This window comes from Miniopterus natalensis, chromosome 3, assembly GCF_054644295.1.
Source record: "Miniopterus natalensis isolate mMinNat1 chromosome 3, mMinNat1.hap1, whole genome shotgun sequence".
In the NCBI taxonomy this organism is placed as follows: domain Eukaryota; kingdom Metazoa; phylum Chordata; class Mammalia; order Chiroptera; family Miniopteridae; genus Miniopterus; species Miniopterus natalensis.
This window is the reverse complement of record NC_142083.1, coordinates 22,927,380-23,071,558: the sequence shown is the minus strand read 5'-3', so window position 1 is coordinate 23,071,558 and position 144,179 is coordinate 22,927,380. Positions and strand designations below refer to the sequence as shown.

Here is a 144,179-nt window from a genome sequence, read left to right as displayed (position 1 = left end):
AGGAGCTGTGTGACCAGCTTAAAAGAATTTGGATCATTGAGGTAATTGGGCCAGCAGATGGCAAATGCAGTTCATTCTGGAGGACTGTGAAATAATTAGTCTGGGAGAAAGAAGCTAGTCTAGTAATGATGGTCTTCTGTTTATGAAGCATTATTTTCTTACCAAGTACCTTTCACCAAGAGGTCCCCATAATGTCTCTGTGATGGTCCTGCGTGGTTATGCTAAGACGCTGGCAGCCCAGACGGAGCCCTTGGGGGGGAGTGTACGCCGCAGGACTGGGCCCAGAGGAGAAGAGGGCAGCAGGATCTCAGAGGAGAAGCAGGGAAACCCCCTGGTGATTCCCCAGGTAGAAATATTGTTTGTACACTCATTTGGGGAAACTAAGGCAGCAGAACACGTGCTCGATTTTGAATGACGGCTCATGACGTGCTAGTGTTACTGCTTTGTGGTAAGATCACATAGATATACCAGATTTTGAGGTTTCCTCGAAATAAAGGTTTAGAGAACTTAGATTTCTCTTCCTAAAATGGTGAAAACACACACACATGCACGCACACACGCACAAACCTACCTTTCAGTTGCCCTAATGGAGCTTCTCAAAGTTTTGTAAATAGTTCCTAAGATTGAACAGGTGTCCGGCGAGTGGTGGTCCCAGGGAGACGGCGAGGACACTGTACGCTAACTGGCTGCATCCCTTTCCCTGCTTCAGAAGCTAACTTCTCTCCTCTCGTCGTCTCCCATCCTAACTCTTAGTCAAGCAGAGAGTGTTGGATGCATTTGTGATGGGACGTGGCTAGACTTTTGTGAGATAAAGAATTGGCTATCTGTTCTTCCCCTAACCCCTCCAGCCAGCCACCTGAAGTAAACAAACATGAGCCTCTGGAACATTCTGAGAGCTCTGAGTTTCCTATTCTCCTAAAACACACTGGTATCACCTACAGATCAATTATGGGTAACTCAGCGTGAGTTGGGAGTGGATAGATGCTTGCACGGGATGGTGTAGCCATGAGAAGCCCAGAGAACAGAGAAGATGGAACTTGCCTTGTGCGGCTCTGGAGGCACTTGATTTCTAAATTCCAAAAGCTCAGCAGTTAGATATTCAGCATGTCTTGTTTATATAACTAGGGCATTTTTTTTACACTCATCATCTCTCCCAAGGGGAGGAGGTGGAAGAGAGTCCAGTTGAGTCAGATGCTACAATAATGGGGAAAGACGGAGTTGCCCAGGTAAATGGAAGAAGATGTGAGTACCAGAGGCTTGGAGGACCGTGGTTCTTGCTTTCACTTACCTGGGGGCTTCTTAGTGCCTGAGGGCCACGTCCAACTCAGACCTGAGCCCACCTCACACTGAGGCTACTGTGGAAAGATTGTGAACCACTGGTTTAAGACAACCTCAGCCTGTGTCATATAGATCCAGGGCCTTGTACTATCGACTCCCCCTCAGTCCTTCCTAAATCCATCAAGCACTGCAGCATTTAATTCCAGACATCACAGTTCAAGGGAGACATTGATAAGTGGATGTGTGATCAGTGGGGTGACTGCTTGGTGAGCCCTCTGGAACCAGATCACTTAAAGAGTAATTCATGGAACTGGAGATACTTGCTTTTAAAATTGGGGAACTTAAAATGTTTTGATGTATGATCATAAGAAATTCAACTTAATCTATTTGCAAAACTCTGGAGCAGCACTCTAATATAAAGCACATATATAACTTAAGTTTTCTAGTACCTGTATTATAAAATCTAAAAAGAACCTGGTAAAATTAATCTTAATAACCAAATACTTTATTAACCCAATATATCCAAAATGTTATCATTATAACGTGTAATTAACAATTTAAGAAATTACTGAAATAGTTAAATTGCTTTGTTTAATTAACTCTGAAATTCAGTGTGTGTTTGCCACAGTTCACACCAGCCACATTTCAAGTGCTCCCCGGCCACATGTGGCCAGTGGCTGCCATGTCGATCAGAGCAGCCCTAGATTTGGTCATGATGTCCTAGAAAGAAATAGTGAAGGTCTATCTTCAAAGTCCTGTGTAACCTGAAGCCCTTCCTTCTCTAAATCATGTTTCCTGCTGATGGTAATTTCTCAGTTGGAAGAATATTTCTCCACAGCTCTTGTCTCTCACCCACTAATGCTCACCAAGAACCACCTTTGCCCGGGTCTCTTTCTCCCCGTCATGAACCACACATGCCTCCCTTCCTACTTACGACAAACAGCCTGCACCTCCTCCTGAGCCCTGCCATCGTCCACATACCCCTCACATTCTGAACAGGCCTGCCGCCTCCGGGTTCAGCTCACACCTAGTTCTCACTACTGAACGCCCACGAACGGCATCGTGGTGGCACATTACTGCGAACCGCAGGCAGCTTTACAACACCACGCAACAGCTGCACGTCAGCTGATCCAGGCAAGCAGCTCTCGTAGGCACAGGGCTCCCGTAACACATTAGTGGCCTTTGAGTTTCTCATGGGTCTTGCATTTGTTGTTGTTTTAGCAAACACAGCTGTACAAACTACTGTGGAAAGTATACCCCCCAACACTTGCCTATCTTTAGCTAATTTCAGGGGCCTGAAAAGTTTTCTTTGCATAAATTTTGCTCCTGAAAAGCCTCAGCGTGTGTTACCAAGGAGTGCTCCACCAGGGGGAACCCCAAACTGGAGGCATCTGGTAAAACTCAGCACCACAGCTGTTGCAGGTATCTTGCAGTAGTTTGGGAAGTTCAGACTCTTGGCTTGCTGCCCCTCCATAGATCCTCTTACAGATGGCAGTGTTACAACGTTTTATGCTGTAACAAGAAGCTAATAAACCAGGGCACTTACCTCTCTCCTCATCTGACACTGGAGGATAGTAGCCTCTAGTTCTGTCCAGTAGCCTCCTCGCACTGTTCTTGGTACCAGGTGATGCCATCAACTGGAAGTCTCTAAGTGTTGCTTTTAGAGAGAAAATAAAATGCACATGTTAGGCCTCAGCGTGATTTAAGCAAAGTGCCAAGTTCAGTATTTTTTTATATACTCACCATAGGGAAGGGAGGGAAAAAGTGTCAGAATTATCTGTGAGTCTAAACGCTTTCTAATTATGATGTCGACTGTCGTTTTCATCCGCTGGTTTTGTTAAACCTCCACACACTAGAAAAGAATGCGTGGGAGCAGGTCTGACCCCTCCTTGCCGCCTCCACGGCACTGGGAGTGGGGCACTGAGGAGCGCAGGTTCTTTTAAGACATTATTTAAGGTTCTCCTCAACTGTCCACTCCACACATTGATTTCCTGTCACAGCTCTATGTCTGGGGGCTGGAACTCTTCATTGATCCACAGAGAGCATTTTTAGTGCATCAAAGAGGTGCAGGAGGTGAGACTCAGAGGGAAAGATGGAAACCACGCTTTTAGGGCTGGACACGGCTCAGCAGTGTAAAAGCCACATCAAATATTAAACTCAGCTTGAGACTTTTTTTTTAATGTTCTGAAGTCCATTGGTGTGTGCGACTCAATGGGACACAAAAAGGGGAAGGATTATTACCTCTTCTAATGGAAAAATTCCCCCTGACGGAATGGAAGCAAGCTGTAGGACCTGATAAACTGAATCCTGCATTTATCTTCTCGTGGAGGACCAGAGTTGTAAATCACAAGTAGGTCTAGGCTTCCAAGTTCAATCAGTCAAGATGTAATATTAATAGGGCAAGGTCACGAGTCAATCCAAGGACAAGCTGGTTAGCTTTGCTCCATTGTCAAAAGTGATTCCAGGAACACTAATGTCGGAATCCACGCTGTTATCAGAAACAGGAGTGGCTGACTTCAGAGAGCCTCTTATAGCTCTGTCCCGAGACAGAGCCGCCACCTGACCGGTCAGAATGCCACCAGCCTGTGGAAAGCCTACGTGCTCGAACAGCTCAGACTTGGGCTCCCTGCATTAGCTTGCTTGGGCCACCGTAACAAACTACCGCAGACTGGGTTATCTTAAACAGAAATTCATTGCTCACAGTTCTGGAGGCTGGACGTTGGAGATTAGGGTGCCAGTGTGGCCAGGTTCAGGTAAGAGCTCTCTCCCTGGCTTAGAGGTGGCCAGCTTCTCACTGAGTAATCACTTGGCTTTTCCTTGGTGTGTGCACATGGGGGGGGGGGGGGGAGATCTGGTGTTTCTTCCTTTTCTTATAAACCACTAATCCTATGAGACTGGGACCCCACCCTTTCACCTCATTTAACTTTACTTCTCTCCTAAAAGCCCTATCTCTAAATACAGTCACACTGGGGATTGGGGTTTCAACCTATGAACTAGAGTGTGGCAGTTTATAGCACATCCTTACACAACCAGCCTTCTTTCGCCTCCCTAAGGAGACATAGCCTTCACTTAAAAATAAAATAGAAAGCGTAAAAGGGATATATTTTCTTCCCTGAGTGAGACAGTTTAGACGCCCTTTACCCAAACATTTTTCTGGCTACTAATAGACTTGAACCTGCCGATGAGTAATGAAAAGATGATTTACTCATACCCAACTGGATAGCTATCAGCTCACAAAGGCTATGAAGACAAAAAGCAAGGGCAAAGGAAGACAATTATGAATCTGCAAAATTGAGTTTCCAATGTGGTGACTCGCACAGTTCCTGGTACTAAATAGACCCACATTTTGAAGGAATGAATATTTTCCAATAATGGAAGGAGACTAATATGAATTAAAATCAAAGCCTCATTCATAAATGGTTATTCAAGGCTAAAGGTCACCTAAAATGATTTCCCTTTTGAAATCAGGATTTCAGAATATATAACTGTAGCATTTCAAGCACAATTACATTTCTTATCAAATGCATTCATTGGTTCTTATAAAATAATTCCGTTTAATATATATCCCTTTTAATTAAAATTTATAAGTGGTTATAGACTAAACCAAGTGTATCTTAATTAAATCTGAACACAGTTCACAGATGTTAAGGTCGACCCCAATTTCAATAAAGGCAAAGGAAATACAACCATTAGAGACTCGGCTGAGTAACTTCAGTCAGGTAGGAAGCAAGATGAAGGAGAGGCCAAGACAGTCCCTTCTACACAAGGCTGGGAGGTAAATGGCCCACTAGCCAGGACATGCAGAAAGATGGGGCGACCTGTCCAACAAACCACTGAAACGCAGATAGAAAATGAATGGATGAACACTCCTGTCAGTCATCAAGAAACAAACTTACACCAGGTAAGGAAGGAGGAGGCATCTACTCTGACAGCTCACACATCTTGGAAGGCCCCGGACAGTTTGGCTACTGTTCAAACTAGTAATAAATGGAGATGGAGCATGGCCAGTCTTAGCATGGCCAGTGCTGGAGACCACGGGTCCACATAAGTAAGGTTACCAGGTAAAATATAGAGCACCCAGTTAAAGTAAAATTCAAGACGAACAAATAACTCTGTGCTTTATGTTCCTCCCATGCAATACACATCCTGTATATTTATTTTTCTAAATTTGGCAACCCTCCACGTGAACAGTCTCAGGCCTTAACAAAAGGCTTGTCAAGGAGCTTCCTGCCATTCCTATGCAAACCACAATATTTGTTGAACAATCATCATTAAGGGCTGAGGGAAGTCTGAAACGGTAACTGCACGCCTGAATTATGCCTTTGCCAGCCCTTGGAGGCAGAAGGGAGAGGAGCCTGTGTTTTAACATCGAGATCTTTCCTATCCACCTGGCTGGGAGTCCTTTTTAATGTATCCCCCTCAGAGTAGACCAGAACCAGAACGTGTCAGTCAGAGGGAACTACGCTGATCAGAAAATCAATCTAGAAACATTTATTTTGGGGTCTCTTCTGTAACCAGAGCAGTGCTGTTGATGGCGTAGGAAAGGAAGCCCCACAGCACCTCTGCACTCCAGGCGACACCCTGGGCAGATAGAGAAGCGGGCCCTGAAATGAGAAATGGCTCCCCAAGGTTTAGCTGGGTCTCACTGGCAGAGCTAAGACTAGCGCTCTGCTATCATAAATTATCCTTCCACAAGTTTTTAGTATACATAATAACGTTTATAAGAGCTACTGATGCTCTGAAAAAAAGTTAATCTCTTCCCATTGGAATGCTCAGGAAAGATTTAAACAGGTTAATGCATATTCATTCATTCATTCAACAATATTTATTCATTATCAACCCCGTGCCCAGCACTATTGTAGATGCTGGACCCACAGATGCAATGCCTGTCCGCAAGGAGACTGACCAGATGCTCACCACACCCTCCCCCCCTCTGCTGGGCACAACGGACTACATCTGCCAGCCTGCCCTGTAGCCGCGTGGCCCGTGACGCACTAGCCAGTGGAATGTGGGGAGGAGTGATGCTAGGTGTTCCCAGCCCAGGTCCACGGAAAACCTTCCCTGTGGAAGCTCCCACTCTCTCTCTCTGCCCTGCCAGCTGGGGGCAGAAGATCCAGCAGGGAGGTCTCAGCAGAGGAAGGAGGGTATCTGGAAAGCTTGTGCACCAAACACAGGGAACTGCCATCTGAAGACAATAATCCCCTACTGTGTGAAATCACTGGGGTGTAGAAGTCATTTGTTACAGCAGTCAGAGTGCCCTGATACACGGCCTTGGGAATTTATAAGGGAAGTCAGGTAACGCGCAAATAAACAAACAAAGATGGCTATGATTACAAATTAATTACAACTTGTGAGTGTTCTGCAGAAACCACCAGAGTGCGACAATCCAGAATAACCGAGATGCGGGGGCGCCTTGGATATGTTTGGACTCGGTTAATGATGAGCCAGTTATAACAAGGATGCTGAGGAAAAGAGCGAGTGCTGACGGAATCCCTCCTGTGGCAGGCCCCGAGATAAGCACTTTATACACCTAAGCTCATTCACTCTCACAACCACCCCAGGAGGTGGGAATTATCCTTATCTTCATTTTTCAGGTGAAGATTAGGATGCTGGGAGCCAGCGCCTATTCTGATTGGTCAGAGCCTGCGCTGGACCAGTTGTTAAATATCTTTAATGTTGCCATTGGGTTGGGGGATGAGTGGTAGGGAGTATTTCAGGTAGAGCAGTCAGAGGTGATTCTGCCACCCAAGAGACATTTGATAATGTCTGGAGACATTTTTAGTTACCACAACTTGGTGTGGGTGGACGCCACTGGCATCTACTTGGCAGAAGCCAGGAACACTGCCAAACATTCTATAATTCCCAGAGCAGCCCCCCACAATAGGAATCACCCAGCCCCAAGCGCCAATAGTGCTGAAGCTGAGAAACCCTGGGGGAGAGAGAAAAAGCGTGTACAGGGCCCCCTGAGCAGGAGAGCCCCAGTGTGGTTGGCATAGAGCGTACATTAGAGCAGAGCAAGTTATCGACAGGAGGCAGGGACACACGAGAGCACCCTTGGTAGCTACAGCAAGAGTTGGGGTTTAAAAAAAATAAAAATAAAAATAAAAATAAAAAGAGTTGAGGTTTTACTTTAAGCGTAGAAGGGAGTAAAATGGGCCACTGATGATTGCTACAGAAAATAGAATGAAAGCGGTCAAAGCTGTAAAGCTGCTACTGTGAACCAGTAGGTGGGATGTCAAGAAGGTTGGGACAAGGAGTGATGGTGGAGGCCAAGAAAAGCAAATGGATTGGACCTATACCTCAGAGCTGGAAATGGCAGGAGTTATTGGGGGCGGGAGGGGGCAGGAGGAGTGAGGATGATATCCAGGGCTCTGACCTTGGTTGGTGGTTTGCTGGGTGGGGGTGTCGCTTCACTGACTGTGGACAGTGGAGAGAAAAGTGGGAGGATCACATGGCCATTCTGAGATGCCCGCGAGGCAGCAAATCAGATATGTCGAGTGGATGGTTGCATGTGGGAGCCGCGGGATCTCATAAAATATTTTATGAGCGAAAGCCGTGAGAACAAATCAGGTTTCTCAGCAGGGTGACAAAAAGTGAGCCCGAGGGCCCTCAACTAGTTGGTAGTTAGGGACAAGAGGCGGGTCAAGCAGTGGAAAGAGGAAGAAGGGGCTGGATCCGAGGAACCCGGAGATTGATGTTCGGGACAAGGGGATGCCTTCCAGACGGTCATCACCTGCCGTAACTACAGTGAGAAGTGGAGTGAAATGGAACGTGGAGGCCACTGGTGGCCTTGAAGTGAGCAGTTCAAAACACAGATAGGAGTAAAAGTCAGATTAGAAGGAGCTGAGAACTTAAATGGAGACAGTATATACACAGTTCTTACGAGAATTTTTGCTGTGAAATGGAGCAGAATGATAGGGTACTAACTGGAGGGGGAGGGGGGAAGGAAGATTTAAGAGGATCAGATAGACCACTGCCTGTTTGTGCGCTAAGAAAAATGACCTAGCAGAGAGAAACCGATGGTGGGAAAGGAAGGGGAAGGAACACAGTCAAATTCTTGAGGAGACAGTAGGGATGGTGGCCTCCAGACTGGCCTGGGGATGGAGAAAGAAGTGCTTTCAGTGCATGAAGGTTTCTAGATTTAATAGTGCTAAACTGAGATGTTTTCATCTAATTCCTTATATTTTCTCAGCTAACTAACACCTACCTGATGGCCTGGTTGTGGAAGGGGTAAGAAGGAAGAGCGTGGAAATTTAAGGAGAAATAACGGAGGTATGAATCAGTTATCCAAAGAATGGAGAGCAAATAACCCAGGGGGAAAAAACAGACTTGGTGGGCAATGTTGAGAACTTTCCAGAAGTTTAAGACCATGAGTTTGAAGTGAATTGAATCACCCAAGTTGCCTGAAATTCTACAGCATCACCTGACAGCTCAGATGCAGACATAGACAAAGCAAGGGCTCTAAGTTTCCAAGACTGGAGTGTGACTGGAATGGTGGATTCTCAAGTGCACACCCAGATCCCCCTTCAGGACCAGGCACTCACTCCCCCAGCTGGCCAGAGCACTGCACTAACCGCTCACAACTGAGTACCCCATGGGACCTGCCAGTGACTAAAGGAGGCCACTGCACTCATGGTCATGACTGATCAATGCAGGGGACAAAGGCCTTCTTACCTCAATGAAAAGACACATTGGGGGATGACATAGGTCAGGCTATATCCATCAGTACAAAGAGAGTCACATTTTCTCAGAGGAGAAGGGAAAGGGGGCAAGTCAGACATTTTCCTTACTAGGCTTTAATTTTTAGAGCAGTTTTAGGCTGACAGCAAAATTGAACAAAAAGTACAGAGTTCCCATTTACCCCCTATATCCCCAAACACATGTCCCCCCTACTATCAACATCCTTCACCAAAATGGTACATTTGTTATTATCGATGAACCTACATCAACACATCATCATCACCCAAAATCCATAGCTTATATTAAGGTTCACTCTTGGTGTTGTGCATTCTAGGGTTTTTGACAACTGTACAGTGACATTTATCCACCATTAAACTATATCATATGGACTAGTTTCACTGCCCTAAAAATTCTCTGTGAAGTCACCATTTGGAATGGGTTACTATATTTATTTTCTAGGATGCCATAACAAATGACCAAAAATTTGGTGGCTTTAAACAATAGAATTTATTCCCTCACAATTCTGGATACCAGAAGTCCAAAATCAAGGTATTGGTAGGGCCATTATCCCTAGGAAGAATCTATTTCTGCTTCTTTAAGTGTCTAGTGGCTACTTGGCATTCCTTGCCATCCTTTGGCTTATAGACACAACCTCTGCCCAAATCTTTACATCACCCTTTCCTTTGTGCATCCCTTCTAAGGACACTTGTCATTGATCCACACATGAGGACCCACACAGATACCCAGATAAACCATCTGAAGATTCTTAACTTAGTTTCATCTGCATGGACCCTTTTTCCAAATAAGGTCATGTTCACCAGTCTCCAAGGATTAAAACATGGACACAACTCTTTGGAGGCCACCATTCAACCACTACAATAACAACTACAGTTACAGGTTACTTCCTCTGAGTGGGGACAGAGCTGGATAGAAATATCTCTGGCCTTCTCCACCAAGCAGAAAAGAGCTGAGGATACTGGACGCTGGGCATGGGTGTCAGTGGAGGCTATACTGAGTTCCATTAGCAGGATGGAGCTGGTGGGGAGGGCAGAGGTGGCTCACCGGTGTCTAATTCTGAGTTAACTCTCAAGAACTAAGATCAGTTCCCCATAGTCTCATCTTTAAATGTTGTTATCAATAACATGTGCTAACTCTCATTGTCCTAAAATAAATGAATGACAACCAAACCCCAGGAAGATGCAGCTGTTTCAGTAACTATGTGTCTAGCAATGTATCTGCCCCAGAGCTAAGACAATGAGAGGAAAAGAAGGGATTTTCATTGTGGTGTGTAAACTGTCAGCAGGCAGGACTCCTGCTATGCAGCAAAATGTCAGAATATTTTAAAACAGTATATGCAATATCTACTCCCACTCTGGGGCTGGCAGGCTCAGGTATTATTTTTCTTAATAAAACAAAGGATTAATTTTTTGAAAATTCTTCTTAAAAGGTTATTGCTTATAAAAGCATGGAATTATAATCAGCTCCCACCACCCACCCCTTTTCAATCCCATTCTTCTCCAAAGCACCACTGGGAATGGATTTGTGGACTTGGGGTGCATTATCCCAGAGGCCAACATCATAAGCAGGGCTGGTTCCCCAGGTCAGCCCTCAAAGCCACTATTTAAGAGTCTAATTGGAAATGTTTGGAGATATGGCAATTTTGCAGTGAAAAGTAAAGAATGCATTCCCAGTGGTATTACTAAAACATAAGTAATGCAGAAAAAGAATGTTGTTGGGTCTCTTGAATTATGATTGAAGACTGCCTGTCTTGAGGAGGGTGAGAGGGAAGGAATTCGTGGAGATTCTGCAGGGAATGTCCAGGCACTCCCAAGACCCCAGCAGTAGGCCATGCCTGTTCATTTTCTTTCCAGCTGCACCTCACGAAAGGCTTGGGCGCCCCTAACAGCGTCACCAACCTGCTCGCCACCCCTTCTCAGCAAAGGGTTCCAATGGGTTTGCTTGTCTTGTCCTTGGTTTTTTGTTTTTGCCTTTTGCTTTGGCTCACCAAGAGAATAAAGTGAGAAAGAGAAAAGGAAATATTCTTGATGGCACTGAGCAAAATTATAGATTAAAAAATGGGAGGAGGGTAAGGTAGGTAAATATGGATCTGAGAGATGTCAAAGGTGGAAACTGATGAGCTGCAGGGCAACAGGAAGTGATGAGACGTGTGCATAAGGAGCTCTGCAGATTACCAAGCCCTCCATCTGCATTTCAGGCCCCCGCACTCCAACCTCCCACCCCTCTAGCCTTGGACAGGTATCCACACCTGACAGCCACTGGGGAGAAGGAGGGACTGGACAGAGTGGCTCTGGTAAACACAGATAGTGGGTACCTCTGGAATTGCTGGGAAGGGCCATGTGACCAGGGAGGTGCTGGTAGGAGGCTGGTGCCACTTGTTGCTGCCTGAGGGTGATGTAAGGGGCTCAGCCTTTCCTAGAGCCACCATCCTCTGGGCTCCACCTTCCGTTTGGGGGCTGGAGGTGTTTGTGAGCATCCTGGGCCATTGAGAAGGGAGGCTGAGCACACTGGACAATGCAGACAGGACTAAGCAAGTCCAGGGGCTCAGAGTGACCTCATCCTACGGCACCTCGGGTGGCTTCTGGGATGATGATTAATAGAAGGGCAAGAATCCAAGCTCCCCGCAGGCCCACTTGTGGTACCCACTCAACTGCTGACAGGAGAGTCTGTGTAGGCTGGTTCATCAAACTCGCTAAACTGGACTAACTTATGTCTGTCCTACCCATGCCCCTCGGACCCAGTCCTTGCTCCCTGGACCACAGACCTCTCTTTCTGCCCCTACCCTCTCCAGTCCCCAGCCTGCTCCTCCACAAAGCAGTAAATCTTTATCCAGCAGGTGACAAAGTAGTCTGGCTCTTTCTCCATTTCCTGCAAACTCATTTTTTATAGAGTAAACATTATAAATATATGCACAGAGACTCGTTTAGCTCTTGACAGTCAGAGACAAGTCACTGAATCTCAAACACCCTTTTCTCTTTCAAAAGGCCCAATTCTTGCAAACTGCCTAGCATCTCAAGACTATTGTGTCTTCATAAATTCTAAAAATCATCTAAAAAACTCAAGTAGCAAGATGTAATTTCTCCATTATCTGTACTGCTCACTGTTTGATTTTCACAAGAGAAGAAAGTCATGGAAGCCTGAGAGCAAAGAAAAGCAGGAGTGAAAAGCACCAACATGTGTGTGAGGAGGTATATTACACTGGTTAATAAATCAAAATGCTTTCCCATACAGCGGCTGGATAATTAGAGAAAAAATATCTTGCATGTTTATAAAATGATTGGTCCCAGTTGTGTATGGACGTGCATGTGTGTATTTGCCTAGAAAACAAGGGGCTCTGCCTTTGAATAGCAGATGACTGACTGGGCAGCCGGATTCTGGTTAATTTATGGATTTCTGAATTATTCAAATGTTCTTTCCTGAGAATGTAATGTGATTATTCTTAGAAATAAATAACAAAAGAATGAACAATAAAAGTAAAATAAAATCATTAAAATAAAGCCTTCACATCTGTTGCGTGTTTTTGAGTTACATTTCTGTCGCAGCCAAGAAAACTGATGCTGAGGGACTTGTCTGCTCATGTAGAGGGTCCTGATTGAGCCAGGTCTTCACCCCTCTTGTCCTGTTGTCTCCAGGGGTCAGAGCATATGGCAGAGAGTGACTAGCACTTTTGGATCACTCTGGATCTTTCCAGGCAAAGAATTGATTCCTGTGGATATTCTCCAGCCCAGAGCTTTGCCCCCTCTTCTCCTCCATGCACCAGCTCTAGAAGAGGGGAGCTTTTCAGAACCAAGACAATCTGAGAATTCTACTACATCCTACATCCAGCTGTGAAAAGAAGATTCCAGAAAACCTGTTTGCCTCACTCACCCTCCAGAGGAGACAGGGCCACTTCCATCCTTGGTCAGGTCTCAGGACTGGATTCATCCTGAGGCCCAGCCTAGTCAAAGAACTGCCTGGTGTTGTAGCTGAATCATGCCCCACCCCACCCACCCCCGCCCCAAACCATGTGAACAGGTTACCTAGTATGTCAAAAGAACACTGCAGATGTGATTAAGGATCCTGAGATGGGGATGGTTTGGACCATCCAGGTGGGCCCAAGTCTGGAAGCAGATTGGACTGAGGCAGCCAGAGTTCCAGGCTTAGATGCTGAAAGAGCAAAGGAACAGATTCTCCACTACAGCCTCTGGGAGGAACCAGCCCCAATCACACCTAGATTTTAGCCTGGTGAGACCCAGTTCAGATCTGTAACCCCCAGAACTGTAACAGAAAAAAAATGTGTTTCATTTTAAACCACTACATTTGTGGTAATTCACTACAGCAACCAAAGGGAAAAGATCCACCTGGTTTAAAGCCAGAGAGAGGCCCCTCCTTTCCATGTCCCCTTGTCTTAATGGGATAATGGGTCGCCTTCAAGGAGCTCCTGCCTGTCACAGTGCTGCAGGACTGCCCAGGGTTCACGGCCCTGGTTGTTCTAGCTGCACAGTCAGCACACGGGGCCACAGGGATGGGATTCACAGAGGGGATTGAGAAAGGAGCACAGACCCTGCCTGCCTTTGATTCCACTTGCTTCCTGGACAGGAATTTCACTGCTGAAGTCCTATCATCATTATAAAGAAGTGAAGTGTAAGTTCTGTTGTGATAAGAATTAGCAATTCCTGGCTACTATGTTCTCGATCAAAGGCAGCCGACCAAAATTCAAAAGGCAGCTGGGCAAAAAGGCATCATGTGAGCTTGGTGACTCCGGGTGTGGATGTCACAGGCTCTGGTTCCAGCCTGGGCTGTCCTAATGACCCGTCCGGTGTCATGCAGGGTGTCCTTTAGTTTGTGTTTTAGTTTAGCTTTTCATCTGTAAGATCAAGATTAATTATGCCTCTCTCCAGGGATGCTGTGAAATCTATTAAATTAAGTCTGTGCTAATTTTCACACTGTTATTAGCCAAGGACTGAAGCACAGCCTGATAGATGAGGGTTTCCAGCACCTTTGAGCCCGTCGATAGAGTGGCGCCATCATTATATACTTATTAAAACACACAGATTTGACCCACGGCCAGGCGAAGGGTGGGAAGACAGGAGAGCAAGACTGCTCTGGAGAAGAGAGACCCTATAGTCTCTGGCTATGTAACTGACCTCCCAGGATCCTCTGCAGCAATGTGTTCAAAATGTTTAGCTAAAAGAAAATTTCTTCCAAGTGAGATGTAGTAGAAATCCAACACATAAAACTGATGGATGTGATGTTATTGGATTGACATGGGGACAGGTCTCAGCGCCTGGCCAGGCCCCCTGAAGCTGTCCCAGACTCTCCGGAAAACCTTTGTATGGCTCAGGGGGCCCATTTCCAAAACCCCTGCTCCAATCTGTCCTCATGGATGGTAGAGCCGGTGGTCTCATCAGCTCTAGAATGTTTTTAATGAAAACTGAGACCTTTCACATGAAAAAACAGAGGCCCAGAATTATTGTCTCATCAGGCAAATGTCAGACACGTACCAGAGCGTGAAATATGGAGCAGAAGGGAACTCCAAGGATCCTATAAATCGGCGCCTTGTTTCACACGGCCCAGTCACCTGCCGTTCAGCCCTGTGCTATCTACACTACGCCACATGGCCCCTCACACCTCCAGCACTGCGTGCTTTCCTCTCCCTGCATTCCAGTTAACCCCTTCTGGCCTCCCCTCTATTCTTCTTTCACGAGCTTCACACAGGCATATATGCCTAAAAAATCTCTCTTACTCCTTCCTACATGTGCCTTCCTGTGAGTTTTCCATAATTACAGGGTAGTAGAAAATAAATGCTGGTATATGCAAATGTAACCCCACTTGTTAACTAAGGAAAGGCTAGGGAAAGAGAAAAAGAAGCCTGAACTATAACGATTTATAAAATGCCTGGGGTGCATACACAAATGTCTTTAGATTCATGCAGATTTTGAGAGTGGGGTTTGAATGGTTTTTGTGTTTCACCCTGACAGCTCATCATAGGTCCTATTGTTTCTACTCCCTGGTGGCCCTGGTGCCACTCAGCCCTTTGCTCCTATGCCTCCCAGTCCCACCCTCCACAGCCACCCGGTTCTGTCCCTGTGACGTGGCTCCTCCTCGGCAGCAGCTAGACAGCAAAGTGTGGAAAGGATGCTCAAGGCAGAATAGCTGAAAACGTTCGCCTGATACAGTCAGAAGGACGGCAAAGACACGTGGGAATAAATGAAGACCAGCCAAATGAGAAAAATAAAGGCTAGTTGCTCAGAACTTGCTATAGCAGGGCAGTCAGCCGGCCACCACTGCTGGCACTTAGGCAGTGACTCAAAGGCAGATGGAGGAGTGGGGAAGCTTCACGGTAAAGAAAAGGGAAGGCTCGGGGCTGCCCTGATAGCAGGCTGCTGACCTGGGGAGCTGGGGGACGACTAACTAGCAGCAGGGCATCCCGTGTGGTTTGTTAGGGTGGTGCATCTTGCTTTCTCTGGTTGGCCCCAAGTTGGAAGCAGGGGGGGAGGAAATTAGATAAGCTGTCAGCTTTTAATCAAGTCCTGGCCATTTTGTACCAATTGTTACAGAAGTTATTGTATAGCTTCCTGGGTTGTCACTAGGGATACTGCTCTGACTTCCTACAAGTCTGACTTAGAGTTTCCAAGGCTGGTTATGCAGATAAAAGTTTGGTTTCCTGGGCTGGTTGCTGCAGGTTGTGGGTCAGAGGTCTATTTTCATACATTGCCTGGCCATTGTCCACTTGTATATTCAGTCTTTAAAGCAAATAAACCAAGTAGCCACTGTCCACAATAGCCTCCCAGTGGACAGGGGAGGGCAGTGGGTTGAATGGTGGCCCCCAAACAGGTTTGTCCACACCCTAATCCCCATCACCTGTGGTGTGACCTCATCTGGAAAAAGGATCTTTGCGGGTGTGATTAAGTTAAGGCTCTAAAGATGAGATCAGATTACCCAGGTAGGCTCTTAATTTAACAACAGTGTCTATAAAGGAGACAGAGAGGATACCAGGTGAGGAGGAAAAGGCAATGTGATGACGGAGCAGAGACTGGAGTGATGCAGCCACAAGCCAAGGGATGTGTGCAGCCACCAGAAGCCGGAAGAGGCAGGAAGGACCCTACCCCAGGGCCTTCAGAGGGCACAGCCCTACTGACGCCTTGATTTTGGACTTCTTGCCTCCAGAACTGTGAGAGAATAAATTTGTGTTGTTTTAAGCTACCAAGTTAGTGGTAATTTGTTACGGCGGCCCTAACGCGGGGCTCCTGTTCGCACAGGCATTATATCCCTCTTTCTCCAGCACTGCTTTGCCTAAGGGAGAGACAGAGGAAAAAGAACGTTTCTTATACTTGGTTCAAATAACCAAAATATGCAGAAGAAAACTGTAAAATTCAAACTGTGGATATTCCAAAGTAACTTTCTATTTTACAACATGGAGATAAATATCCAGATTTCCTTTTATTTATTCATTTCCTTCCAGGTGTTTTTTGGCCTCTTATAGACATAGACTTTTTTGGTATGTGGTCAACAGTCCCTTGAGGGTGTATCTGTGACTGTTGACATAAATATGCACAACTGCTAATATCACTTTGTGTAGGTGATTAATAATATAGATGAAATATACATAATATTTCAGGGAAATATGCATAATAACCACACATAGGCCCGTTAGCTGAGAAATTGTAACTGATTTTAGCATATTTAGGCCTCAGCAAATCACCATGTTCACACATTCTCTCACCCCTTGGAGTTTCTCCTTCCCCTCTTCCTTATGTCTTACTCTCTTTTACCAAAGTAGGTTCTGATTACTCCTGAGTTAACCTTAGTATTTTAGAAGCAAAGAAAGGTGTCTATAATGCATTTCTTACCAAATTAAAACCCCTGGTTATTTAAATTCTGGATTTATTACTACTTTTCCCAATGTAATTTTCTTGTCATATTAATCCTTTGTCCCTGATTAACTCTGGTAGTGTCATTATTTTCAAATAATAGAGTCTAGAGACGTGATTACTATATATAACAAATGTCCTTGGGAATTCACACGGAGCTTTCCCAGCCTCCACACCCAGCTGTCATCACGGACTGCCCACTGAATATCGCACAAAGTCCCAAAACATATCTCTCGTCACAGGTGGGCAAACTCACGTCCACAGAGGCAAAAATTTTGGAGGGAAAATTGGTATATTTAAGTGTGGGTGACTCCCGTGTTCAACTTTGTTCACCGCAGCTTCATTGCAAGATAATGGCTTCTGCTGCGTAGGAAACATTCTGCAGACAAGAACCTGTTTATTGGAAGTCAGTCAGTCAGAGCCCCTCCCTGCTCCACAGTAGCATCTCTCTTTTCTGCTTTTTGTAGATAGAGAACAGAGGGAAGAAGAAAGGATTGGGCCCAAACACGATGGGTGTCCTCTTTTAGCAGACTCAGCTTTGTTAGTAAAAGTGAAGGACTGATTAAGTTACCTGGCCACCAACACATTAACATGGAAAGTCTTCATATCTCAAAATCAAATGTCAAATGTGTGTCGCAAACCTTTAAAATGTGTATTTCCTAGAACTGCCCTTCTAGAAATTGATCCTAAGGAAATATCAGAAAAGTGCAGAAGGAACTATGTCAAGGATATTAACCACAGTGGTGTTTAATACAGAAAAAAGAAAATCTGAAAGCAACCTAAATGCCCAGCCATGGGAGATCAGTAAATAAATTATGATATAGCTTTATAATGCAAAACCATTGGGGTCATTAAAAATGAGACTAAAGGAATATATTTATGCACAGGGAGAATGTTTATTACATATTTTAAGTGAAAGTTTTAGTTTTCGATTCCCGTTGTAACAAATTACTACAAACTTAGTGGCTTAAAACAGCACAAATGTATTAGCCAGTAGTTCTCTGGAGGTCAGAAGTTAAAATGGGTCTCACTGGGCTCAAATCAAGATATCAGCAGGGCTGTGTCCCTAGGGTAGTTTGCTTGTTCGTTTTTGCTGCCTTGTCCAGCTTAGAAGTCGCCTACACTCCTTGGCTCATGGTCCCTTCCTCCATCTTCAAAGCCAGGAGTACAGCATCTTCCAATATCACTGTGACTTTGACCCCTGCTTCTGTCATCACCTGTTCTTTGACCCTGACCTTCCTGCCTCCCCCTTATAAGGCCCCTTGTAATAACCTTGGGTCCACCTGGATAATCCAGGATCATCTTCCACGTCAAGATCCTTAACCTAATCACACCTGCAAAGTTCCTTTTCCCATATAAGGTAACATATTCACATGTTCCAGGGATTAGGACGTGGGCTTCTTTGGAGGGCCATTACTCTGCCTGCCACAAAAGATCAAACTGCAAAGTAATAACATACATAGGTAAGTGTGATTCTGTTTTTCTGCGTGTATTTTTTTAACAAAAATTACATAAATATTAGCCATTGGGGAATTTTAACAAAAGAATGATGAGATTTAGGGTTTACATATGTACACATGTGCACACACCCAAACACATGAGCACATCACTTGGTTAAACTGCAAGTTTCCTGGAGTTCATCTGTCTCTCCCAATTGCCTGGAGCCCTTCTAATCCGACCTGCCACATCCCTTGCACACTGGCTCTTCCTGCCTTGTCCGTGCCCTTTCAGCAGCTCCATTTTCCCAAGCTGCCTCTACCTACACTGAAACCTGGGAAATTCCCTCAGGGTCCCAGGGACAGCAGCTCTTTCTGGGGTCTTGCTATCTGGGGCTCAGGCTGCTCTCCTCTCATATCCCACTAAACCGTCTGAGGGTTCTTTCAATAGCACCTCTCTTGGGAGAACAGGGCCCTGGCCTCCCTTTTCAGGGGTCCACCAACTTCTGTGCCCCACAGCTTCCCGGGGTGGTTGTTCTGGTCTTAAAGGAGAGGAACTCTACTGGGATTGATTGGTGCCCTGAATCTTCTCCCCCATTGTCCTGCCCCAATTCTCTGACACCACCTGGGTTGTCCTGTGATTCAGTTCAACTGTGACACCTACTTCCCAGAGTAGGGGCAAACTCCACAGGTTAAAGGCCAAGCTCTCCACAAGACCACTCCCACTTCAGAAACCAGCAGCAAGTCTTCAGGGGAGGGGAGGTCACCTGCTCTTCTGATCAATTGGCTATAATTTCAGGGGTTCCTAGGACTCCCTCAATAATTGACTAGAGCAAGTCAAGGAATTCATTGAGAACACAGCACTTACTATTATAGTTTTATTATATAGGACATAACCTAGGAACAGCCAAATGTCAGGGATGCAGAGGGAGAGATCTGGAAGGGTCCCAGACATAGAGCTCCCATGCCTTCTCCCTGTGGAATCAGGGCACGTCATATCAATGTGTTCACCAAACAAGAAGCTCTTCCGACTTTGGGTATCCAGGGATTTATTGGAGTCTCATTACATCACTGGCCACATGACTGTGCTATCTGTAGACCCTCTCCCCTCCCAGACCTCTGGTCTTTCTGGCCTGATATCAAGATATCAAAGGGCACACCTTGAGGCTCCTCATTAGCATAAAGTCAGGTGTGGTTGAAAAGGGCTCATTATGAATAACAAAAGACAGTCAGATCACTGAGGAAATTCCAAGGGTTTTGAAGGCCTGTTCTAGGCACCGGGGACATGGACCAGATATATTCTTTATTATACCACATTCCGTTCTTACAGCTCACAAGTCAGTCAGAGACCCACCCGCCTGATTTTCTCTACGCTGCTCTCAGCACCCTTTTCCCTGAGGTAATGACTACAGAACGGCATCGATGTCCCAAAGAATGGATGACGGAAGGAAAGAAACACAACTGGTTCATATTTACTAACATTATCCTGCCACCCAAGCACAAACCACCTATATGATCTTGGCCCCTGGCCTTTCCAGCCCACAGGAGACCTCCCCCTGGCACGATGACCACACATCTAAGCCTCTGATTTATTTTTCTATTCAATGAATATGTAGTGAGCTCCTGCAATATGGTGGGTACCAGGCGAGGCTCTAGTATAGAGGGGACATAGCAGACACAGTGCCAGGACCTGGGGAGCTTATAGTTTAGCAGGTCAGAGAGACACCAGGCAACTAAACAGTTGATGATGTCATCACAGCGATGCAAGGAAAGAAAAGCACTGGATGCTATGTGAGTAGGTGGATGGGAGACCCAAGGAATCCTACAGGGTCGAGAAAGGTTGGCCTGAGCAGCTCGCTACAGTCCTCTTCAGCGTCCCTCTAACTTTCTGACCAGGAACACCACCTCCTCATGCACCTCACACCTAATTCTCACTGAACGCTCGTGAATTGAATCGTGGTGTCCATCACTGCAAACCACAGGCAGCTTTTCAACGTCGCTCAACAGTTGCATGTCAGTCAAGCCAGGCAGGGGAATTGTCACAGTGAGAGCTAAAGCATGAGTAGGTGTCAGCCAGGTAAGAGTTTAGGAGGTAAAAATGGAAGGAGGAGGGTCCAAGCAAAGGAAATATCCGCGCAAGCTCTGAACTGGGGAGCCTTGGTTCGAGGAACTAAAAGAGGGGCTCAGATGACGAGAGAGGATGAAGCTACAGGAGTAAACTGGGGCCCATAATGGGTACACTGTGGGTCGAAATTTTAGATTCTAACATAAGAAAAATGGGGGCCATTAAGGGGTTTAATTGGGGCACAACATGATCAAATTTATGCTTTCAAAACAACTCCGTTGCAGTGTTGAGAATGGATTGAATGGAGCTAAGAGGAATTTGGAGAGGCAACTTTGATTTCTGTTTCTATATAGCCCATATATGATATGATTGTGGCTTCACCCAAGATGCTGGTGTGGAAGTGGAGAGAAATGGATGGCTATTAGGAAGCGTGACCAATAGGTCTAAGTAGTTGATTGGAGAGAAGAACTCTGCTTAATTTTCTGGCTTGAATTACCTGGTGGTGCATTGAACTAGTAAATAATAGTGAAGGATCCAATTAGGGGACAAGGGGTTGGAGAAAGATCAGGGTAGAACATGAATTTACTCTCCCTAATATAGTCACAATTTCAAATACTCGATTCTCTTGTCTTCATAAATTCTCAACATCTCTCAGAAAATCTGCTATTTTGGTAAACAAACCATATTTACTGATTTCCTTTGGTACAAAAGTATCCCAAATTTCCTTTGGTAAAAAATTATTCCCAAGTTTTCTTTTAACAGACCAAAAACCTTTGGGATCCAAATATATGCTTACCAAACATGTAAGATATTCTCTTACATTTGAGAAGTGATATTAATTAACCACTTTCCTAAAGCTTACATCCATTGTAAAATTTAGTACAATGAACATAATAAACACAAGTAAGCTGTTTTCTTTTAGGCAAAAAAAAAAGGAAATCTCAACCTGGAGACAATTCTATCCTGGCAAAGACTAGATCCCTTGGAGAAAATTATTACCACCCCTCCCCCCCACATGCCCCCCACTCCATTTTCTGTGTTCAACCTTGATTCAATAATGGGAAACACTTGGATATAATGAGTCTCCTGCAATTGTCAACAGCCAAAGAACTTTACCCCTAGGTCCCTCCTGCAACATGGCAGGTTGCCCTGTTACACAGTGATTAATTCGGGGATGTGGAGCTAATCTACAATCAAGTTCCAACAGACACATTTTCGTGCTGCTTGTCACAACCAAAAAGGATGGAGCACACTGGAATGGTTACTAACCAGGCTTCATAATCAGAAAGCGTTGCACTGTATTGGCCAAAACATTAGTCATGGGATTAGAATCCATCTTCCTTTGAATAGTCTAATCCTCTTAAAAATAGTTCAAAGTAATCAGGTTAGATTCATTGTACATTTTCATAAACCCATCACTCTTATAAAGGAGTTTCAGAAAAGGAAAGATCAAACAGCTTCTAAAGTCCTTGATGCTGATGAAACTCGGAGCAAAATAAATGTCTTATGAAGCACTTACATAAGTGATTTAAGCTAAAATATCCTAATAGAGATAATGCATTTGCCGTCACAAGTGGATTTGTATTCTAAAGCCTTCCACTGTGAAAACAAATTCTGAGTGCTGGTTTTCTACATAATGTGACAGTAACAAGAAAGGACATGGAGAAATATCTCCAAGAACCAATTTAAAATGGAAGCTCTTTTAGCAGTGCTCTTTAAGTATGTGATGACTAATCAGAGTGGCTGGTTGTTTGTGACTTTCTGGTGAGCATAGTACCCATTCTCACTAGGCAATGCCATCTTCATGAGCAAACTCAGCTCAAGCTTTTAATGCACCCACTTTGCTTTAGCAAATTCGTCAAGTCCAGTCTCACCTCAAGTCTCCTAAGTCTCTTTTTATGCATACAGTATTACCAAGCCCCAACACCACCTTCCTGCAGTTTGCAGAAGTTCTTGAGAATCCAAGAGTTGGGTTAGAAAGGCACTCCTATACGTTTCCACTTAAACTTAAATTCAGTTCTTCTTTAAAACTCTCTATGTCATCCTGGAGCCTTAATTTATGGTCTTACTATCCACAATCCAATCCAGTTTCATAACATCAAAAAATTGTAATAACCACCCGACTATCTTTACTCAAGTCACTAATAAAAATGATGAAGGTTATAGTTTCTGGAACAATGACCTTTTTCAAGTTCGAATTGACATTTAATGACATCATTGTCCAACTGGTTATTCTTCAGTAGGTGTCCTTGCATCCAACCCAAAGTTTCCTAAAGTCTTCTCTGAAGCTGAACATACACAGAAACAGAGCAACGTATGTCCCATAAACTTAGCACTGGATGCAGGTGCTCACACAGGTCCTAAGATTCAAAATTCTCCACTGACTAACAACTCTCCCTACCACCCCATCTAAGCATGGGCTCCTGTGACTGCCCCTTCTTTGCCACGTATGCAGGAGAAGTCAATCATCCTCTCAAAAGTAAAAGAGCTCCTTCCAACATAATTGCAATCAAAATTCTTTCACACTTTTTTCACAGAGTATTGGCTTGATGGTCAATTTTATATCAACTTGGCTGGGCTATGGTACCCAGATATGTGATCAAATATTATTTTGGATGTTTCTGTGAAGGTGTTTTTGGATGAAATTTACATTTAAATTGGTAAACTTTGAATAAATCAGATGGCCTCATACAATCAGCTGAAGGCCTTAACAGAATTAAAAATTGACCTCACAGAACAAGAGGAATTCTGCCAGTAGACGGCCTTCAGATTGAACTGCAGTATCAGTTCTTCCCCGGCAGCATGACAGTCTTTGGACCTGAACTGCAACATTGGCTCTTTCCTGGGTCTCCAGCCTGATGGCCTTGACTTGAACTACAGATTTTGGACTTGCCAATACACTCATGCGCGCGCGCGCGCGCACACACACACACACACACACACACTCTGGAGAACCCTGACTAATACAATCAGAAAGTATTTTAATATAAGTGCAAAATTTTCCTATTACATTGCACAAAAACAAACTTATACCCATAGTTCTTCACATTAATCATTAATGATGCCCTAATAGGCTTTTTATTCTCTTTAAGTGGCTCACATCCACTGTTCCTTGGACTTCTCCTTTCAGGATATAGTCACCCTCTTGTTTGTCCTTGAAATCTTGGGTGAAGGAAAGTCTATAAATATCTCGCCTCAGCGATTCCAGTTTTCCATTCTTCAGAAGGTATGTACTGAATCATAGTCCAAACATACAGCCGCTCTCTGGTACAGAAGTCTTAGGAACATTAATAACTCCTAGTGGATTTATGAGGCAGGCTTATTGAACAAAACAATTACATCAGGCATGAGAGAAAGGGAAGCTCGATTGAGAGTGATAGGAACGGGGCTCACTCAGGGCAAGAGAACCCAGTGCTCAACACCCACTGCACAGGACACACACAGCCCAGCCGGATGTAGGCTCTCCCAGTGACAGCCGCTCTTCACTCACACCCTGGGGCTAAAACACTGATTATTTTTAATGACAAATGATTTCTTAGGAAAGGTCTTGCTCTAATGAGATGCCACCATAGAGTGACAAAACCACAAAAGATCAGAGAAATACAGAATGGGAGATAACACTATGTAACACTGCCAAGTTGTCTTCACATTTCAAATACTTGGGGCAATAGGAGACACAGAATATGGGTAATAAAAAGCCAAGAGCAATCCAGAAATCTAATTTTAGCAAATGGTTCAAAGTCTTCCCGAAATATCCTTTATGAGAAGGATTGACAAGAGTTGCATTCGCAGTGAAGAGAGCTACAGAAGCTGCCTGAGAAGACCAACTAGAACCCACTCTCCCAGGAGAAAAGGGCCAGGGAAGTGACTTTGCCCTCAGCTGTGCCAGCTATCCAGAGGTTTTCCAGGGACTGGCTCAATCTGTCCTGGAGAGGCTAATATGTAAATGAGGAGGATGGTTTCTTAATTCACAACAAAAGAATTCTTTGTTCACCATGATACTTACCTCTCTGGTCAGCACATTCTCTCCTCTTTGAAAACTCCAACATGGTTAGTCAACTGTAAACAACAGGGTGTTTGATGAGCATGTAGTAAGGACAAGTAAAGATTATGGGATAATTTAATGGATAATGACATCAAGTGGTAGAGATATAGAGAAACCTTTCAAAGAGACCAAAACTTGCATTTGCTACTCAGGGCATCTTGTCCCACAAACAGAGAAGTTCACGCACCAGAATCCTCCTGCTCTCCAACTCTCATTCTCTGGCCCCATGTTGATAATCTACACACCCTGAAAGAAAAAGCATATACTTTGTTGACCACCCCCCTTTGCCACACAAGCTTACAAGTACCTGAGTATTTGCACTGCCTGTAGAATAAGCCCCAAACTCCCTAACACGGCGTGCAAGACCCCTCATAAATTGACCCTAGTTTATCGTTCCAGCATCAACTCCATTCTCTCTCTACTTTTTAATTTAGTCATAGCAGATAATCTATTTCTTCTCAAATAGTTCCCCCTCACTTTGAGAATGAAACAAAATGTAATTTCAATTTGCACCTGCAAGCTGATAAGGGCTGGACCCCCAGTAACCATTTCAAAGCAGTTCTTTTTTGTGAAGATGCTTTGTTGCACTTTTCCTCTCATGAGGGTGAGCTCCCACCTCTAGGTTGTAGAAGAGCATTCTCATCATTTCTTAGTCCCAAATTCTCCTGGTTGTGAAAGACATTCTCATTCTCAGGAGGGGGATCTGGGGCGTGGGGTGCACACTGAACTTGTGCCAGTTGTAGAAACTGTAACTTTTCTCTTGGTTTTCCCTAATTTTGCCCATTTAGGAACTTAAAGTCAGATCTGTGTGTGTTCACAGTTTATACTGAAAGGTATGGTAGGATGAAAAATGTACTATGTTAGAGAGCCGTAACCTTTTGTTGGCAGTTTCATATAACCAATGAAAAGTTACTTCTTTAAAATTTGTAAAGCCTTACATTTAATTGACAAAACTTAATGAACGTGTAAGAACAGCACAAACACTTGGAATTATTACCCAGAACAACTCGTACTTATCAATTTGTGCAGAAAGACCAGCTTCCTTGGAACTACTCATTAAAGCTGAGAACTGGACTTTTGGCCATAATTATTTCTGGAAGGCCAGTCCTAGATGTCACTGACTAATTAGGCTAATTGGAAGGAAAAAATTGCACAAGATGTTCCTTCAACATGTACATTAATTTGCTTTTATTTTCAGCTAAGGCTTTTACACCTAGTTGTGTTGATTTGTTGTTCCAAACAAATGAAAAATCATAAGGGAAAAACGTTTATAAAGGGAAATTCTAAAAGAACCAAGATAAGGTAGAAAGAGAAGGTTAAAAGCGATATAAAACCTAAAATGTTGTTTTGACAACCCTGTTTGAAGATACTACAATCACTTGAAACTCACTACAAATATCATCTTGAACACTCTCAGGAACTGAGAACTGCGTGTCCCAAACAATTGTCAACATGACATAGAGCTTTTGCTTTGCTGTAAGGCAGTTCCCAACTGACAAATGGGTTGCGTTCAAAAAGTTCTTTTGAAGTCACTTGTTCAGAACTCAGGCCAGCTCACAGAAGAAAATTAACCCTAAGTGTTCCCTGTTTTCATTTTCTTGGGCTGCCATACGGTGAGACAGAAAACACAAACACTTCGTCTCAGTCCTGGTGACTGAGAGCCCACGATCGAGGTGTTGGCAGGGTTAGTTCTGTGGAGGGCTGTGAGGAAGCACTTGTTCCAGAGCTTTTCTCCTAGTCTCTGGCAGTTTGCTGGCCACCTTTGGCATTCGAACTCTGCCTTCATCTTCAGCTGGGGTTCTCCCTGGGTGTCCAAATTTCCCTTTTTATAGGAAAACAGTTCATACTTGGTGAGGGGCCCACCTTGCTCCAGTGTGACCTCCTCTTAGCTAATTACATTTACAACTTTATCTCCAGATAAGGTCACAATCTGAGGGACTGGTTCACCATATGAATTTTGAGGGGCCACAATTCGGCCCACAACACTCCCAGAGTGCCCTTTGAGTAGCATTGCCAATAGCACTGCTTCTCTCTGAGTTCCAGGGCCCATGTCTCCTTCAGGGGTGTCCACAGAACCCACTGGGCACTTTACCATGTTTTAAAGACATGGGTAGGTGGCTTGAAGTAAAGAAACTCAGTCTTGCCCATTCTGCCCACTTTCCAGATGGGTTTCTCCAGGACTTCGTTGCACCTGCCCCTTCTCTCTTGCTCCCGTTCAGACAAGCCCTGGGGAGTAAGATGAGGTGCTGATGCCCCCTCACTGTCCTGGTAGGACTTGTTCTTCCCAATCCATCTCCTCCAGGCAGTGTGGCCCACACGATGAATGGATGCCACAGCGCAGCGAGTCGGAGCACCCTGGGGACATCTGGCTGCCTTCTGCTGGCCCTCCCTCCAGTCCACACAAACAGACTTGGTAAGTGCCCACTGCAGCTCTTGGGTCTAAACCAATCTCCGGTGAAAAGGGGGAAGGGGAAAGATCAAAGGCCACTGTGCCGATACAAACCACCTCGCGTGCGGGTCAGCATTCTAAATGAAGAATGAAAACTAGAGAAGCCTCAGGAGAATGGGGTTTTTCCTCTCCTTCTCTACAACTGAGTTCTAATAGTTGTTTTGCTTTCACATAATTTTTCCAAGTAATTAAAAATGATGGCACAGTATATAAATGGCCTAGAATCTCAGTAGCAGACAGGGTAGTTGTGTCTCTTGCTTAGTAAATGCTTTCCAAGTTCCCTGGCACTGAAGAAACTCAATTTACTAAAACCAGCAGAAAGCGCTTATGTGATAAACCTACTGTACCATTTTCCCTTGGAAACATTTGTAAACTACCCTATCAGGGACAGAGAATTTCTATTAAAAATATATCAACACACTCATAAAGGCCATTTTCCCCTTGCAATTTATTCTGAGTAATAACATCTAAGCCACAAATTTGTTGACAATCAATTTTTGCTTCTCCCTGCAATTCGGTTGAAGAGTATCTGTTTCTTAATAACAAAAGGGCTTGAACACAAAATAACATTCCATTACCAGGTGCGATGACACTGCAAACCCTGCCGTGCTTCCTCTCTGTGGTGACATATAGCTCCACATCAGCCATTAGCCCTGATCTAAGCCCCACCCAAGGCTCGCGGTCCTAGTTGCATTACAATTCCCACATGGACTCCAGACATGAGTAATATAAATATTGAACCTCATCTGCATCATGAGAAATGTCTCCTGGGTGAAAGAGTCACTTAGATGCTGACGAGGGACACTCTCTTGACCATGTTTGAAAGGCATGGGTGGGTGGCTTGAAGTAAAGAAAGTCAGTGATGTGGACACCTGAGACTGTCTCCCACTTCATTCCAGAAAGTTGCCGGGGTGGACCGTTGTAATTATAGTTTTTACCCTCCCACTTTCCCTTCTCCCCAACTCCTTCCAGTAGCATAACCCCTTATGGGGAACTCTTCCCAATAGATGTATTTTGAGGCTGACTTCTTCCCCTGCAGTAGGGGAGGGGACACGAATCAGGCTTGGTCCATCTGAGAAACCCAGGCCCCTGGCCACAGTGGTCATTTCAGTAGCTGAAGGGCTTTACTACAAATAACAGAAGACACTCCTCTCACCCCTGTTGGGAAATCCCAAGGGTTTTAGGAGCTCTGTGCTAGGAACTGGGGGCAAAGACCAAATGTCTATTTCTTATCATGCCAAATATCACAGGCAAATCTAGTTTTATTTTTAAAGATGATGCCTTTTAGAGCTTGGGTTTTCAGCTAAATTTTAATGCATGTGGTAAGTAAAACAACCATTTTCTTTTTTCACTTTTTATTTTTGTTGTCTTGTTTTATTGGTGCTCTAAGAATGTTAAGATACACTAGTACAAGGAACAACTGAACACAAATTGTCTTAAAAGGCATTTTACAACCAAGTGTTAAGGAGGCGAGAGTTCTCAGCAGTAGCGTCGGTTACAGGACCATGAGCTCATGTATGGACAGTTCTGTCTTTGGCCACACAATGGCCTTTGCTGCTACTGCCTGAGGGCCTGAAATCAATGGAATATCAAGGTGTTGGCTCATCACCAGAACCTGCCCTGCCCAGAGTAGGAACAAGGCCCCCCGGCAGAAGAGCAGTTACCAACACATGAACCGTGGTTCGTGGGTTATCTGGAGGCTGGTTTCTCACGACACTGCTATTAATAAGATAATTGCTATATTTCCCTCTCTGGCATGAATAATTTATTTGTGGCAACTCTCTCTGAAATCTCATAAGAAAATATAACAACTCTTTCCTTCTTAAGAAAGTTTTAGGATTTTTGTTGAATGTCTTAGGGGCAGCAAAAAATAAAGAGGAATCAAGAGTAGTGGAATGTGTTAATTCAACAAGTGCGATTCATTGTCTCTCTCATAGGACCCTGCTCGGAACGCCCTTGGTGTCAGCGCTCAGGGAGCTCCCCTTGCAGCCCTGTCTTTAACGAAGGCCTCTTCCCCACCTTATCACCTGGAGATGGGCTCCCTCGGAATAACCAAGGGCAGATGCTGGTCCTCATGAGGTCGCTAACCAGCAAACACATTTTGAAGTCTGGGGTGGGGTAGGGGTCGTAAGATTCCCTGCCTCTCGCCTGTAGATTATAAGCAGAAGGGGAAATTCACACAAGGGGCTGACGGCCAGAAAAAGAACCAAGGCATCAGCTCCTCACTTGCGCCAGGGCTGCCCCAGAAAACAAGATGGGAGGGCACAGCGTGGGCTGAGTGCGCAGTGGAGCCTTTCCCTCTCCATTCTAGACCTTGAGACTCACCCACCCAGAGGGCTGCGGGGCACGCAGCACAGGGACAGTGCAAGAACAAGAAAAAGCGCCTCCTCCGAGGAGGCCCTGAGCAGCAGCTTTACTGACTAGACACAAGAAGTAGGAGAAGTGGTAGCAATCCCTGCACCAGAGCCAGGGAACTTTGCAGATACAAGCAGAACCCTGGAACCTTGGTCCCAGCCAATGGCACAGCCATGGACAGTGTCCACCCAGCTCTCCCTTGGCTCAGAGCCTATCAGCAGCGAGAAGCAATCCGCATTATTCTCTCAAACTCTGAGTTTCCCTCCAGAAACTCAAACAAGGGGGAAAGGTCCCCCTTACATACACCATCAGCACAAGCACATGTAACCTGTACCCTGCAGAATGTTATATTAAAAAGGACCATTAGTAAGGGCTACGAGCAGGCTCTGCCATTGAAGGGTGATCTTAATCTTGATTTGCAGAAGTTGCAGGCCCCGTTCTTTGTGAGGTTTCCAGTGATATGACAGGTGGCACCTCTGATGGGTGTGAATATTCCCAAAACCCTTCTAGTCTGCATCTCAGGGCCACCCCCAAGCTGAGAGGGAGCCACAAGGAGGCATCATTTGATATAGCTATACGTAACTGTCAAGAAATATTCTTTTTATATCCTTCACTTGGAGATGAAAACATCATCTCCAGATGGATGTTTGAGGTTACTTCTCAAGAATTATGTTTCTTGCCCTGGCCAGGTGAGTCAGTTGGTTGGAGCATTGTCCTTACACCAAAAAGGTTGTGGGTTCAGTCCCCGGTAAGGGAACGCATGGGAGGAAATTGATTGATGTTTCTCTCTCACATCTCTCTCTCTTTCTCCCCCCTCTTTCCTCTCTCTCTTCCCCTCTCAAAGCAATAATAAAAAAAAATCCATATCCTTGAGTGAGATTTAGAAAAAGAAGAATTATGTTTCTTTAGGTCAAGCACTTAACTTCAGCTAAGATAAGTAAAAAGAAGACAGATTTTTACTGTAGGCACCTATAGGGCAGGGTCACTACTCAGCTTTGTAGAACACACAACGTATTTGCGTGTTACGTTTAATAAAATGTTATCGCGAGGTCAAGAAATTTGGATAGAGTCTCCATGATTAGACAACCTGATTCATGACTTACCCGATACATTTCATGATTTTTCAATCAGCAGGTGTGCTTGTTTTTCTGGGGGGCTTCAGATCACATATCTAAGACCCAATCTTCTTCCTTTAAATAACTAAGCTCATTTCTGGGTCTCGTGGAATTCACACATAGTACCTAAAATACAGAGCAGACAGGAGTTCCCTTTCTCTTGGAAACTTTAAAGGAAGTCTCAATGAATGGCAATCAACTGGAACTAATACTTGATCAATCAATTATGGTGAGAAACAGGAGTAAAGCAAGAGTACAGCACAGAAGCCCATGACAAGAGGAAACCTAAAACTATTGACAAAACAGATAGGAAATTTAAAACATTTTCCATCAATACTGATTTGAGCATAGGAATAAATGTTTGGCTAATGCATTTTACCAGCTGTAATTTCATTTTGAACTGCCATAAGATGTCATAAGACCACTGAGAGGAAATTGGGGGGAAAAGCCTAAATTTTTAAAAAATCATTTTTATGGCATTTATACTGGAATTAGTTCTAGAATAATGCAGTTTTACAGCTATAATTCAAACTAGGTTTTAGTCTATTGGTTTAATTGCAGCATATCTAAAATTTAGAAGTTTTTATAGCCCTCAATCCCATATAATGGCGGTTAAAAACCTTAGAGAAAATTCAATTATCATAGAGAAGAGTTTAGTTCCCCCTTTTTTTTTTTTTTTTCTTAAAGATGGACTGCATATGGAGACCTGGTAAATAAATAGCAGCTTCCAAATGCCCAACCCAATGTTTATAAAAATGGAGCAAATCTAATCCAGAAGCACTACAGAGGGACATGCAGATTATTAATATGGCACAGGAATATAAAAAAGATTTTTTTTCTCTAAGATAGTAATTTTTGCTCAGGTAAAATATATCCTGGTGCTGGCATAACTTTAAATATATCGATGACAAAACAATTGCACAAATGTCTATAAATACACCTGGAATCAGAAAGAATTCAGAAAGGCCCCCATAATGCTGAGGGCTAGAGGTCTCACGTTTTATCTTAAACTAGAAAAGGGAAGGTGCACTAGGTCTTCAGGATGCTGGCACATCAGCTACCAAGGGCAGCTGCGCACCCGGCAGCTGTTTTAAGGGGCACCTCCTGCCCTATGGATGAGCAACTGCCTGCAGCACTGGGTTAGCACCTTTTTTTTTTTTTTTATAATTTTTTATTTTTGTTTAAAGTATTACAGATGTCCCTTTTTCTCCCCAATGACCCTTTCCCCCCCCCCCATCCCTTCCCCCTCCCCAGTCCCTCTCCGCACCATTGTCCGTGTCCTCGGGTTGTGCATATGTTCATATAAATTCTTTGGTTACTCTCTTCCCCTCCACCCCCTCTCCCCCTTCCCTCTGACATTCGTCAGTCTCAACTATGCTTCCATGTCATTGAATCTATTCTGCTCGTCAGTTTATTAAGTTCTTTAGATTCCACGTATAAGCGAGATCATGTGATTTCTTCACACACTGACTTAATTAGAGCCTTTCCTCCAAGTTATAACTTTTTCTCAAAAAGGGGCAGAATAGGAAGTGGAGTGGGTTGTGGGGCAAGGGTGGAATTCAAATTTAGACTTCAAATTTAGAGAGCATTTAATCCAAATCTCTCTGTTTCGTCCAAGAAAATGAGATCCAAAGAAATTAAGTGGCTTGCCCATGATCAGAGAGCTAGTTCTTGGTGACCTACCTAGAACCCAGCCTCCTGATCCCTGCTCTGTGGCAGCTTCTCCTACACCAGGGACCTTCTCTCCTGGGGTGGGTGTCCCCTTGTCTCGCCCTTCTCTCCTCCAGCTTGTAAGATGTCTTTAACTGGCTGACAGGAGTCACAGGAGGACCTGGCCATCGTGTCTGAATGGGAAGCATGGGCTCCTGGGCTGCACTTGCACTCAGCTGTGGAAGAGATTTTTATTTGCAGGATTCCACTGAGAAGCAAGTTCAAGTGTGTTACATTTATTAATGTCTGTCTCAGGGCCTCTGCACACAGTGCTTTATCAATATACATGCATTATGCATCATGCCTGGCTTGTGACCTGGTGTGTCAAGAAGAACCAAGGGCTGCAGCAGCTCAGCAGATAGTTTCAGTCACTGTGAGCCCCCCGCAATGACCTGTAGCCTTCATCTGTAGTCTTGTCATTCCTACAGTGAGGCAGTACTAAATGGATTATTTCAAAACCAAATATTTAAGAAAGGATATATAAAATATAAAATATACAACAGATTTGTTTAACGTATAACAAAGTCAACTTTCCTTATTGGAGTTGGGATTTGGAACAGGGGGGATGTACATTTATGCATATTAGTGTTGTGCCAAGAGCCTTGATTTATTTCAAAACCGTGAAGTTTCCATTACTCCTGGCAAATTTTAGAAATTTTCTTTAAGGGAATCATTTGTTTGCTATTCTACTGAATGATGCTTTATGTTGTGTGTTTGTGTGTGTGTATGGTGTGTCTGTGTTTTAATCTACTTATACCTTCTCATATCCACTAATTATTTTTATTGGTTTAATTTCATATGTATTTAAAGAGATTTGTAAAGTAAGTCAAATCCATTTTCATTTTAAAGGATGCTTTTTCATTAAATAATGTCTTTTTAAACAAATTTTTTTAACTTACACTAGAAATTGCATCAATAGTATAAAGGAGAGACTAATTATAACAGAAATTTGTTCGTATTCCATTAAAATCATTATGTAAAATGAACCATATCCCACCAACTATCCCTAGTAGAGTATTATGGGATGGAGCAGTAGGACACAGCTACCTGTGGTCCTGTCTGATTTCCAGTGGCTTTCTCATCCTCCCGCCATAGTGCTAGTGTCCTTTCAGATTCTAAGATTTGCCCCACAGGATGGCTATGGTGCCTTCTAGAAGCAGATCCAGTGGCTATTCCAGCTGCTCTCACTCTAGCTACGGAATCAGAGCCTTGCTTCTCTACTTCCAGACAGCATTCTTTCTCCTTGGCCAGGAAATTTTGTCTGTCATGGGTATTTCAGACGCAGGGATCTGAGAAGGGTAAAGAAGCTTATGAGTTCCTTGGCTCTGCATGTCAGACCCTCCCCTCATTATAGCCTTGGTTAGCATTGATTCCTAGGTACTAGGGTCAAGGAGCTAAAGAATGAACTTTATCAATTGCTGGTGCTACAAAATGTGCGGGAACCTGGCAGTGGTAGGAACCCAATGACTATCCCATGGGCTAGTCACCCCAGGAGGGTAGAATTTCATAGGCAATCTTAGGCATCAGGCTTTGTCTTCTCTAACTCCTAGTCAGAAAGGGCTGGAACTGTGCCCAGTGGGCACAGTGCATGGTGATTCAAGCTGTGCATTTTATTAATCATCCGCTGAGCGCCGTACCTCCTCCAGAAGCCTGACCTAAAATTATTAAGAATATGCACCATCATGAAACAGCCCTAATACCTGCTAAGTACTTGTTTAGAGCCTTTCCAAGATGTCGGGGTAGGTCTGCACCTGTACGCTGGCCCACGCGTGCCTTTCTCGGGAAAGCCGTCTCCCGATCCCGAGTGGCTGCCAGCGCCCGCTGGCCTCTCCCCGCCAGGGCTTTAGGAGGCGAAGCAGCACGGAAGCGGGCCTGGGAGTGAGCTGCCCGAGACAGGTTGTAACTTCGTACCATTGCTAAGGAGTCGCTAAGCAAACATTACAAACAGAAAGGGGGAAATGCTCCTTTAATTCCAGCAAAGGAAAGCAAAAAGTTAGCTCCTTGGACAAGAGAAATAAAGGAAAGGGGGGAGTTATCTTCTCCACGCTTGTCTCTAAACAGCGTTTGCGCGCAGCTGAAGGCGGCCTCCCAGAGGCAGGGAGGGAGCCACGGGGGCCCGATCCCCAGCCAGAGCCCGAGCCAAACCCTCTCTGCCCGACAGTGAGGAGAAAATCAGGTTTCTCTCTGAACAGCAACGCAAAGTGAAGCGCCCTCGCATGTCGCTGAGCTCCAACACGTGAAGACTCAAGGAGATAAGAGACCTGGCCCTGCCCGCGGGAGCTGCCAGCTGCTCTGGCACACGAGTGAGTCACTCCCCACAGGATAGCTGGGCAGTGACACAGGCGAGCAGGCCAATTTGCCACGAGTGGCTCTTAAAGCAAGCAGCCCAGAATGATTCTCTCCCCCCGGCCCTTGGCCACGGTTTCGGTTTCCTAAACTTTTATCCTCATGCTCGACCTCTCCACTGAACCCTTGATGTGTGTCTTACCTGACTATTTGACTGTGAATATAAAACTTTTTCCCCAGGCCTGTTCCTCCTCTAGCCCTCCCCATCTCAGCAATGATTCTGCCCCGGACTTAGTATCTCAAATCAAGAGCCTGGGAATCACTTTGATGCCTGTGTTTCCCTCACACTCATGTACAATCCATCAAACCCTACCGGTTCTACCTCCAGCACTTAACCTGAGCCCACCCACCTCTTGCCACGGCCACACCACCACCATCTGTGGCCTTCACTACTGCACTGGCCTCTGCCCACTCCTGTTCCTCTGTGGACTGTTCTTCATAATGTAGCCAGAGGTCACTTTCCTTCCTCCCCCCCCCCCCCAAGGGCATTTGCAGGAATATTTCCTGGCCAGGAATGCACTTCTCCCTGACCTGCACTTGCTGGTGCCATTCTTGTCCATCCTGACTTCCTGATCGGAAGAAGCACTTGATCATCCTTTGTCCCTATACCCAATTTTGTCACAAAACTTTATTACAACCTGCTATGCTATTGCTTATTTGTTTACATGTTGACTGCCTGGCTTCCCCTAGAGGATTATGCTCCAAAGGTAGGAGACTGGGTCCTTCTGGTTTGTTACTATGTATCCAGTTCCCAGAATAATGCCCGGCACACAGTAGGTACTTAATAAATGCTGATTGAATAAGTAACCAAATATATGAATGAATGTTCCAGTCCTCTCTGTTGAAGTGAGCCAACACAACAACATGAAAGAAATGAAAACCCCAAAAGGTGATTGTAGTGAAGACACTTCTTGCCTTCTCACACGCTCATGCCTGTTTTCTGATCACAGGCTCCATCTCTCATTGGTGATCCTGCTCCGGCCCTTTGGGTTGGTATGATCATGAGACTCCCACTAACTCCTGCTCTCTACTTATTCTAGAGCAGCTGGGGAGCACTCCCATGGGATGACCATGGCCTGGCCTGTAGCCGGTGAACGCACAGCCCATCCCATGGCCCCACACTCTGCCTTCTTTGATCTCCCTCACGGGGCTTCAGAGGAATCCAGAAGACATCACAACAGGCTAAAGAAGAAAGGAAAGCTTTCTAGGAAAGTCTAGAATGTGAGTGTAGCCTCAAAGCTTGGTGAATAAAATGACCTCACTTTAAGGATATCAGTGTTCTCAACCTTTTTTCACCCACAAAAGGAGTCTTTTTAGACTTTTCCTAATCACTCCTTTCCATGGAACAGCTATGCTGTATATCTGTTTACGTACTATGGCCCTTTACAGGTCCGCAAACCATCATCATATCTTTTTTCACTCCCTACCCCAAACCAATTTTTGCCTCCTTGGGGGAAATATCACTCTGTAGAAGGCATGTCATGTATGTTTCTCTTGTATGAAAATATATTCTTCTGAGATCTTATCCTACTATTATTGGACAAATTTTCCTTAAGAAACATTTTTTCCAGTGTGGGTTACATAAGAGAATGTTAGAATCCTCTTAGGGGAAAAAATTGAGCCCCTCAAAAAATTATCTGGGGATGGCAGAAGAAGAACACTTCATCTCTCCCAGGGTTTTGTTCTCTGGCTCTAGGCTTCAAGGAGTTCATATGTCTTAGTAGGGTGAGAGGTGGCCCCTGAATCATGGGGAGAAGGTGGGCATTGAGAAGGCTGCCTCTCTTGGAGCAGACATGACCTAGAAATTAGAAAAATATTTTGTGAGCTAGCTTATTACTTCACATTACTCTATATCTATATACACTTGATATCTCTGTGAATTCATGAATCAGCAAGAGTTGGAAAGAAAGGTAAGGAAGTAAAGAGAGGAAAGTGGGCATTCAGTGGCATGTTCAGTGGGATCAGTGAGGACCACTAGCCCTTTTACTGAAGATGTAAGGACAGCTACATAGAAGATATGGAAATCAAACGTTGCCTAGGTCTCAATTTTCCATAGCATTGACCTTAACTGAACCAAACTGGCCTGCCTCATTCCTGCCTTCACAGATTCTTTCAACAAACATTTGAGGGTCAAGTATTTGTGAATACATAAAAATGCAAAGGTCAAGATAGATTGACTTCATTCCCCAAAGAGCCTACAGCCCACAGGGAAAATACACAGATGATCAGATTAGTAGAATTGTTGAGTAGAGTAAGTATAGGATTCCCCAGTGTCTGCTCCAGCCCTCCAGATTGTGGTTCACTGAGATACACTCACTGCTATTGTTCTTCAAGGATGCACTTGCCATTGGGGAAAGTTAATCGCATTTGTACTTCCAAATTCATTGTTTTTAAGGAGCATAATCAAGCAGCATAATGTCAAGCTGCTACGTAAATTAAGGCCTCTTGTTTCATTTTACTCTCCCCACAAAATCAGTAATTGCAATGAAAGAAACAATTACCTTTGCTTAGCAAGATCTGTTTTTAAATAACCAATGTTTGTTCTTCATTGACAATGTCTCTACTAAGAGCACCCCTAGTGAGTCCTTCTGCTCTGGTACCTAAAGAAGAGACAGGCCACAAGTGAATGGTCTAATGGCCCCATAGTTCCTTCATTCTCAAGACTTTAAATAACAAGAAAATCAAGTCTGTACATGGGATCCTGGGAACTGGGGCTTGCTCCAGACAGCTTTTGAGGATATGGACTGTCCAGAGAAAAAGAGAGAGGTGGGGCCCCAAAAGATAGAAGAGGCTCTATGAGAAGGACCAAGACTTTTTTCTTGGTTAGTTCTTAAAGGTAATATGTCCATTTCATAAGGTGTTATAATGGCATCTCTTGTTCTGTTGGCCTTTACACATCATTAGAACCCACCCAGGTCAACAGATATCCTTGAACACCAGCCAGCTCCCACAGCCAACCTCAGCCACCTAGCCACAGTGCAGGAGCCTGCTAAATCTTCCCATCCTGTTTAGAAATTGCAGAGGCCAATACAGTGGTTGGCCTGCTGAATGATTCCTCAAGAAACCCAATTCTGAAAGTCCATTTCTTATCCTACATGAGCTTACCTGCTGAGCACTCCTACACAGTCAACCCCTCCCTCCAGCAGGAGACCTGAGCTCTAACAAGTTGTCCTAATGCTCACACTTCATAGCCTCCTCTACATGGCCACTGCCAGTTCACAGTCCTCTCATGTAGAATTCTTACAGAACTCCTTGTCTTATCAGTAGAATAGCCGAAGAGTATAGAGCAGGGTTTCAAGCATGTTTCAATAACATGGTTCTCACCTTTGAGATCCCTGTGCTTCCATATTGTAGACCACTAGCTGGGGAAATTTACCTTAAAGATTAACTATAACTTTCTTTATCCTTACATGATCTAACACTGTTTATCCAGCTGGCCTCTAACATTAGAGATCAAATTGATCTCCAAGAGTGAAGAGAAAATTCCTTTCGAGCACTCTGGATTCTTTTCTTGAGCTTCCCAGGTCAGATGCTAAGTTTCAGAAGAACTTGGGGACTTTGAGATGTTTCCATGTTTTCAAAGCCCTTCTGGCAACTGACTGTCCCCCTACTGGCCACTTAATGCTTTTCTCCACTGCAGTGAAAAGTAGACCACTCCCATGGTAGAAAAAACAACTCATTGAAAGGATATCTTTCATTTGCCCCTCAGGAAAGTTCCAGAATTCCATTAGATCCCCAAATTCCACCAGTTCAAATAAAAATATATATATTTATACATCCCCACATAGGTGAATCATGTCACAAAAACAAGACACAGATTGACTATATTTCTCTGATAAACTCTCCCATCATCTTACCTTTTCCAAAGATGAGCAAAAAGCCCTAATTAAATTTCTTCCCTTGTTTTATTTCATTTGACCTCAAACTTAAATGCTGTGGTTTCCTTAGAAACCATTACAGCCTGAAACTTTCATGGCCAGTTTCCAGCTACAAACTCAAGCTTATCTATGAACGTAGTTTTTAAAGAGTATTGAAATAGAACTTAGAAACTGAGATCTTAGTGTTTTTATAATAAGGACTTATTAGCAAAGAAATGAAAAAGATAAGGAAATAAAGTTTTGAATGTGAAATTGAGTATACTGTCCCTTATAAGCCATACCTCCAAAATGTGCTATATAAGTAGCTGAGCATGCTGGTGTCTCTTGAAATTTGCTGAGAATAAATTTGAAATCACATTTCCATGGAAATAATTGCCTATCCTCCAGAGCAATGGTTCCTAGCTTTTTCAAAGATCCCTTTTGAATACCAAGAAATTTAGTCAGAACTCCTACATAATTGGAAAAATGCAGAATATACGCAGAGAGAGAGAGACTCACAGGTCCTTGCATTAATTCCACAGTCCCTCAGGAGCCTGGGTCCCACCAGCTGGCTTCCACAGATGCTGTGCTGCGAAGCCACAAAATTATCCAGAAATGACTCCCCTGTGCAAACATCCTGGATGTGCTCACTGCTCATATAAACACTTCATAGATCACCATGTCTACGGTAGATTTGCCTGTTTCAGAAAACAAAAGTCCTCCATTTTTTCTTTTAGTTTTAATAAGAGTACTATTGGTGTTTTATACCTCCTAAATTTACCTTTCTAGTATTCTCTAATTAAATCTAAAAACTGTTCACCTCTTCTCAAGCATAGGGTGGAATTGTGAGAACCCAGAAAATTCATGAAGGACCTTTCTATATGCAAATAATAACTGTGATAACTTATCATTCTCACCATCGAATGATTATCCACATAAATCTTGACTGTGCCGTTAAGAGCTGCGTTAAATCATCCCGCGGTCCATTGCATTGTGGGTGATAAGCCAGGACTTCACATAGTTAACCTGCTGCACTTTCACAGGAAATTCACACCCCCATCTGTCTGCAAGAATCTCTGAAAGAAATCCAGGCTGAAAATGAACCCTACCAACCATCACTTTGCTCGTGGGCATAAGAACGCGTCACACCGCTTCCCAATATCACAAAAGTTGCCCCTACAAAAAATGTTGGCCCTTTTGAGAGGAATTTTTTAATTTCCACACTCTCTAGGAGACCTTCCCTGGACAGACAAGGAATATTGTGAGCTCTTGTTTAGAAAGTCACCTTTCCCAGCCTCTGGCCTGTCTCACAACCTACATATTCTGCACGTGCCTTAAGGTCACAGAATCTCCAACATTATTTGCGCAGCATAAATTCAAGGGATTCATAAACTTGGATGGGAAGGAAAATTACATCTTTATTTTCACTAACCTCTAACGGAAATTTAGCATTTCCTTCAAATGTGAGTGCAGGCAACAAACCATAGTCTCAGAGACTTTATGGCCAAGAGAAATCACAGATATTTTCATATCACGTTACAGTTGTGCAGATATCTCAAAATATTTACTCTCATCACTATTTCAAAAGTCAGGTGGCTGTTAGGCCTGCCATGAGCGCTTGAGCTTGCTTTTAATATGGTAATAAAGAAGCCTGCATATCACTAAATCACCAGTTTAATAAGTATATATATTTGGTAATTGCATTTTAACAAAATTGGTTTTCTTTATAATCCTATATATTTAATTTTGTGCATTAAAATGTTATTTGAAGAAACGGTCCATGATTCTATTTAATGTGCCACACATGACAAATAACAACTAACATGTATGAGGTACTCATTACAGAAGTACCAGGCACTGTGTTACATGCTTTCCATCCGTTAATTATTACGATAATCCTCTTAGGTAAGTTCTGATTACCCTCATTTTACAGATGGGGCAACTGAAGCTGAGATTGGTTAAGGGACTTATTAGATAACACAACCAGCAAATGATGGAGCAAAGATTCAAATCAGGCAGTCAGACTCCTCTCAGTCCCTTCACCACCCTACCTCTCCAGCCAGCTACCGCCAGGCAGCGTGGAAGCTGAAGAGAAAACTCCACATCAAACTGAGCAGAGGTAATGCACAAAGCTTCCGTTTCCTTGTCTTGCAAAACAAGGGTAGAAAAGACCTACCTTGCAGGGCTGAAAATTAAATAAAATTTATATATCAAGTGCTAAGTGTGTCCACTGCATAAATTCCTCAAAATGGTAGTTATTCTCATTTCTGCTATGATTTTTATGAAGGTAGACACAAAAGGCTGTGAACAAAGATGAAGCAGATGGAGCAAACCAAACTTGTGGGAGTCAGGGAATGAACTGGAAACTGTGTTCGGAATAGAGGTCAAGCAACTGACATTTGCAGTAACTTACCACACACCTCTAACCCCATAAGACTTAAAACTCTATCTATTGCCTCTCTTTCCCCCCAAAATTTGTCCCCGCTCATGTATTTCCTTACTTGGCAAAAGTTGCTACATTCAACTTTTTGCACCTTCTTTCTTGCCCTACTCATCTCATCTCACCCATAAAGCCTGCCAACCTGCCCCAGAAATATCTCCTACAATTCCAAATTTGACTCAAGCACTGAATTTAATTCCTTCTCAAAACTAGCACCAGAGGACCAAAGAAAATCTGTACCAATGCTGGAAAGTTGGAAAGACTGAAAATAACATTCAAATGATATTCAACATTTTTTCAAGCACTATAGTAAAGTGAAACAGGCCAAAGTATAGGATACTCTGGCCCACAATGGCCAGATGCAAGGGGACCCCACCTGGGAACAAGTGGGAACAGGGGCAACTCCTGGCTTGGAGAGGGTGAGGGGTATATGTATGTTTTGCCTACCTCACTTCCTTCTTTGGGGGAACTGTACTTCCCCCACTGGAGCCTCCAAATGTAGAACCTGTCACACCCTAACCACAGAGTTAACCAAACTTGGTCAAACAAACTTCCTCTCCTGGGAATTCAACCTTGATGGAGACATGCAGGAAAAGAGAGTTGGTGTTGAATTGTAGGTTTGACAGCCACACCCTAGAGAGGTAGTCCAGCTCTTATTTCTAAGATCTCCAGAGCTGAAACATGTCCTGTCCTGCCTAGGCTCAGCGGCTCTGTCTTCCTTTGATTCTATAAAATATTCCAGTGTTTCTTGTATTACTATGCTTTATAACATACACACACACTACATATGTCTTTCTACATGGACCAATAAATCATAATCAAGGTTTAAGAATAAAACTGCAAAAATAAAAGAGAATTCCTAGAAAAGGTTTGCTGCAAGGCAGTGGGGTGGGACTCGTGGCAGACTCAAAGGAGAGGGAAGAATTATGTGCTAATTCTGCTAAGCAAAGGGGAAACCATTAAAATGACTTGAGAGTTAAAGAAATGTAAAATCTAACAAAGTAGGGAAGAATGCGAGAGCAATCTTAGCGAGGCTGAGGGCTTTGCTCAGCTCACAGTTAATCTAATACTTGGTGAGAGTTAATTTGAACCCTTATGACATGGACTGTAAGACCATCCCATTTGAAGGGTGTGGGCTATAGGAGTCTCAGAAGTTCCCAGTAGATGACTATATAAAAGCTCCATATGTCCATCTGACGCACAAGAAGAGCTGGGCATCCAAGGCATGGATCCCAGGCAAAATTTCCTCAGAGAAGCAACATCTTTCTGGTTAGGATGGGGACCTCAATATACCTAGAGTAGTATATTACTCAGCTCAGGTTGTCATAACAAAATACCATAGACTGGGTGGCTTAAACAACAGAAATTCATTTCTCACAGTTCTGGGGGTAGAAGTCTGAGATCAAGCTGTCAGCATTGTCTGATTCGGGTGAAGACCCTCTTCCTGGCCTGCAGACAGTGCCTACTTACTGTGTACTCACGTGGAGAGAGAGGAAGCGGCTCTCTGCCGTCTCTTCTTACAAGGGCACTAATCCCATTATAGGGACCCCACCCTGGTGACCCCATCTAAACCTAGTCACATCCCAAAGGCCTCACCTCCTAATACAATCACTCTTAGATTAGAACTTCAACATATGAATTGGGAGGTCAGGGACACAATTCAGTCCATTAGCAAATGCTGAAACTACCTTTTTGATATCATTTAACTCTTGGAAGGTGTTAACAGGTTATCATCTATCTTAAATTACTTTCACATAAACACGCAATGCTATGATATGTTGGTTTAAGTTACACTTTAGGCACAGTCAGTGGCCTCATGGAGAACCCCAGCCTGTGCTCAGTATTCTCACTAGCAAATCCACACACCAAGGTGGCTACAGCAAGAGCTACAGGCACCCAAATCTCCATCAACACCCAAAGATTTCCTAATTAATATAGAGAGAATCAGAAAATGTTTTTTGTTGGTGAAATGTGTGGTGTTCAAGCTATATGATTGAATAAAATATGTTACTAACAGTCCTTACACCTCATAATAGGAGAGAAGAGGAACCTATAAATAGTGCCACCAACATTTGATGTCTTAAGACTCCTGCATCCAGCCTCTGAGTTGGGAGAAATCTTGCCTGTGGATAATGTCATATCTTCCCCTATATGAACCTTCTGTGCAATGTGGTCAGATCACCCACAAGACAGAGAACTAGTGTGTCACTGATAACAGTAGTTTGTTTAATAATATCTCTGTGGAGGGCAGAGTCTGGTTTGAGATCTGCTTTCTTTCTAACCTGCTTGAGCCATCACCAGCCACCAAAAAGAACCTAAGAGTTTCTGACAATTGAATAGGCCAGTTCCCAGCAGAAGATTAGAATATCGATGCTTATATGTTACACTGAAGAGCAACCTGTGTGCGTTTGGTATTTTAATTGCTTTTGGATAATTTTGTCTATCACAATGAGCGGATTAGCTTGGTGATTTCATTAAAATGCGTGATTTATTTTAGCCTTGAGATTTTAAGCTGAAAGTTTTAAGAGAATTTGGCTAGGTTTGTAAACAGCGCTGGGATGCTTAAAAATACTTTAGATTTACTATATCCATAAGTTTAATTTATTACATAAACTACAGAGGAGAAATCAAATATATCATATTTATAAATGCAGTAAAAATGTTTAAAGGAATTTAATTAACCAACTTCTAAATGGGGCTGATTATTTAAGGTAGTTTTGTCTGTTCAACTGGAAACTAATAAAAGTACCCTTGAACAGGATTGTTAAAGTTCACTGGCTTTATTTTAAAAATAAATAAATAAGATTTATAAGTGGGATTATAGGCTTAAAAGAAACAAGACTTTTACATTTTTTTATTTGAATAAATTGAATATTAATCTAAAAACAGAAATAGATGTAAGTCATTCCTTTTAGAGAGGAAAAATGCCACCTTAAAGACCAAAAATACTTAGATCAACAAATCAGAACTTATGAGTAGCTGTTAACTGAGATACTGTTCCCACAGAAGGAATCAAATTTCTAGGAAAGGCGTCTAACTTTCTGATTACGTACCCCAAGTAGTAAAACACTCTTGAGAATGTGTCTTTAATGTATGCATATTTAATGCCACACTGTGGAGGGCACTACAAGGCGCTGCCTGGAGCCCCTGCAATGGACTGGTTGCCCAGTAGCTGGGAGTGCTGCAGGCAGACAGTCCTCATGGTCAGTCTCTTCAGGGGAGCCTCAGCTACACAAAGCTGCCTGGCTGACTGCACACCCCTTCTCGGAACAGCCCCATCCAGAGACTTTCCCATGAAGGCGTCTAACGCCCTGCCCAGCTCTGGTCAACTCTGAGAGGTCATCTCACGGGGCCAGTCAAGGCCGTCGCTTAGTCTGCATCATAGCCTGACCCGTCCCTCTGCCCCACCCTACTTCCTCTCACAGGGTCTATGCCCAGGACTCCCCCAAATAAACATACTGCAGTCTCAACTCCTTCACAGAGTCGCCCTGAGGAAACCCAGCCTATAACACATACCATGTGTCCAAACCTCTCAGGCGCTTTGTTAAACATTAGCCAAGTTTAATAGCCTTGTGATTTTCATACAGGAAACAGAAGTGAGGAGAACAGAATACTGGTGAGTCACAAAGTATGGGTAATTGAGAGATTACCTACTGTATGGTCTATAACTTACAGGAAAATACTTCGTTAGAGGCTAAAAAATATGCGGTATTTCATATTTTTGACATGTGATCTCTGACTCTGCTCCTGACCAGGCAGCTGTGCTTTCATCATTGTCATTCCCTGCATGTGAGCAAACATTGAAACTACCAGCATCACAACTGCAGGATGGATGTCTGCTTCCAAGAAGGGAATAGATATGCTTTTCCCAATTCCTCCCACTAAGTACAATTAAAAACGCTACACATTTATTTAAAACAAATATAAAAAGACCCTGAATGGCCCAGCTGGGCGTGGCTCAGCAGTTGAGCATCGACCTAGGATCCAGGAGATCATGATTCGATTCCTGGTCAGGGCACATGCCCGGGTTGTGGGCTCAATCCCCAGTCAGGGTCCTGCAGAAGGCAGCCGATTAATGACTCTCCCTCATCATTGATGTTTCTGTCTCTCTCTCTCTCCCTCCCTCTCCCTTCCTCTCTCTGAAATCAATAAAGATATTAAAAAAAAAAAAAAAAAAAAAGACCCTGAATGGTGGAAAGAAGATGGCAGACAAATTATACAAATCTCCAGAGAATTATGCTGGGGGAGTGACACCTTAAAGGTTATATACTCTTTGACCCATTTATATAACATTCTCAAAATGACCATAGTTTAGAAATGAGGAACAGACTAGTAGTGGTTGCCAAGGATTAAGGAGGGCCAGCGGTAGGAGGGAAGTGGGTATAGCTGTAAAGGGCAAAAGGAGGGATCCTGGCAGTGGTGGAAATTGTGTCCTGCCTGTATCAATGTCTATTTGTGATACTGTAGCATAGTTTTGCCAGGTGCTACCATTAGGGGAAACTGAGTAAAACATGCATGGGGTCTTTCTATAGATTTCCTACAACTGCCTGTGAATCTATACTAATCCCAAAATAAAAGGTTTAATTGGAAAAAAAAAATTACTTCAGGTTGGATATTAGCAATTTAGAAGAAAATCCTGCAGATGAAGTAGAAAGAATACTTTTTAATCCCTGGAGGCCAAATGGTTGGAGAACGGTGAATCAGATGTGTTTTGGAATTTTCCCATAGCTGGCATCAAAAGTAATTTAGTTCTCAGAGATGGACATACCATGAAACTAATAAAATGTAAGCTTTGAAACCCCTCACTTGGATAGGACCCTCCCAACAGTATACTTGCATGAGTAAAAGCTGCAAACGTAAAATATTTTAACCAATATTGGTGAAGACAATTATTTCTTTGTCTTCTGAGATGACCCTACTTGCTTCTCCTCATGTCCAGTAGTGGTGGGGTAGCTGTGGGCATCTCAGGGCCCCTTTTAGAGGGAAGTTGAACAGGCCAAACAGGGCATTTTGTTGACAGTTGAGGCACATGGCTCAAGGTCACTTAGAAATATAATGAAGTTATCACTAGCCATCACATTATAGAAATGATGCTTCCCAGGTCTTCCCCACCACCCACTGCATCACCTCACCTACGATGGCACTAAGGTATAGGGCCAGATGTCACACTCCAACCTAAACATTGTCTATGGCCCCTGTAATGCACTGAATTGTGTCCCATGCAAATTCATAGGTTGAAGCCCTAGCCTCCAGTATGACTATACTTAGAGACAGAGCCTTTAAGGAGGTAATAAAGGTTAAATGAGGCCATAAGAGTGGGGCCATAATTCAGTAGGACTAGTGTCCTTTATAAAAGAGGAAGAGACACCAACAATACACATGCACAGAAAAAAGGCCATGTGAGGACACAGCAAGAAGACAGTGATCTGCAAGCCAGGGAGAGAGGCCTCAGGAGAAACCAACCTGCCAACACCTTGATCTTGGACTTTCAAACTCTGTAACTGTGAGAAATAAATTTCTGTGGTTTCAGCTGCCCTGTCTGTGGTGTTTTGTTATGGCAGCTGAAGCAGACTAATACAGCTCCAACACCTCAAACATAAGGGTAGTGGAGGAAAAACCAGGTTGGAAATGTACAGAGCCAAGAGCTAGTCTGTGCAAATTTCTTCCAGTCAACAAAGATGTAAAACTGTAGAGAATTATCTGTTATCACCAGTCCAAATGCAAGTAGAAGTGCTCTTCTCTGGAGAAACTAAAAAATGAAGTGTTAACAACTAGAAACCAACCATACCTTTTTATGAAAATCACACCGCTTACTAGAATTCCTCTGTTTTAAGAGGACAAACATGTGACAGCACCTTAAAATGCAAGTACTACCAACCTCTCTCCATGGGTGGGCTTTTCCACATTCCAACACACAAGATGGCTCTTTAGTGTAACTATAGCGTCTTGTCCTGGCAGGCTCGGGTGGTCTCAGATGAAATGCATACAAAATCAAACCAGAGCAGTGAAGTGGTCTGGAGAGTCCCATGAGTGTTCCAATGACAAGGCTGCTTCTCCAATTGAACAATCATAAGTCAATTTGATAATCATTATGTAGTTCAATACAATGTAGCAATCATGGAGTATGCAACCGAAAAATGTAGGGGAAAGAGCATCATAGAGGTGGGTAAATCAGCCAGTTGATGACAGTATTTGTGTTGTTTTTTGGTATTTTGAAATGTATGTGGTATCTGACAGCCTTTGATTGTAAAATTTGACTTCATGAATTTGTTATGTTTTGTATTATTTGTTTTCCTCACTCGAAATAATCATGATTATACCTAATTTTGTATTTTCAATTTTATGTTCTCTTTTTTAAGCATCCTTCCCCTGATTTTTTAAACTTTAGGTCCCATATCACCTAGGTCCACCCTTGCTGGATCTACATGATGGCAGAGCCAGGTAGGAGCCAGCACCATGGCTTTTAGTAACTCTAAGAAAAGGTACATCATCATTGTCCTTAATGGCCCAAAGAACTGCACTGGCTTAACAACAACAACAACAAAAGACATTTTTAGTCAAGACAGTGATTTAAAAATGTCAACTGTTGGATGTGAAATTTTTTTAGGAAGACTGTAAGCAATTCTTCACCTATATTTTTTCTTCTTAATCTATGAACATGCTAAACATATGGTGAAAATCTAAGTCTAATCTAAAAAGACTCAATGAGTATAAAAAATTTTTAAGTGATAAGCACTGTATCCGTTTTATTGGAAGGATTTCTTTCTTATTAATACATAAAATAGTGGTGTGTCTTCCAAGTGATAGCATCTTAGATTCAGTAAAATATGCAAGTATGTGTGGAGCAGTCATAATCTACTCGCCAACATTTTAAATGCCCCAATCAGGAATGTGCACTCCAGGAAAGTCCCTTCATATTTGAAAGACCCTTTTCAGAAGCCCACAATGCAGAGCCTTCAACTATCACAGGCTGACTCTATCAAAGGGTTTGGTAATTAGCACAGGGGGTGTTAGAAATAATTTTTTGTTGGTGAAGTGAATCGTTTCAAGTTCTGTGAACTGGCTAGAAATATTTCCCAGGCACCCCTACCCAGGCATGAGTAAGGTACAAGAGTCTGGACACCATGCTTACGACCCCATTAAGTCTTGGATTCCATGAAATTGCTAAGGATTCTGGTGTGGTCTTGACCTTCTGAGAACCTAAGGAAAGAAAACTGAGCCTTCCCTGAGCTTCTAAGGACAGGTTTTGTGCCCTTTACTAAACAAAGCTTGTTTGCTGCCTGAATTCATTCTGAGACTTACTTCCATTGTCAACACTTGGTAATGAGGCTGAAGGATGGAAACTAGAACCTTCGCCCACCTCTGCTCTTAGGAGGCAACCTATGTCCACAGAAAGCAACAGACAACTACGAAGACCCAACTGACCATCTGCAGCTGAGAACCCATTCAGTTCCTGACCTCCCTTCACCATCGCCACCCTCCCAAATCAAGCCACTTCCCCTAGCCACCCAGGGTGTACCGATTCAAGAGCCACAACCCAAGTCATGAATCATCATAACCACGAAAATCTCTCTCCTTGGCACAAATATATGGATTAAATGATACTGGCATGGGGTCGACTTTTGGAAATTTGTTAAATTTTGCCCCAGGTAATTAGTTTATCTGTTTTCTGAAAAGGGCCCCAAAACTTATCCATTTGGAGTCTCTATTACTAACATATAATTGTTGCCAAGCAACATCATGCATTGTTATTCCTTCGTCTAATTTAAAATTCCCAATTCATAGCAAAGGTCTTCAGAGAGGAGTTATTGTTCGGGGTGCGCCAAATACCATTTTTCACTGTAGCCCATTCAATTTAGAAAAGAAATCACAGTGTACTGTTTAATCAACATAAAATGATTTGTACAAAACATTTAACATCATCTTGCAATGTAGCTGTATTCTTTTACTAATCAGATCTACTTAATTTATTTTAACCTTTCCCAAGGAGATTTCCTTTCTCCTTCCACCCTTGTTCCTTCCGTTCCCTCAACTTTCAAGCGAATTTCTAGATACCCTTTAGCGTGGGAACTAGGGGAACTGGAAAGAAAGGCTTGGACATATAAGATGCGCGATTATCCTGTACTTAGTCTTCATGGGAAAGGAGCCTCAAGTAGTTGTCTTCATTCTAATGAGTCACTTTCCCAAAGTTCTGACTTCACTAGAAAGAAGATACATTTAGCACAGACGTTTTCTGATATGAATGCTGCAAAATTAATCGAGTATTTGTTCTAATAAGGGTTTGGCTTAGCTTCAAGTATTTGAGGAGAGTGCTGCTGAGGTGCCCTCTCAGACAGAACGTCACATTTTTTCATTCACCAACCGTTTCTTGATGTTAAGATTAACTTCTTGGCAAAACTCGTTGGAAAGGAAGTACATTTTTCACAAAACAGGCAAAGGCATTTCTGCACGGAGACCCCCTCATTGTGTGTTGAATATATTCAAACATCAGGGGAATCAAAATAGATTAAAATAAATTCTCCCTTATCACGATTGCTTGGAATCTGGAGCAATCTAGAATAAAAACTCACATTTAGGTTAATGGAAGAAAAGAACAATAAAAGCAAATAAATGGGCAAAAATAAGTAGAACATTTTAAAGGAAATGTAATTTTGTTACTATAACAATATGGGGAAAATCTGATTTTTGTAACAGTAAACACTTCTGGGACAGATAAGATTGATTTTTGTTGGCTTAAAACCTTATTAAGCTTCTTGGTTTGTGTTTGTGTGTCTGTGTGGTGAGAGGAAAATCCCCAGAGAGTATGTTCAAATTACAAAAGAATAGATAGTCAATAAGTTACTGGGGTGGGAGTCAACATATTCTTGGCTTTAGAGATTTGTTTTCATAATGGAGGCTGTGATGTTAGGGGCTAAGAGCATGGACAGCCTAGCAACACCAGAGAAGAAACTTTGGAGGTCCAGCCATCTAACAAAGGGCTTTTACTAAGGTTGGCTGTAGCTGTGGGACCAGCACTCTCTCCATAGAGAGGAAGTGTAGGTGCTGGTTAATTGCACACATTGGAACCCAATCTCATCTGTGTTGTATTTTAACCCTGTGACCTTAGACTGGTCACACTTATCCTTCTGTACTTCAGCATTCCCATCTGTAAAATGGGGATAGTAATACCTCAAAGTGTTATATGAGCATTAAAGAGTTAATCCATAAGGGTTAACTCTGGGCCTGTCACCAGAGCAGTCACAAGGGTCCCATGCTTAGAAGGCCCCACACTTGGTTTAATGCTCTGTTGTCATTATCTTGAAATTCCTAATCATTTTTAAACAGGGAGCCTAGTATTTTCATTTTGATCTGGGCTCCACAAATTCTGTACCTTTGGCCCATGGTCACTGTCAGCTGTTATCTTTATTGCTGTTTTCCTACCATAAAATTTTAGGAAAATTCTCAAGACTCAGACATGATAGTGAAGCTGGTATTTGGGGAGGGGAGAAGGGGGAATGGGGAGTTGACAGAAAAGTCAGCCTGCTGCACAAAGTGCTAGTTTCTGCAATTTCCTGCCAACAGGGCAGGGTGAGAACACAGGCTTCCCAAGAGGATCCAGTCTGTTTTATTTGGGGCATTCCAAGTTTGGGTGGAAATTATATAGGCTGACACAACATGCTAAGCAAAATAAGTTAGACAGAAAAAGTTAAGAACCATATGATTTCACTGATATGTGGGCTTTAAAACTGAAAGCAACAAATGAACAAACAAGAAAAACTAACAAAAACTCCTAGACACAGACGACAGTATGGTGATTCCCAGAGGGAGGGGGTTGGGGTGTAGTAAAAGGTAAAGGGGGTCAAATACATGGTGACGGAAGAATTTTTAACTTTGGTGGGCACACAATGCAATATACAGATGATGTGTCGTAGAATTGTACACTTGAAACCTATGTAATCTTATTAACCGATGTTACCCCAATAAATTTAATTTTTAGAAAAGAAACTATATAGGCTGATAAATGTACATTGATAGAGAGGTCTTTAAGAATCAAATTTAGTGACTAGTTGATAACACATGTGATGAGCACATCAATTATTTACAGGTACTTAAAGAGTGCAAGAGGTCATTTGAAGGTCCTTTATCTTTTTAAGTATTTTGAACAACAGGCCAACCCCACCATTCCCAGGGCCCAAGGCAAGAGGACAATGGAAGTTCAAGTGCTTTTTGTCTAAACAGGTACAAGTTATTCATCAAACCAACAAACTTTTAAATAAATTCTTTTCTATTCTACCATCTTCTCAAATACACCTTCAAATGACCTGAAAGTCCAAGTTCAAGTTTAAAATTTCTTTAATTTCTCAAAGTTGCTCATGTGTATGAGTGTGGACATCCCTGCCCTCATGTCTATACTCTAACCACCCCTTATTCTTGTAACCAGAAAAACAGCCACCCTTGGGGCCTGGGGACATATACACCAGTGGGGTGGGCCACTCTGCATAGGACAAACCTGAGGGAGACACTAGTACAGGCCTCGAAAGCAGGGTCAGGGCCATTTGGACAAGGAATTCCAGGGCCTTAACACCCAGTACAAGGCCTATGAAGTGGGGTAAGGGCTAAAGGTGGTCACTACCCTTTTGCCCACATACTCCTCACCTGGTAGGGAGGAAAATGGCTGGAAGGGGTTCAAGCAGGGGCTCTCTAAGCATGGGTTAAACATCACCCCTGAAATCTTGGTTACTCTTTGAGAGTGTGCTGTCAAGTGTCAACTTAAATAAAATTGAACTCCATCTTCCTCCTACCACATAGTCACAAATTCCAAATTATTATGGCCTTCTGTATAGAGAAATCCAAATAGCCTGGAGTCAAATTCATATCCCCAGTGCCCTTCTCCAATTCATTTCCAACCGCCCCAGCAAGTAATCTCCAATCTGCCCCCAACGCTGCCCACCAGCTCTGTTTTCCTCAGGCTCCCCAAAGCATTTCAGATGAGCTGGGCATTTACTCCCCGTGGTAAAATCTCAGCACCTTCTCCAGGAACAAATGGGTTAATTTATATTGTTGTGCTATTAAGATAAAAATATTGGAAACATACCTATTATAAATATGAAGGTCACCATAAAAAAGAGAGAGAGATGTCATCACAGCAAATGGAGCCCATGCGTATTCTAAATATAGCCTTCGTCAGGACTTGTACTCATAGTCCAGGGACCTTTTAGAAAATCGTTTTTCTCATGTTGCCCTTTGTATCTGACAAATATTGATTTGAGTTGTGTTTTGAATAACAATGAAATTAATGCCTCAGATAGGAGTTTACTCTTAAAGTTAAACTAGTTAACATCTCAGAATGTTAAAAACACTGGACTTACAATTCTAAGGCTGTGTCCTGCTTTTTTAGTAGCCATGTAAGTCTGGGGCAAACTCCCCAACCTGCCTCTCCCTCACATTGTAGAGAATCATAGAAATTTGGGAATAAGAGATTTGGAAACCTCTTAGATAATCAAGTTCAATCCCCCAATTTCACACTTAGGAAAACTGAAAACTTGGGGCTGTTACATACCATACCCAAAGTCACATAGATCACTGCAGAAAGGTTCAATGCAAACTGCTGTGAGTGATATGGGTGTGGTCACCTCTAGGGCCCATGTAGGTCTGAAAGTCAATGCTTCTTAGAAAGATCAAATCATTTCATAAACCAGCATCTCAATTAGCACAATCATAGTTCTCACTAATCAATTCATCTTACAAAAAATAATAATGGTTTTGTAAAAAAAAAAAAAAATCTAGTCTTTTCCATTAATTAGGCTATGAACAGATTAATAATTAGAATAGCAATAAGACAAAAACTGAGCCCTGGCTGGTGTGGCTCAGTTGGTTGGGCACTGAGGTTGCTAGTTCTATTCCCGGTCAGTGCGCATGCCCTGGTTGTGGGGGTCAATCCCCAGTAAGGGGTGTGCAAGAGGAGCCAATCAACATTACGCTCTCACATTGATGTTTCTCTCTTCTCCCTTCCTCTCTCTCTAAAAATCAATAAACTGTTCTAAAAAAGAAAGAAAGAGAGGAAGGAAGGAAGGAAGGAAGGAAGGAAGGAAGGAAGGAAGGAAGGAAGGAAGGAAGGAAGGAAGGAAGGGAGGGAGGGAGGGAGGGAGGGAGGGAGGGAGGGAGGGAGGGAGGGAGGGAGGGAGGGAGGGAGGGGAAGAGGAGGGGAGGGGAGGGGGAGGGGGAGGGGAAGGGGGAGGGGAGGGGAGGGGAGGGGAGGGGAGGGGAGGGGAGGGGAGGGGAGGGGAGGGGAGGGGAGGGGAGGGGAGGGGAGGGGAGGGGAGGGGAGAACTGAGAGACAACCAAAGAGGGAGCATCAAGAATTGGGTTTTGAGCCCTGTTTGAGCCCTGTTCCAGAAAATTTCATAGGGGGCTAGGTTCCCCTGCAAGGGAGTGGAACTGACCGGGGACTTAGTCTCACAGAAGCACTTAGGCTTTCTGGCTTGTGGTATTGAGAATCAGAAACTTGGATCTGACTAGCAGGTTCCCGGACCGACAGCTCATTGACAGCCTCTATGTACTCCAGTTACAAATATGAGAAAGAGAAGTTGATTGCTCACTCATTGGCCAATGGGGTTACCTCACCTTGGCCCAGTCAGGGTCCCTGGGGAAAAAAGGGGACTTCCTAGGCACACTTTCTGTTTCTGCAGAAGGAAGTTTCCAGACAGGTAGCATGGGCCCATTTGGTACTCCGAACATGTCTGGCAAACACATATCCAAAACTAGGTAGTTCCCTGGACAGAATTCTCTGGCAAATCCGTGATACTGCAGAAGGCTAGTTGGCATTCCAGTAAGGAGGGAGGCTTCACTCAACACTAGCTGGAGCTGAAATGTGCAGATCACTGATGCTCTCTCTGCATCAACCCCTGGTGGACATTACCAGCCATCACAATATCCCACTCTCTCCCCAATCTGGCCAATGGAAGACTGCATAGCTGAGGCCCTTGCATTTGAAGGCTGAGGAACCGAAAGACTAACTTCTGGCCAACGAGTTGACTGAGATAGCAAAGAGCCCCAGTCTCTCTTCCCCTGCTGTGGCCACCTAGAAGTCCATGTATTCCAGATGACACCACCAAAAAATGGTGTAGCCTCCATCATCCTGGGCCCCTAAACACTGTGTGGCCACAGCCATCTACCTACCATGTTAGATATGAAGTATGAGTGAGAATAAACTCTGGTATGAAGTCATTGAGGTGTTAGGGTTGTTTCTTACTGCAGCAAAACCCAGCCTATCCCAACTCAATCAGTTTAATTAAATTTCAGGTGCACCCAACTCAGACCTAAAGCCAACAAAAAAGGCTTGCAGAGGGCATTTAATATAGAGAGCCACCTTTCAGAATTAACAAGATATCTAGTTCTTTCATAAGTGGGAAAGAGAAAGTACCATGAACTTTAAAGTTATGGAAACTTAATTCAAAGAGAGTTGAGTGTACAATAGCACTTGAGATGCTGCCAATTAATTTGGGACTAGAAAAACAAACCATGACTAATCAACCCAGAACATGCAAGACCACTGCCTTGAACTTTCATGAGAAACATCATCACAGATCAATGGTCCGTGCAGCCCAGTAATTTGTCTCAGACAATGACACAAAAGTGTGCTCCCACTTTTCTGCCCTAAATTGCATATTGTTGTAACCTAATTTCTTACAATTTTGTTTCCTGTCACTTTTTACCCTCAAACAACCTTATAATTGTGGTAATTAGGAGCATTAGAGCAGGCAGAAGTTTGTAAGGGAAAATTAGATCTGTTCAGGGTATTGCCCTACCCATTTAAGGTAATTATCTTGAAATTCAAATGCCACAACCAGAATTCAAAGCATCCTACTCACAGCCAAGTCACGCCTAGTCATTGTCCATTGTGTTGCCCATTCCTAATAAGTGTCATTATAGAAACAAACAAGCTGCCTCATCAGGGAAGGCAGGATAAAAAGGACAGGCTCTCTTTAATTCAAGTCCACACGAACAAGATGGCCCACACACCTTAAAACCCAACAGTTGTCTCAGTTTTACTGCTATCCTTGACCTTGGGGATTCTCCTTGAAACTCTCTATTCCCTTGTCCCAGTAACAGCACTGGTTCATGGTTCTCCTCTCACCATTGGGACCACTCCTTCTTGGTATCCTTAGTGGACCCTAACTCCTCTACTTCCCCTTAATTGTTGGCATCCCTGGAGGGTCCACTCTCAGCTCACTGCTTTTCTTATTGTACATGCTCTTCTTGAAGGATCTTATGTACCTTCAACTACCAAACACAGACAATGATACCCAAATCCCCTTCCCTAAGATACCAACTCATAGTCCTTCTGCACCTATCCACTGGATATTCCATAGACACTGCTACATAGCAAACTAAGGTTATCACTCTCTCCCAAACTCCTTCCTCACTGATGTTTTCTATTTTGTTCAGATGATGCAGTGGATTGAATGGTATCTCCCCAAATACATGTCCATCTGGAACATCACAATGTAACCTTATTTGGAATAAGGTCTTGGCAGATGTAATTAATTTAAGGACCTCCAGATGAGATCATCCTGAATTCAGGGATAGTCCAAATCACTGATTAGCAACCTCAACTCCATCTGTAACTGTCATCCCCCTTTTCCATGTAGCCTGGCATATTCACAGGTTCCAGGGATTAGCATGGGCATCTTGGGAGAGAGGGGTATTATTCTGCCCACCACACATGATCTAGAGAAGGCAATGATGAGAGGTCCAAGGGGGAAATCAGTCAAAATCAGGGAGGAGGGGCAATTGGTAGGACTCCAAATACCAGGGGGAAGTTGAAGAATCTAGAACGGCCTTCCAAGAGCAAAGCAGGGTGGCAGGCTGGGGAGACCGGTGTTAACATGTGTTATCATAGCTAAAATGAAGGCCTGGGAACAAAACAAGGGTCCCATCAGTGAGACTGAGTACAAGTGGGAACTCAGCCTCAAGAACAAGGTAAAAGGACATTTCTGGTGACTAAGTAGGATCAGAGCAGCACTGCCAACAAAGGTAACAGAATGTGGAGTCATCTGGAAATTAACCAGTTCTCAGGGCTCCTCAATTCCCCTGACCTTGTAGTAAGGCAGATCGCATCCTAATGTTGGAAGGTGAGAGTTTTTTAGGAAACAGCCAGGGCATTCTGGTTAAAAGCCCCATATCCAAAAGGGCAGAACTGCTGGAGTGTGAAACCCAACCAACAGGACAACAGGAGGAGGAGTGTGATTCAGGATGCTGACTGAGCCAGGGAGGAGATGAGCCAATCCCCAAGGGGCGCAGGGAGGAGCCATGAACAGATGGCAGCCACTCAGCTGCCTGCTCTGGCTTTGCTGAGTGAGCCTGCAGGCTGCCAGCCAAAGCCAAGTGGATCCAGAAAATAGAGGGAAGCTTTAGAGGGCACCTCGGGGGCAGCAGGCAGAGAAGAATGTAGACAGGGATCACAGCTGTCCAGTGGGAATTTGAGTGCATTTCTGCTGTGCAGACCGTGAGATGAATGATCTCTGCTGTCTCCCCTGAAAACCTAAAGCCAAAAATGCCTTTCTCGTTAATGCACACACAATCGGATCTGTGGGACAGACACTTGGAAACATCAAGCCCTGCTTCAAGGTGGGCTTGGGTGAGAACGCAGTCACCCCACAGGCCCTGTGTCTCTAAGACAGCCAATAACAAGGAGTACCTCGGTCTTGGTATCAGAACTCTCACCTGCAGAAGTCAAATCAGCATGGGAATGAGCAGCTCTTCCCATGTTGGTTCTCTCTCTGCTCTTAGATTCTATTTGATTTCCTAGGAGACCTGAGGGCATCGCTTTGTTTAAGATGCTGAAAGCCCAGCGGTCCTGTGTAGTAATTAGTTTCAGCCATCAGCAGAAAAGCACCTTTGTCTTATTTCTCAAAAGTCAAAGACAATCGATACACCCTGCACTTTCTACCTCCTCTGGCTGATCAGAAGGTCAACTGGCAAGAAACTAGCCACCCTGGGGACGGTGGAAATCCTTCCGACTACAGAAAGAGCAAGCCCCCCGCTGCCTTCCCCTGCCTTCCTCCGAGAAGCTATGAAAGGTGAAGCCAAGGGCACTGGCCAAGCCCGGCCACAATGTTCCAGGTTAACCTGGAATCGCAGGAGCTAGGACCCAGACGGAACTCGCACACATTCCCCAGTTAATGCCTTTCCCTCGCCTGCAGCCCCACTCTTAAAAATGAATATATTAATTGGGTCACAGCCAGCTCTTTTAACCAAGAGTTTCCGATTTGCACTTTAATAAACTCCTGCCACGGTCACTAGTTAATGAAAACTAGAGCATCAAGGCCCCGCTCCAACGCCCCGCCAGCCTCCCGGGGCTGGTTAGCGACAGCCAGCTTCGCACGTCACGCCTTTTACCTCGGAAAGGTCTGCCATGCGAGAATCATTACTACGGAATTATTTTAGGTCTGCTTAGAAGTTACGGCCCCGGTTAGGCCCAAAACGGAATCCTATTTTCATATCACGCTTCCAAGGCCAGCGGCAGGCCCCGGTCTCCCCGTCCAACGAACAGCGGCCAGGCGCGGAGGGCTTTGAAGCAGGCAGGTCGTCGGAGGGGCTGCAGGCGCTTGTGGGAAAACTGCCATTTTTGTGCAATTACCAGGTTTTAAGAAAAAAAAAGTCTCACCTGGGCATTAATTTCGAGAACTCGGACACAGGCTTCAGGCTCCACTCAGCCGCCAGGCATCCTGGCCGGAGGGGAAACGCGGGGTGCGCAGCGGCCGGGCCCCCTCGGCGCCGTCTGCGGAAAGTCCCCCCGGGGATCGCCACCCACCCGACGGTGCCCGCGCAGTGACATTAACAGACTCGTCCCCAACCCTGACTCCAGAACCAGGGTAAAGCAAGAGGGACACAGCTCCCCAGTGGTGTGCCTGCGACCCCGGTTTAGGCCGACAGATTCGGGCCACAGGAAGCGGTGCTTCAATTTTCCAGGTGACCGACGAGGGTAACGCTGATGCGGCTAAATAGGGCTCGTGAACCTTGTCCAGAAGTCCTTCGCCTCACTTTGGACGACGGGCGACCTGGCCCCAGCCTCGCCGGCCAGCTCTGTCTTTAGTAAACCCCCCTGTTCCAGCTGTCCTCCCACAAATACCCCTCCTTTCCCCGCGGCCCTGTCCTCGGGCCCTCCCTCCTGCGCAGGGGAGCCGCCCCATTCTCCCGCCACCAAGACTGAGGCCCGCGCGCGGCCCCTCCTCCATCGCGCTCTCCGCGCAGCTGGGTCCTGAGGCTGGAGGCGGAGCCGCCAGCTGCTCTGCACTTACCGCTCCCCAGTTTTGGGGGCCAGGAAGAGAGAGACTGCGTTTCCAACCCAAATCCCCTCGGGGAGAACTCTGATTGGCCAGCTCAGGTTAACTATCGGCTGACCCACCCCCGTCCCCCCCGTCGTCGTCCCCCCCACCCCCCATATGGACTTGGGACTTTTCATTTTGAAACTGGAAAAGTCTGACCAAACGAGAACGGGTGGAACCCTGGTTAAATGCCACCACCCGACCAATTATTGTAGCTAGTGAGGTGGTTACTAACATTAATTTAACTCAAGTGCCTGCACCTTAATGGATCACTGTTTCGAGGAGTTGAGACCGGCACAGGACCCAGATGGTGAGATGAAAACGTGATTTCCATCAAGAAGGGGTGGCTTAGAAATGATCACTAAAAGGTTAATATAAGTTCAGCAGCTGCCCCAATCTGTTTCTATTACACACATACTAATAATTTTGTTAAGTGATTCCTTAACCATTCCAAATACCCTTACCTTGGAGTTTTAATTCTCTAAACTCACTAAAATGAATTTTATTCCATTATTGCTTCGAAGTAACAAATGCTACCCTAGTGAACCGAAATAGTTAATATTCAGCTTAAACCACTTCCAGATCCAAGAAATCTAATTCATTTCTTAGAAACTATCCCAGCAAGTACTCCATTAATCACTTGTCATGTCTTCAAACCTACTATACTCTGTCAAAACACAACCTACAGTTTGATGTTAAGCGGTCTGAAGCATTTATAACAATGTAATGTATGCATGCTGTCAAATTGCATATTTCACCTTCTAGCAATTTTCTTTTCGTGAGAACTTAGTTTCCCCTCCATGTGCTTTAGAATTGCTTGAATTCTTTAGCTCATTCTTTCAGGAAACGGAATTAATATTTAAAAGCAGTAACAGTGTAATTTCAAGAATCTCAGTAATAACCAGAGTTCCCCAAAAATAAATTATCCTATCTTTTTGGTAGTCTGATTTCCTTTACCAAGTCACACAATCAAGGCAAGCTGGGTGGGAAAAAGGTTGAATTATATTAAATCTCCCAGGAAGACTTAGGTTTGTTGAACCAAGATGCAAAGACAACAAATGCAAACACACATAGACATTTCTAGGCTGCCTGCACTTGCCTAAGCTTTTAAGAAAATAGATTCGGTAATACATGTGCAATATAGTCTAAAGAAACATCATGGGTTATGAAGGCACAACAGTCACTCTTCGAATTTCTGCTCACTACTTTTGTCTCAGTTGCACAAACTACTTGAGTTTTCCAGCTTGGAGGTGGTCACTCTAGGGACATACTGACCTCTCTAGCAAGAAGGATCTCTTTTTCCTTAATTCAGCTGATTCAACTTTAATATTTCTCCAAAGGATATTTAAAAATAAGAGCAAATAAAGCAGTAGAAAGTAGAAAAGAACAGATGTGGATATGTTTGCAGAGCAAAGATGCTTTGTTCTGAGGTTACTGAAATAAGACAGGTCTTATTCCCTCCCGGGCAAAAGCAGGCCCTCCTTGTCCTCAGCTCTAGTTGACTGGGAAAGTGAACTAACTACTCACACCCTAGTAGGACACCCAAGTTCCACGTGTTTACTCGCCTCATCTAACCAGCATCTTTGCAAAAATAGCATATCATCAAGTGTAGTAGAAGCTGGAAGAGAGACTGGGAAAAGGTGCATCCTGGAGAATGGACAGGGAGGTTTAGAAGAAGTGGAAAGTCATGGAAAGGAAACAAAGGGGAGATACAGATGGTGCTCAGCATAAATGAGAGTAGAACAATGACATCTTGGTGATCACATCAGTGGGGGGCTGAGGGGGGACAGAGGAGGAACCCCCACAGTTGTGCAGAGGTGGAGCACCCACTGAGTCCAGGAGGAGAAGATTCTGTCTCATAACAGGTCCAACTGCCTTAAATATGATGTGCCCCCCAGTTAATGAACTGATGGCGGACACCTTGAACCATGACTAATTTTTTGTCAAAAAAAATGACTAATTTTTTTTGAATCCTTGAAACTGAAAGCAAACTGAAATGGAACCAAAATACAGAGAAAAGATTTAGCTCAAGTGAGTTTGCAACATAGCACTCTGAAGCCACATCCTTAAAGATTTCATTTTAAGGACAAAAAAAACAATGATATATCAAAGTGAAAATTCACTTAGTATGTTTATAGTTTATAATGATATGTGTACACTTATCTTAAGGTTGTTCATTTTGTACTGTATGATTAGCAATTTTTTTCAGGTTTGGTTTTATTTTGATAATGTAAGTAGCTATGTTAATGATTGTTATAGGTTGAATGGTGAGCCTCCAAAAGATAGCCACAACTTAATCCATGGAACCTGTAAATATTACCTTATATGGAAAAAAATATATTTTGCAGTAGTGATCAAGTTAAGGATCTTAAGATGGGAGATTAGCCTGAATTATCCAGGTGGGACCAAAATGCACTCACCTGTATCCTTATAAGAGTGAAGCAAAGGGAAATTTGACATAGACACACAAAAAAGCGATGTGACCCTGGAGACAGAGACTGGAGTGATCCAGCCATGAGCCAAGGAGTGGCACTGCCACTGAAGCTGGTAGAGGGGAGGAACAGAATCTCCCGCAGAACCTCCCAAAGAGGCGTGGTTCTGCCAACACACTGATTTCAGTCCAGTGACACTGATTTCGGAGCCAGAGAATTAACTGCAATGTGCATGTTAAAATGTCAAAAGGAGACACTGAAAGAATTGAAAATGAGTGTAGACTAGTAGTGAGAGAGAATAGACTGAGGGGGAGAAAAGTAGGTAAAAGGGGGAAAACAAAAACCAAAGATAAAAGTATGTGGTAGATATTAACCCCAATAAGGTGATGACAATAATGTAAATGGAGCAAAAGTTTCAGTTTAAAGACAAGGCTGGTCAAATTGGAATAGAGCATCCAACTGCATATAGTTTACAAAAGCAACTATATCATGAAAAGCTACAGGAAGGTTCAAAGAAGCAGGCTGGAAGACAGAACAGAAAACAGGAAGAAAAGACAGTCTGTGCCACACTTTTAGGCATTTTATGGATTAGGCAGATGATAGATACACAGACACATACATTAATTATATAGTGTTAGATATATAAACCCTAAAGCAAAAAGCATTTCTAAACATGGAGTTAAAATAATAGTTTTAATTTACCAGAAATATGTAAAAATTTGAAACTTGTATATGACTCATAAGAGATTCAAAATAGATTAAACCAAATGACATAACTACGGGAAAGAAATTCAAATTGACAATCATATACTCCTTTTAACAACTGATAGATCAAGTGGATAAATATATGTACTTAACACTATAACCAATAAGATTTGTTTAAAGTACCCATTTATTTAAGGCACTGCACCCCCAACATGGGAAACGCATGTTCTTCGGAAGCGTACATGAAAACATGTACAATGTTGACAATATGCTGGACTACAAAGCAAATTTGAACACATTTTTAAAGATTTGGATTGCACAGACCACTATGCAATTGTTAGAAATCGACGATAGAGAGATGAAAAGACATTTTATTTGTATAACCATGGAGTTGTGATAAATTTGATAAATTGTGATAAATTGTAATAATGTGCATGGCAGGAGGATTCTAACAGACAAATATGAGAGAAAAACCACCAGCGGTCCAGCCACCAAAGAAATGTTTGCATCTATGCATAAGGGGTTAATTTGGACTTAACTGGATCTTTTCTACTTTGGAATGTGGGAAATCATTTGTTCCTAAGCAATTCACAGGGTTTTCTGGTTCAGTCCTTGTGCTTTTCCATGCCAAAATGTTCCTTCCCATGGTCCAGCGAGATGAAGTACTTAGCACAGCTGCGTTTTTAAAACACCCTTGTGAGTTGGGTTTTTAATAGGACAAGCAGAAAAAAAATCACTAAATTTAGGCCTTCTTTCAAATTTTATATACTCAGGCTCAAACTCTAAGTACTAGCACCAGAAAACACAGCTGGGCACAAGGACATTGCATGTCTCAACCATGCTAAAAGGAATTTGTAAGTTCCAAACTACAATGGAACTTATTGATAAAGACTAATGAACTTCTCTGGTAATTTTATGTTGGACATGATAATTAGGTCTCTCTGCTTTTATTTGAAAGATATTCTGCAGCTTAGAAAAGATGAGAGTGAATTTAATTAGCAGTAATGGGAAAATTCCAAAATGCCATTTGAATGCAGAAGAGCTCCTGGAACCCAGTGGTCAGCAGACCCTTCAGGCTGTAACTAGAACCATGAGTCATCATTCTAGACACAGTGAGTTTTTTGGTCTGTTTCTATTGATTTCTACCACACTATAAGAGAAATCGTGAACTCAGAGATCTCATCCACCTTCAGCAGTTTCATCTCCTGGTGAAAACAGAGATCAGAATCTGGGGCAATTGTTAAAAGACTTTATGGTAGAATATTGAGGAAAAGGAAGATGCACGTCAAGGAAGATGTGACAAGGGGACGGAAAAGGAATGGAAGGGAACCGGGAGTTTCAAAGTGATTTCAAGTGAAACTATATGGGGCTCATGGCTGGAGCCAGACTACAAGTTATTCAGTGAATAATTAAGACTGAAGTCTTTTTGTTTCTGGTTTTATCTGAGCTACCTGGTTCATGAGCAAAAGCAGAGGCGGGGTTAGTCTTAAGGTAGTGCTTTCCAACTGTTCACATGTCAAGGTGCACACAGAATGGTTATTCCTCCTGGCACACTCGGGGAGGCTGCTGACCACCTGGACCAGCGGGGCCTGCCCTCCAGCCCAGGCCCTGCCCCTGCCCTGTACGCACCATGAGGAGATCAATATTGAGGCCGCACATTGAGAAGCTTGATCTTAGCACCCCAGACGCCGAGCGGTTTCACGGGTCTCTCAGACTCCACAGCCAAAGCCCGGGTCCTCATCTTGCTCCCGAGGCTGCTTCTCCCACAGGCCCCCTCAGCAAGCGGCAACTCCCTTCTTCCGTTTGATCAAACCAGAAGTCTTGGATTATACCTTGACTCCTCTCATTTCCTCACATCCTGTTGTGGACTGAATTGTTTCCTCCCAAAAAAAGACACGTTGACCTACTAACCGCAGTCCCTCATGTGATCTTATTTAGAAATAGGATCACTGTGGATGTAATTAGTTAAGTTCACCTGAGATCGTACTGACGTAGGGTGGACTCCAAATCCAACATGTCCTTATAAGTGGGGGGAATTTGGACACAGGCAGAAAACCACGTGAAGATAAAGGCATAGATTGGGGTGATGCTTTAGCCAAGGAATGCCAATGACTGTAAACAACTCACATGAATAAATCCATGTACACATCTAAATAGATTTAAGGATGCTGACTCTAGAACTCTGCTAAAAAGAGCTTTAACTTGAGACACAAAACACCAATTACTTTGCAGATTAAAGCTTAAGTAATTTAGCATCATTTTGAAAGTCCTTGTCAGGAAAGCAAAGAAAAAACAAACAGGGCTTTGCAGAGTCTCAGCCTCCCCCTCCAGTCGACCCACTGCTGTGCGATTTTACACGGTGAGTTGCAAACATGGACAAGACAACCCCAATGCAAGCTGTTGTCTCAGAAATAATACATTTCGAAGTCGAGAGCCAGGCAAGTGGCAGTGCTAATCAAGCAAGTGACAGCATTAATCTCCTTCGGCTCAGCTCAAAATAGGATATGCCACAGGTGACCCCGAGTCCTTCCCTCCCCTTCTCAAGCCATTAGCCAAACATCATATTTCTTTCTGCTGCCAACACCGGCGCCACCAGCAGAACAATTCTAATGGGGGAAAAGAACACATGGGATGAAAGCAGTTTATTAACTCCATCTGGGAATTTCTGTGCTCACCTACGGCTGGTTCCAAGGTAGTCTCTTAATTTGCCAAAAGTCATGAGAACATAGCCCGCACCCAATTATCCTACACACATTATAGGAGGCTGACCAGTTTAAAACATTACGATTTAAATTTAAATTGGGTGTTAAAATGACCAAAGAGAGGCTTATGCCAAGGGAAATTTCAGGAAGTAATTTAAATATAAATGAGTTGTCCAGAAAACATAGGTGTCCCTCTTTAGTTACAGTATCTCAACCATGACCAGGTGCCACAAATGAACTCGAACTGAAGTGTGACAAGGTATGAGATCTCCTGAAACCAGGCAAGCTCTGCCCTAATGGGATGATGTAAAGAACAAACCACATATGAATATAAAAATCATTCTCCGCAAACCCAAACCCAAGGTCTGTCGTCACCTGTGAGAATGGAAAAATGTCCCTCAACTCTAATTTCCATCCCTTCAAGTTCCAAATGCCCCTTAATTCAAAGGTCAAAAGGCTGGCAAACTCCCTTTTAAAAGTCCTTTACTGTCTCATGAATATGCCCATGTATCCTTCGATCTAGTTTATAAGAACCCGGAGTCCTTTCCCTGTGTCGTGTCCTTTGATGATCTTGCAGAGAACAGGACTGATGGTAGAGAGGACATCAGCTTCATTTCTTCTCCAGCTCCAGCTCCAGCTCCAGCTCTTGTCAAGCAGAAGCCTGAATCTTCTCTGCTCGTTTTCCAGACCTTGAAATGCATCTTAATTCACCTCTCCTTCCTGGAGCACACGTCCCTCAGCACGATGCAGTGCCCGTCCCTTCTGAAGCGCAGGCCCTAGCAGAAACCTCTGGACCTATTCCCTCTGGGACAGGAAGTTAGGGAGGAAATTACCTTGACCAGACTCTCCCACACTCCTCCACTGTGCATAACTCTCTCCGGCCAGGGAACACCTGGCCCAGGGTCAGACAGCCCAACAGTAGGCTGGCAAGTGACCTGAGACAGAATCTCAGCCACGTGGGACTTAGGCGGGATGTATAGTTTGGGAAGAACAGTAAGATGCAACTTAGAGTAGGAAACCTGTGGCTCAGAATGTAACACCTACTGTTTTCATAACACTCGCTACAGAATGTAATGTTTGACAAGAGTTTCTGGGCCTGCGGTGATGCACAGGAGCTATGATGTGAGATTTCAAAGGTTGATTAATGAGGGAAGGACCAGCATGCCTACTGTCAGGGCTCCTGGAATGTGTATCCTGCAAGAAAAGCCTAAGTACTTAAGTAACACAGTGAGTGGCTCTCCTGAAAACCAAAGAGGCTGAGGAGAATGTTAATTAAATAGCATTTAAATTAATACCTATGGGTAAAGGGGGTGCTGAAATTAATTTATGACTGAGTTATATTTCCTGTATATTAGTAACTTAAACTACTTTCCCTTAAAATTTTTAATTTCTCTGACTTATACCTTATATAAATTTATACTGTATATATATTTCTTTAACACTATGCAATTCCAGGGACAGGACTGGTGTCGCTGTTAAAGGGTAACCAGCTTATATGCCATGCGTGAACTTCTGTGGGTTGTGTTTCACTGGAGATGTCTCACGTGGTCTGATGAGAAAAGGCAGAAAATGTGGCTCAACTGTATTTTAATAAAGTTAATTCACACAACTGGTGCTAATGATCGCTTCTGAGAGACTGAACATCTACACCAACAATGACCAGACCATATACAGGGAGGGGCAAAAGTAGGTTTACAGTTGTGAGTATGTGAAACAGAGAGTTTATTCTTGTATTACTCATTTATTACTTATTACATTATTTTCCATACAAACAACATCTACTTTGCCCCACCCTGTATATAAAAATAGAGCTCTGACCCACAACCTGCAGCAACCAGCCCAGGAGACCAACCCATTATCTCTGCGACCAGCCCCAGAAGCCATCCTGCTCTCTGTCATTCAGACTGCTGGGAAGTCAGACCACTATCTCTAGTGACAACCCAGGAAGCTAAACAATAACTTCTATAACAATCGGCCAAAAATGTTCAGGACTTGATTAATTATTGACAGCATCCCTAATTTCCAACTTGGGGACAACCAGAGAAAGCCAGATGTACACCCAACCAATCACACAGGACGCAGTGCTTCTAGTGAACCCTCCTCCAGCTTCCCCAGGCCAGCAGCCTCCTCTCAGGGCAGCCCTGGGCCTCCCGCTGTTCTCAGTGTAAAGCCGTCCCACCCCTCCGCCTGCTATGAGTCTCTGCCAAACAAAAATGACAATGGCCAACTCCCTTGCCATAGCAAGTAAAAAGTACACAGCCTGAGCTCATTCTCATTTGCATGGTCTTCATTTATTGCGACACTTTTATGGACATTTCTGAAAAGAATTCTTATAAAAACAGGCAAGACAGTAAAGCAAGGAAGGTGAAGGTGAGGTGACGTGTCACTAGGGCACCTGGACATAAGAATCTTGTGTGCTGTCTTCTCTGCCATCTCGTCTGAAAGGACTCAAGTCTAAACACCCCCTGCACATGGTTACGTTTATGAGTCCTTTTGTACAGCATCATGTCCACAGAATATAGATCTTATGGTCCAAACGAGAGTACTTTTCAACACGCTTCCAAATGATACGATGAAAAATTTATAAAAGAAAGCTGGGCCAATATAGAGCTCCCTGAGTCATCACAAAAATTAGAAATAGAGAGTAAAGAAGACATCCTTACTCTATTTAGCTTATAGATTTCTTTTAAAGGATCTCTTAAGAAAAATGAAAGTAATAATCTGGTGAAAGAAGTAAAAAGAAATGCCAGAAGCCAGATGTCAACAACTCCACTTCTCACTGAACCTCAAGCCACCTGTCTTCCGCCTGCTGTGGGGTTTTGATCTCTGCCTACTAGATGCCCAGAGGTGACAGCACCTCACAAATCAGAGAATCGTGAAACAACAGAGAAAAGTGATTAAAGAAACAAAATGATCCCCCCCACCACTGGTCTTCTTGTGGGAGGCCTAATTCTATGTACGTGCGTACAGGGAAACTCAGACACAGAAATTAGCGAAACGAACAAAAAGCCCCTCCAAAGGGAAATGACAAAGAAGCAAGCACACTGCAGACCTTTGCGCCCATAACTTAGTTATCCCGGGAACACAAGCAGTTAAAAGTCAAGCACACTCCCCACCAACATTCTGCAGGATCCAGTTCTGCTGAGAAATGTGCTTTTCACAAGGTCTCAAACCTGTCTGCAATGATTACCTGAGAGGCAGCATGGTGGCATTTTAAATTTCAGTGACACATTAATGAACAAGATAATACTCTGGACAGATACAGGGAAAGATCCACCACGTGAAGCCAAGACACAGCTCCTCAGATCAAAAAGCCAGCCAGGTAACTGGCCTTGGCAGCCCGTCATGCGTCAGGGCTGCACTTCAGCTGGTCGCATCCCCTGCAGACCCTCACAGACACTGACGCGTTCACTACTTTGATTGTCCCTGGCAGACGCTTGGCAGACATCTCATCTCAGAAGATTCTTGGCATTGAGAGTTAACAGGATCCCTTAATTGCAGTATCAGTTGTAACCTTTTTAAAGCAATGCCTCTTCGAGCTTAGTAATTGATCTTCCAGTTTGAGATGGAATAATGTCAAAGTTCAACAATTCAAAGTACAAAGCTAGAACATGAAGGGAACCAGTCTTCCCATGTAGTCGGATATTTATGGTTGTGAACGTATCCCCAGAAATGTTCTACAGCATCTTTGGCCGACCACCAGCCTGAGAGGAGATGTGGGTGCTGGAGCCCTAGGTGGCCCTCTGGAGGCCCCTGCAGGATCCTCGTGGTGCATGGGTCTCCTGCAGACCAGGAGGTTTGAGCAGTAACTAAGTTCAGGGTCTCTATTAGGGGTTGCATTGTGTTCCTCAAAAATTCATATGTTGAGGTCCCAGTGCCTCATATTGTGACCTCATTTGGATCATTGTAAATAGTCAAGATGATGTCACTAGGTGGATCCAACATGATTGGTGTTTTTATAAAATAGAGAAATGGACACAGAGACATACACATAGGGAGAGCATGTTAAGATGAAGGCAGACAGGCAGAAAGACATGGAATCACTTATTTGTTGATTTTTTTTAAAGTCAAACACAGAAACAGAGTAGAAAAGCGGTTAACAGGGCTCAGGTGTGGAGGAAATGAGGCTGGTTAAAAGGTACAAACTTTCAGCTGTAAGATGAATGGGGTCTGAGGATCTAATATGTAACTTGGTGACTAAAGTTGGTAATACTGTACTGTATAATTGACATTTGCTAAGAACTCAAATGTTTTCAGACCAAAAAAAGGTAAATATGTGAGATAACAGATGTGTTAATTAACTTAATGGGGGAATTCTTTACAGTGTACATCAAATCAACACACTGTACACTCTAAATATCGTACAATTTTATTTGTCAATTATACCTCAGTAAAGCTGCCAAAAGGACATAGTTAAAAATTAAAAAATTAAAAATGAAGGCAGAAGTTGCATCTACTAGCCAAGCATCAAAGTTTCAAGCAAACCCCCAGAAGCCAGGGGAGGGCATGGGACAGATTCTCCTTACAGCCTAGGGAAGGAACCAGCTCTGCTGACACTTTGACATCAGACTTCTGGCCTCCAAAACTGTGAGGCAATAAATTTCTGTTGCTTACGCCACCCAGTTTGTGGTGCTTTTTTACAGCAGCTCCAGGAACAAACACAGTCACCTCTTGCAAACATTACTTCAGCTCCCAATAACCAGCCACGTCACCATCAGTACAAACCCTTGACCTGGTGTGAAACTGGGACTTTTCATAAATTTCCAGCACATTCTTCTTTGTTCTACTCTGTCAACCCACCAGCTCTTCTTACATTCTGAAATCATTCATTTCCTATTCTAAAACATTAACTTATATTTCAGCTAAGGTACTATATAGTCACTGGAATGTCAAGAAGATGAGTGATCCTGGACTACTAGTGATCTTGACCTAACGCCATAGGTTTTTAAAGCATTCTAATTAAGAAATCAAAAGGAAGAGCTGCAGAGAACAAGGTGAAATTGAGCTGCCATCCATTGGTGGTTATTCTAAACTCCAAGATGGTGGTTCTCAAAGTGTGGTCCCTGCCCAATAGAACCACCAGCAAATTCTCAGGCCCCACTCAGCCCTATTAAATCAGAGGGGTGCGGCCTAGTTCCTGTGTTGGAATAGGGCTGCCAGGTGCTTCTGATGCCCTCCACAGTGTGAGAAGCACTCTTACACTCAAAGTCAGGAGGCAAACTGGTTCCACCCGATTGCAAATTCACTTGGGAGTGACTGTGTTAAGAAAGGTTCAAAAGTAGACTCAGCTCTGATTTGAAAATAAGGAATCTCTTGGGCAAGAGAGAGAAGGGGATGGCAGCTGGCAAGGAATCTAACAGCTACCCCACGGGTCTCAGGCTCATAAACGGTCACTACTATATCTTTCTTCACATCCATGATTCCAAATAGAAAATGTCCCAAATTTCCAAGGTGACTTGGACCCCACATAGACTGAAATAAAAATAAAAAGAAGAAATTAAAAGCTTGTTTCCAAAAAAGAAAAAACTCAAAAGAATGACTTGGCAGCACTGCTCTTTCTTCTACTGAATATCTGTTTCCCCGTGTCTCTACTTACCTTGCTTCTCTTTCAGGATGGCATTATTTTGGTGATGGAATAAAAGAAGTGAGTCGCGCTTCACCTAATTCAGGGAAGCAAGTGACATACAAAATCTAAACTTATAAGGTAATTAAATTTGAAAGTTATTGCCTGTACCACACTTACAGGATTCTCTTCATTTTTAAAAGGATTTACAGAAGACTTCTTTAGAAGATTGTGTTCCTCTGAGGAATTGCGTATCTGATTTGGTTGATTTTAAAAATCACTTACCGCTTCCTGTTGCCTTCACGCCTGAAGTCCTGGGGATCAGGGCTGCAGCCTGAGTACAACCCTCTTCCCTCCCTACCCAGGAGGCGCTCCTCCCAGGGTCAGACAGAGACTCTCACTCAGCTATGGTCTCCCAAAGTGCTCTCCTTAGTCCTACCACCTCTCCTGTTGCCATGGACACCCTGCTCTCCTCCACACCCTCCCTTCCTTTGGGCCTTGCTGTGGCCCCTTTGTCTCCCAGCAGCCTTCCCTGTCCAACCTCTTCTCTGAACTTCTGGCTTCCCGTGTCTGCCTTCACTCGCCCTAAAGTCGCATGCTTTGCTCTATGGCTCTCCTCTATTCCATTCTTCCCCAGGAGGGAAGCCATTGCCGTCATGGCTCCCACAGCTGCACTGCAATATGAAATAGACTCACTGCATGAACAGATCCCTTGCTGGGAGACTGCAGCAAGTCAGTCCCTCTGCTTTTGCTTCCAATATCATTGCACGCATATCACAGGCTTCAATTAGAATGACTGAATTTCTTACCTCTTAAGGGTCATTCTCAGCCTCAGGGAAGCACTCAGAGTGATCTGGCTGCCAGATAATCTCCATGAACAGTTGGGGAGGTTGTGCGACAGGTACAGACTAGGAAACTAGGAAGTCTGGATTCTGTCACTCAGTGGCCCCTAATGAAGTGTGTGGCCTGGGGCACTGTGTTTCTGGCCTGTGCTTTGGCTATTGGATCCCTCTTGTCCATTCTTAAGAGTAATTCACCTGAGGATCAGATAAAACAGCTTAGAGCATCAGCCAACCTCAGCAGCAGCTGAAGAGTATTATTAATCCTTTGCCCTGTCCTCCAAAGATATTCCTCTGATCCTTATATTTTCTAGTACAAATGACAGGAAGCATCTTTATCTTATTTATAGCTCTAAATAAATTGGTATGAGCATCAACCAAACATATTAATTTTATTTCCCAAGAAATATACCCCCAGAAAATGTCAAGGAAATGATCTTTGAAAAATGCACATCTGAAAGCAATATAAAATATTTAAGGGAATGATGATTCTACAGGCTCTTGTGAAAGTGAAGTCAGTACTTTTAGAAGTGGAAAATGGACACAAGTTACAAAAAACCTGCAAAGCCCTGGGGTTCTTCTTGATTTTCCCTTTTACTTCCAGCATGGGGCCTTGAATGAACAACTTCTAATAACTGAGATATTCAAAAATTGATGAACAGTACTTAGCAAAGTAAAACTCAGATAAAGATGGTGGGAACTAAGCCAATTGCCAATGGCTTGAAAATTCACAACTGCATTTGGGGCTTCGTGATGGGGCATCTCTTTGGGCCACTCTCAACGGGTTCTTCCCATCCTCCCACCTTCCCCGAATCCTCCACAACTTAAGGAAGAGTTTGCGTGTTCGCCTGCGGTGTCAAACCAGCAAATCATGTGGTCAGCAAAAAGAACTCTGGAACAGAAAATCAGTGTGTAGATCTCACATCAGTTCATTCATTTGAGTTGGCTGGGGAGCAAATACTCACACAGATGAACTCATTTAACTCTCCAACAACCCTGCGCAGCAAGTACAACTCTATCCCCATCCTAAGGTAAAGAAACAGGAGCACAGAGAAGTCAAATAACTTGCTCAACAGCCACACAGCCAAGAAGTGGCCAAACCAGAGTCAGACCCTGCTGGCCCGAGAGTCTGGGCACTCAGCCGCCGTGCTACACTGACTGGCCAATAGGATCACTCCACATGTGCTGGTGCCAGACTCACAAATGATGAGTTAAGTGAAAATTTTCAGTGAACTGAAGTTCATCAAATTCATTGGTAAAGTGCATTGGTACAAATGGCTATTATGCAGAGAGAAAAGGTGAAGCCCATAAAAAATGAAGACTTCCTTAGGATCTCTAAGGGTGACCCAGGGAAGAGAGAGGCCCCGGGGAACATGCCAAGACCACATCCTGTGATCCAGGCAGGCCATGGAGCCTGTGCAGGCAGACCTGAAGGAAGCTCCCAGAGCTCAGGGGAGTGCCCTGCCCACAGTTCCTGGATGGCCAGTGGGGGGTGGGGCCCACCTGGGAGACAACTGTGAGGACAAGCCTGAACTGGGGTTTGGGGAGGCTGTGAGATGACGTAAATCCAGCCCTCATCTTCCCACCTGGACAGACCCACTCTAGCTAGGTACCTAGGTAACTAAGGCTCCTATGTCAGGACATTCTGTACTGGCCTCTTATCACTGGGACCAGCTGCACCAGCTCGCAAGGTCTGCCATGCTGGACACAGCTCTCAGTGGCTGGGCTGCCTTTGCTTTGGGTCCAACACAATGGGTGGTAGAGATGTTCTGAGCTCAGGCTCTGGAGAAGCCACTCAAGCTAAGGACGGCTTCAGCCACCCCATGGGGTCATCAGGGGAAACCAACCAAAGCTAGGAAATCATGTTCAAGGTCATACCATGAGGAAATGGATTGGACAAGAAAATAGTTTAAATAAGAAAGTGCTTCTCCCTGGTCGTTCCTCTACATTAAGCAGCCAACTCAAAATATAAAGATGTCTGACTCTCCCCCAAGCTGTCTATAATCCAAAATAGGAGTCTCTGAATTCTGGGTCCCTAAGTTGGGGAAGGAGAAGCATGGGTGGGCATAAAGTCCAGCTCCAGGATTTCATGCCCTTTCAGGATGTTCACTTAAACCAAATTCCCTTGGTGGCCCTTTTATATAGAAGAAATTACCTTAACTTGCTTTCATTAACCAGGAAATATGTATATAAACATAGCATTTCATGAGAAAGGCAAATGGCACATGTATGTGGCCACCGAAGAACATGGGCCTGAGCTACACTAGCCAGTCTGCCGGAACCCTATGATAGCTCGCAGGAGACAAATTTCCAAATCCCAAATCCTGAGCAGCAGTGGAGAGCTGAATGTGTGTACCAGTCTATCCCTGGGGAAATTCACTTGCCCTGTGCAGATTGCACTGAAAAAGATCTTGAAAAAGGAAGAACTTAGTTAGAGCTAAATGATGCTTGATGCCACACAAAACCCAGTATTACCAGGGTGGTCTAACATCTTAAAGGTTTTCCTATTCATGGGGTCTGGTGTGGGTCGGCAGTGTTTCCCCATCCTGTAGCAGTAGATGCCATCCAGGACACTTCCAGCAAGGTGGCCACAGCCAGGGAAGAGAGGACGGGACAGCGGCACAGGATGGTTGTATCAATTCTGCCCACACCTCTTCCCAGCCCCACTGCCCATCTGCCTGCAGGGAAGTGTGGGGAGCAGTCTCTGCCCTGGAAAGTAAGCAGCTCTGGATGTGATGTGTGTATGAACCCATCACAAAGCCCATGCCCCCAGCCCGCCTCCCTGCTCCCCACCCCAATTGGCACGCCTGAGCCCCCACAGAGATTCCTTCCTTGTAAGATTGCTGGAGGTTTGGAATTCATGGCACTCCTTCTGGACTATACACACCACCTGGAAGGGATGAAATGTGGTTTTATCAGTAATGCCACTTCAAGGTACTGACATGTGAGAAGCAATTATAAAAATCTAGAAATCGTTCCTCGCCAAGGTCAGGGTTCGGGGGTCATAGGCAGGTAACAAAAGTCAAGAAGAGGCAGAATGAGAATGAAAACCATGAGCCACATCAGAGTAAAGACAGAGAATGAGCGGATAAACCTGCAGGCACACAGGGGGTGAGGGGCCTTGTGAGTGCAGGGCAAGCTGAGTCTGGCGAAGATGCACGAAGGGCCTGGAGGCACAGGCAAGATGGGGTTGCCTTGACCATCACGATTGAGGACGCAATGCAGGGAGCAGCAGGTGTTCCTCGTGCCTCTAACTGGAAATCCAGGGACCTCGATGATGTGAGTTCAGCTCTAACTTCTCTGACCTCCGGCTCACCGAGCCTTGCCAGCCAGGTCCACTCCCGTGCCTGCCCACACCTCCCTGCCTGGACTGGCCTCCATGAATGTGGCCCTTTGTTGGCCCAAAAGGAAAAAAATAATAATCCGCCAGGACCCTTCGTCTGAGCTGGTTCCTGGGTTCCTGCTTCTGTGCTGGTCCCCAGTTCTGGGGTCATCCACAACCTGACACAAGAGAGAGGGTTATTCTTTTCTATTTTTTCCTTTGATTACCCAAAGTATAGTTCTTAAACTTGACCTTTCAAAGAGTTCCTTTCCTCAGTCTGTGATCTTGAATTTTCCTTAAACCCCTTCAAGAAAGTGGTCTGCTTCCTGTTCTGCCTACTTACTACAGAGACTGAACAAAGCCTTGATTCTCAGCATGAGAACATTTATCCCAACAGATCACTTTCTGAAAAAGGTTAAAGCAATTGAAAGAAGCCTTTTCCTTGATATCAAAGCTATAGACTTAGATGCTTTTTAGGCCAAAAGAAACCCATTGTAAAAAAAAAAAAAAAAGGCATTTCCTGAAAAGAAAAATGCCTGCTGCTTTTGTGGCCCAGAAAATTATTAGTTCACGAGGTGAATCTCCCCATGAATAAACTCAGTATGGATGGGGAAATAAATCATTTGACTGTCTACACTTTTTCTTTGTGACAGTCATCTGGTTGAAAAATACCATTATTTTTTATGCTAATGGAAGTGTCTGGCTAGATAAGACACATTATCCAAAATGTATAGAAAGCTTTATCTCTTCAGTGCATTTTATTCTCTTTAGCCAATAAATTTCTGCAGAAGTGCTACAAAAATAGGTTATAGGTATAAATATATGATTTCGGAGGTGGGACTATCGAGAAACCTTGCTTGAGATCACCTTCAAATAACCTTGACATTATCTTGGACTTTCAATCCTTCATACACTGTACCAAGTGAATCAATGAACTACCATCAGGGGTGGGCCATGACTTAACAACCACATGTCCCAGATTTATCATCTTTTTTTTCCAGACTATATATTTCAAACAAGCTATCCTACCTTTTTATGGGGGAATCATATCCATCAGATCTACATCCAGGTCTGGTATCAATCAGAATGCTTTGGTACAATACCAGCCTGCAGCCATTCGGATGGGTCGGTGCCCACGCCATACCAATTTTTAAATGGCTTGAGCAAACCCACCCCCGCCTGCTACAACCACTGCTGTAGATGCTCTCTGCTCCCTTCCCCTTGCTTTCCACTCCAGTCTGACTTTCATCTGAAATGCTCTATTTGAGTTGCTATTTTGAGATCACCAGGGCCTCTAAGTTCCCCAAGGCATGGATGGTTTAAGTCATCAGCCGGACAGCAGACACTACTCCTTTCTCCAAACTTCCTCTTTCTTATTTTCTCTGACACCACACTCCTCCGGCTTGGCTTCTACCTTTCTGGTTCTTCCTTTGGGAGCCTTTTCAAGCTCCTCACCTTCCACTGGTCCTTAAATGTTGCCATTTCTTAGCTCATTTTTCCTCTGTCCTCACTCTACACAGCCTCATCAACCATGACTCTCACATGATTATCTCCAGCCCAGATCTCTCTGGGCCAATCAGCATATCTAGTTGAACTTCTCTCGGGAAGCTCAAACTTTATGTATCCAAAAGTGAACTCAACATGATTCCATGTTATAAATTCGCATTACTCCAATTCCTACTGAAGGAGAGTGCACCCTGAAAATGTCACCCCAAAATACCTGGCTGTCTCAGTCAGAAATAGGGATATCTTCCTTGATTCCTCCCTCTCACTTCCCATCAGGTGCCCTTTATTCTACCTCCTCAGTAGCTCTCAAGTCTGTCTCCTTCTGCCATTCCCATTGTCACCATCCTAAGGTCCAACATCCTCTCTTGCCCCACGCAGACCATCAGCCTTGATGGTGCCCTTGCACCATGTTGCGCTCCTCCACTCTGACCTCCACACTGCAGTGTGAGTGAACTTTCCAAACCTTCAATATGATCCCATCACTCCATTGCTTTAAAAGTCTTAAATGTTGTCCATTGTCTTTAGGAGAAAACCTGAACTCTCAGCTCAACTCCAGGTGCTCCCAGACACAGGTTCTGCTATGTCTCTAGCTTCATCTCTCTGCTCTTCTCTTTGCATCCTCTACATGCAGGACCACTAACATGACCCTCTCACTCACCTCCAAACATGTGCACAGGCTGGTCCGCCTCCCTCAGACAACTCTTCCTCCCTGCTCTCCAACTCCTGACACACACCCACTCCCATATTATTCACGTGACTAGCTCCCACTTACCCTTCCAGTTGTATTTTAAAGGATAATTCCCTTGGGGAGAATTTTCCTGACCTTTTGGCTAAGACAGGTCTCTTTGTGATGTGTTCCCTTGGTGCCCTGCATTCCCCATCATAACCATCATCATAGTTTATTTTTATTTTTTTCTAAAATTTTTTCCCTTTAAAGTGTAAGAACCATACCCACAGTACTACTTTGGTTATTCACTGCTATATCCCCAAGACAAAACTAATATTGGAGAATAGTAGGCACTAAATAAATATTGATCAAATATGAGAATGAATGAGTAAATGAAAAAGTAGATTCAATCTCACCTCGGCCATAAGCCTACACCAGGGTTTCTCCAGCTTGGCATTATTGATATATTGAGCCAGACAACTCTTTGTTACAGAGAGCTGTTCTGTGCATTGTAGAATGTTTCACAGCATCCTTAAATACCAGTGACACCTCTGCCTACCTGTGACACTCAAAAATGTCTCAAAAAAAACTGTCTCCGGACATTGAGACATGAGACATGAGAACCACTGACCAACCCTGGCCTTTCTCCCTTCTCATAACTGCTATATTGCCATTTGTTATCACTTAATCATTCTTGGCTCGGGTCATGTGTATTAGCCTTGTCACCCCTAATGGACTAAAAATTCCTTGAAATCACGGCCCTATTCTCTGTGCAGTGTTCTTCACTGCACCTTATCTGGGAATGAGTGTAACAAATGAAATTAGCATATGTGTCCATCAATGGAAAGGAGTACAAAGCCAAGATGGCTGTTCTCATGGGCAGGTAGAATTTTGAGTCTCCATCCTAATGTTAGCCTACCCGCCCAAACATTTCAACATCAGAAAATTCAGCATCGTCAGTAAACTCTTAGTTTGTATGTAGTACTTGCGATGGTGAATTCTGTTAACTTCAGTGGGCCACAGGGCAACCAGACATTTGTCAAAGATGATTCTATCTGTATCCGTCAGGGTGCTACTGAATGAGATTACCATTTGAATCGGTAGACTGACTACAGCAGATTGTCCTTCCTGATGTGGGGTGGGTCCTATCTAATCCATTGAAGATCTTAATAGAGCTAAAAGGCTGACCTTCCCTCAAGTAAGGGAAACTCCTCCTGCCTAACTGCCTTCAAGCTGGGACACCAGTCTGTTCCTGTCTCCAAACTCAAACTGAAATAACTGCTTTCTTTGTGTCTCTAACTTACCAGCCTTCTGACTAAAACTTCACCATTGGCTCTCCTGAGCCTCCAGTTTGCTAACTGCAGAACTTGGAACTTGTCAGCCTCCTTAATCATGCGAGCCAATTCCTTATAACAAATCTCTTTCTATGTATACATACATCCTATTGGTTCTGTTTCTCCTGACTAATATAGGCTGTTGTACATGCTCTGTAAAGAAGAGTTAAAACATTGTAGAATTAATAATCTTCCCATCTGGAATTCATTAAACTCTCATTTTCTAAAAATTCAACAAAGTCAACTGAACCATGAGCGACTTGCTACGGGTTCAGTGGTCACTCCCTTGGAATGCTACTTTGTCTGATACCTCAGGTCTGTAGACCTCCTGGCACATTCAGCACATAAACAGAGTGCATGGAGCCAACTTGCTCTTGACCCTCTATAATAACACTTGACTTCTCTTAAATCCTAGATGTCTCTATGCTCTTTAAATAAATTATGGTAATAATTAATATCAGCCCAAGAATTGATGGTCAAAAATGAACCATTGATATTAAATATTTAGCAAATGTTGTGTATCAAATGTATCTTTATGATTACAGCAGTCCTGCTTAAAAATAAACACAACACGTCATCTCCTATGATTAGAAAAACACTATTCTATTTAGAAAATCGTCCCATACATGTAGTAAAAGCAGGTTGCAGTCAAAAAATATTATATCTTTCCCTTATTTATGTACTCATGCTCAAATACACAATAAACAGGTAGGTCAAGCAGAAGCCTTTTCTATGAGTCCAGCCACGTGGTCATGGTCAGAAAAATGGGCCAAGCATTAAGTCCAAGAGAAAGTTTAGAAATAAGACAGGAAGCTCCCCTGCCAGGCGATGGGAGGGTGGAAGGGGAAGAGATTAAAGAAGGAGGACAGGATGAGGAAGAGCTCAGCACTCAGTAGACAAACGGCAAGCTCGGGCTGGAACACACTCCCACCCCACTTCATACATTTATATCCATGGCGAGCTTTGTTAGAGCAGTGTTGCCATATAAAACCTCCATAGAAACAGACAAGTGGAATCACAGGTCCCTAGAACCAAATGGTGATGATAGGCCATAGTTGGAACAAAAAAACTTTGACCAGTAAAAGAACTCATCTCTCTCATTTCTCCGATGCAACACAGAGGCCTGCAAGTCCAGGAGCCAACAAATGGTCATTGCTACCCGGGCTTGCCCTGTGTAAAACAGCCACTCCTCCCCAGGGCCTCAACCCGAAATGCCCGAGTGTTACAGATGTCGTTGTCACTAGTCATGTCCCAAAGTGAATAAGGTTAAAGTTCACTTTTAAGTCAAAATTTCCAAATTGTTTTCATATGCCCATTAGTTATAAATGGAATGCTTGCCTGAGGTAAGATCCTATGTGCTCAGGACGTTTTGATGCCAAAGATTTGGCCCAAATCCCCAAAGGCATTCCTCTGTAGTAGAGATCCTAATAGGTTTTGAGTGAGTGAAAAATATTTGACAACAACCTGAAACTTGCCCATATCAATATCTCCATGGCTGACAGCAAGAGACACACAGAAAGACAAGCAGGATTCATCCTGAGTGACATATGGCAAAGATAGTGCTTGGTCTGAAATTTCTCCTAGAGCCAGTGTGCTGTAACTTGTAAAGGGGGAAGAATGACAAGTAGCCAAAGCCCTTTGGGCTTGCTTTTCTAAATAAACAGATAAAAGGCCCAAGGCATTGATGTTACAAAAGATTGAAGATACTTAGACCTAAAAAAGAATCTAATGCAGCCTATTTTACCTAAAATCACCTGTATTTTTTACCCTTCTACACACTGTAGGGGGGTATACGAATTGTTTAAAGCCATTTCAGTCTTTTTTCTCTAAGCTTCCAATTATACCACCTATAGCACCAAATAGAGATGGAGTTTTAATCAATTTCTTAAATAAATTCATGTAAAATAAATTTAGACCCAAAGGATCTGAATAACAAAGCCATTTCATTCAACCAAGAAATCAGATTTTGACAGCCAAGACTTTTTTAAAAATTGAATCTATTTTCCAGAGAATTTATTCAAGTGCTCACTGCCTCTAGGCATCGTAACTGAACTATAATGAAACCACCATTCCCATATGGATAATATTTGTAACTTAAGAACACATTAGATAGATGAGTGACAGAGGTTTTCATCCCAACTTGACCACCAAGGAGCTGTAGACCTTGAGGAAGTCACTCCATCTCTAAGCCTTTGTTTCCATTCTTATAAAATGGGGTGCTGTTCATGCACAAATGGCCCTCTTCACCCCTCTTGTAGCCTCACCTTTTGCCAAGTAACTTGGTAATTCTCTCCCACTCTGACACTAGACTTAGCCATGTGACTCTGGTCAACAGAAATAAGAGTTCATTGGGTCCAAATCTAGGCCAAGAAGCCTGGCCCATTTCTGCTTGCTTTCATGAGCTTCTGCCATCACCATGGAAGGGACATGCCTGGGCAAGCCCCCTGAAGATGATGAGAGGCATGTGACCGGAGCCAAGTGTCCCAGCAAAATCTCTCCAACCAAGTTAAAACAACTTCCACTCCACGTGAGTAAATGCAGCAGAGATGAGCAAAGCCACTCAGCTGAACCATCTATGAGAATCAATAACTCAGAGTTGATTGTTACACAGCAAAAGCTAACTAGTATAGAGAAGATACCACCTGCCCCAACACCCTTACTGGGATGTTGGGAAGATCAATTAAAATAATATATAGAAAAGCACTTAAAAGACAACAAATCTACCTCCCAACCATGGGTAGGACCACATGCTCTAAAAACCATCATGTTCTCTTCCTCCATCTTGGGTGGTCTGTCCAGGTGGACCCTCCATTGTGAACCTGGTTTTCCTACCCTTGTGACCCAATTTCTGTCCCATGCCTCAAACCAACAAGAAATAGGTGACCTGAAAATTCCCTATCAGCTCAGAAAGAACTACATACGTTAAAATTATTGAACCATTTTGTATAGAGCACGAGCCGAGCGGATTTTTTGGAGACCTTTGACAATCCAATATGGAGTTATTATCAGCCATAACAGTTATGTCACATGTTATGTCAAGACTAAGGTAATGGGGTGTAATGGAAATGCCCTTAGAAGGGGCCCAGAACACCCCAAACCACAAGTCTGGACACTTGGATAAGGACTCCATCTGGACACCTATATGAGTGGGACCTCCACCCTGTGTGGGCTATAAAACCTCAGGGCTCCAACCACCCAATGCTCAAGCTTGACTGTACCACAGGTTATGCTCAGGGCCCTGCCAGGCTTCCCATACACTGGAAGTATGCCCCACTATGGCCACCTGGCTTGAGACCAATGCCTGCCTCTCCACCTGTGGACACCTCCAGTGACCAGGACTTTGTGCTGGATGCTCACTCTGCTCACTTCTATCACATAAGCTTCCCCTCTCTGTGTGTAACCTACATGTGACTGTCTTGGCTTATTGGGGAGGCCTCCCCTAATAAACTTGGCATTGTGGAAAGACACAAACATGTGTAAGTGACTTCTTTCATAGATGCTCCATTGCTCATGACACATTTCAAACTATTGCTTGAAGCTAGTTGGTAGGCTTTGTGTTATCAAAGTCCCCATCTACCTCAAATAGAAAGATTCCCATAACATATATTTATTTTAGCAGGTTATGGTCAATAGGCAAGACCTGAGCAGATTGATGTTTTTCTGTCCTTGTATGAGTCACTGTATGGAAGTGCAAATTAAACCAATTGATAAAGGTTTATATCAGATGATAAATTGGATCCCACATTAGCTTAGCTGCCATGACAAAATACCACAGACTGGGTGGCTAAAACAATAGAAACTTATTTTCTCACAGTTCTGGAGGCTGGAAATCCAAGAACAAAGTGTTGTCAAGGTTTCTGGTGAGAGCTTTCTTCCTGGCTTGTAGATGGCCACCTTCTCACTCTGTCCTCACATGGTCTCATCTCTGTACAACCATGAAAAGCAAGATCTCTTCTCTTCCTCTGCTTATAAGGGCACCAGCCCTATCGGATTAGGGCCCTGCCCTTGCAACTCCATTTAACCTTCATTACCTCCTCAAAGACCCCATCTTTAAAAACTCACATTGGAGGTTAGGGCTTTAACATATAAATTGGAAGAGTGGGGAGGGGGAACACAAGGTCCAAAGCATATTCCTAAGGAATACTCAGACAATACACATATATGCTGGTCAATCCACACCTTCCTGCCCTATAGGAGGCAAGTCACTAGGTTTAAATGCATTTTTCAAAACATGCATTTACTTACCAAACATATACTAAGTGTCCACCTGTGCTAAGCACTGTATACAACATGGTCCCACCCTCTCAGATCTTATAGTCTGGTGAAATAGGATTCTGCTCACAACCCAAGGACTGAATGGGGAGGGGGGGGATATGGAAAGAGGATGTGATGATCATCTCAGAAAGCTAGATCTTTCAAGTCCAGAACACAGTCATCATTTCACTCAGCCTATGCCATTCTTATTCCTCCCCAATTACTCTCCAAAATAGCTGCCCCAGCCTACAGTCTCACCCACAGTACTCAAAGAGCTACCGACATTTAAGTCAATACTTGATATTTCCCAACTCTACTTTTTGACAGTTGAGTGGATCTTGATTTAATGCTTTTCTCTGACTACTACTGAGATTTAGCATTTCTCCATATGCTTACAAGAATTTAGCTTTTCCCCCTGTGAACGGCCCTTTGCCATATTTCTATTGGTTTCCTGCCTTATTTCTTATTGACTTACAGGTACTCCTTAAATACTCTAAGAACTAATCATTCATTGGTTGTGTGTTTTACAAATACCTCTCTCAGTCTATTAATGCTGACTATGATGTCCAGGTATATATGTTCATTGCTACCCCCACCCTGAGGGGGTGTTACACACGACTGACCCATTGATAACAAGCTTGGCAAGTGACTTCTTTTGGCCAATAAAATATGAGCAGATGTACCATGTGACTTTTTCAACAGAAGTTTTAAGATTCATTGCTAAAACCACCATGTACTAAGTTAGGGGTTGTTCTTTTGGCCTGGATCCTGGAATTGAAGAATCATGGAGCAGACCCACAGCAAGCCCACAGAGATAAACCCTTGTCACTGTCAGCCACATGCTGGTTGTTCGATTTTGGTGTTGGTTTTCATGGTAGAAGAGCTGAACAACTCAGACTGACACCAGAAGTGAGATGCCACCATAATAAAACACAAAACATGTGTGTGGTCCTTGGGACAGAGTGGCATGTGGCGAGAAAACTGACATGAAAGGTTTTTTATGCAACAGTGAGGCATTTGATAAAACTATCACCTGTGATAACCTAGAAGGCAGAGAGTGTAACTAACAAACTTATGGTTTTAGCGAAGTGGGAAGGCAGAATGTTGGTAACATTGGGTATTGGATAACGGCTGTGTTTGACAAGGCACAATAAGAAAGAAATAAGCTCACAGAAGAAATGGCCATTTTGCAAGCAGAATTGAAAGAGTTTGGAGAGGCCATAAATTCCAGGATTTGTAGGTTAGAAAATAGAACCGTTTCTCATCGCCAACCAATAAAAGATAAAACTAAGAAGGCCTTGAGCTACAAAGCTCTGTTAAGACTCACTCTTGGAACAAAGATGAAATCATGTAGCCTGGTCAGCCTATTGTTAAAACTCTAATGAAGTAAAAACAGGGAGAGAACAAGTGCTGTAAGGGAACTAACTCTTCACCCATCAGAGGAAGAAGGAAGTAGGATGCTTAAAATCAATAATTACATAAACGGCAACATAAGCACATTATTTAGAAATATGGAGGTGTAATTACTTTCTATTGCTGTGTCAAAAATACCACAAACTTAGTTGCCTAAAACAACACACACTATCTCACAATTTCCATGGGTCAGGTATCTTGGCATAGGTTAGCTGGGTCCTCTGCTCAGGGTCATATCAGGCTAAACCAAGGTGTTAGCCAGAACTGTGATCTTATCTGAGGCTTGGGATCTTCTTCCAAAATCACTGGTTATTGTCAGAATTCAGTTACTTGTGGCTGTAGGACTGAGATCCTCAGATCCCAGACACAATGTAAATTTCAGGTGCACTCATCACAATAAAAAAAAAAAAAGATAACTATATGAGATGATATGTTAATTAGCTTGACTATAGTAAATCATTTCACCGTGTATATGTAATCAAATCAACATGTTGTACACATTATATAGAAACAAAAATATATAAATTTCAAAAAGCAAAATAGTATGGTTAAAATAGGCACATGGGAAGGTTTTTCATTGGACAAAGAGAGCTAGTTTATATTGATGAAAGGTAAAATTCACAGTGAACATGTTAGTCTTTGTATGTAGCCAGTCATGCAGAACTTAGTAGCCTGAAGCAACAACCATTTATCTAGCTCACTATTCTATTGGTTTGGACTCACCGAGGCAATTCTTCTGATGGTCTCAGCTGGGCTCACTGTTCATTTGTGATCTGATGCCATGGTTTTACAACGGAGGCTGGCTGACTGTCAGCAGGGCCAACAGCAGGAATTAAGCCATGTGTATCTCATCAATCAGCAGTAAGCCAGGGCTTGTCTATGTGGCAGTGGTGGCTGGAGTCCCCAGAGCAGCCAAAGAACAAGCCCCAGTGAACAGGTGCTTTCCAGTCTGTTCTTCTGCCATGTTTGCACGGAGAATGTTTATAAGTAACTTAGCATCAAATAAACCACACTAGAACTGTTGGAAATACAAGAAGAAACAAAAACCACAGTCAGCTTTATCTTGAGTTCTCAATCTTTAAATAGACAACAAGCAAATAAATAATTAGGATTCAAATAAAATAATGAATGAGCAGGTCAATGATACAAACTTGGTTTTCTACAGAGAATACACATCATTTTTCAATGTCTTTGGAACACTAACAAAAAATTGGTCATAACTTTTAGGCCATAAAAGAAAATCTCAGTAAATCTTTTTAAAAAGAAAAGAACAAAAAGCACCTTAAATAGCCATGGCAATCTTGAGAAAGAAAAACAAAGTTGGAGGGATCACAATACCAGGTATCAAGTTATACTACAAAGCCACTGTAATCAAAACAGCCTGGTACTGGCACAAGAACAGACATATAGATCAGTGGAACAGAACAGAGAACCCAGAAATTGACCCACACCATTATGGTCAATTAATATTTGATAAAGGAGGCAAGAACATACATTGGAGTAAAGACAGTCACTTCAATAAATGGTGTTGGGAAAATTGGAAAGATACATGCAAAAAAATGAAACTGGACCACCACCTTACACTATAAACAAAAGTAAATTCAAAATGGATAAAAGACTTAAATGTAAGGCATGAGCCCATAAAAATCCTAGAGGAAAACATAGGCAGTAAAATCTCAGACATCTCTCATAGCAATATGTTTGCTGATACATCTCCTAGGGCAAGAGAAACTAAGGAGAAAATAAACAAATGGGACTGCATCTAAATAAAAAGCTTCTGCACAGCAAAAGCAACCATCAACAAAACAAAAAGAGAGCCCACTGTATGGGAGAACATATTTGCCAAGGACACATTGGATAAAGGGTTAATATCCAAAATATATAAGGAACTCATACAACTTAACAAAAGGAAGACAAACAATCCAATTAAAAAATGGGCAATAGACCTAAATAGACACTTCTCCAAAGGGGACATACAAATGGCTAAGAGACATGAAAAAATGCTCAAAGTCGCTAATCATCAGAGAGATGCAAATTAAAACCACAATGAGGTATCACTTCACACCTGTCAGAATGGCTACTATCAACAAATCAATGAATGACAAGTGCTGGCGAGGGTGTGGAGAAAAGGGCCCCCTAGTACACTGCTGGTGGGAATGCAGACTGGTGCAGCCACTATGGAAAGCAATGTGGAGTTTCCTCAAAAGATTAAAAATTGACCTGCTATTTGACCCAGTGATCCCACTTCTAAGAATATATCCTAAGGAACCCCAAACACCAATCACAAAGAGCTTATGCACCTCTATGTTCATAGCAGCGCAATTCACAATAGCTAAGATCTGGAAACAGCCCAAGTGCCCATCAGTAGATGAGTGGATAAAAAAGCTGTGGCACATTTACACCATGGAGTACTATGCAGCTGTGAAGAGGAAGGACGTTTTGGCCTTTGGCACAGCATGGAGGGAACTAGAGAGTATTATGCTAAGTGAAATGAGCCAGTCAGAGAAGGACAAGTACCACAGGATCTCACTTATATGTGGAATATAATAAACAAAATAAACTGATGAACAAAGTGGATCCAAAGACATAGAAGCTTGGAACAAACTGAGGTATCTCAGAGGGAAGGCGAGAACGGGGCTGTGGGTGGGGAGAGATTAATCAGGGAACTTGCATGTTTATGGGCATGGCCCATGGACGGGGACATTGGTGTGGGGAGGGCCCGGGTGTGGGATGGATGTGGGGTGGAGGGGATCAGTGGGGTTAAAAGGGAGACATCGGTAATGGTATATTTTATTAAGGAGAAGTCTGATTAAATATATTTTTAAAAATAAATAATTTTAAAAATTTTTTAAAAGAAAAAGAAGAAGTTGTGAAGCCAACATTATGTGGCCAAATGAAATAAAACTAGAAATTAACAAAGCTATAAACAAGAAAATTTGAACTACCTGGAAATTAAGACACTTTCCTAGATAACTTTTGGGGACTATAATTATACTATTTTAAAAATAAAATTAATGATAAAATTATCTGTCAAAAACTATGGAATGCTTTGAATCAGAAGTCAGCAAACTTTTTGTGTAAAGGGCCACAGAGTATTTTAGGCTTTGTAGAACACGTCTCTCTTGCAACAGAGTTCTGCCATGTGACAGCAACCATATATATATTGGACACATGAATGAATACAGATATGTTCCAATAAAACTTTATTTACCAAAACAGGCAGCAGACTGGTTTGTTCCATAACCTTAGTTTGTTGACCCTTACTTTATATTAATTAAATGTTAAGCACTGAGAGAGCGATTCCAGCTTTACATGTTTTTATTGCTAAACAAGGAGTAGAAATCAAAGAAATAAGCAATGTACTCTAGAAGCAAGAAAAACCATCCACAGCCAAACACAGAAAGCAGGAATTTTAAAATAATGATAAAAACAAAAATTAATGAAATAAAAGACAGAAAAGCAACAGCATTGATAAAGAAATTCAATATTTGAAAAGACCAATAAAATAAACAAACTGCATGCATAACCCATGGACACAGACAATAGTGTCGTGAAGGCCTGGGGTGTGGGGGAGTGGGGGTGGAGGGCCAGTGGGGGGAAAAAGGGGGACATCTGTAATACCTTCAACCATAAATAACTTTTTAAAATAATAATAAAACAAACAAACTGCAAACAAAACTAATCAAGAAAAAAGAGGGAAAAACACACATTACTAAGAATTAGAAAGGAACCGAAACCACAGGTGTAGAAAATGCTTTTAAAAATAGTAAGCAAACACCGTGAATGACTGTATGGCAATGTGTTCAACTCTCAGTGAAAAGGCTGATTGTCTAGACATAGTCTAGTTACTAAGACTGACTCCTGAAAGGAGAGCACATCTGAATAGGCCAAGAGTGAGAAAACAGCTAACGTTTATCCAGCACTTTCCAGTATCAGGGGCTTTATCACTAAGCGTGTTACTTTTATTGTCTCCACAACCTTATGATGTAGGTTCTGTTACTATTCTTGTTTGTTCAGATGATGACGGAGAAATTTAGAAAGATTCAGAACTTTCCCCGCTCTTGAAACTGGAACAGGCACCCTTTGCCCCGGGCGGTCCCGTGGCCAGCACATGGAGAAGAAACTGAATATCAAAGAGCAGCCCCCACAGAGAGGGGGGAAGTATGAGTTCCCCTGCAAGCTACTTCCAACTCGAGAAACTGATTGTTTCTATTAAATTTAATCGTTTCAGAAAAGAAAAAAGTGTTCCATTTTATTTTAAGAAGCTTAACCACCTAAAATCAAGACATGATAAAGATAACTGCAAACTAATTGCACAAATATAGATGAAAAAATCCTTGTTTAGCAAATCTAGAAATATATCAAAATAATAACATGCCCTAAATACAGATCGTTTGTAATAGGAATGTATAGATGGTTCATCATGAGAATTAAATTCTGGACATAAATTCATTATATTAACAGGTCAAGGGAGAAAAACGAGTCTTCTCAATAGATGCTGAGTGTAATCTCTTTTCTTATTTTTTAAAAAATTAGAAAAATAGGAATAGAACAATTCTTCTTTAATATTTTAGATGTCTTCTTTTTAACCAACAGTCAGCGTGATGTTTACTGTTAAAATATTAGAGCGGCATTCCTCAAACTGCCCTTTATAGACTATCAGCCTCAGAAAAGAAAAATTCTTACTCTACTGTTGAAAGAATTCCATATTTCAACAAGCACAGGAAATAATACATGTCATATCCCCATTTGGGAGATTCAAAATATATCTTACTGTATAAAATCTAGAAGAATAGCAGAAATAGCAAATAAATTCTGGAAAAGTAGGTACAAAAGGAAGATTATAAATATTCAGTATTAAAATATTGTGCTAATAATAACTGAAGGAACAGACACAATAAAGCATTTCAAAAAGAGTAAATAAAAGATTGTAACGTACGGTAAATATGCCATTTCAAAACAAATAACAAAGATCAGATTATTTGATAAAAGATACTGGAACAACTAGAAAAATATCTATCTGACCTCAATCTCATCTTTTACAAAAAAGTAAATGCCTGAGGGCTTAGTTTTATGTCAAAAGTGAAGTGAGAAAGGTTAAGAAAACAGAGACGGACTTTAAGTGTGAACATGTAAGTCTACATCTCTTGCCTTCTACACCTAGAAATAAATCATAAAAGCAACAAGAAGCTTTACCAAAACAATACAGAAATTCCATTCTCAGTGAGCTTGGGGGAAAAGTGTAATCGATGGGCTTTAAAATTCATGTAAAGACTGACAAATGCAGCTGAAACTGAGCAGAAGCCACATGGAAAGAAGTAAAAAGAAAAATATAAATGATGGAGAGAAGACGCAGTGTTGCCGGAACTCACAAAATGCCACCAAGATGCACCTTCTACACCTGGTGGGTCCCTTGTAAACAGCAGTAGTTGTGAGAGGAGGGAAGGGGGTAGAGCCAGTGGCAAAAGCCCTCCTTGATGGTGTTTGGTTGAAAGCAAAGAAGGGTTGACATTACAAATCACACAAAAAGCCACATCTGCAAGAAGCAGGCTGTCTCTGAAAAGGTGTCTTAGCGCCAAGTACCCCATCCCCACACAAGAACCACTTATCAGCTGGCCAAGGAAAATATGATCATTCAATGATGAAACATGAAAAGGGGTTAGTACAGCAGTAATACAAAAATGACTAGGAGATTATGGAAGAAAGAGAAACACAATGCATCATAGATGAAGCATGCTCACCAGAAAAAACAGTGACAGAGCAAGTAAAAAATGTAACTAAATATTTCACCATGAATTTTAGAATATTCATGTCGCTCTTATCTCTATAAAGGAAGATCAGAAACATAGAAACCTACGAAAGATATGATCATTCAACAGAATGAAATAAAACATGAGCTGGTCTAGGGATAAATGAATAAATATGAAAGGATTGGAAATAAGTCTAGATACTCTAGAAGCTCATAAGAAACATAAAAAATAATGAGAAAAATAAACATTGTAAAACAAAATTAAAGAAATGTATGTGTTTTTTAATTAGAGAAAAACGACAGATCTGGAACACAGGTAGAGGAGATTCGACAACAAATAAGTAATTGGAATTCTTGAAGAATCCACAGCAATGAGCCAAGCAAATATTTAATGACATAATTCATGAGAATGTTCATGAAATAACAAAAGAAGAACGTAATCTGCACAATCAGAAGGGTACACTGTGTACCAGGGGGAAAGTTGCCCTGGAAGGATTAACATCAAGACTTAACCATAGTAAAGTTCCTGGACTTTAAAAAAAGACAAAAATTCTAGACAAAGAAATCAATCTGGTTTATCCATTCTAGACAATTCTAGACAAAGAAATCAATTCAGATTTATCCATCATTAAACACCAAAGATAATGGAACAGCGAATTTATGAAGTTCTTGTGGTAAAAGTATGACCTGTCCTTCAAGTATAAAGGGTGCATTTGTGTTTAATTGCAAGAAATGAGGGCATATTGTTACCAGGAAGTCTTCCTTGAGAAAGCTAGTAAAGGACCAACTTCAGCCCAACCAAAAGATAATTAGGAAAACCACAGGGCACAGGGCCTAATGGTGAGCATCAGATACAGTTAATGTAAGATAAGACCAAATGAATGTGTGCACTAGGGTCACAGAGCAGGAGATGGCATACGCCATGGCAATTCAGAAATGATATAAAAACAAAAGTCAGCAGAAGGAAGGGATGAGTAGGTAAAAGCCAGAGTAAGTTTGCCGATTGCCTCGTTTGCAAGAACCAAAAGACAACAAAGGTCATTACAGCTGACAGACAGGGTGGTAGAAGTACAAACATCGCTACCTTGCAAGGACGGATGGGTATTGTTGACGAAAACTGGGCGTCGGGGAGGGAGAAAGAAGCTGACTTATCATTACTTTATTGAGGGGAACAAACATATACTGTGTAATAAACAGAGGGTCAAAGGTGTTAATTTTACAAAAGTAACCATTACAAAAAGTACAAGCTTTCCAAAACTTCAGGAAGATTTTTGAAGAAACAGACCACCTGTCAGATGACTTTACATACATGCATAAAATCGAAAACATAATATAAAATAATATGAAAAACTAAGATCAAACCCATATACCAGTAATAGAGGTAAATGAGCTTACCTGACCTATGATGGAAGAGAGGGAGGGAGGGACGGAGGGAGGGACGGAGGGAGGGAGGGAGGTTGATGCCAAAGGAAAGCCCAGCTCTAAGCTGCACCCAAGAGCCATTCCAAAAACAAACTATTTCATGAAGATCTTAATCTTTATGAATAAAAGGCTTTTAAAACTCAAGCACCAAAAAAGGGGCATGGCTTGTGAACCTCAAATCACTCAAGACAGAGTGCAGACCACAAAGCATTTTTTTTAAAGATAAAAATGGGCATTTTATTAAGTTAAGTGGTATAATTTCACAAAAGAGATGTAACAGCTCTGAATCTCTGTGCACCTCCCTCTGTCCTCGATACATAAAGTGGACCAAAGTAAATTCCAGAAGACCTAAGCAGCATAATGGAAAAAGCAGGTCTGGTTTAAACGTACGCAAACACACATACGCCTGCATTCACACACACACGGTCTGCAAGAAAATATCTTCAGTTCACATGCTCGTGAAGTGTCATAAAAACTGAACATGGTGAGGTCAAAATGAAAACAAACCTCCAGAAAGTAAAACAGGGCAGAAAAGTTTTCACAGTCACACTGTAATAAAACTAGAAACTGAAAATGAAATCAAAACACAAAAGGACCTTGGAGGGGGGGAAATGCCCTTAAATCATCCTCGAGTCAAGGAGGGCAAACAAACGGAAATACATAATGTCAGAAAACAATGATAAAATGGTCACAGGCAAGAATCCACAGGAGAAAGCTGAGCAAAGCTCAGCAGAAAATGCTCCAATTCCATGGATTAGAAAGTGAAGAAAAACAAAGAATAAATGGAAATAAATGAATTAAGCATCCAACTCAAAAGACTGGGCAAGCACAAAGTAAACTCGAGGAAAGCTACATGAAGAATTATAAGAAAGAGCAGAAGTTAATAAGTTCAAAGACAGAAAAATGGGAGAAAAATACATCGGAAAACTGGTTTTGCTCAGAGAAGGGTTTCTTTTGGCTGAGTAACTTTTTGTTGTAGTTAATCTTCACCTGAGGATATTTTTTCCATTGATTTTTTTAAGAGAGAATAGAGGGAGGGAGGGAGGGAGGGAGGGAGGGAGGGAGGGAGGGAGGGAGGGAGGGAGGGAGGGAGGGAGGGAGGGAGGGAGGGAGGGAGGGAGGGAGGGAGGGAGGGAGGGAGGGAGGGAGGGGGAAGGGGAAAGAGAGAAAGAAAGAAACATGGATGTAAGAGAGACATACTGATTGGCTGCCTCCCACACTTGCCCCAGTCAGGGCGGGGGTCAAGCCTGCAACCCAGGTACGTGCCCTTGACCAGGAATCAAACCCTCAACCCTTCAGTATGAGGGCTGATGCTCTAAGCACTGAGCACACCAGCCAGGGCTGGCTGAGTAACTTTTGATGGTAGTGGCTGGATTTAACTGTCCGCACAATCTTAAATGGCCATGCAGTATAGCAGAAAGAGGGGAAGAAATTTTCAAATAAAAGGACTTCACTATTTATAAAAGTACAAGAGAATTTCCCAAGGAAGAACCAGTGTGGCCCAGGGAGAAAAAGAGAGGAATGATTTGCTTTGGATGATAAAGTGAAGGGGCTTCGTAGGGACCCTAAAATGAGAGGTTAGTGTTCAGAAGAAGGAAGAAAACAGGAAATAAGATAAGTGAGGAGAGACAGAGATAGATAAAAAGAGACAGAGGCAGAAAGGGATGGAGACAGAGAGACAAAAACAGAGAGACAGCAATAATAACATAACAGGACGGAGGAAGGCTCAGCCTCTGGGTGCTCCACTGTCACTTACATTTTGCACCCACTTTGTTGCCTGCTTGCTCCTTACTCTTGGAGCACACCCTTTAGTAATTCCTGAACACAGGAAAGTAAATTATGTTCTTGCATGTCTGAAAATGTCTCTAAGTGTCCCTCAAGCTTGATAGATATTTTCAGCATAGAATTCTAGTGTAATTCTGGTGTGAAATCACTTTCTCCCAGGATTTTTCAAGGTATATTGTCCTATTTGTCTTCAGAACCTGCATTGAGCAGTTTAAAAAAAAATAAAAATAAAAACAGTGGATCAATATGTACTAAAATGCATAGCTCTCCAAGGCACAGTGTTGAATGAAAACTACAAGTCTCAGAGTAATTTATAAGGTATGATACCTTTTATATCAAGAGAATCTAGAGGAGGATCTACCAGTGGCTTCTCTGGGGGCAGGGGAGGGGCACTGGGTTTGTGGGGCCCTGGTGTGTGTATTGCCTGTGTATTTTTCAATTTATCTTATAAATACAATTTCTCCACTAATCCAAAAAAAGTTTGAATAAAAATTTTCTCTCACCAGAAACTCTGTAAGTACACAATTCTATTTCCTTAAAGCTTACCACGTTTATCACTTTTTTATTTAACTTTTAATACAACTGGAATTTATTTAGTTGTTTGGTATGACTTGACATCCCACAATGATATTTCTTCCTATTACCTTACCGATTGTTCCCTCACCATGCATCATATATTCTTTGCCTTCTCTGCCGATTTAAAGTGCCTCCTGGAGGCATATATCCAGTTGAAAAATATATAATAGAGAACTCAGGTTTCCAGCCTGGCGATCATTCCACTACATCACCGAGTAGTTTTTAAATTACTTTTGTTTTAGACATTGTCTTTTTCTCAGTTTTCACAGTGTTTCACATTTCTAACTCTCTATTTTGTTCTTGGGTTTGATTCTAGTTAGATTTTTATTCTCTGTTTTGGGGGATGTTTTTCCAGGACATGGACGAGGGGCAGAGAGGAACACTTGAGTTCATTCATTTATTCATTCAGCAAACCTTTCTTGAGCTTTCACTATGTTCCAACTACACTTCCCAATATTGAGATATTAGGAGATGAGGCAAGGACTTTCCTCTTACTTTTAAGTCTTGCCTTTTATTTCAAGCTATGTAGCCTTTCCCCAAGTCTTCGCAGTTCACTTCCTCACTCCATCCACCCTATGGCCACCATTCCATTGACCAGTAGCTGAAAATTCCTGTTCTTTGGTTTGGGATGATCAGTAGTTTTGATGCTTAGTGACTTTCCATTGGTTCCCCCATTGCCCCAAAAAGCTACTTTCACCCAGAACTTGCAAAGCCCAAAGCCTGCCCTGCTCCCAGAATGGGAATGAATTTCACTCTGTAGAAGTGGGGATACAAGATGCTGGCACCTGAATACTCATTCTTTTTCCCTCTGCCTCCACCAAAAACAAAAGGGAGCATTCACGAGATCTATTGTGCACTTTCCAAAGAAGGCGTGTTCCCTGAAGCATCAACAGCGGTCCAGGGGGGCACTTGGAAACCTTTTCCAGTCAGTTCTGATTTATGACACAAACTCCAGGCCTCCCATACCACATGGTTCCATGGAACTCTCTGTGGTGTTCTGGATCCATAAGCCAATGAATAGATATTACATCTAACCACAGGAATCATCTCCTCAACTGTGGTGAGTGTAGCAGGGGCAATGTCCTCCATTTAATAAGCCATTTAGATGTAATAAGTGGAACTCTTTATTGTAGATTAACTCTTGCTTAGATGAACTAGGCTCAATGTAAATTAAAGCACTACAGTGTTTTGTGTTTGGATCCATGATGAATCTAAAAAATTAGCATGAAGAGTTGTATGTAGTGATCACACTTCATCGAGAAGCAGTTTTTCATTTTCCTTATGATTCTGATGGTGTACATTACTGCCTTACTAATAGATAGTGTTTGATACCAGGGTGCAGATTTTCCTAACAAAGATAATGATTCTTCTCTCGAGAAGAGAGCTTCCCAAGCAGGGTGCCACCCTAGTGGAGTTTGGCGAGTGGGTTAAACATAGTTGTGGGTTTCGCCTCCTCCAGAGCCCAAGCCCTCACACCCTGGCCCTGGGCAGCGCCTCCATTTACCCCAGTGTCTGAACCAATGCTGTCATTTTCTGCGCCTGCCATGAGGTGATAAAGGTTATGACGCACTGCTACAGTATAACTTAAGCCAAGAAAATCACTGTGTCAGTTTTACAGAAAACAGAAATACTGTACTGTTTAGCTAGTTGTCAAAGCCTGGGACATTCCCAATCTGCAGCTGGTTTTCCTCCTTTCCTCTCTGTAGCAGGGGCACTAAGATGAAAACTCTCCTGCTTCAGATTGTCGGGAGTCTGGAGGTACAGTTAGACACCCACCCCATTTGATAGACTCTCTTACCATCACTCCTTCCTGCTTCTGCTGAGAAACTTCTTCCCTTATTGCAGAAAATGCTTTCCCCTCACTCCAACCATGTGTTTCCAAAGCGGATGTCAGTTGCCTACAGGCCCCACCTCCTGTCTATGCTGACTGATCTGCAGTGGGCACCTAATCCAGAATGGGCAAATCCGACACCTCCCTGGCAAATTTGAGCCTGGTTCAGAAGGAAATGAACAGGCACGTAAAAAAGTGTTCCATGGGCTTCTCATCATGTAACATTATCAACATGAGAGTTGAAAGTCAGGGACACTGAAAGAAGCAAAGAGAAAGTTGAAAAGACTGTCGGACCTGGGGGCCCAACTGCATCTTGCTCTACTCACAGTGATATGAGGTCCCTAACAGTGATGGTAACAGGTGACACTTGCCAATATGGCCCCCCAGGGGGAACAACACACTGTCCACCTGGGAGCCACAGTGGGACCAGCTCCATCTGCCAGTGGGAGTGACTTGCTCACTAACACGCCCTTCACTGGCTTCCCCAATTACCAGCTCCCTTCCTCACCCCTTGCTGTCTCTGGGACAAGTGGAATGAGACCAGAAGGGGATTCATCCCAGAACCTCCAGTAAGGAAGCAGCCCTTTCAACACCTTGATCTTGGACTTCTAACCTCCAGAACTGTGAGATAATAAATGGATGTGGTTTTAATCTGCTGAGTTTGTAGTAATCTGTTATTGCAGCAAAAGAAAACAAAAAATGACAAAAAATTCTCTCCCATGCTCCTTTTTTTAGAAAACTGTCCAAGGATGTGCTCTAGCAAAAAAAAAGGGGGGGGGAGGGTAAACAAAGAAAGGGAAAAGATGCAGGGGCTAGGAAACAGTCTTCCACCAGGGACCGTGGAGAGCTCTGGTGACAGCTGTGTGGCACACGGGAGGGTAAGGTACAGTTGGAGCAGGGGGTCCAATGGAGCATTCTGGCAGCCATATGCCCAGGACACACCCAAGGCTGGAGGGGGCCCACTGAAAAGGAGCTGCCCTATTTGGCAGGCCCCAAAATACCAACCTGGGAAGAAAACCCAGGAAAGCAGAGGCTGCCTGGCACCTCTTAGCCATAACTCTTAGCTCAAGGAGTGACAGCACAATCTTCACAAAGGAGTTCTTACATAAACTGTTTCAATCTTCTATTTGAATCCAGATAATGAAACACCTATGATGAGAGAGAGAGAAACAGCGAGAGAGAGGGAAAAGGAAGGAGAGAAAGAGTGTGTTTCTTGAGCTGATGGAACAAGAATTGGATGTTTAAATGTATTATTTAGAGTTCCACAGTTAAACAAAAGTGCAACTACATAAGTGATGTAGCGAAGGGGAGCAGGAAGCCAAGAGATGGTGTCTGGAGTTGATAAATCAAGATGGAGCCCAGTAAGTGCTTTGTGCAGGGGTGGGGAATGTCCAGCCCGCGGGCCATAAACGGAAATCACTTGCTCTGGCTCTGCCAAGGCAACCGCAGGCGGGACTTGAAATTCAATAAATCTAGGAGTTTTTTATCATAGCTAATTTTTAAGTTGATAATTTTGTATGGCCCACGAATGATGTTATAAATATCCAAGTGGCCCCTGGTGGAAAAAGTTTCCCCACCCCTGGTTTAGAGACTCAGAGGTAATCAGCAGAAGATCAAAACACAGAAACACCTCAAAGCAGTTTTATTTGAAGAACTGAACTGAGGTGAGTAGGGCAGAGCAAGGGACTGTTACTTTTCATTACATGCCCCTTCATACTATTTGGTTTCCTAATCCTATGCACAAAATCCTTTTTATATATAGAAAACGAGAGAAAAGGAGAGATAGGGAGAAAGAGAGGAGAGAGGTAGAAGAGGGCATAGTTCTACCTGTGTTCAGAAACCACAGAATCCTTGTGACCTCATCCCACAAAGTAATTCACTGCTCCCTCTGCCTCTCCTGGCCATGCCCTGGGAGATGTCCCCCTTCACACTAGAGCATTTTCCTTAGTAGCCAGCACTATTTAACAGCCTGCAGGTGCTCCAGTCTAGGAATTATCATGAAATACCTAGTCAAAGGGTATCGTCCACAAGATCGATTATGTGCTACTTAGGCACGGAGAATTTGTTTCACCATAATTTATGGAAGTCACATCTACAAAGCTGTATTAATACTTTACCCAGAGTAAGGGGAGGGGGGCAAAAATATTTAGAGAGTGAATGGATAAATAAATGAATCAATTAAATATGGACTATCAGCCAAAACGTGGAAATAACCTCATTACTAAGAACTGAGTCTTTTAATGTTATTCATTAAATAGATTCTGTCTGTATTTGTGATATATGTGTGCTTAAAATTCATGCAGAAAATGAGCATTTTAATTACAAAATGCTGAAATCATTAATAATTTAAAGATCATCATTCAGCATCCCTTTCAAAGCAACCAAGTCTGCTACGCCCTTCTAGAGTTATCAGACAGATAGAAGGCACAGCCAAAGGGCAGGTGCAAGGGGAAGGAGTAAGAGGCTTAAATCTAACAGACCAGAATGTGTGAGGCCCAGCGATGCTGTGGGAGAAGGGGAGAACTGGGGACCCCATGGGAACTACGACCCCCAGGTGATCCCACCTTCTGCTGAGAGGCTCTGGCCCTCCCCAACCCTGCAACTACCCCCAACCTAGACAGCCTCCCCCAATGCCAAGGGCAGCCAAATTCTCCACCTTGATTCCTTTGTAGACTTTGCCTCAATCACCAGAAGGAGCCTCTCCTCAATTCCCATCCACTAAATCAAACCCATCCCTTAGGACCCCGTCAAATGCCACATTCCTCAAGAAGCAAAAGGGTCCCCCCTCACCCAGCCCAGTATTGATTTCGCTTCCTCTGTGCGCCCATGTTCTCTGTACTATCTCTGCTACTGTATATATTATATTCTCTTGTCTAAACAATCACGGAAGCCCAACAATCGGGATGTTTTGTGTCCTTGCTGGCTCCATTTCATCTACTCGGTGGCCCCATGAGGCACTGTGACTATGGCCATCCTGTTTTCACAGAACTGAGGCCAGAGAGTGTGTGACTTGCTCAAGGCCACACAACCAATGTTTGAAATACAGATGAATGCTGGGGAGTGACTGGTCCATGTGATGACCACGTGGAGTGAGGGGTGGTGGCCTTGTTAGGGAGGTCAAGGTGCCACTCTACGTCAGGACCAGTGGTATATTGCAGTTACACCTGCTCAGCTACGGAGGTGTACAGATTATATACCTTTAAATAGCAGAGTACATAATGAAATAAGGGACCAGAGATACCTTTTGTTACTTCACAGAGATCTGTTAGCGAAGGCAAGATACTTATAACAGTTGTCAAATATAAAGAGGTTAGTTACACTTTACTTGCACCAAAACAACGTTTTCCAAATTGGCTTGACTTTTTTTTAAGACAACTAGTGAGTATTCCATTATCATAAAAATACTTTTGAAAAAAATACACACACTCCATCTGTCCCTTCAAAGTAAAGGTAACATTTTAATATGAGTATAAAAGAGAATTATATTATGCAGAGAGCTTCTGAATATATATATATGGAAATGTTTTCATTATTACATGACTTTGGTGCCCAAAATAAGATAAGATGTTATCTATTAAACTCTCATGTCTGCACACTTAAAACAGAATTTTCTAATTAGCTTAAATGATTAAAATGAATATTTTCAATGGATTTTTATTCCATATATTTTAGATTGCATAACTGGTGGGCGGAATGTTAAAAGTTAGTTTTATCAAAGACATAAGCTCAATTTCTGAAATTTATCATAAAAAGGGATTTTTATGAATCTTTTCCAAAGTTATCCATTAACATCTTAAACATGACTTTTCCCTCTTTACATGATGAGATGATAAAGGGGTGCTCTTCAACTACAAGTGAAAACAGATAAACAAAGCTGGCTTTAGTACATATTGAAAGGAAATATGCCAAGATCCAAATCTGTAAAAGTCATTGACAAACCTGAAGAAGTTCAGCTTAAGAACAGAAACTCTAATGTTAATATTTTGCCACTGCAAAACACACACACACACACAGACACACAAACCTAGTATGTCCATATAAGCTTTTTTCCCTTTTTCCTAGAAATATACAAATGGAAAGTTTTCTGTATAAATCCATAACTTTTTCATTTCTTACTATAATTTATTTTTCATTTTCTTAAAAACTGTACTGAACTGATTATATAGACACAGTTCAATAAAGAAAAATTTTCACTGTCAAAAAAATAAGTTTCATGGTTTAGTAAGCACAGCCACTTGGTTGTACATATATTTGTGAAGTCTCATTCTCAGTTAAGACAATATTAAAACCCATATCAAAATAAGCTGAATATGCATATATACACAACCCAAGGACATGGACAATGGTGGGGAGAGGGACTGAGGAGGGGGAAGGAATGGGGTGGAACGGGTCATTGGGGAGAAAAAGGAACATCTGTAATATTTTAAACAATGAAAAATAAGTAAATAAAAAATAAGCTGAACTTAGAATCAAGCCTTCAGATAACCATATTATAATAGATTAATGAGATTTTTTTTTTTTAAATATATCTTTATTGATTTCAGAGAGAGGAAAGGAGATGGGGAGAGAGAGAGAGAGAAACATCAATGATGAGAGAGTCATTGATCGGCTGCCTCCTGCACAACCCCGACTTGGGGTCGAGCCCGCAACCCGGGCATGTGCCCTGACCAGGAATCGAACCCCGATCACCTGGATCCTAAGTCGACGCTCAACTGCTGAGCCACGCCCGGCCAGGCGATTAATGAGATTTTTTGATACAGCATATTTGCTCATATTGCTATCATTAAAATTCATATCTTTCAATGACAGTAGAAATGGTACAGAAAAGTTCAGTACCATTATAAACAGAAATAAGTTGTTTTTAAACTATTGCATATTTTACCTCTAGCTCATTTTTAATTTCTATTTTCATATATTTTATTTTTTATTATTTTTTAAATTTTCACATATTTTTACATATGTGTATTGTCAATGTCTTCCAGCCAAAAGCCATCGGAAATACACTTGTTGTTGGACAAGTTTCACTTATTACTCACTGTGATGAAGAAAACCACACACAATGGGGAAATTAGAGGGGTTTGTCTGCAAGAGGATATTAGAAAGAACCTGTTACAGGATTTGGGCTTGATTTGGTGATTTAGACAAGGACCTAAAGGAGAGGTTCACTCTAGATTGGGTACTGTCGGGAACAGGGGGCAAGTCTATATAGTTGGTGTCTCCATACATCTTATCTGTGGGGAGGGCCAACCAGACAAAGCTGTAAGTAGTAAACTATCGACCATTCATTTTGGCTGGGTGGGGGGGGATTAGGTATTCTGTGGGCAGCACCGTGATCTTGTTTCCATCTGTGCTGAGACCGAATAATGAAGGGGGCTTGCTTGGTCACTTTACCGTGCTCTCAGAATAACCTTGACTGAGGCTGGTGCTCTGTGAGATTGTGTCCTGCCGAGAGTGCCAGGCCACTTCTGATGTCAGCGCTGCTCTGCTTGCTTTCCTGGTATACTAAATCCATACTGTATATTACTACAGTAGTTCACATTGGTGACTATGAAAAATAAATATACATATTGCAGGTGCAGGCTCAAAATATTTTTACTCAAAGGGTACTTGATCAAAATATTTGGAGACTAGCTTCACTAAATCTTGTTGAGAAGTAGCTATTTCTTGATGATTTATAAATAAATACATTGGGCACTTACTGCATACCAGGCTCTCAGCTTCATACTTTACATGATTTTATAGAAACTGCTCTATTGCAATGTAATTTACATACCATTACGTTCATCATTCAAAGTGTACAAGTTTTATACATGTTCTTGGGTCAGTTTTGATTATTTATATTATCTTAGGAAGTTTTTTATATTAGCCATGTTCTTAATGTATTAGAACAGAGATATTCAATACTTTTATAGTTTTTAAAGGTCAAATGTATCTATATAGCTATAGATCCTTTTTTCCCTCATGATATTTATGCTTACTTTCTTTTTTCTTGATTGTACATGCCAGAAGCTTGTCCATTTTATTAATCATTTCAAAGAGCTTGTTTTGGCTTTGTTGATTAACTCTACTGGACTTCCTGGCTTCCTCTTTCACTAATTTTTGCTCTTATTTCTGTCCTTGCGCTTTCTTTGAATTTGGTGCATTGTCATTTTTTATTGTTCCTTAAGTTGAAAACTCAGCTAACTTTCTTTCAGTCTTTTTTTTTTTCGACTTTTAATCATTTTGAGTATTTTATTTTTTTTGTTTTGTTTTTTTGTTTAAAGTATTACAGGTGTCCCTTTTTCTCCCCAATGACCCGTTCCCCCGCCCCATTCCTTCCCCCTCCCCAGTCCCTCTCCCCACCATTGTCCGTGTCCTTGGGTTGTGCATATATGCATATAAATTCTTTGGTTACTCTCTCCCCTTCCGCCCCCCCGCCCCCCTCCATCCCTCTTTCAGTTTTTCTTGTTTTCTAATAAATGCAATTTTGGCTCTAACTTCCCCTGTGAGCACCACTTGGTTTTATCTCAAAAATTTATATGTATAACTTTTATAGTCATTTGGGTTTAAGTACTGTTAGTTCCATTTTTATTTTCTCATTAAAACATTAATTATTTAGGTGTTTTCAATCCCATGATGTCCGTGGGGGATATTCTGCCCATCTTTTTGTTGGCCGTTACTACTGTTACGGCATTGCACCCAAAACACAAGGACTAGAGCACTTCAACCTTGGGAAATTACAGATATTTCGTTGTTGCCTAGGACATGGTTAATTTTTACAAATTTTCTTATGTATTTAAAAAGAACAACTACACTTAGTTGGACTTAGTTAATTAATGTCTTCAAATCTTTGATGTTCTTTATTAATTATTCTTTCATTTGACCTGCTCGTTCCCAAGAACTGTATTTGTTTCCTGTGGCTGCCAAAACAAATTACCACAAACTTTGTGGCTTAAAACAACAGAAATCTGTTTTCTCACAGTTCTGGAGGCCAAAAATCCAATATCAAAGTGTCAGCAGGTCTACGCTCCCTCCTGAGACCCTGGGAGAGAGGCCTCTTCTGGCTCCCGAGGGCTGCCCACATTCCTTGGCTTGAGACCACATCACTCCAGTCTCTCCCCAGCTTCTTATCACCTTCTCCCCCGTGTGTGTCTAATCTCCCCCTGCTTCTCTCTTATAAGGACACTTGTGATGGCATTTAGGGCCCACCTGGATAATCCAGGATGATCTCATCTCCAGATTCCTAACTTAATTACATCTGAAATACTCTTTTTCCAAATAAAGTCATACTTCGCTGTTCTGGGAATTGGGACATGAATGTATCCGTAGGGCCACCAGTCAGCCCACTACAGCAAGGGCATGCTAAAATCTCCTCAAATCTGGGTTTGTCAATTTCTCTTTATAATTCAAAGAAATTTTGCTGTAAATATTTCAAAGATGTGATATTAGGTATGTACATTTCAAAACTATTATTTCTCCTTAGTGCATTTTCACTTTTATTAATATGGAATGTCTGTCTCTGCCCTCTTTAATACTTTTCATCTTGAGTTCTAATTTATCTGTATGAATATTGCTACATTATCTTTTTAAATGAAGTTTTAAACTTTTGGAGTCATTTTGTTTCAGTATGATTTTATTTCATTTTCATATCACAACTGTTAAATTTGGGCTTATCTCTGAAATTACAACATATTTTTTCTCTTCACCCTGCTTTCTCTAGTTTCCTCTCAACCCTACCTTCCCGAAATTTGACTTCCAGTTACTCCTCTGCACAGCTGAAACCACAGCCTCAGGTGTTTTCAAGTTCAATTACAATTTCCAGGGTAGGTTCAGGTTATAGGAAAAATGCCATAACTCTACCCAAGGGCACATATCATGTTTCTTTCTAGCATGAGCTCTGAGAGCTGAGTGAGTGACCAGTTACATTGTCATTTCGCCAGAACCACCATTACTTCTGGCCCCAACAATGAAACTTCTTGCTCGATAAGGTATTTCACGTGAAGTCACTATTTTAAAATTCATCTGGCCACACTGTTCTCTTGCTGAAAAATAATAAGTTTAAAAGTATCCTGAAGACACAGCCAAAGCACCCGCTGTGAGGGTAGCTGTGAAAGGTGCTCGATTTCAAGGACAGCAAATGGAAGCTGAACAAACCCTGTCATTTGAAATTGTTTTGTCATCCACTGCCTTTTTTTTTAAACCAAGCTATGGCAGAGTTGATTCTGAAAAGGACAGAGCTACATAAGGGGACCAGTGTGCTCAGAGAGAGAAGGACCACCGAGGCCAAGCTTGTGCGTCTCTTCGCCAACCAGAGCAACTATTCTTGGCTCAATTCAGCTGCAGCTGCTGAGCTAGTAAAATCCGAGAAAAGGAGGAACACTGTGAATAAAGAAGAAAGAAATGAAAGAAGAGAGCTCGGCCAAGAGGATCCCCAGATAAGGCAGAGGCATTAGAGAGAAAAGGAATTTATAACCCGGAGAATACACTTAGCTGGGCTTTCTCACATGTCTACTATCTGAGTTAAAATCATCTGGGTTCAAATAAAAGAATGCTCTGTCCCAGTCATTATTCATGGGGTTTTTTAAGGCACAAATTCCAGCATAGGCAATTTCGGGGGGAACTGAACTATTTATTTACTGGAGTCTTGCTTATGACCGTTTTATCCAGGCAAGCAGAAAAAGATCCAACACACCCAGAAAGCAGGGCTGCCTTCCTTCCTGCAATGACTCTGAAGGGGGCTCTGCCTGACCCAGAATGAGTGCTCGTTATAAAATCCCGGCAAGGCCAAGGGCAGAGGCAGTGCCGCTGGGCAAGGGAAGCCATAAACCAGACAGAAAGGCATCCTTGCCCTGCACTTTCTCAGAACATACCCTCAGGCCTGTGGTTTAAATCATATTATAAACCAGTTTTCACGTCTGTAAATAGGTCACTGGGCATCCACGAATTCAAGAACTGCTGGGAGGAAAAACCTGTGAGGTGATTTAAAACCCAGCCACAGGAAGTGCTGGGTTGGAACACAGCATCCCTCACCTGACACTGGGCGCCCGAGCCTCTGCTGTTGGGGGCTGGGGACGATAAGGGCTGCAGAGAAGAGGACTCTTGGGCAATTCAGGATGTGTCAAGGCTCCCAGTTGTCTGAGAATTCCTAGTGGACTGTCTCTGGAACAGCTCACAGAGGCTGACTGCCAACCTACAGGTGGACATTTTTACAGAAGTAACAGTAAATATGGTGGAAATAGCTTATAGTTGTGTTCTCCTCGGTCAGACTTAAGCCCTGCAGGATGAAGAATGGATACTCCCTTCACCAACGGACAAGTCTTCTCACCCCAGCCCTGGGTTGTGGTGTGTGAAGGTGTCATCAGCGTTGAGAGAGTTCATATCCTAAGAATGTGGTGATGAGTGTCTATGGAGTTCAAGAAATGGTTGGGAAATATGCTATTCTACCTGTACGCTATAAAATCAGGGCATTCAACATGACCAGAAACATACAACCATTCACATTTTACTGCATTCTCTGGATCAGACTTGCATTTGTGGTCACTAATAAGGAAGCATAGTAACTACCTTCAAGAGACACCCTGGAAACCAGTGTGGGTAGGTGGATGGGTGGGTGGGTAGGTGGATGGGTGGGTGGGTGGGTGGGTGGATGGATGGATGGATGATGCAGTGTCATAAGTAATGGTATAAGCAGCCCTCAGTAAACATAGTGGGGAACTGCAGGAGCAAGATGAGCAATATTGTTTCAGTACAGCTTCCAAAAAGCCATGGTGTTACAAGTGACAAGGCGGGAGATGTGGAATTATTGGGGAATGGTGCCTTTGGCAATAAAGACGATGAAGAGATGGTTCCTAAGCCTCATCAGGAAGAGACGGCACCTGGAGAGAAAGAAGAACCTCACCTACATTGACTGGAGAGTAAATAAGTACCTAAGTATCTCTTCAGTACCCATCATTCTAAATCTTCATTGATAAGTCAATATGCTTCAATGGGCCCATAGATTTTATAACACATTTTCAATCAAATTGTTAATATGGACAGGGGCCTCACAAAAGAATATTTACCCATGCTCTTGCACAACATAGGGGAGGCCCTGGTGAGTACCATAGTAAATACTGGTTAAGGAGGATCAGGAAAAGAAATTTATGGGCCGAAACATGAGAGCTGGGAGAAGCCAAGAGTGTACATCAGAAGGAAATGGGAGAAGGAGACAGTAGAAATGAGATAGTAAAAAAAAATTAAGAAAGAATTGATGGCATGCTTTGCATTTCAGAATAGTTATGTGTCTCTGTCTTACATTCCAGATAGAAGAAAAGAAAATCAATTCTAGTCTTGTCAGAAAATAAATACATTGAGATTTAGAAAGTAAACACATGGCTGGGACATTTTCTTTTCCAATAATACACCACTAACTTAGCCAACACAACCAATAGAGACATTAATATAGGTTTAAACAAGTGTATCACCTAGTCAGATCCTTAAATTTCTTTAATTTTACATTAGAATATAAAATCACTCATTCTAATGGGTTAGTAAATGCATAGTCCTTCAAAAGTCCCATTGATAAAAATACAGCATAGGCAGAGGGAAATATACTGTTATTTCTGCTCTAGCTGTTTTTCCATTTCCTAATAACAATAATGAACTTGAAGCATCGTATTTGCATACAGATAGGACTAGATTCCTGTTTTGCTGAGGCTGTACAGTTAAGCATGTCACTGATGAGCCCTTCCCAGCCTCAAAACACAATTTAAAGACCACTCTATGGAGAGTCAAATTACAGTAATGTGCTTAAGCATTAGGGCTGTGGCTTTTCCAAAAATTGCTAGCGACAAGGCAAAGTTCTATGGCACATAAGTCAATCACAAAGTTCTGAGCTGTTACAGCTCATTGATTCTGGTTGTTCTTTAAGTTTCTTAATGTCCCCGTCCATGCAATACTGCCACCCATTCAATCTCCCAAGCCTTGATTCTGCCCCTTCCTTCCACCCCCTCCTTGCTTTCATATGTATAAAGGACAACAGGGCCATGCACAGCTCTGAGAACCAGTGCAAGCACAGTCATACACAGAACCTGCCTCCAGCAGCTCCAAGTCTCCTTAGGCCGAGAGGAAAACAAACAGGCGCAATATAGTGTAAATATTGGTGTGTCCCAAAAGCCATGAAACACAGAGAAGGGAACATCTGCCACTGCCCTTTTGAATCCAGCGTTCATGAATATGAGTTCAGTAAGCAGAGAAATGGCATCCCCGACCAGGTGAAAGCACAGAGGTGCACTGAAAAACCAAACAAACATACAAGTGTACAACTTTCTCAGGAAACAGGGGCATGGTGGCAGGTGATGTGGCTGGCCTGTAGACAGGGGAAGGGGCTGGAAAGTGAAGGGCAGATGATGAACATCCTTTCACATTAAGCAGGAGTCCATCTTATAGGCAACTGAGGGCCACCTAAGAGGTGGTATTGATTTGTTGCTTGGTTGGTTGTTGCTGTTCTTATTGTTGTTTCCTTGCATAGCAGGGAGAAATAATAACAGGTGTATTTTAAATGAGAGGCAGTATGGAAGATGATTGTGATAGGGTAGAAAAGAGAGCGAGTGGAGGCAAGGAGACTCTCTAAAGGGTTGTCACCATACTTAGGCACAAGCCCCAAGTTCAGAGTGAAGGCAGTGGTAGGGAGGGCCGAGATCAGTGGACGGCTTTGAGTGATATTTAACAAGAGGATCCACCAAGGCTTTGGTATCCAAATGGATGTGAGGAAGAAGAGAGAAACAAATGGCCACAAGGTTCCTACCTTAAGCAAATACACAAAAGCTTGTGCCATTTTTTAAATTCAGGAATGTCAAAGAAAAAACATGCTGGGAGGATTGAAATAGTTTTGACTTTTGGACATCCACGTGAAGAGGTCCAGAGTGAAACTAAAGAAAACTAGGCTGCATGTGTGGAACTTGCATGGGTTCCAGGGAAGGGGTGGTGAGGACATAACACTGGGGCAATGGTCTTGCCAAAGGAAGCCAAAGCTGAACCCCCAAAGAGGAAGACTGGGTTAAAGGCCTGAAGGAATGACTATGAAAGTCAAGTGCTGTTGGCCAAGAGCTGAACCCAAAAGAAATCATTAGGAGTCATGGGCTTTGACAGAGCTGAGCCTTCCCCATAGAGGGTAAAAGCAAGGTCACAAGTGAAGAGAAGAGGTGCTGGTGCCAGTCACAAGTGGGGATGAAGGCCCTGAGTTTGGTTTTATCAACTAGGTATAAGTGGGATGAGCTCAACTGAAGATATGTCAACAAGATGGTTTCCTAAACAGCAAGTATAAGCACGAGTTTCGAATTCAGGAGAAAAGTCAGAGAAGTAGGGATGACTTTAGTAGTTGGCATAGTAATTGGAAAAAAGGCACACTGGATACAATGGGGTACCTCTAAGGGAAGGGAGTTTGGCCACCAGGAAGGCCCACAGGTGGCATTTCCCTTGGTGATTTCTCCCTGGTCTGGGGCTGGACTCTGGCTGGGCAGCCCAGAAGCTTGATCAGTGCAGCGACACGTGTCAGAGAGTTTAGAGCTGGGATGCTGACTCATGCTAACAAAGCAATAATGTATAAAACTAGACCCAGACTTACCAATTCACAATGAGAAACACAATTGTTAAGTGGCCTAATTCTCCTGTTTAGAGTGGCCATTGCATTTGTCTATGAGTAAACTGGGGAGAGGTTACCTGCTTTGCAGGGAATCAGCCCCCATGAGCTAAGTAACCTCCTGTATAGTGGAAACAGGCTGGTGGGCTGGTGGGCCACGGCCCCCAAGTCATCACCATCCTGCCATCCCACCTGGGCATACCTGACAAGGCACAATGAGCATTTGTCTTGCTATCTCCTTTCCCTTTTTCCCCCCTCCAGATGAGGTCTCTGTTTTCTCTCCACCAAATCACACTCCCTAAATCCTAACCTCTCATTCCCAGTGTGAAGAATTTTCCTTGGTCCCTAATACCAACAGAATGGAGCTCAGATGCTTTCATGAGGCTACTTGGGATCAGGCTACAGCCCACCTTTCCATATTCACTTTCTTCTGCATTACCACACATATTTGATTCACTACAGTCGTTGCAGTCAAGAAGACAGTCATTGCAACTTTGTCTCCTGCTCTCTCTGCAAGCCCTGAGTCCTCACTTCTGTGTATTGGTGGTGACAGTTCACATCAGTTGAGCACCTTCCCTGCTCCAGATACTGCGCTAAGGTCTGAATACCTACGTGTCCATCTAATCCTCACCCAGTGCATCTAGTACTCAACACTAGGAAGCTGTTATCATCAGACCCATTTTACAGACAGGAAAACAGAGATTTGAAGAACAAAGAAATCTGTCCAATGCCAAAAAGCTATCAAGCAATGGTGCAAGCCTTTTAACCCAGCCCCAAGCCTGGAGTTTACACTCTCAAAGATTCTGCCTTCCCAAGGCACTTCTATGGTCTGCACTGCAGATGTTTGCTAATCAATATGTAAATAGTTTACATTTGTCCTATGAGAAAATGTGGAGTAGAATCATGAAAGCAAGACCTTAAAATAAAAATTTATTATAAAAACCAGACATTTTCCTTTATAGTCAAATGAGATCCTCAATATTGCTTGTCTAATTTTAAAACCCTTATTTAATTTATTCTACACATATCTCCTTAGAAGTGTAAGATAGCATTTCTTTTCAAACATTCTGTCATTCACACTGGTCCTCACCCAGATCCCAAATTAGTCGGAATTGATGAGGTTTTAATACAGAGCAATCCCCAGCTGTAGTGCAGCATCGTGTAGGAGTTCAGTGTCTTCACTCCAGAGTTTGTCTACAAGTTGGCTCTACCATAAAACTTCTGGGTGGTCTTAGGCAAGTTAATTAACCTCTCTGGCCCACATTCCTGCATCTACCAAATGGGGATGGTCTTTATGGACCATCCACCCTTCATCGGCCAGGTACACAGATGATCGGGGTATGGAATGGCACAAATAGACAATACCAGCCATTACTATTCTATACTATGTCCTAAAGACATTGTTAGAACATTTTATTTGTATTTGAAATGGGATGTAAGGCTGTCTTTGTTCAATTCTAACAGAAAGAAATTCTTGGGAAAGTTGTTAAAGAATAAATAAAATAAAAGTGCATGCTTGCTTGGACAGATGGCCCCTTTCCATTTCTCCTTTGTGGCTCTCTGGGAAGAAGGGAGCATCTGCGCCATTATCAGCAGCACTGACTCACTGCTAAGAGGGAGGAAAGCTCAGAGCTCTAACTTTGAAGCTTTCAGACAGTCCTACCACTTTCCAAACATTGCACCAACATCATGAAATATTTTAAAATCAATAAAAATGGATCTGGCAGCAGAAGGTGATCATTCATACATTACCTGAAAACAATAAGGTAAAATATATGTTCCATTCACCTTTCAGGATTATATGTATTACAGGTGAGTATTTATTTTTAGCTGACTTTCCCTCCTTTCTCTCTTTTTGCTCCAGTTGTTAGTTGCAGAGGGTCAGAGAGAGTTCAGTTGTATAGAAAAAGTACTAACTGCTGAATGGCTCTGTCAGGTTCCTGTATTTAAGGAGACGAAATTGCATATTACAAGAAAATGATTGTTCAGCTACCTTTTCATTAACAATTTGTCTAAAAGACGACAGACTTAACTGCTTCTATTGAAGTTGGGAAGCAACAAATCGAATGTGTTCCATAAGAATTATGTCATACTTCAAGCATATGGTGAGTTCCAGAAACCAAGATACCACATTCGGAAATGGTGGTGAGTCCACTGTCATTTGGTGGCTGTTTAATTGAATAGCCATAAATACTACTAAAAAAAGAGGGTGGGGGAATCGGTCATTATCTGAACAATAATCTCAAGTGAAATACTGCAATGATTTTTTTTATATATGTATTTGGTCCTTGACACATTAAAGAAATATTTTTGGGGGGGACCTGTACTGAAGGTTATCAAGGAAACATCAGCTACAAAATGCATCTCAGGTCAAGTCCAATAATGGGTTTCTATGTGAGAGCACAGAGAAGACATCCAAAAGTGAGACGGGAAAACTTCTGAATGATCCCAAGGTTAATGAAAAAACTTGGGGCTTCATCAATTGTACCCCCAAAATTGAGGTCCCGGGGCAAATGGGTCAACCATTTGCTTCTATGTCTGTCAACAGAAAGCTCAGTCATTCCCATCATCATCTCATAATGATCTACCTTTTCATACACCAAATGATGGCATTAACCTGCGCTATCATTATATGGCCAACAAGTCCACAACATGTAAAAGCCCCAAAACCCCAACCATGGATTCAAGGGGTCCAGAATTATTCCACTGTGTCTGTGAGACAAGTGTCCACCAGGAAATCCTCTGTTGCTCAGTCATGGAAATATCATTCATTAATGCACATTTCGTATAAGTTCATGAGCTCAATGCCAAAACAGCTATTCTGTCCTCCTATTTAATAGAAAGAGATCACTCATTACTACAGAAGGAAAAACATAACCTGAAAAATACCTAATTGCTCACAGAACAAAGGAAAACCATAGAGGCCACACTGGGCAGAACTAGCCCCAAGTATCAGCTATGGGAGAAGCGAACATTGTTAGAAAGAAGGAAAGGGTTGTTTTCTAACCAATGTTTAAAGATAGTATATTGATATGACCATTGTTGAGACCATGAAGAAAGACACTAGAGCAGTTGTTCTCAACCTCTTTTGATAACAAATATTTTATAGCTACGCCTTTACTATCTTGAAATAGAATTCATATAAAATATAACCCAAACAACACCCATTAGGAAGGTTACTGTAAAAGAAAAACAACAGAAAATAACAAGTGTTGATGAGGATGTGGAGAAACTGGAACCTCTATGCACTGCTTGTGAGAATGCAAATGGTGTGACCACTATGGAAAACAGTATGGAGCTTCCTCAACAAAATTAAAAACAGAACTACCATATGATCCAGCAATTCCACTTCTAGGTATATATCCAAAGGAATTGAAAACAGGGTCTCTAAAAGATATCTGCACCTCCATGTTCATCACAGTATTGTTTATAACAGCCAAGAGGTGGAAAAAACCCAAGTGTCCATCAACAGATGAACAAAATGTGGTCTACACATAAAATGGAATATTATTCCACCTTAAAAGGGAAAGAAATCCAGTCACAGGCTACAATTCAGATAACCCTTGAAGGCACTGTGCTGAGTGAAATAAGCCACTCACAAACAAACAAATTCTGTGCCATTCCACTTGCATGAGGTATCTAAAGTAGTCGAATTCATGGGAACAGTAAGTAGAATGGTGGTTGCCAGGGACTGGGCTAAGGTAGGAATGGGGAGTTGTTTAATGGGTATAGAGTTTCAGATTTGCAACATGAAAAAGTTCTGGAGATCCATTTCACTACAATGGGAATGTATACTTAACACTATTTATTGTATACTTTAAAATGGTTATGATGGTAAAAAGGAAAAAGACAACCCTGGCTGGGTGGCTCAGCTGGTTGGAGAATCGTCTCGTACACCTAAAGGTTTCAGGTTTGATTCCCAGTCAGACACGTACAGAAGGCAAATGATTGATGCTTCTTTTTCACATCAATGTTTCCCTCTCTCTCTCTCTCCCTCCCTCTCTCCCTAAAATCTATAGAAGCATATCCTTGAGGATTAACAAAAATAAAAAAGATATATATGTATTTCCTAACACAAACATAATTTAAAAAATAATCAACACAATGCCCTAACTGTACTAAAGGGGGAAATAAATTTGTAATAAAATGTACATCTATTTCAACACAGAAATGCTCAGAGAATGCAACACTAGATGATGTAATGCAGTAGTCAGATGCTTACTGCTGTCCCCAGAAGAACATGAAAGCCAAAGAGGCAGATGGACAGAGATGGCCCACAAGGGTAAGTCAACCATAAGGGACTTTCCAACTCTCAGTAAAGTTCCAAGAAAAATTATTTACATGGTGGCTGCCTTCCTGGAAAATTTACGGTACATCACACCTGCACATATGGAAAACAGAATATTTTCACCCATATGAAAGTTCCATGGGATATTTGAAAGGCTGGCAGGACACAGTGCAATTCTTCAGTGGGCAGTGCTGCCCCACACATTGCTCCTAGGCTATGCTCATTAAATGCTAACAGAGCCCCGCAGTCATTGTCACAACCAAACATGCCCCCTCCATTTTCCATTATGTAGCATCCCCAGGGAAAACCACCCCGAGGGGACACAGTGAGAATTGCTCAACTAAACCATGAGACCCAGAGAGAAAAATCAAAGGATAGGGCCTCTTATTTGGAGCTCTGTCCCCTACCAATCAAACAGCTCAGGCCCCACACACCAGACTATTCCCACAGGCCTCCAAACAAACAAAAAATGATTCTGCCCTGGCCGGTGTTGCCCAGTGGTTAGAGAGCTGACCCGTGCACCAAAGGGCCACTGGTTCAATTCCCAGCCAAGGGCACATACCTGGGTTGCAGGTTCAATCCCTGGCCCTAGTCGGGGTGCATGTAGGAGGCAACCAATCGATGTGTCTCTCTCACATCAATGTTTCCCTCTCTCTCTCTCTCTCTCTCTTCTCTCCCCCCCCCCCCCCCGCCCACACATGTCCCTGAAATAGAGTTTTATTTTACTTTGGGCTCTTAATCCCATGCCTGGAGCCACCCATTCTGCCAAAAGTTGGCATTGATCCTGGACTGAAGGTTAATGTCCGCGCATTTTCACTCTGTGATTGGCATCTTTATTCCTGCTGTGCTGAACTGTGTAGCTGCCTGGAGGCTGAACAGAACTGTCACAGCTACAGTGGCACCACCAGCCTCTCTGGTTCCAATAGCCCACAGCATTTATGAGTGTTTAGAGGAAGCAGAGACAAAGGGCCTAATGAGGAGTTGTCAAGGAGAAAATAATAGTTGAAACGCCAATCAGACATTAGTTAACATCTTAACCACATGCCCTACACTTAAGGAGAGGGACAATGGGCTCCCTTACAGAGCTAAGGCCCCGTAAGAAGGATCTTTAGAGGTCCCTATGCCAGCCGGTTCTTTCTGCACTCACACGTTCAACATATATTTACTAAGCACCAATGGTGAGCTGCTACTAATGCTAAATACTTATTACTGAGATAAGACTCAGTCCCTACACCCAAGCAGTTCTAATTCAGGGTTCTGACTGCTGTTACAGAGGTTAAGTGCCACATCGTCGAGTGTAGGACACAGAGAGGAGTTGACAGCAGCCAGTGAAAACTTCCCCAAAACAAAATGCCTGAGACCCTGAAATGATTGGGGCAAATGATTTTCATATGCCTGAATGACCAAGAACATTAAAAACTGTGGGCAAGTTTTGTGTCTAGACAGAGCTGAGTCTAGGAACTGTTAGCTGATCCACAATTTTCTACTTAGCAGAGCAGGTACACAGAATTCAATTTGGGAGTGATCTGTATTCTATTCAGTTTCCACAACAGCATTCAAATGTAGGCAGGGATGGGAATTTATCTTCCTGCAAATTCACTCCCCAGGGGTCTGCTGGCTCCCAGCAGGTCTCACTGCCAGCGGGGTGGGCGGCAGAAGAGGCAACAGCAAGAAATTACAGCCACAAATTGCCCTGCATGAGCCACAGGCTCTGCCTGCTCCTGAAATTGTAGACCCAAACTACTGCCGGCAAAGGGATAACCAACCTGAAAAAACATGCTTCTCCTGCTACTGAAGGAGCTGGTCATGCTCTAGTCGACAGCAGAAAATCTTTTCTAACGTATTTCCTTCAGCCACAGTGTTTTACTATTTCATCACATTTTATCGTTTCTAAAATCTGCAATGTGTTTTACAGTTAAATTGCACATTTTAAATGGCAGGACTTTGTTTTCCTCCACACACACAAAAATACTGTTATTAAATTGACAAAGTGTTTTTACAATTAGTGATATCTTAGAATCCATGATTTAAAATGTATTCTATGAGACAACTAAAAATGCAAAGCTGAGAGGCTGTTACTTCACACACACACATCCATGTCATCAAATATCTTTTGTTGGAATCTCAGCAATCCAGCGGTTCCACTTTTGGAATCGCCGGGAGACAGCCTTCTGGTGAGGCCTGCTTGACACTAGGACCCTGCAAGGTAAGGCCCCTGGCCACGCTCGCGCCAGGAAGGAGCAGCCAGGCTGTCACGGGTCTTAGGGAACACAAGCTTGAAAAGGCAGTGGAGACCTGAGAGCAGAGTCTTGGTGAAGCCATTTAAGGAGCCGTTAGTAGCCAGGGCAGTAACTCAGGACAACGGAGAAAACCGCCTGTCTGCGCAGGAGCCCGTGGAGCCAGGAATCTGTCGGAACACCTACAGAAGCGAACTCACGGCGGGGAATGAGAAGGGGGGCAGTGCAAAGAGACACTGTCGGGAAACGCAGTTTTACTGAAAAAAGGCTAAAGGAAAATATACGGCTAATCTGTGAGGGTCTGAAAAATGCACTGGTTCTCAGTTATTTTTTTGGAAGTAAAAAATGGAGACAAAAATTCCCTACATTAAGTTTTACAAACTTTGTTTTTTAAATGCAGTTAATAGCAAGCGTGCCGAGGCAGAGTAAAAATATAAAAATGACCACGTGTGAGCACATCTGTGCATGTTCACAGGAAAAGGTAGGATTCCAGAATAATAAAAAGGCGTGAGCTTAGGTGGAAGCCAGCTAGATGCTCCAAGGTCCTGGAGAATAGCAGATCCATAAGATGGGAGGGCCCTGGGGACAAAAGTCACCCACCAACTAGGAAGCCCCAGTTGGGCTGTCCCATGAGTGAGAAAGAAAAGCCTGTGTCCAGCCCTGATTCTTACAGGTACACTTATGCAGCCACTACTGTGGCCCAGCGAACACCCCGCTCTGTCTCTGTTAATGTGTGATCATAACGACGCTTCCCAAGTTCTCGCAGCCCCAGTGTCAGCATCTATAAAATGAAACCAATAATCTCTCTTTACAGGTGTGTTCTAATTACACCGGCAAGGGGGTGGAAATATAAACCTGCACATTATATCTTCAATAACGGTTTATACTTATTTGTTTTTCTCCAATGAATAGAGATTGAGGATAACCAGGAACTGCAATGAGGTCGGTAAAATTTAACAACATCACGAATAACAAGGAATAGCTTACTAGAAACAGATATAAGGAGGAAATAAAAATGTTTAGTATGGTTTTGTGCCATGTAACAGGAGGTGTTGTGTTTCCAGCTCAGAGCTCTTTTCCTTTGAGCTGCTCTTAGTGTCGGCGCCGTTTATAACTGTAGAGTGCAGGATGTGAGGTAGAAAACCGATGGCTTCAGCCCTACTCCCCCTCTGCCTTTGGTTCACATGCTGATCTTACCCCATCAAGCTGAGCACATCCTGAGAGTGCAGACAGGAACTTTGTGGAAGGAAGGAAGTTAAGCAGAAGCAATGAGTGCCACTTCCAGGCCTGGCCCCTGAAACCCTGCATGTGTCCCCCCACATTCTTTTCTCCCTTCCTGCTGAGATTAGGGTGGCCTTGAAAGCCACATGTTGGAAAGTGCAGAGTCACTGTCAGCCAAAGTCCCTGAATGACCACACAGAGCAGAGCCACTAACCGACCTGAAGGGCTCCCCCAAGAAATGAAACAAAACCCTGCTATGTGCAGCTCCTCTAGTCTGAGGTCTCCTTGTTACAGCAGCTAGTGTTACCATAACTAATACAGACTTTGTATCTCCAGTGCCTATAACAAAGCATAGCTGTGTTATTAATTGAATGACCCAGATGCAACATGTACACCTATGAAGCAGAGCTATCCAAAATTGCTACCAGTTCTAGGAAAAAAAAATTAAATGTATATTCTTTATTATGAAAAGAAAAAGTGGTCATAAAGAAACAGAAAAATTCAGTCCAGCCATCTGTAGGTATATACAACCTAAAAAATATCTACGTATGAAGTAGACAGCCATGACTTCTTCCCTCAGTATTATTTCCCTTTATTCAAGGTACAAAATTCCAGAAATGTTTACAAACCTCCTCTCCACCACTCAGCTCTGCCCTACCCCTCTTCAAAGCCACTTTCCAACATGTGGCTTTCAAGGCCACCCTAATCTCAGCAGGAAGGGAGAAAAGAATGTGGAGGGACACATGCAGGGTTTCAGGTGCCCGACTAGCCAAAGTCAAATAGATTATTCCATACCCCTAACCATGGAGATTGATTTTGGCATGGTTTGGGGAGCTAGGCCAGACCACAATGTCTAGCCAGTGTATTAAGACTGACTAGAATTGAAAGCACTAATTCAGTCCACTTCAGTATACTGCTGAGTCAGCAAACAGTGCAAAAGATATTCCTGAAATTAGGTCACCTGCAGGAGAACAAGACATCCTGTGTGTTCCTGATGTCCCATCCTAGAGGGATATCAAGTGGAGGTTGATTGGTCCTTCTGGTTCCTCCATCATCATCTTCCCTGCTGAGGTCTCCACTGCATCCGCCCACCAGCGATGGGAAGGAGACGGCTACATGGTCCAACAAGCTGTCTGACTTCTCCAATGAGTGCAAAATTTAAATGATGCACTGGGGTCCAGAGTGGGTGAGGCCTTCCCCATGTTGCCTCTTACCAAATACTGTCATAACCAGATTTAACTCTGGGGGTACCTTGAGCTACTCAAGCAGTAAAACTGGGGAAGGGGGAGCAGGGAGACAGGAATGCCCATGTAGAAACAGTCCACAGGGGATTCTGGCCACCACCCCTACATGAGCTATAGGGATGAAAGGCAAAATCTTACCTCCCTAACCTGTGCTTTATATTTTGGGGGTTTTTTTCTGATAATAGGAAATAATACATGTTCATTATGAATTTTAAAAATTAAATACAAAGTGAGTGAAGTAGAAAATGAAAAGCCTTCAAAATCTGCCCCCACCAAAAAAAAAAAAAAAAGAAAATAGGAAAAAAGAAAAACCTCAAGTAATAGGGGGATGTGTATCTCACAGAGCTCTCTATATCTATGTAAATACATGACTTTTCTAACCAACCGCTTAGCCAAGCTACCCTTGTGACTTACTGTTCCAGCAGTAACATGGGCTTACAATCCATAGACAATGCACATTAATTATTACTGTACATTTAAGTGTGGATTGGTTTTTTATAATAATTTTCTGGCTTCTGATATTTCCCATGGTTTGTTGTTGTTTCTATCTTTTCTACCTATCTCCACTTGAAGCAAAATTCTCCCTGCTCTACACACAGTTTCATAACTTCCCTTGGGTCGAAGTGTACTAGGAAGATCACTGAAGGAAGAGAAACTAAGCTGATGAAACCACTCTCAGCAGGAGAACACCCCACCTAACACCCATCACAGGCAAGACAGCTTTCATCTATGCGGCTGGTGCTTATTTTTGTACCTCTGGTCATTTATCTGAACATAGTTTCCTTTTCATTTCCAGTCAGCATATGAAGAAAATTTTGGCTTCATAATGTAAATTGTTTGAACTTCTGGTAATAACTGTATTAGTCCTGATGGTCTTGGGTTGAATCTTTCCCATAGCAGTAAATCTCCAGGGGAAAACAAAAGTAAAATGATGCATTATATGATCTCTGACTCCATACTATTCCTGCCTTAGCACTGATTTTTATGTCTTTAACAATTTTATCTAGCTTTGTGCAAATAGATGAAAAAATATCCAACATGGTACAAAATATAACTGTGAAATAAAAGCTCTAGGTAAAGACATAAGGGGGAGTAATCAGCTACAAAAAATACCTCTTGAGTTGAATAAAATAAAGTTTTAGCTGAACTATCAATTCTGAAGACAATTACAGCCCAGTAGTTAACAGATCACTCAGAAATGGATATTTTTAGTGTTCTACTTTTCAAATTACAATGTGGAACTTTCAGCAATAAAGGGCAGTTCGTAGAAGTGAAAAGTCATACAATGGGAGATGTAAGACATCTAGCTTGAACGTGGGGGAAGGAAGTGTGTGGAGCATTAAGTGGGACGGCTGGCCCTGTAACATTAGGGGCAGGAGCACCTCTGATCAGAAGTGAACCATAAGGGAAGGCTGGATGAATTGAGTTTAAAAAAAATAGAGTGAGTACTCTGAAATAAGTATGGAGGAGGAAATTATAGACAGTGTCTGCTAAAATTAAAATCAGGGTTGCTAAATGGGAGTTATCAATAGCCGATTGCTATGACAACAACTGCAACTTCAGGACTATTCACACTACCACACAAAAAAATGATTAAATACTCAAGAAAAGTTCATAGAGTGATTATTTACTTAAATTTAGTAAACTTCCTGTCTAAATGTTAATCCCTATGTTCCAAGCCAAAGAAGGCAAAGCTGGGCTCAAAACATGTCCCACCACAAACTGGGGGAGGGGGGATTAAAGCACTGAGTCAGCTGAACACCCTGAGGGAGATGCCATCCTAACTTCCAAAGAACTGAACAAACCTACCACTTGCTCCAGAAGGAAACACCATCTCTGTCTCCCGAGGCTCTTTGCTCTACAAACATCCTTAAAAAGATGTTCAGAACAGTGGCTGTTAGTGCCTCCTTTACAAGACTTCAGAAACACAAATAATTACAGTGACACAGACTTCTCTCCAACAGCATTAGATGTCAGAAGACAGCCGGGTAAGAGCACTGACGTGATTAAAAATAATAGCCTGGAATTTTGTCACCTCAAGAGTAAGGGCAAAATAAAAATATTCTCAGATAAACGTAACCTCTATGATGAACTTTCCAGATTCTGGGATATAGTCATAAAGCCAAGGAAATGTATTAACATCCACTTTCATCTCATTTTTGCTTTAAAACTGCTATTGGACATGTTCCTCTTCTACTGCAAGATAGAGCTCAGTGCCATAAATGTTATGGTCACTGTTAGATTAAAAACATTTTAAAAACCTAAATCACAAAAGATCAATTCCACATTTTAAATAGCCATTCCCACATAAGCATTAAAATTCAAACCTTCATTCCAAGTTGAGGTTTCTCTACTTCCCCCAGGTCAGGCTGCTGCGGGTAAAATACCTGCAGTTAGGCGAGGAGTTGCCACAGCCTCTTCTCTCTTCCCCCATTTGTGCTTCTACTCCTGCTTACAAAATACAACTTCTGACCCCTCCAGGTCAAGCTGGAGGGAAGAGGCAAGGAGAGCAGGAAAGCTCTGACTGACTAGTAGGGGAGGTGAACTACCATCAGTGCTCTTGGGGTTCAAGTACTTATATCTGACTCTTTATCTCATAGTGTATTATGAACTGAATGTTTGTCCCACCACCACCACCCCCAAAAAATCATATGCTGAAATCCTAACCTGCAATGTGATGGCCTGAGAAGGCGGGGCCTTTGGGAAGCGGTTTGGTCATGTCGGGTTAGTGCCACAGAGTGCAGTGAGAAGACGCGCATCAGATTGCTGGACATAATGTATCACTCACATCCGTTAGGATGGCTATTCTCCAAAAGACAAGAGAAAACACGTATGGTGAGGGTGCGGAGAAAATGGGAACCCTGTGTATTGTTGGTCAGAATGTAAACTGGTATAGCCATTATGCAAAACAGTACAGAGATTCCTCAACAAATTAAAAATAGAACTACCACGTGTTCCAGCAATCCCACTTCTGGGTATATACCCAAAGGAAAGGAAATTAGTGTCTTGAAGTGATATCTGCACCCTCATGCTCATTACAGCATTATTTATGATAGGCAAGGTATAGAAACAACCTAACACACACACACACACACATATATATATATATATAGTTAGTAAAGGCTTACAAGTGGTTTTCTTGCTGTATTACTTAATGTAAAATATGTTATATATGTTATATATAATGCAATGTTATTCAGCCATAAAAAGAAGGAAATCCTGCCATTTCCAACAACATGGTAGATGGAAGGATGGCCGGACCTTGAAGGCATTCTTCTAAGTGAAGTAAGTCAGATAGAGAAAAACAAATATCAGATGATTTCACTTATATGTGGAATCTAAAAAAGCCAGACTCATAGAAACAGAGAGTACAGTGGTGGTTGTGAGCTGAGGGTAGGGGAAATGGGGAGATGCTGATCGAAGGATACAAATTTACAGTTAAAAGATGAGTAAGTTCTGGGGATCTAATATAATCAACTATAGTTGATATTACATAGTTGATAAAAGAATAAATCTTAAATGTTCTCACCACAGAAAAGGTAATTATGTGAGGTGGTGGGGTGCTAATTAATGCTATGGTGGTAATCATTTTGCACCATGTAAGTGTATCAAATCATCACACCGTACACCTTAAACTTACACAATGTTTTATGTCAATTATATCTCAGTAAATCTGGGAAAACCCTATAAAACCTCAGTAGCTTACCAAAACAGACACCTGAGAAGTTATCTGGAAGGTTTGACCTTGAGGAAAATAGGAATAAAAGTTGGGAAAAAAGAGCTGGTTGAGGATGTGGAAAGATAATGTCAGAGAGGTAAAGAGACACAGAAAGGGGACAAGAAAAAATAATTTCTAATAGAAGGAACCAAAAAATGCACTGAACAGTGCCTCTGAACTACTATAATATTCTGCAAGACCTCTTTTTTTAATATGTTTTTATTGATTTTTAGGGAAAGGGATAGAGATAGAAACATCCATGAGAGAGAAACATCATTGATCGGCTGCCTCTTGCACACCCCCCCCCCCCCCGGATGGAGCCCACAACCCCTGCATGCACCCTGACTGGGAATTGAACAGTGACCTCTTGGTTCCTGGGTCAATGCTCAACCACGGCGCCACACCGGCCAGGCAGCAATACCTTTGGTCATAGAGAATTTTTCACACTCGTGATTTTCGTATCTGCTCTGAGCTGGAATGCTTCGGATTTAAGTAAGCTTCGGTTTTGACAAACGCTGGGAGGACCATACATGGATCTCAGCCAGGAGTTTCTAAACTTTGCTCTATGGGACCCTGGAGGAAGGAGGGAAGGTGGTAGGAGGAAAGGCGGTACAGCAGTTGAGGCATCTCTGCTTCCACAAGTGTGGGTTTATTTTATATGTTATCTCCTGGACTTCCGCAAATAATTTAATATGAACCAAGTTCAAAACCCACACACCTGAGTGCTATGTTGGTGCCAGGCTGTTGGGAGAAACAGGATCTGCTTGGGGACGCGGCCAATGTTCATGGACAGGTGCCATACATTACAAGATACCAAGAGCCTCAAGGAGACAGGTTCATGGATTCTCAGAAGATAAGCAAATGCAAATCTGGAGCAAAGGTCCCAGTTGCAAGCATGGCTCTCTCATTTCTCTCAATAACAGCTCTGCGTCTTTAATTACAGGTTGTGGATGGTTATAGCAAGGAAGAGAGCAGGAAGGTTAGAAAGGTGCCTGTAGAGAGATGGAGGGTGGCAACCTATACAAAACCTTAACCAAATTTGCTTCTTGCACCGGGGCTTCTGATATTTCATCACCAGCCCTTAAGGTGCAAGCACAAACTGGAGGTCATTGAAGTATTCTATCCCAGTCTCTACAAGTATCCCTCTCCAGGCCATTTCGGGGAAGAACAACTACTTATTTTGAGGGACCCAGTGCAAAATGGAAATGCAAGTTTCCTTGTTCAAAACTATTCAGAATTTTAAGACAGTGAGAGCAGAGCATGAACCAAGCACAGAGCCCTTCGAATTGTGGGACCCTGTACCACCATCTGGGTGGAGTAGCCCTGTAGCCAGCCCTCATTCCAGACGACAGAGAGACCCTGTGAGTGAAGGGGAAAGAAACAGGCTGCTGGGAAAGTGCCTAGAGACTGAGTCCCCTCCCTTTTATGTAAATACGGTCAAACCCAGAACTTCGGTTTTCTTCTCAAATAATTGCATTTAAACTTCCACTCTCGTGAAAGGCATAGTCTCCCTTTAAAAGAATGCTGGGCATCTGCAGCATACCTACAGGCAGGTAGGTATTCTGGGAGGCAGAGAGGTTTTCCCCACAAAGAATTTCCTAAAATCCTTGTAGGCAGTTACCTGTTAGACTAGAATGAAGGTCAATAATTCACAGCTACTTCTTTGAACATCCCAATTGTTAGGTACATTTTTAGCTATAATGGCACAATTTATACATGAACATAAATCCTTGCCCTTTACTAATAACCAGTAGCAGAGAAAACCTTTTGTTGATGCTGTGTCACAGAGATATAACTTCAGAGCAGCTAACAGCTCCAGTTCTGGAGGCAGAAAGGCTCTTCTCCAGCCCAGTTCTACATTTTCAATACCTGTGACCTGAGTGAGTTGGTGGATTTTGTTAAGCCTCAGTTTCCTAACCTATGAAATGGGGCTAACAGCAGGTAAGGATTAAATGAAATAGTACATGTGAAATTCACTCACAGCCCAGCACATCGTAAACAACTCATGGGGGCACTCTTTTTGATGTCAAGTTCTCGGGGGTCAACTCAGGAGCAGGAGTGAAACAGAAGGTCTCCAGGGCCCTGGGGATGCTCAGTTCTGGCTCCAGGAACCATACTGAGAGTCCTGACTTGAAACTTGCCCCTGGTCCTCAGCCTCCTACCCAGCCCTAAAAAATGTACAACAGACACTGGGCTCAGCCTGGAGCTATGACATCCGCCTCCACTTAGCCTCCCTGCTCTGTCCTCTGCCCCTCTAACCCTCTACCGGGCCAAAGCCCCAAAGCACAGAGACTGCAGATCTCTACTCACAACCCTGTTCTTATCGCCTTCGCCTGGTATTGAGGGGCTTCCATACATGACTCCCCCTGGGGGGCTCACCTTATTTCTTCCTCTGCTCCACAGCCTCAACCTCCCCTCCACAGGCCAGTCCTACCCCCTGCTGTGAACACACCAAGCTCGCCCCCGCCTCCAGCAGCGCCTCTATTGGAAAAGTCTTTCCCAGTCCTCTGCCTGCCCATCTGGACCTGGGACTGCTAGAACCTCTGGGTGGGACATTTGGAAATTGTAACTTCGAGAAATCATGGGAAAGAATGTAATTTATTCTAGAGCCCTCTGCTTTCCTTTGTTTCATGTGGAAAATATGAAATTGGACACCTAATGCACTCGTCATAACAAAATAAATTACAGATAGGTCAAGGATTTAAATTTTTAAAAATCTATAAATATTGTCAAAGAAAACTTGAACAAATTCCTTTATATTCTCACAGTAAGGAAGGTCTTTTTATGCATGACAAAATTCAAAAGCTATAAATAAAAGATTTTTTACATCTGAGTAAAGACTATTAAAATTTTCTGCATGGCAAAAAAAAAAAATAGCAGTACTGATATATGCTTGCAGCACTATGACAAAGGGCTCCTATAAATCAATAAGAAAAAGTACAGCCACATAATATAAAATGGGCAAAGGACATAAACAGACAGGTCATGGAGGGGAAATGGCTCTTAAAACTATGAAAAATACTCAATCTCATCATTTAAAAATACAAATTACAAACTACAATTGAATATGATTTTCCACTATTAGTATAGCAAAGATAAAAATTTTATGTAATCCATTCTGTTGGCAAGAATATAAGGAAAGAGGCATTCTCATAAATACTCTGTTATCCTCTCGACTGGAGATGCAAATTGGTACAACCTCTTTGAACAGCAATTAAGCACTAATCAATTAAAATGGCACATTCTCTGCACGTTGCTTGCACTGGATTGTCTGTTGTCAACTCTTCGTCACCACTACCCCCGTCTCAAGTCTCTGCATCATACGAGGAAAGCAAAGGGCCCCAGAAGTCCCAGCCCAGGTAACTCTGAGTCACTCCTCCTCCGAGAAGCCCTTGCAGGCCGGACGTAGAGAGGAGCCTCCGTTATTTCCCAAACACAGGCGGCGCCAGACACATTGGAAGATGAGAGGCGGGCTGATGCTCCTGGCGAGCTGCTGAGCCACCTGCGTTGCCCTGCACACAGAGCCTTGGCAAGAGCTCCAAGAGGCCTGGAAACCACAGCAGGTTCCCAGTGGCCTGTAGGGACCACCCCTCAGGTGCTTGTGGCCAAGGTTCCATCTACACCTTCCCTCATCTTCACCGCCTGGGGTCTGCCGAGGATGGTTAGGCCCTCACCTCCTTTACTAAAACATTGAACACCATAACTACATGGGCTGGCTCCTGTTGTCCTGACCCACCCATCTGACACATTTATCCTTGAGGACTTCATTCGGTGGAGACAGTCACATGTATGTGCCCCCCAAAATTCATTGTTTCTGATAGCAAAAAATTGAAAACTACCTAAAAGGGTATCAGTGGTGGACAATTAAAAATATCATGACACATTCCTATGGCAAAGGTCCATTTCCCATTAAAAAGCACAGCGCTTCATGGTCCACAGGGACTGATCTTCCAGGTGAGAAGGAGTCAGGGCCACCATTTGAATAATGAAGATGTGCACAGCATATCACCAGGAGTACACATGAGAAATTGGGGCCATGGGTGCCCCACAGGGAAAGTTAGGGAAACCCGAGTGGGAGGTGGAGTTACATTACCCCAGCTACCCTTTTTATGCTTGAATTTTCTATCATATACATATATTTTTAAAAAGAAACTGCTTATTAGTTAATAAGATTCCATAATCATTATAAAATGCCAGAGAGGCGTCAACAAACAAGGCACATGCTCTCTTCCCTTCTCCTCTCTTTCTGTTTTTTATTTCTTCCTGAAATTTAAAACAAATTAGAAATAGGGAACTTGACCTTTTCGTCAACGTACTTTAAAATACTGTCTATTTTGCCTTTTTGGAGATTAATTTCCTACACCCATCTACATTCATCTAGAGTCTAGAGCCCTCTCCTTATACCCCAAAAGATGAAGTAGAAACAGGATTGAGATTTTAAAGTTTCCTTGTGTTATTCTAATATAGGATTAAATTTCAGCTGAAGTGACGACTGTCTTTTGTTGATAAGTTCTAGAGATTGATTTGACTGTTCTCTGATCTTCTCTCTAATATAAATAAATAAATAAATAAATAAATAAATAAATAAATAAATAGGGGGGCACTCTGACTGCTTACAGATAAAATCCACATTCTTTCAGCTTGCCACCATGCTCTCCCTCATCTGGAAATTCGGAGTCTGAATGGATGCCCTCCACTGAATGGTGACTATTCGAATTCCAATAACACAGCTGAAACTGGGGTTCAATATAATTAGCCCCCAAAATTCCAGCTTCATGTCACGATTCACCAAACATACTTGCTACTTTCACTCCTCCATGAAACCTTTCCTAACCCAGCAAAAAGTTCCTTCTTCCTTCTTTAGACCCCTGTAATGCGGGTGGGGCAAAAGTAGCTTTACAGTTGTATGTGAAACACAGTTTATTCTTATATTATTTATTAATTTTTGTATTATTTTCCATATGAACTGTTAACCTACTTTTGCCCCACCCTGTATTATGTATCATTTCAGTAATTATTTTAGTGTCATAACAGCATAAAAATTGGCCATCCACCAATATGTTCAAATATATTTGGGTGCCCTCTTTAAATATTATTACTGCTACCATTAATTTCTAGACCTTGATAAAGGGAAATTTCCTAGCGCTTCCTGATATTTCCACGTAAAGACCAATGGTTGTGTTTTCATCTGCCTTATGTATAATGTCTCCTTATCTTCCCAGTTACATGTGTCAATGATTCCACCTCCCTTTTCTTACTTAAGCAGTTTTGTGCTGGATTTCTCTGCCTGCCGAAGCTGTGCAAGAGTCCCAACAGTGCTGATCACATATTACTGCAGAGCCAGTGGCATACGCAGCTGCACTCGCCTCTCCTCTGAGCGATTCCTGTAACTCAGATCCTAACCGAGCCTTCCCTCCTGACACTGAGTGATCCTCCACAGCTCGCTGCAGTGTCCCTGCCCTCACACTCCCTCTGCCGTCGGGCCCTCACATTCCACCTCAGGTGCCTCCCCTGATTACCCAAGTGAAACTTCAAGAGACAGAAATTACGTCCAAGAAGCTTAAGGAAAAAGATGTTACAAGGTATTATGGATTGAATTATGTCTGCAGCACCTGTGAATGTGACCTTATTTGGAAACAGGGTCTGTGTGGATGTGATCCACTTAAGATGATGTCATCAGGGGCAGCCCTAATCCAATATGACTGGTGTCCTTATAACAAGAGAAGGGACACAGAGACACAGAAGAAGAGAGACACAGAAGACAAGGTGAAGAGATGCCCAGACAATGCCATGTAATCTCAGAGGCAGGAACTGGAGTCATGCATCTCCAAGTCAAGGAATTGCCACCGTCACCAGAAGCAAGGAGAGAAGTGTGGAAGATTCCCTCTCTCAGAGCCCTCAGAAGGACTCAGTCCTAACAACGTCTTGATCTTGGACTTCTGGCCTCTAGAACTTTGAGAAAATAAATGTCTGTTGTTTTAAGCCACCCAGTCTGTGGTACTTTGTTACTGCAACCACAGAACACTAATACACAAAGATACATACTCAAGGACACGACCATGTGAAGCCAGGCCGTTGAACACTGGAAGGCCTCTTCTTTTTTTTTTTAATTTATCTTTATTGTTGAAAGTATTACAGATATCTCCCTCTTTTTCTGCCCATTGATTCCCTCCACCCTGCATCCTCCACTTCCCCCAGGCCTTCCCCACACTATTGTCTCTGTCCCTGGGTTATGCATATATGCATATAAATTCTTTGATTAATCTCTCCCCACCCACTCCCCAACCCCCACCTTCCCTCTGAGATTTATCAGTCTGTTCCATGCTTCTGTGTCTCTGAATCTATTTTGTTCTTCAGTCTGTTTTGTTTATTAGATTCCACATATGAGTGAGATCAAGTAAAACTGAATCAGGAAGAATCAGGAAACCTGAATAGGCTAATATCTGATGAAATTGAAGCAGTAATTTAAAAACTCTCAGCAAACAAAAGCCCTGGTCCAGATGGCTTGACAGGGAAGCTTTCTAATTCTTTAAGTTGTAGGGTTAGATAGTTTACTAAAAATTTTTCTTGCTTTTTGAGATAGCAGTCCTCTTTCTTTGGGTCCGTCTTTTCCTCTCTACACACCTGCTTTATTCTTCCTTCTCTCTGACGCTCCAGAGGGGCAAGACCACTCTGTCAGCAACTCCAAGCTTTGTCTCTTACAACTTCTGTCATCTGAGACTGGCTCAACTCTCTAGGCCAGGAGTGGGGAACGTCCAGCCCTCGGACCATATACGGCCTAAAAAATCGTTTGGTCTGGCCCTGCAAAGGCAACCGCAGGTGGGACTCAAAATTCAATAAATCCAGGAGCTTTCTTCATAGCTAATTTTTAAGTTGATAATTTTCTATGGCTCATGAATGATATTATAAATATCCAAATGGCCCTTGGAAGAAAAAAGTTTCTCCACCCCTGCTGGGCCCTTGGTCAAAAATCCTGGGGAAGGGCCCAATTTGGGTCAAGAGCTCCTTGTGGCAATCAGCTGTGGGCAGAGGAGGAAGGGTCACACTGCGCAAAATGACAGATTAAGCAAATAGGGCAGAAGAGTTTCCAGAAGAAAGGGACGATGCTTCGATTTAGACTAAAATTCCACCTTCTTCCTCATACGCAATTCTTTCCAAGGGTTTCTTCAAGATGTCTATCTGTCCCCCTCTCTCACACACACACACCCTTGAGAATCTGCTCTCTGAAATATTGTTAGAGAGCAAACACCCAACCGTACAACAGACAACAATTTGGTCTATTCTATAGAACATTTTAAGCTAGTCTTAACTCCCTATTATAACAATGCACCAGACAACACTCTTAGAGCTTATCAGTGAATTATTAGAATTGCATGTGGTAAAAGTTCCTTGGAAATCTTATTATTCCAAAAGGCATGCAGTAGGTATTCCTCAGGTCACTATACAGCTGGCCCTTGAATATACTGTTTCATTCAACGTCACTTCAATATAACATTGATGATATGCTGTGGGAACTTAACTCTTGCTTATATCAATTTGCCTATGGTAAAACTGGTTTCATATACATTATGTCGCTGAAGTTCCAACAGTGTCTAATGACACTAAGAGAGGACTTACTGTATCTTGGTTTTACAAATGTTCACACTCTGTGGGTTGCACATCCCTGTTCCTGGTTTGTGGTTCACTTTTAATCTAAACATGATCTAAAGATTCACTGATGATTCTGCCTTCTTGCAGTCAACGCTTCATGCCCATTTTTTGCAGCACCAAGTGAACACAACTGACATGGGTTTGAGGTACAGGCATGTTCTAATTGATGATTATATGTAACCCTTGCCTTACTAGAGGCAGCCAAGTGGAGAAGCATGAATGATTTTAGGAGAATCCATTACTACTACTGACAAATTAACTTATAACATGTTTCTCCAACAGCATCGCCTTTGAATACAAAGGACAGCTCAGTGATTAATGAGCATCCTCTAATGTCAGCTCTACTTCTTCATCTAAGTAAGGACAAGCTCCAGTATATTGAATTAACTGATCATATTGCACCATCAAATTCTATGAGAATTTTGGAAATTTTCCCTACCCTTATCATTGATTTGATCAGTCAAGATAAACTAGGTTATGTCACAATAATAAACAGTCCCCAAAATCTCAATGGCTGAAAACATTATTTCTCACCCATGCTCATGACTATTGTTGATTGACTAGGACCCTGCTCCATGTCATCTGCATTCAGGGACACAGTTTGACAGACATTCTACCATCTGAAACACCACAGAAGCTGTGGCAGAGGGAAGGGGAGATGGCCAATTGTGCATGAGCTCTAAGGGATTCTGCCTAAAAGAATCAACTTCTGCCACCTGAGAGAGACTGGCTTCTACTTCACTTTTACTCATGTTTCATTGGTCAAGTGAATCACATGACCATACCTATCTTCAAGGGGTCATGGATGTGCAATCCTACCATGCTAGAATATGGGTGAATAATATAGAGTTCTAATAATTAACTGGAATCCAAATAATCAGCTTAGTCTTCTTTGCTTAAACAAAATTCACTTATCTCCTCCCCAAAAGAGACAACTCAAAAGTTCCATCCAGTCATGGATCAAGTACCTCTGGGTGATGCACAGTAGTCTCTTCATCAGGAGGTACATTAATCTACTCAGCCTGGCATAAAATAATTACAAAGATTGGGTGACTTAAACAACAGAAATTGATTTCACACAGTTCTGGAGGCTGGGCACCCAAGATCAAGGTGTCGGCAGGACTGGTTTCTCCTGAGGCCACTCTCCTTGGCTTGTAAATGCCACCTTCTCACTGTATTCCCACATGGACTTTTCTCTGGGCACATTCCTGGTGTCTCTTCCTCTTTCTATAAGAACACCAGTCCTACTGGATAGGGTCCCACCCTTATGACCTCCTTTAGCCTTAATCACCTCTTTAAAGGCTGTATCTCCAAGTATAGTCTAATTGGAAGTTAAGGCTTCAACATTTGAATTTGAGGGAATACAATTAGTATGTAACAGGAGGTGACACATAGTGACCAAAAGGGGCTTATTCTGGAAACTTATGAACTACTAAGACAAGTTATCTACTCCATAAAAACGCAATTTACGAGGAAGGAAAATAGAAGCTATACAGCAGACCCTGGCCTTTGCAATTCTGAAATCCCCTAGACAAATACCATGGGGTCTACCCTGGGTGTAAGGGGTTAACAGTCCTTAAATACACTTTCTGCAAGAAGCCTCACTCTCCATAATCCTCCAAGGCTCCCGGCTTCTTTTTACATTATGCTCTTTGGCATTCTGATATAAGCATAAGGGCATATGCTTTGCTTGAGGGCTGCACAGCTTCCTGCCCTAAATGTTTAGAGCCCAAGGGCCATTTTAAGCCTTTAGTAGTTAACAGTCTCTTTTAGTGCAACCTAGTGATTTTTTTGGACTACACCTCTTGTAACAACTTAGCCTCTTATCTATTTGATTCCAGAAAACTCTGTCTGCCACAGTCACACCCACAGTTACCTTCAAGACATCTTATTTGGATCTTCACTCTGAGTCACCTTTGTCCTTGCATAGGGTAATAGTGGTGTGACAGAGAGATCATGTCCTTTGCTGCAAGACTCAGATTTAACATTTTTTTATTACCATAAGGCTCCCCCAATTTATTTTTTGCTGTTTAGAATCTAAAATCAGTCAGCCTTCCCAAAATTTCAAAGCCTCAAATTTCGTATTAACTCCTGCTTGGAGTCCAGCTAATTCTCTTCTGATCTTGTCTCTTATGATACCTTGTCAAATGCAGCCAACAGAAACCAACATACATCATCAATATTCCGTTTTCCTGTCTCTTTCTCTAGAGCTACAAATTCATTAGGCCTTCCAAGTTACTGCGGGCAACAGTTTAACCAAATTTTTTTGCCACGGCATAACATGGTTGTCATCTTTCCAGGTTGTATAACAATGTTTTCACTGCCTACAACTTGTTCCTCATGCCAATAACAAATTATAATTTCCTTGCTCTGTTAGCACCCACTCCTGGTAGCAAATTTTGTTATCAGTCAGAATAAACTAAATTACACTACAGTAGAAAACCACCTCACAATTTCATGGCTAGAAAAAATAAATAATTATTTCTCTCTTATGTGACATGTCCATTATGCATCAATTGGTGGGAGGGCAAAGAGCAGGATCTGTTCCATGTCATCTTCGCTAAGGAATATAGTGTGAAAAAGATTCCACCATCTGGAACTGTTGTGGCAAGAAGAAGTGAATGGAGTAATTGATGCATTAAATCTTAGAGACTTCTGCCCACATTTTACTGACCAAATCAAGTCTCATGGCCATGCCTAACTTCAAGGGTTTATGGAAGTCCAATCCTACCATGTGCCTGGAAAGAAGAATGTCAAAATAATAGTAAACAGTCCTTATGATTATCACACTCAATTTGTTAGATCAAGATACCTAAGAATAAGCTCCAACAAACTTTCCAAAACACCACACCCAAAAAGAAGACACCAATTTTTGTTTGTGTTTCTATATGTGTGAGAACACCTTAGGATCTTTCCCAGGCTAGTCTTCAAAATGCAACTTCCATTGGATTTTAAGAGATGCTATGTGCAAAAAACAACTGTGTTCCAATAAAGTTAAAAAAAAAAAAAAAAAAAAGATGGATAAAAATGTTAACAGGTTTCTTCACTGCAGAACTTCTCAGGAGCATCGCAGGGAACTCATGTACCTTGAAATACACTTTGGGGGAAAATGGCTTTTATTTCTAAAAATATAATTCAGTAAGTGGATTTACTCTGTGTTGTGTCTAAGTTTTTGTGTCTCAGGTGAACTAACTCTAGGCTTGGTTATTTTAGAAGATATGAGCCGTGGCGTCCAAAGAACTCCCTGTAAATAGAGAAGGGTATCTCTGTTAGGGAACCAGCTCTAGCATGCCAGAGTTTCATCTTCTGCACTTCCATGACTTAGGGAGGCATATGACAGCTCATCTGGAAAGATCTGGTATTTTGTATAGATAATTCTCCTATCACAGATGCTCTCTGCTCTCAACTTCTGCCCATTAATCAGGCAAAGGTATGAAGTTGTTCCTCTTTTCTTCAACACAATGCTCAGGTTGCCCTTTTAGGAGTTCCTTTCCTATAAAGACTCCCTTGTCATTCATCCTGGTTCAACTTTACACATTTAACAATAGAAGAAAGCTACACCTAGTTCCATAACCTCATGGGCCTGACCCAAACTTACCTGTGTAACCACTGATTCTGACCTATTTCACATATCTTACCCAACTACTACTGGAGATTTCTTTCCTTTTGGCCACAGTATAACTTCCATGCCCTGGTTTTCTCTTTGGAGTACAAGGAGGAGGCTACGTACCCATTTATATCTAGTTATACCCATTTATATTAGGTTTATGACTTTAGAAATGCAAGACTGATTCATCTTCTGATAGCAAACTGCATTATGAACAATTTAATCTTTGATACACTCTCAAGAACGAGTGTCCTCTCTTCCTGCTCTCTTGCCTTACTTACTTCGAGAACATTGGGAGCCTACTCAAGAAAGGTAACGCTCCATGGTTATGTCTTCTCTGGGAGTTGCAAACAAGACTCCATCAGCCCACCAAGCATATGCACGAGTATTACAGTGTGAAACAGAAGCTTCAGTGATCAGTGAACAGAACAAACCACAGCTGCTAGTTTAGTTCTGCCTCCAATCAGAAGCTGTGACTTATGCCATCTCCAAGGGCTGGTTAAAGCTCTGATTCACGCATGAGCTACCCAGTCCATATGGGGTAGGCAACTCAGCCTGAATGGAAACTTTCTCTCAGAGTTTTATAGAGCTCAGGAAAACAGTGCTTCTGAAACCAATCCATTGACATTTTCTGATCATTGCTTGAATAGCATCACTTAAAGCCACACACTTTTTCATCTCTGAAGACACAATCTGACCTGCTCATAAGTAAAATTTGTGGAGAGCTGCTAATAGTTATCCTCCCAACCAAACTGCCATCTCCATCTCTAAATGAAGACGTTAGTCTCTAGAAGTCTCCCCATCCTGGCATTAGTATGCCCTCAGGAATAACTCATTAAGTCTATGCTCCTCAAACTTCCCACTAACAGAAGGCAATGAAGATGTCCAGAAGGGCATACAGAAGAAATTTCTGAAGAGATGTGAAATTCCTTTGAAGACATTCCTGCTTCACCTTTTAAATGTAAATAAAATTTCTGTTCTACTCCAGAGATTTTTGTAATTATTCTAATATAACAGAAAGTGCTGATTGAAGTGCTTGTATCAGTCAGGGTCTAATCAGAAAGCAGAAATCAGACCATTATTTTAACAGGGAGTTTAACATAAAAAATTGATAACCAAGCATTGGTGACCTAAAAAAATGCTAATAGGGGACACTGAGGTTCACAGAGATCATAATTTATCAAACAATTAACACACCAGGAATGGGGAACAAAGGGAAGAGGCTGGGATTATTAAACCCTAGGAGCAGAGGGAGGAGCCCCATGGAGGACCGAGGTCTCTGAGGAGGGGGCATGAACCGCCAGTGTGGGTGCTTCTAAGGGCACTTCTAAGGAGACCAATGACACTGGTTCTGGGCACATAGGGAAAAAAACAAAAACTGAAAGCAATCATTGCTACTGAGACATCTGATGCAACAAGGTAAGAACCCATCACTGGGCGGTCAGTGACAGGAAACAAATGGGAGAAGTATGTCCCTCCTTCCTCCCCTAGCCTGTAGCCACCCTCTGTCGCTACCTCTTGGCAGAGCCTAAAAGGGGACAGTTTGACAAAGCAGCCCGAACACCACCACACTGAACATGGAAGGGTGAGGGGAACTGAAAGACAATAGTTTAATCAACACAATACTTATTTTCCAATAATAGTTGTAGTCGAATTGATGCTCTAAGAAGATGTACCATATTAATTCATCCAATGGCTTTATATACTCCTGCAAAACATTTTAGAGACTTGACAGTGAGTCAGCATTGGCTTTTACCTGCCTAGTGTGGATTAATTTACCAGGGACTTAGCAATGTCCAAGACATCTGCATTCCCACTCCAGTCCAGCCACTTTGGGTTTATTTTAATTCTTTAATCTTCACTCGAGGATATTTTTCCCATTGCTCTTTCAGGGAGAGTGGAAGGGAGAGAGAGAGAGAGACAAACATCAATGTGAGAGAGACACATCGATTGGTTGCCTCCCACACACACCCCAACCAGGCCGAGCCTGCAACCAAGGTATATGCCCTGGCTGGAATCGAACCCGGGACCCTTAAGTCCTCAGGCTGACGATCTAACCACTGAGCCAAATGGGCCAGGGCTCCAGCCACTTTTTGTATGGCCTGGGGCACATCACTTCTCACTTGCCTCTCATCTAACATGCAGGAGTTGAATTAAATTTCCTTAAAGCCCATTCCAATTGTATAATTACTGTAGATTACTATGGGAAAGCGCACCTTTTGTGGAGAGAGGAATCTGCAGTGAGATTTCTAAGATATTGTTGGGCATTCAGAAGTGGCTTGAGGGTCCTGGGAGGAGGGGAGCCTTGGAGAAAGGATACAAGGGAGGAAGAAGCAAACCAGGAATGGAAGAGTACTGAGGAGACAGACATCTGTAAGGGGTGCTGAAGGAGAGCAGACAACTGAGCAGGACAGGGCACCTGGCATTTCTGTGATTCTGATTATTTGAATTTTCTCAGAGGTTCATTTTATGCTTTCTGGTGGTTGTGAAATGCAAGTTTTGTGTGCTCTATAATCCTGTGTGGAAACAAGATAGAATCGGCACAATTCCGGAAACTCAAGAATTAGAGTCCAAGGTTGAATACTTAATCCTGTATTCCCTTCAGGACTGTAAAAATGGAGGTGGGAGGCCCGTACATATTGCCATCTGGAACAAAGCAGTTCTTGACATCAAACTGCCTTCATACAGATGAAATGCTTTGTGCTTCTTGGCAGAATGGTGGTGTCATTTCAATGCAACATACATGGAACTCACTTCCTTGCAGAGGAAAGTGCTTGTAAGTGAATCACTGAAAAGCCAGGTGAGTATTAAAGGTGGACAACGTTTGTGGCTAGACTTTGTGTTTATAGTGTTGATGTCAGATGCTTACAGTTCCTCTGTAACTCTCCCATGAAGCTAGTTACAAATCACCCGGTAATTAAATATCCTCTTTGAAATATCTTGGCTAATTTAATGAGGGTCAAACCCATCACAACAGAGTTTTAATCTGAGCTGGTGGGGGTTTTTCCCTTTGTTTCATTTTCAAAGATTTTTATTATGGCAAGATATCTGGTAATATTCTTTATTAGACTGATAAGTTTTGAAATGCTTCTCATTTTATTATCACATCAGTTCCTTCTTAATGGTTTTACTAGAACTCCGAGGTCTCCCGAGTTTTAATAACCTCTCTTTTTTCAGTACTCGTAGTCATGAAATTAATTGTATAAAATCATGATCCTTCACTGAATGTGTCACTGGACCAAAAGGAGAAAATTCAGTAGGAAGAATTAGACCTTGAAGAGTGATTGACGATTCATCCTGCTACAGATTTTTCACTCTGAGACTTTCATTTGCTTCTCAGTGGCACAATTTCCTTTCTTTCCACCTCTAAGAATGTCCTTCAGATTGAGGAATACTTTGCAATTCTCTGAACTGGGGTTATTAAAATCAAACTTTTTAGAGATCAGTTTACTTTTTTATAGTATATGAGAGACATGTTTTTATCCACCTAAGAATATTCTCTTTATGGTTGGCTTTGTTTCAAGGAGAGACAACAATAAAGTGAACTATAAGAAATTACCAAATTAGCAATTAGAAACTTTTCTTAGAGTCTGTTTTCATGTTTATCTTCCTTGATCCATGGTGGTAGCAATTATCTTAAAAATAAATGCCTACTAATTAAAGTCCTGAGGTCAACTCACCTTTGTTAAATCATAATTAATGACTTAAAGAACAAAATGTGAGATATAACAAGCTCAGAAAGACCAGAAATTTTAAATAATCTTTTATCTTATATTTTGGCAAACAATGAGACTAGCAAGTGGAAAGTAGTAACCAGGTTTTCAAGAAGGAATAAATAATTAAACACCCAATAAGAAGATAAAGAGTAGGGCAAATTAAAATCATAACTTAAAAAAAAATTATCAAATGAACAATTATTTTGAGTGATCAAAACCTTCCACTTTTCCCCGGCCAGTGTGGATCAGCAGTTGAGCATCAGCCTATGACCCAGGAGATCACTGTTCGATTCCCAGTCAGGGCACATGCCTGGGTTATGGGCTCTAGCCTCAGTAGGGGGCATGTAGGAGGCATCCAATCAATTACTCTCTCATCATTGAAGTTTCTCTCTCTTTCCCTCTCCCTTCCTCTCTCTGAAATCAATAAAGAGATATTTTTTTTAATCATATTTTTAAAACTTCCACTTTTACTAGTGCACAATTGATTATGTACATTACAGCTAAAGTCTCTCCAGCAGCAGCAAATTAGAACATTATCCTCATGTCAAAAGTTCTCTTCTAAATCTAACACATAATAGATGTGCAATAAATGTCTACTGAATGAATGGTTTTGCTCAATTAATCGTTTTAATCAGTTAAAAGAGAACTGAGTCTATCAAACATAACTCCTTGGTCTGACTAAATTTTGCAACTAGCCAGTCAGTGATGGATCTGATTTTTAAACAATTCATTTGGGAGATGAGTTATTTCTAAAGATAGTTAAATAAGCAAACTATTAAGGTGATAATCAAACTATGACACAATTAATATATTATTCCTTGATGTATGTAAAACTAAATACAGATTTTATTATTTTCAAAAGCATCAGGTAACCAAATGGCTTCACTGGTAAATTCCACCAAATGTTTAAAAAAGAATTAATGTCAATCTTTCACAAACTCTACCAAAAAAACAGAAGAGCAGGAAACATTTTCCCAACTCATTCTAGGAATCTAGTATTGCCCCATACCAAAACCAGACAAAGACATCACAAGATAAGAAAACTACACACCAATATTCCTTAGGACTGTAAGCACAAGAATCCTCAACAAAATACTAGCAAACTGAACACAGTAACATTAAAAAATTATTCTAGGAAGGCAAGGTTGATTCAATATATGAAAATCAATCATTGTAAAACACCATAGTAATAGAATTAAAAGCAAAGACCAAAAAATCTCTTCCACAGCCACTCACCCTGGGCTCCAGCAGAGGGAGGGCAGAGTAGACTTAATTGCATAAGGAGAGACTGAGGTTTGTGGCTCTGGGGAGAGAGCTGAAGGGACAGCCACCAGGATCCTTGTGCTGAGTCCCTCTCCCATTCCACAGATGCCATCTTTCTTGGGTAGAACACTCCCCTCCTTACAGCATCAGCCTGGGGAAATGAAATTGCCCCACCCTCTAGACTTCCTGCCACCCCACTCTGCAGAGCTTTCACCCTGCTGAGGAGTCAGCTGCCTCAGCTGGGGTGTAGAGGTCCAGGCAGACTCAGGGGGTATCAGTGACTGAGTTGTATGGATCTGGGGCTAAGGCAACTACTCTCCCCTTCCCTCAAGCCTGACCCGTGCTCCCCCTCATGAGAGATCCACTAGCTACAACCTTCAGACTCCTGGAGGCCCTCCTCTGCTGAGCTGTGGCTCCTGGCAGAATCTGGGACATACCGAGTTGTGGGGCTCCAGGACAGAGGCCATTTTTCCCTCGCATGCCCAACCAGTGCAGAGCCTTCCCTTCACACGGCCAAATCTTGGTCTGCTTGGGCCTCATAAACTCTGCTGGCCTCACCCTGATGAAATCCTGAGACCTTGCCACACCACAAAGGCCTGCAGGTACCCTGTAGGTGGACGCTAGGCTTGGTATACCCTGAAACTTTTGCTGAGTGGCCTCAGACCCAGCACTGGCATCAAGAATGAACCTGTATCAATCCAGTGAACACCACTCGCCCGTACCTGGTGACTCACTGAGAACCTCCCTCATGCAGCTCAAGTACCACCAGAGGCTCTTTCAGTGACTGAGCCTAACAACTGAATGGCAGGCAGAGGCAGGCAGAGATAGATCTTAGGGTGCCTTGTGCCTTTTGCTGACCTGCCCCTGAATTAGGTGCTGGTGGAAGCTGGCCTTGGTGCACAGCTTGCTCCTTCCCATGCACACCCAGGCCCAGAAGAGGCAGCCACAAACTATGTATCACTTTATAGCTCCAAAGAGGTTGCCCAGGGCCAGTCACAGGCAGCGTCTGACATTGAACTGCACCAGAGTCCCTTCAAGAGGCCCCAGAACCAATACACCCAGTGGTGAGCTTCAGAGAACATCAGAGCAAGACCCAATTAGTTTCATAAAGGGCACATACAAAAGGAGATCTCAAAAGGCTCCCAACCCTGCTAAGGTGAATTCTGCTTCATAGCAACTCATACACTGTGGTCTGAGTCAATCCTCACAGTCAGCCAACCTTAGGATCAACCCCACACACAAACAGACCAATAATAACCAAGACTAAATTACAACAGCAGGCCTCACATAACCTATACAAGGGACTTTTATGGAGCACCCACCTCAGGTGATCAAGCAGGCAGTGCCACTGGGTCCCACAGGACACCTACTACATAAGGCCACCCTACGACCAAGACTGGGAAACATAGCAGATCTACCTGATACACAGAGAAAAAGAAAATAAAAAAGAAGTAGCAGCAGCCAAAATGAGGAGACAAAGAAACATGTCCCAAATGAAGGAAAAGGAAGAATAGCAAGAAAAAGAATGAAATGAAATAAAGGCAAACAATCTACCAGATCCAGAGTTCAAAACGATTATAAGGATGCTCAAGAAACTTAGCAGAAGAATGGATGAAATCAATGAGAATTTAATTAAAGAGATAGTAAGCACGAAAAAAGTCATAAAAACCATAAAGAAGAACCAATGAGAAATGAAGAGTGCACTAAAAGGAATAAACAGTAGGTTAGATGAAGTAGAAGATCGAATCAGTGATTTGGGAGACAAGGTAGCAGAAAATAGTCAATCAGAGCAGAGAAGAAAAAAAAGAATTTTTTAAAATGTGGATAGCCCTGGTCAGTGTTTCTCAGTGGTTAGAGCATCATGCCGTGTACCAAAGGGGTTCGATTTCCGGTGCAGACACATACCCAGGTAGTGGGTTCAATCTCTGGTCAGGGCATGTGTGTGAGGCAACCAATCAATGTTTCTCTCTCACATCAACGTTTTTATCTCTCCCTCTCCCTTCCTCTCTCTTTAGAATCAATGAAAAAAAAAACATATCCTCCAGTGAGGATTTTTTTTTTAATTTAAAAAATGAGGATAGTTTAAGGGACATTTGGGACAGCATGAAGTGTAACAATATCCACAACATAGGGGTAGGAGAAGAGAGAGAGAAGGGATCGAGAACCTGTTTGAAGAAATAATGACTGAAAACTTCCCCTACCTAGTGAAGGAAAAAGACGTACAAGTCCAGGAAGCATGGAAAGTTTCAAACAAGATGAACCCAAACAGGCCCACACTATGACACGTCATAATTAAAAGGGTAAAGATTAAAGACAAAGAATCTTAAAAGCATCAAGAGAAAGACAGTTAGTTGCCTACAAGAAAACTCCCTTAGACTGTCAGCTGATTTCTCATGAGAAACATGTCAGGCCAAAAGGAATTGACACAAAATATAGAAAGTGATGAAAGGCAAGGACCTACAACCATGACTACATTACCCAGCAAGGCTATCATTTAAAATTGAAGGAGATATGCTAAGTAAAAAAAGCCAGTCAGAGAAAGACAAGTACCATATGGTTTCACTCATACGTGGAATCTAATGAACAAAATAAACGAACAAACAAAATAGAAACAGACTCGTAGATGCAGAAAACAGACGGACAGCTGTCAGAGGGGAGAGGGCTTGGAGGACTGCGTGAAAAAGGTGAGGGGATTAAACAGAAATAATACCTCACAGACGCAGACAACAGTATGGTGACTGCAAGAGGTAAAGTGGTAGAGCAGGTAAGACGGGTAAAGGGGGAATAAAAGGTGATGGAGGGAGACTTGACTTGCGGTGATGAACACAAATACAATATACGGTTGATGTACTATAGAATTATACACCTGAAGCCTACATAATTTTATTAACCAATGTCACCCCAATAAATTCAATAAAAAAATTTTTTTAAACAATCCAGCTTTTAAAACAGGTAAAAGATTTGAACAGACCCTTCACCAAAGAAGATACATCGGTAGCAAATAAGGTTACAGAAAAAATGCTCCACAAAATGCAAAATGATACCCTAATAAGAAACTGATACAAATCTATTAGAATGAATGGGGGAAAAACTGAGAAAGCCAGGTGCTGATGAGGAAGCAGAGCAACTGGAACCGTCACACGCTATCGCTGGGGATGCCAATGGCACAGACACAGTCTGGCAGTTCCTTATAAAGTTAACATACAAGCCAGCAATCCTACTCCTAGGTATCCACTCAGCTTCAACAAAAATTTATGTTCACAAAAGAAAGCCTGTAAACAAATGTGTAGAGTGACTTCATTCATAATCATCAAAAACTGGGGAAAATCCAAATGGTTTTCTACTGCTGAATGATAAAGTCAGGTACATTCATACAGCCATGCTCAGCAATGAACAGTAACAGACATGCAGCCTGGATGATCTCAAATGCATTCCACTAAGTAAGATTGGCCAACTCCCAGGGTTACATTCTGTGTGATTCCATCTATATGACACTCTGGAAAAGGCAAAATTATAGAGAGGAAACAGATCAATGATTGCCAGGGAGTAGGGTAGGGAGAAGGGATGACCACGAGGGGATTTTGCGGGTAATGGGACTATTCTATATCTTGATTGTGTAGTTGATGTGTGACTGACTGTGTTGTCAAAACATCACTGTAACCTAAAAAGGGTGAAATTTTCTGTATGTAAATTATACTCAAATTTTTCAAAGTCTATAGCTCTCATATTCTACCATTAACACCTTAAAACATTACATTAAAACATTTCTGCATAGTACTTATAGATGGTATCATGATCAGCCTATACTTGGAAGAAATTTCTCTTTTTGGAGGCCAGAATATTAGTTTTTCTGAACAAAGGACTGAAAATTGAAAGAAAAATACATCAAGCCCACTTTGAAACTTTCTGCTACTATGGGGAAAAATGTAAATAGCAAATCACTGTCCTTCATCATTTCCTTCCACATACAAATTGAACTGTAAAATTCTCTTTCTCATTTTAATTCCAGCAATAATTCATTTGATTCTGGGAAAGAATTCATCATAATCGGTCTGAACTATTTTCATCTTTGCTAGCAGTCTGCAGGACTTGACCAAGAGTCATATGGGTAATTGGAAATATTTGTTTGTTCATATCAGTCTAAACATAATCCATTATGTTCTGTAACAACGCAATTCTTTATGCCTGAAAAAAAATCAGAACCTTGTTTTAATGGAAATTCTCTTTATATATGATCAAAATTCATGTCTTTAAAAAACACTGAGTAAAAACCTGAACAAATAATCAGCAAACTACTGAAGATACAAAATGCCGACACGTGAACCAAACCATGAAGCAGAATAAAATGTAAATCCATCACGTACGTATCTCATCTCGGAGAACTGCTGAGCACTCAAGCTCTTTCCTTCCCTTTGCCTAACTACTAAGTGAGTGGAAATGTTTTCCTTTCATTTACTGGAAACAAAAGCGATGCTGCATCAGCAGATAGGTTACAAAATAAAACACAAAAAAACAAGAGGACGCCTACTTAAATGCGAACAAAACAAAATGACAAGAGGCTTTATTAGGGCATGAATTTTTCAATAGAAAATTGTATTCAAAAAAATTAAAATGTGGAAGGAAAGGGCCTAAAACCCCATCAAGGACAGAAAGAGCACATGACACAAGCTGGGACCCACAGGGCCCAGGATGCAAGAGAATCAGGACAGCAAAAGACATGAAGGTGAATGACAGCGGGAATAGGAGAAAAGTCATCCCAGCTGAATTGATGGGTGGAAAAAAACTATTAAATGGAAAATATTTTTTTTATTTAATGGTGATAAATGTGAAATTTATTGATAAATGTGAAATTCATTGCTCTATATTTGGAATTTACCATCCCCAATGTGATAAATGTGAAATCCATTGTTTTATATTTGAAATTCACCATTCCTAAAAAACTTAGTTTTTAATTGACATACTATATATGCAAAATTATGAGTGGAAAGAAATGTTTCCTCAATGAGTGATTATGCTAAGAGAAAACTTTCTCATTAAAAATTACAAACTTAGATGCATTTACTCAGGAAGAAACCAGCACTGTAAGAATTTCACAGGCATAAAAAGCAAAAGGAAGTTTAAAAAAACAGAAGAGATAGTAAAATGTATTCCAACTTTGGGATTTTTAATCCACAGAGACAGCTGTGGCAGTTACCTGCTCTAAATGAGTCCAATCTCCAAGCATGTTTAGCATAAAATAATGCCCAGAAAACTGAGAAAATGAATAAATGAAACAGCCAAATTTTTACTGGGGGATACTGGAGATACTGTGTAGAGCAGGAGAGGTGCCAGAGAGCTACAGCGGTATGCAAACATCAGTGTGAGTCTTGAAAAGGTGAGGGTGATCAATTCTGAAAACTATGGACTGGAGAGCATGGCATTACCTTGGGAGAGAGGCTGGCCTGGAAGGTTTCTGCAAGCCTGCAAAAAGGGAGCAAAGACTCCTGCACTATGTGACGACATGGGTGAACGGGGAGGACACGAGGCTGCGTGAAGTGTGCCGGTCACAAGAAACGCTGCGTGATCTCCCTTATGTGAAGATTCTGAAATAATCAGACTCATAGAAGCACAGAGTAGAATGCTGGTTGCCAGGGGCTGGGGGAGGAGAAATAGGGAGTTGATTAAGTTCTAGAGATCTGATGAACAATACAGCGCCTAGAGTGAACCATTCAGTATTGCACACTTCAAAATTTGTTAAGAGGGTAGATCTTACGTTAAGTGTTCTTTTCAACAAAAAACAATATCAAAAGGGCAGGAGGAAACTTTTGGAGGTGATGGACATGCTTATGACCTTGATTATGGCGATGGTTTCAGGGAGGTATGCTACGTTCAAATTCATCAAATTGTAGGCGTGTATGGTTTATAGGGTGGGGAGGTCTCAGAGCTCTGTCTCATTCAACATTTGTGGCTATTTCTTTCAAACAATGTGAATGCGGACACTGATAGCATAATTATTAAAGTTGTGTGTGGCGTAAAGTCCACAGGGACAACCACTTAGGATCCCAGAGTCCCTTAAAAACCCATAGTAGTAGGGAAAGTCTAACATAAAATTTATAAAGGAATATATTTAAGGTTCTTCATTTGCTTCAAAAACTTAAAACTCATTTGGGTCAAAAACAGTAACTCTACTGATGTGGTTTGTATTGGACTATGAGATGGGACAGATCACTTAGACACATAAGTAAAAATTCCATGTGAGTTCAGAGTAGCAATGTCGGTCTTATTTGAAGGCAAGTTCAAGAGCCAGAAAGATGTTTGCCTGTTCTCCTCTGCACTGGTTGCTGGTCCAACTACACCTGGGGGCTGTGTCTGGCTCCAGGAGCCACACTTCAGAAAGATAATTTAAAACCTACTTCTGTTAAGAGGAGAGTCAGCAGTCTGGGGAGGACTGGATTATATGAAGAACTGTGAGAATGGGAGATTCATAGGGGACAATAAACTTCAAATCTTTGCAGTTCTAGCCCATAGAGGAAACACTGGGTTTGTTAAGGGTGGTCCCCAGGGCCCCGTGGGCAGGAAGCGCTAGGAAGCCAGGGTTCAGCCAGGTATACAGAAGGCATTTCCAACTGGGGTGCACCTGGGTAAAATGGGCTGCGTAAGGAGTTATTCTGATTCAAAAAGGCATGGGACCCAAGCTTCAGTTATTCAGACATTGCTAATGTCTACTCTAACTGGACAGATGGGATCAATTCCCGAGCAGGGGAGCTTTCCCCACAAATGTCCTATCTACAATGCAGAGCTAATATAAGCATTAAAAATAATGTACGTAAAAGACCTTCAACATGAGAGTCAATACATGAGAGCTTGCTGCTCTACCCAGTGTGTCCTTTATTAGACAATATAAAAAGCAAAAGAGAAAGCGTCATGGCTTGTCTTCATTCCTCAGCTTCCCCAATATTCCGACTACAGGTTACCTGGGAGATGTGGGATCAGTTCCAGACAACCACAATAAAGTGAGTCTCGCAATAAAGTGAATCATAATCATTTTACTAGTGGGGGGGTCTTGCCTTCAAATTGTAAAAAACACATCTATGAAGCCCAATAAATGGAAGTGCAATAAAACAAGGTGTGCCTGTGCTTTGTTTTGCAATATCAGAGTCAACAGTTGCCACAGCCATCTGCTTGGTGATGCTAAGTTCTATTGGACACCTTACCACTGAAGACAACTCTGAAGGCTCCCAGACCCAACAGGCTGAAAGGATGCAGGCAGGCAGCCCTGCCCAGGTTGGAAAGCTCACCGTCACCTCAGGTCATCTTAGGACTCGGCACCTGCTTACAGATGGATCCCTTCTACAACATCCCCACCCAGTGGCTGCCCAGCCTCTGCTCCAACATCTCCAGTGACAAGGAACTCACAATGTCCAGAAGCAATGCATTCTAACTTTAAATGACTTTACTAAGACTGCACTTTACTTTTTTAATTTATGTTTATTGTTGAAAGTATTACAGATGTCCCCTTTTTCCCCATTGATTCCCTCCGCCCCGCATCCATCCCACCCCCAGGCCTTGCTCATACCAATGTCTGCGTCCATAGGTTATGCAGTCTTAAGTGGATAAAAACAAGTGCCTGCCATCACACACTGCTGGGCAACCCTCGCCCCAATTCAGCCTCACACCCTCCTATCAGTGTCAAGGTGCTGCATGGGGCAAATAACACAATATCCAAGTCAAAGCAGATTAAAAACAACATGTGTTTATTACCTCACTTAACAAGATGTCTTGAAGTCAGAGGCTCCAGGTTGGTTCAGCAACTCAGTGGCATCATCAAAGACCCACAGTCTTTCCATCTTTCTGCTCCACCAGCCTTAGTAGCTTGGCATCCATCTTCACTTTCCCTGGTGGTTGCAAGGTAGCTGCTAAAACTTCAGGTGTTACCCCTCACTCCGCCAGCAGCTCCTTCCATCAGCAACAAAACCTTTCTCAAAGCTCCCAGCAGATGTCCCTCAAACCTCACTGGCAAGAACTGGGTCACATGCCCACAACCCACTCTGATGCCCAAGAAAGGGGACCAAACAACCAGCAGAGCCCATCGTTCCTGAACACATCAATGCCCGAAAAACTGGGTATTCTGTTACTAAGGAAGAGGGGCAATGACTGTTAGGTAGGAGGGAGCAGTGTCTGCACCCCTCCTTTGGCAGGCGCCCTGGTGTCCCCTGCTCCGGGACAGGTGGCCCGGGTCAGAGGCCTGCAGACTTCGCCACTGTGGCCTAGATCACATCAACATCTTAATGAAGAGCTGGGCACACTGTGGCCCTAATAAGTGAAAGACACACCACACAACCAAACTATGTGTTTCTTGTTTGTCTGTTGAGACTTAAGTAGACTCCTGTAGCATACACTGCAATGACTCAGAGGTCTTTCCTGGAATGCACTAAGCCAAGCCCAAGCTAGGAAATTCAGATTGTAGCACAAGCTTAGAAGACTCCTGGACTTGAGAACATTTATTTCTTTACAGCAGGTCTTTCATACATTCGGCCATCGGGGAAAGTACTTTGGCAGAGAGGAAGTACCTGGATATGTGGTTTAAATGTCAGGAATCTTG

General features: G+C 42.6%; 1 long non-coding RNA gene across 1 annotated transcript; it reads right to left on the bottom strand.

The window, feature by feature from the left end:
* Nucleotides 1–30,289: 30,289 nt before the first annotated feature.
* LOC107540556 (uncharacterized) lies at nt 30,290–143,462 on the bottom strand. Its single transcript, XR_015714249.1, has 3 exons — nt 143,339–143,462; nt 83,417–83,711; nt 30,290–30,420 (listed from the first exon to the last, which is right to left on the bottom strand). It is a non-coding gene; the product is annotated as an uncharacterized LOC107540556 (long non-coding RNA).
* Between the last annotated feature and the right edge of the window lie 717 nt (nt 143,463–144,179).